At 55.9% G+C, this 139,415-nt stretch overlaps 4 protein-coding genes and 1 long non-coding RNA gene across 8 annotated transcripts; 2 read left to right on the forward strand and 3 right to left on the reverse strand.

Annotated features, from left to right (window-relative positions):
- Positions 1–4,993: 4,993 nt before the first annotated feature.
- SLC38A8 (solute carrier family 38 member 8) lies at positions 4,994–32,959 on the forward strand. Its single transcript, XM_047790983.1, is given in 12 exon segments — positions 4,994–5,232; positions 5,580–5,770; positions 11,809–12,007; positions 19,121–19,262; positions 20,391–20,492; positions 22,676–22,733; positions 26,744–26,858; positions 28,045–28,124; positions 28,126–28,193; positions 28,356–28,564; positions 30,205–30,256; positions 32,790–32,959. Coding segments are annotated over 11 exon segments (1,308 nt in total). The 5' UTR covers positions 4,994–5,232; positions 5,580–5,581; the 3' UTR covers positions 32,884–32,959.
- An 870-nt stretch (positions 32,960–33,829) lies between these two features.
- On the forward strand, positions 33,830–40,285 carry LOC125133020 (uncharacterized). Its single transcript, XR_007136392.1, has 4 exons — positions 33,830–35,164; positions 35,865–35,948; positions 37,473–37,689; positions 39,759–40,285. It is a non-coding gene; the product is annotated as an uncharacterized LOC125133020 (long non-coding RNA).
- NECAB2 (N-terminal EF-hand calcium binding protein 2) lies at positions 38,113–80,539 on the reverse strand. 3 transcript variants are annotated; one of them, XM_047790985.1, is made up of 13 exons: positions 80,304–80,539; positions 77,849–77,873; positions 72,375–72,483; positions 70,419–70,444; positions 70,154–70,251; positions 59,812–59,948; positions 56,968–57,086; positions 56,705–56,784; positions 43,161–43,214; positions 42,504–42,616; positions 39,732–39,809; positions 39,133–39,224; positions 38,113–38,625 (listed from the first exon to the last, which is right to left on the reverse strand). In XM_047790985.1, exons 1-13 carry the CDS (start codon positions 80,526–80,528, stop codon positions 38,597–38,599), a joined length of 1,185 nt encoding a protein of 394 aa, XP_047646941.1. In that variant the 5' UTR covers positions 80,529–80,539; the 3' UTR covers positions 38,113–38,596. The 3 variants fall into 3 exon arrangements, with proteins under 3 accessions (XP_047646941.1, XP_047646942.1, XP_047646940.1); XM_047790984.1 differs by lacking the exon at positions 38,113–38,625 and having other exon boundaries at positions 39,030–39,224; XM_047790986.1 differs by lacking the exons at positions 70,419–70,444; positions 77,849–77,873; positions 80,304–80,539 and having other exon boundaries at positions 72,375–72,405.
- Positions 80,540–81,891: 1,352 nt separating this feature from the next.
- OSGIN1 (oxidative stress induced growth inhibitor 1) lies at positions 81,892–92,216 on the reverse strand. The gene is made up of 6 exons (XM_047788860.1): positions 92,118–92,216; positions 88,543–88,646; positions 86,970–87,106; positions 85,730–85,921; positions 85,402–85,493; positions 81,892–83,209 (listed from the first exon to the last, which is right to left on the reverse strand). Exons 2-6 carry the CDS (start codon positions 88,607–88,609, stop codon positions 82,261–82,263), a joined length of 1,437 nt encoding a protein of 478 aa, XP_047644816.1. The 5' UTR covers positions 88,610–88,646; positions 92,118–92,216; the 3' UTR covers positions 81,892–82,260.
- Positions 92,217–121,457: 29,241 nt separating this feature from the next.
- MLYCD (malonyl-CoA decarboxylase) lies at positions 121,458–136,421 on the reverse strand. 2 transcript variants are annotated; one of them, XM_047788859.1, is made up of 5 exons: positions 135,824–136,421; positions 127,907–128,019; positions 126,762–126,918; positions 124,590–124,742; positions 121,458–122,678 (listed from the first exon to the last, which is right to left on the reverse strand). In XM_047788859.1, exons 1-5 carry the CDS (start codon positions 136,364–136,366, stop codon positions 122,142–122,144), a joined length of 1,503 nt encoding a protein of 500 aa, XP_047644815.1. In that variant the 5' UTR covers positions 136,367–136,421; the 3' UTR covers positions 121,458–122,141. The 2 variants fall into 2 exon arrangements, with proteins under 2 accessions (XP_047644815.1, XP_047644814.1); XM_047788858.1 differs by having other exon boundaries at positions 121,458–122,681.
- Positions 136,422–139,415: the final 2,994 nt, after the last annotated feature.

A 139,415-nucleotide genomic window follows, 5' to 3' on the forward strand; every position in this document is an offset into this window, starting at 1 on the left:
TTTTAAGGCCACACCTGCAGCATGTGGAATTTCTCAGGCTAGGGGTCTAATCAGAGCTGTAGCCACCGGCCTACGCCACAGTCACAGCCACGCCCTATCTGAGTCCTGTCTGTGACCTACACCACAGCTCACAGCAACACTGGATCGTTAACCCACTGAGTGAGGCCAGTCGATTCATCGCCGCTGGGCCACAACGGGAACTCCCAAGTAGATAATAACACATAGGAAATGGGTTTAATTTGCTGGTGACATGAAGGCAATGCGGATGAGTTTCGTAGGAACACAGATTCCTGAGCCTCGCCCCACACTTACCAAGTCCTGTGCTCTCTGGAAAGAACTGAAATCTGTTTTAAAAGCTCCCAAGGTAAACAGCGTGCTCATCCACCCAGCTATTTCCCTCCTAGGTGTGGACCGAAAGGCATTGAAAACAGGCACCCAAACAAAAAGCTGGGTGTGCACGTTCACGGCTGCTCTGGTCACTGTGGGCGAAGGGTGGAAGCCACCCAGGGCAGGAGGAGAAGGCAGTCTGTGCCCGCGGCGGGATGCGAGTCGCCGTGGAGGGGATGGAGGACTGAGCAGGCCTCGGCGTGGAGGAATCTGGTAAACACAGTCAGTGACCAGACTCAAGTCAGGGCTCCCTCTGGGAGAAGTGTCCAGAAGGGGCCGATCCAGAGACCGAGCAGCCGAGTGTTGCTTTGGCTGGGGGAGGGGAGGCTGGGGAGCGACTGCTAATGAGGACCTGCTGGGGTGTTGAAAATGTTCTGGAACCAGGCGGTGGTGACAGCTGTACAACACTGTAAATTCATTAAATGAGGCTGAACTGTACGCTTCAGAGTGGCTTAAATGGTGACTTTCGTGTTATGCAATTTGATCACAAACCCCCACCCCTGGCTCCTCAGAGGGTTCTTGGCAACAGCCCCTGGCTTGGAGACAGGGAGAGGCTCTCTGGCCCCCTGAGCCCTCGTCAGCATGGACCCGAGGGTCAGGACCCAGACGACGAAGACCCTGCAGGGCTGGGCACACACCCGCCACCCTGTGACTCGGCCTCCAGTGGCCGCTGACACCTCTGGATGAGGGCGGGGGGGGGGGTGCGTTAAGGCTGTCGGAAGATGCTGCCCTTCGTTTTCAGACGCCAAGGAGCAGCTTTCTCTTCCTTCATCCAGAGCAGGGCCTCTGGGTCATGACTCAGGGCTCTGGCTCCGCAGTGGAGGAAGGGGCCTGTCTTACGCAGAGGCCCCGGTCTCTGCTCCACAGAAGAGACCCCTGCTGCTGAGCCTGAGGTTTGGGGGGTGGGCACTGGCCTCCAGCCTCTCCGGGGTGCCTGAGCATCAGAACTCCAGGTGCTGGGTGTGATTTCCTGCTTCGCTGTAACAAGCTACCAGGGAGCAGTGGCCGCAAACACCTTTCTTCCCAGGGGTGCTGAGGGCAGAAGGCCAGAATCAGGTGGGGCAGGGCTGGTTCCTTCTGGAGGCTGCAGGGGAGACTCCATTTCCTTACCTTCTCCGGCCTCTGGAGGCGCCCGTGGTCCTCCCCCACCTCAGTGTGGCTTCTGTTGGCCCGTGGCTCCAGCTTCTGCCTCCGTGCCCACATCTCTGCCCTCTGACCCCTCCCTTGACCCTCTTCTCGGGACACTGAGGATTTTTAGGGCCCACCAAGGGCACTCGCCCTGTCTCAGGGTCTGGACTTGCCCTGGTCTGCAGACTCCCTTTTGCCACGCCGGCTGACGGTCCAAGTCTGGCACTAGGATGAGGACATCTTTGGGGGCCTGCCCCCCCAGCTGTCGTAACTCCCAGAGGTTAGCTGCTGCCCTGAGAAGTCCTTGAGCTCCTGGACCTGAAGGCCTGAGGCTTCATTCCTTCAGCGTCTGGTTCACTCCACCCGGCATTTATTAAGCCGCCTTCTGAGGGCCCAGTTGGCGCAGAAAGCTGAAAAAAAGAAGAAACACAATCCCTGCTTGACCGTGTCCCACATAAAATCCCTACAAATCCTGCACGTCGGCCGTGACTGGCATTCCGCGTGCCCCCCCAGGGCGTAGCTGCAGACTAGCGGCCAGCGTCGGGCCTGTGGCTGCTCTGACAGCGGCGCGTGGGGGGTAGTTGTTTATTGGGATCAAAGTGGGAGCTGGAAACTGGAAGCGAGAGAAGGTTGCATTCCTCGAGGTCCCACTGAGGACCGCCGCACCTGCCCCTCGCTGGTCAGGGCTGTGCCGGCTTCCTGACCTCCAAGCAGCACGGAGCCTGAACGGGGATTTCTTTGCCCGCGTGGGCGCCCATGCGCTGAGGGTCTCAGCTGCGTGTACTTGGGGCTGAGCCCGTGAGGACGGATGGGGCCGCCCAACCCTCCCCGGGCCCGCGCGCGCGTCCGCTGCCGACCTCATGAGCGTGCCGCGCTGTAGCCTAGTTACGGCTGCGCAGAGCACGCTCCCTGCACCTTCTCCCGTCCCTGCGCCTCGTTATTCCTGACCCCGTAAGTGCCTGGAGGCCCTGTCCTCCTGGGAGGTGGACTTGGGGGTGTGCCTGTGCAGGCCCCCTCCTGACCCACACTCCCTCGCTTCTGAGCAGGAGGCCAAGCCGCGGCCCAAAGCTGTGGCCAGAGGGGGACCTCAGGGGCTCAGAGCTGTGGCTCCCCACTGTAGGGCACGGGAGCGCCCTTTGGGGAGATTCATAGTATTCCGGGTGTCTGGCCTGCTCTGACGGCTCCTTCTGATGCGCCGGGGGTGGGCCTGGTGCTGTCGGGGTGAAGGGTCCCTCGGGTATTGTGCAGCCAGGGTTCAGAGCCTTGTCCTAGAAGCACATGGGCAGGCAGAGGTGAACACAGACACAGACAGATGATGGGATCTGTCACGTGAGTAGCTCAACCACAGGAGCCCTCGTCCCCCTGGGGCCCCCCCCCCCACTCAAGGGCCCTGCAGGGCAGGGCGAGACTGTTACCACTTTTCACAGGTGACCCAGCGAGGCCGGGCTCACAGTGAGGGACGAGGTTGCCGTTCAGTCCCAAGCACTCTGGTTTCTGGGACCTGCCCTGTCTGTCTTCCAGAACTTTGTAACGGATGTGAGCACACAGGTTCGCAGAAGCCAGCTGAAGTCACTGTCTCTCTGAAGTTCCCAACTTGTGAGGGGACCAGTACCCTGGAGACGGAAAGGAGGGGCCCTGGAACATGCCTTAGTGGGCGTTCCCTTGGATGGCGACACCCAAGTGCCACCAGAGCCACCGGCCCACTCAGTTAGGCCCCGCTGGCTGTCTCTCCTCCGCCCGCCCCGCCCGGAAAGGTCACACTGCAGAGTGCATGTAAGAGCCCCTCAGGATTAAGAGGTTTTCCCCATTGAGTGGAATTTCACAGCCCAGTGGCCAATTTCTAAGTCATGCAAGTTAATGGGCAGCTAATGAGGAACCGGGCAGGACAGGGAGGTGCCCGGGCCCCTAGAGCCGAGATTAAGGAGCACAAAGCCAGGCCGTGCCGTGAGGGCTGCTGATCTCCTTGCTCGCTGCTGGGGGTGGATGTGGGGAGAGCGCCCAGAATTCCACACCCCAGCCCCCGCATCCTGCCAGCTCCTTGCCCTTTTGTTCTCTCGTTTATTCATTCAGCCCCATGCGGCATCATTGGTGGCAGGGAGGCAGCATGACACTGCCGGTTGTGAGATGACCCAGGCCTGTCATTTGCTAGCAGTCATGTTTTGAGCACCTGCCCCCGCCTGTATGAGCCCAGCTCCTGCTCTGTGCAGAGTGACTGTGGTGACAGCTCTTAGGATTCGGAGGACTCAGGGAGCCGTCCAACACTTGCCAAGAGGCCTGGGTCACAGTGAGCCCTGCTCACATGGGGGCAGCAGAGCTGGGGCCCCGGATGCCATCTGGCTCCTGACTCCTTTTCCACCGGCATCTGTGGACAGGCCAGCCACTCAGCAGCTCCGACGGAGTTGCTGCAGGGAGGTGGCATAGTCAGGGCGTTGAGAGCGTTCGAAACCACAAGAAAAGCCCTGGGAGCTGATGGGGGAGGCACGGAAGAGGCTTCATCTCAAGCAGCAGTTCCCAAGATGGGGCCCCGGCCCGCAGCATCCTCATCCTCTGGGGGGCCGCCAGGAATGCAGATTCCCAGGCCGTGCCCAGACCCGGTGAGGCAGACACACTGGCGGTGGACCCCACAGTCTGTGTTTCCTTCCATGTGCCCTTGCGGGGATTTGAGCTTGGGTGCCAGGAATAAACAGGTTCACCTCTAAATTCCAGATCTGACTCTTGGAGTTCCCGTCGCAGTGCAGTGGTTAACAAACCCAACTAGGAACCATGAGGTTGTGGGTTCAATCCCTGGCCTCACTCAGTGGGTTAAGGATCCGGCGTGGTGTAGGCCAGCAGCAACAGCTCCAATTAGACTCCTAGCCTGGGAACCTCCATATGCCGTGGGTGCGGCCCTAAAAAAAAAAAAAAAAGATCTGACCCTCATGGGTGACATTCCGCCATCCTAGCTGACTGTGGTGGGTCTCAAAGTGTGACTCTGCTCCACGTGTGGTCCGTGGACCAGCAGCACCCGCCTCCCCAGGGCTTGTGACGAATGTGGCATCTTGGCTTCACCCAAAGTGGACAGATCAGCGCCTGCAGTTTAACAGGAGGTCCAGGTGATTTGTGTGGAGCATCTCGGTGAAGCACCGCCGGCGGCCCGGGCCTTTGGGTGCGGGGTCTACAGCCTCCACGGGGCGAGCTTGCGGAACCTCTTCTGCAGGTGGGAAGCTGGGCTCCACGTCCCTAGCAGGTCCCTAGCAGGTGACGGGTGCCGAGCTCCAAGCTCCTTCCATGCCGCTCCCTCAGACCGGGGTGGGGGCGGAATGGGGGGTCTGGAGAGGCATCCTGGGGAGGAGGCATTGGAGATGCAGGCCCAGGTGGCTTTGGTGAGAGGCCGAGGTCGGTGCAGCTGCCCCCTGATCCCTCCCAGCTGAGCTCCCTGCAACCTCGGGGCAGCTGGGGAAGCCCCGCCCCCCGAGTCTTAAGACTCCCTCTCCCGGGACCAGGAGTCTCAGACGCGGCAAGTTCTCAGGACCAATGGTCCTGACCTCTTTCCCCTATCCCCCTAGGATTTGAGCCGTGACCCTGACCCATGCTCTCTAGGGCTCCCATAATTCCTGACTCATTTGCCCACGCTGGCGGAGCTAGAACCTTCCTCCTCTCCAGGCTCTCAGGAGTGAGCCCGAGACCCCATCCCTAATGGCCGAGGAGTGCCTGTCTCCCTGAGGACTGGACCGGGCGGTAAGGACCAGGGGCTCGAGCACCGCCAGCGGGCTGGAGGCAGGGCGCGGGTGGGAGCAGCCATGGGGAGGAAGGAGTTGGGGGTTTGGCTGGGAAAGGGGACGGGCGGCCCCGGTGGCCTTGGGTGCCCATAGACGGGGGTGGCAAGTTTTGGGGAGGGGGTGAGCGTTTGTTGTGGGGGACAGGCGTGAAGACCAGAAGTCCCAGGGCAGGTGTGTCGTGCTGGGGACGGGGGTCTGGGCTGGGCTGGTTGAGGCCGCCTCGGCTCTGGCCCCATCGGGGAAAGACTGTCCCAGCTGAAAAAGGATGCTGTGAGCCGAGACCCGTTCCGCCCTCTGTGCTTCTAGCCATGGAGGGCCCGACCCCCGGAGGCCGAGGCCATGCGGAGAAGCCAGTGTCGGCGGCTGCTCGGCCCAACCTGTCCTCACTGGGCGCTGTCTTCATTCTCCTCAAGTCCGCGCTGGGTGCTGGCCTCCTCAACTTCCCGTGGGCCTTCCACAAGGCCGGGGGGGTGGCCCCCGCCCTCCTAGTGGAGCTGGTAAGCCCCCGGGGGCGTCTGGGGGGGCTTCTGCGCAGGTAGGAGCTGGATTTAATTTTTCCAGGCAGGGTCCTGGGCAGTGCGTCTGCAGAGCTGTCTTGACAATGACATGGGGGGGGTGTGATTTTTACATCCTGCTCAACTCGAGCAGGCAGGAGGGAGCGAGTGCCCCTGCAGACCCGGGCCGAGAACATTCTCTATGCGGCCGAAGGCTGCCCAGCCAGGCGGCGGTGGAGGTCGGGGGCGGCAGGCACCTGCAACCAGTGACCCTGGCCTTTTAGCCGCCGGGGCGGTGGACGTTCCCTGCCTGCTGGTCTGGGCTCCGCAACTGAAGCCCCAGGCCCATGGGCAGATCCGGTCAGGACCGAGGCCACTCTGACACCCCACCCCATGCCGAGCCGGGCTCTGCCGAATCAGGGGTGTTGGGCCACTTGTGTTGCCCGTGTGGCGAACCCGAACTCCCTTCCCAGAAAGTCCAAGGGCTGAAGAGCCTCGGTGGGAAAGAGCTGCCAGCCCGCAGCTTCTTTCTATTTGCGGTCTCTCCGCTGCGCTGATGGCAATCAGGCCTTTGGCGGAAATAAGCTCTTTGATGGGCATTAGCTCAAATGCTTTCTCCTGGCAGCAGGCTGATCACGGGTGCCTTCTAACCACTTGTGGGCCCTCAGGGCCCTTCTTGTCCTTCTGGAAACTTCCAGAAGCTGCCCTGTGTAGTCAGGGTGACCTGGGCCACCCCCAGCCCTGGCTGAGCACCTGTCTGGCTGAGACAGTGTGGTCTCCGTCCTCAGGAAACTTGTCTTAATGGGGAACTCGGACAGGGTTCAGGAGGTCAGGTGCGATAGTGTCAGACGGCAGGCAGGCCAGGAGGGTCGTGTGGCGGGGGGATGACAAGGGAGGGGAGTGAAGGCCCCTCTGAGGCGGTGGCGAGCCCCAGTGGAGATGAAATGACTTGGCCAGGTGCCTGTGGTTGGATGCTTGCAGCAGCAGGCCACCCTTCCAGAACTGGGGCCCGAACCCCAGCCATGAAAGGTCAGCAGCAAAGCAGGTGCGGCTGGTGGGTGGGTGCGTGGTCAGGCAGACAGCGCTTGTCCCAGGGCGGCAGACAGGGCTGCAGCTCCCTGCACCTCCGGCTCCATGCAGGGTCTCCCAGCACCTCCAGACAATGTGGGTGCTGCCTACGCAGGCCTGGGTGGGCCTGAGATCCTGTGGTTCCGACAGGCTCCCAGGTGAGACGGAGGCTGCCAGGGAGGCGGGGGGCAGGGGCTTGCTCTTTGCACAGGCTGCTCTCAAGATCCAGCCTTGAGCAGCCTTAGGAGAGGGGACCCCAAGTATGTGTAAGGGGAGCCTCCTGACATGGAGGAAATCAGGCTTGTAACCAGCGCCCCCCTCCCTGTCTGCTGACTTCCCCGCCCCTCAGCCTGAGACACCTCTGCCCCGCCCCCAGCCACAGGCAGGAGGGATTTTAAACGCCCCCACCACTGGGAGGTTTGGGGTCTCTAATTGCCCCTAAATTAGCAGTGGAGGGTTAATGCAATTAATGAGCTGAATCCTTGGCAGCTCCAGAGAGAGACAGGCCTGGCCCGGGGCACTTTTTGCTGACAGGCTGCTTAGAGGCTCGGGGCCCCTCCTGCGGGCTGCCCACTCCTGTGGGGGGACAGATCACCGCACTCACCGCCCAAGGCTCGGGCTGGCCCTCTGCCTGCCTGACTTTCTCCGCAATTGGCTCCTGAGCCGCTGCCGTGGACGGGCACTTGCCTGGGGCAAGACGTGGCTCGAGCCTCCAGGGCGCTTGGTCTGGTGGATGAGAGACAAGGATCCGCATGCCCTGTGCGCCCTCGAGCGTGTGCCCGCGGCCACTGGCCCCAAGGACCTCACACTGGGCAGCTCCAAACAAAAGTTCTCCCACATCCAGGGGAGGGTCCTTCCTGCCTGGCCAGCTCCTGGTGGCCCAAGGTGTCCCTGGCTTGTGGCCGCATCCCTCCAGTCTCTCTGCCCCACTGTCACACGGCCTTCCCTTCTGTGTCTCCTCCTTTTCTGTCTCTTAAAAGGACACTTGTCATTGGATTTAGGGTCCACTTAGATAAGCCAGATTGACCTCAAGATCCTTGATGACTTTTCAAAGACCCTTTTTGTGTAATTCCACCTTCGTGACTGACATCTGTGTGGGTGGCTCTCACCAGGTCCTTTTCACCGGTTCTGGAGACAGGCTGTAGACTTAGCTTTGGGGGGATTCAACCCACTACAGGGAAAAAGTGTGGCCTGGAGACGGAGGGTTGAGCCCCCCATGCAGATGAAGGGCTGAAGTGGGGGAAGGCTTCCTGGAGAAGGTGACCTTGGAGAGAAGCGGGGAGATGGGGAGAGTTTGCCCGGGTGAGGGGTGGCGGTGGAGGCAGGAGGGTGTTCCAGGCAGAGGAACTGGCCCAGACGAAGGCCCAACAGGTGGGAGCACGCATGTTCCTCCTGGCTCCGAACTTTCGCGATTGTCTCACGGCCCAGTTGGATGTCCTCAGCAGCCCTCGTTTTGGCTTCTGGCGCAGGGACAGACCTGCTGTCCCGTGGCACAAGCTGTGTGTGAAGACGCCCCCCCCCCCCCCCAGCTCTCCCCAGGCTTCTTGGCCCAGCACCTCCCAGCTCCGTGTGCCTTGTTTTCCTCCATAGACTTGTGCGGCGGGACTTAGGGTGTGGGGACCTGGTCTGCCTTTGGGGCAGGTACCCGTCCCTCCTGGAGAAGCTCAGAAACAATGAATTGGGGGGGGGGGGCAAGTGGGGCTCCGATGGGGCCGTGTCAGGTGGCACAGATGCCTTGGAGTCAGTCCAGCCCTTTCTTCTGGAGTGAAACACGCGTCTTCCCTGTGGCCCAGGAACCCCATCCCTGGCTGTGAGTCCTGGAGAGTGAAGCGTGTGTCCTCAGAATGATGTGGTCTAGGACGCCCAGCCCTGTGTTCACAGGAGCCAAAAACGAGGAGCCGCCTGCACGTCTGGCAGCAGGGGTCTGGTTAAGACAATCTGATCATGTCCACACCGTGAAGCTGCTCTCAGTTAAAACAGGAAGGAACGAGCGAGGCACGCAGTGGGGCTGGCTCCCCTGAATGGCGCTGCTCCCTGGAGAAGCCAGACAAGAAAATACGTAAAAGGGGAAAACACCAGAGTGGGTTTTTTTTCTGGGTACAGGATGGGGACAGAAAGTGGGAGGGGACAGGAGGAACCTTCAGGGACGTGGTGATGTTTTGTTTGTCTCCGTGGGGGGTTCGTGTTACCACGTATGTTGGTTGTACCCTTTCCAGGGATGGAGACGTATACACTTAAGATTTTGTGCATTTTGCAGTTTCCCGTCGTGGTGCAGCGGAAACGAATCCAACTAGGAACCATGAGGTTGCGGGTTTGATCCCTGGCCTTGCTCAGTGGGTTAAGGATCTGGTATTGCCCTGAGCTGTGGTGTAGGTCGCAGACAAGGCTCGGATCTGGCGTTGCTGCGGCTGTGGTGTAGGCCGGCAGCTGTAGCTCCAATTCAAGCCCTAGCCTGGGAACCTCCATATGCTGCGTTTTGGCCCTAAAAAAGAAAGGAAGAAAGAAAGAGAAAAATATGGCACAAATGGACCCGTCTACAAAATAGAAACAGACTCAACAGACATGGAGAACAGTCTTGCGGGTGCCAAGGGGGAGGGAGTGGGATGGACTAGGAGTTTGGGGTTCGGAGATGCAAACTGTTACTACAGAACCGGTGAACAACAGGGTCCTGCTGGAGAGCACAGGGAGCTGTACTCGGTCTTCTAGGATAAACCATAGTGGAAAAGAATATTAAACAAGACTGTAGATGTATAACAGGCACTTTGCTCTACAGCAGAAACTAACCCATTATAAATCAATTATACTTCCATAAAAAATAAATTTAAAACATAGAAGCAGGGAAGACGAGAACCAGCCCTGTGATATTAGAGTGGAATTGGAGTTACCCTCGTAAACTCTGTGTATGTCTTATCTTGAGAGATACAGCAATAACTACACGTAGGTATCTAAAAAAAGATTTTGTGTCTTTCATTTTGTGTCAGTCTCATCTTCCCAGAGAGAGAAGGGCTATAGCCAAGCCTCAAGGCTCTAATTAATAACATGCATGTCAGGGTCTTTGGGGAAGTTTACTGATGTATGAAAGTTGCTTTGAAATGTACCCCCAAGTGTGGATGGATGCACGGGCTCGTGGCAGAGCTGTGAGGACAGTGACCTCTTCCTAGTAGAATCTGACGGGTGAGTACAGGGTATAGACTGTAAAATGCTTCCAACTTGGCCTAGATGTTTGATTTTTTTTTTTTCTATTTTTAAAAGCTTTATTGAGGTGTAGGTGATGGGCAAGGCCGTGACACTTTCTGCTGTACAACAAAGTGATTCAGTTATGCATATGCACATGTGCATCCTCTTTCAGACTGTTTTCCTACATAGAGGATCACAGAACATTGGGTAGAGTCCCCTGGGCTGACCTGTCATTCCATGTACCTCAGTGTGCGTATGCCAGTCCCAAACCTCTAGTCCATCTCTCCCACCAACCTGTCCCCTTTGGTAACCGTGAGGTTTTTTTGTTTTTAATTTTTTATTGCAGTGGATTGACAATGTTGCTGTCCATTTCTGCTGTACAGCAAAGTGACTCAGTTATACGTATATATATACACACATTCTTTTTCTCACATTATCTTCCATCATGTTCCATCACAAGTGATTGGATATAGTGCCCTGTGCTGTACAGTGGGATCTCATTGCCTGTCCACTCCAAATGCAATAGTTGACATCTTCTCACCCCAAACTCCCAGTCCATCCCACTCCCTCCCCCCTCCCCTGGTAACCATAAGTTTTTCAAAGGCTTATGAGTCTGTTTCTGTTCTGCAAACAAGTTCTCTTGTATCATTTTTTAAGATTCCACATATAAGCGATATCATATATTTGTCTTTCTCTGACTAAACTTAGCGTGATAATTTCTAGTTGTATCCATGTCGCTGCAATGGCATCATTTTATCCTTTTTCATGGATGAGTAATTCCATTGTATATGTATGTATGTCTTTATCCATTTTTTCTGTCAATAGACACTTAGCTTGCTTCCATGTCTTGGCTGTTGTGATAGCACTGCCATGAAATCGGTGGTGCATGTATCTTTTTGTGTGAGGGTTTTTTCCAGAGAGATTTTTAGATAAATTTGATCTGACAAGAGAGAGAAGGGATATAGAGAGACATCAGGCTCTAATTAATGATATGCATTCCAGAGTCTGGGGGGAGTTGACTAATATATGCCTCTTGCTCTGAAATGTACCCCCAAGTTTGGATTGGATTCATGGACTAGGTAGAGGATGCGATAACAGCAAGGACGGTGACCTGCTTCCCAGTAGAATCTAGTTAGTGGGTACATGATGGTCACTGTAAATGCTTCCAACTTTCCCAGAGGTTTGACATTTTTTCGTAGCGTTGGGAAGAGTTGAAGCTGAGGTAGAGTAGAGCACTGGAAATGGAGTCCGGAGAATAAGAATGGCCCTCACTTCTTGAGCAGTTACCACATGCCAGGCACTGAGCTGAGTGTCTCATGTGCTTTGTTTGGTCCACATGCCTCATGACCCCTCCCTAAGGTAGATGGTATTGCCCCTATTTCCCAGATGAGAAAATGGAGGTTAGTGGTTGACCTCTGGCCACAGGGTAGGTGAGTGGCAGATTTGGAATCAAACCCAGGTAGGCCTGCTTCCTAACCACCATGCTTTCTGGCCTCTGTACCCACAGCCCATGTGACCTTAGGAAAGTAGTTTAAACTCTGGGTTCCTGATGTCTCCTTGGTGCCACTGGTGTGGGATGGTGTGAATCCCCGATTCACAGCCTTAGAGCCTGTGCGATCTCTGAATCCACCTGCTCTGTAGCTCTGGGTTCAGGACAAGGGGGTGGTGGCTCTTTGGGAAAGGCCCCTGGCCATTGGCAGCCTCAGCCTCTGCAGGTGAGGCCTGGGGCAGAGGGGGAGCAGCAGCCGGCTCAGGGTGGCTGTGGGTGGGCCTGGCCCCACTCTCCTGCTCTGTAGGTCTCCCTGGTCTTCCTGATCAGCGGGCTGGTCATCCTGGGCTATGCTGCCTCCGTCAGCGGCCAGGCCACCTACCAGGGCGTGGTGAGAGGGCTGTGTGGCGCCGCCATCGGGAAGCTGTGTGAGGCCTGCTTCATCATCAACCTGCTCATGATCTCCGTGGCCTTCCTCAGAGTGATCGGTGACCAGCTGGACAAACGTGAGTACCTGCGCTGGAGTCGGGGCTGGGGCTCCTGGTGAATGAAGAGGTCATGGGTGCTGGGCTGGGCCCCTGGGGAGCTGCAGAGGCCGAGACCACCCCTAGCTTGGAATGTCATGGAGAATTGAGACCTGGGACTGGTAATGACCAGCACCGTGAGAAGTCCAGTGGGGACTTCTTTCACAGATGGGGCGGTGGAGCCAACTGCAGAGATGCCCCTGTGAGAGAGAACCAGTAAGGCCTTGAATTTGGGGACGTCAAAGACTCTCGGTTCCATGTACCTTTGGCCTCTAGTCCTCCACTAACAATTTTCCTCTAAGAACTGCTTTGGCTGCATCCTACCCATGTGTTCCATTTCATTTCATTCAAAATCTTTGCCACTTTTTGCTGTAGTATCTTCTTTGATTCATGGGATGTTTAGTATTATGTGATGCATTTTCCAATCATTGGGGAGCTTTCTAGATCCTTTTTTGGTTTCACCTTAATTGCATCATGGTCAGAGAACACACCTGTGTAAGTTGGCATTTGAGATGTGCTCTGTGGCCCAGCATGTAGTCTGTCTTGGTGAGTGTTTGACATGCTCTTAAAGGGTATGTGTTCAGCAGTCGTTGGGCGCAGTCTTCTAGAACTCTCCCTCAGGTCAAGGTGGTCCATGACTTTGATCAGACCTTCCTTAGTCTTGTTGATTAGGGTGCGGGGAGACGTTTGATGAGCCTGGTTACTCTGTCAGGGTGAGAGAGAGGAAGTGCTAAAATCTCTAACTGTGATTGTGGATTTGTCTGTTTTTCCCTTAAATTCTCTCCATTTTGCCTCATGGTTTTTGAAGCTCTGTCATTAAGGACGCACCTGTGAATTGCCCTTTTGCTATCAATATCCTAGTTTTGTCTCTGGTGATACTTTGTCATTATATCTGCCTTCTCTGTGATAACCGGAGCCTCTCCAGCTTCCTTCAGACTAGTGTTTGCACAGAATTTGTCTTCCCACTCGTTTACTGTAGCCTAACGGTGGCTTGAATTTTAAAATGCATTCCATGTAGACAGCATATGGTCAGGTCTTGCTTTTTTATCATCTTGACACTCTCTGGATTTAATTGGAATGTTGAGACTTGAAATTGGAATGTAATTATGATATGGTTGGATCTCCATTTACCCATTTCCTGTTGGTTTTATCTGTTCTATCTCCTGAAGTGTGCAAAACAATCCCTGGTGCTGGAATAGTGAAATTAAAAGCTTCTACCACGTACTGGGAAACTTCTTATCCAAAACATCATCGAACTCGGAAATTGTGAACCTTCCAGGGGCAGATAGGCACAACAATGGCCTTGCCTGGCAGTGGCCAGTAGAGCTCATGTCAAGTCTTAGTTCTGGTCAGCTGCTGCTGGTGCTGCTGGGTTGAGAAGGGTTCGGAGGGGCTGCCTTGCAGTGCCGAGGAGGATTCTGAGGTGTTGAGAAGGATTCTGAGGTGCTGCTGTGTTGTTCAAAAGGATTCTGGGAGTTGCCGTCATGACTCAGTGGTCAACGAATCTGACTAGGAACCTTGAGGATGCAGGTTCGGTCCCTGGCCTCGCTCAGTGGGTTAAGGATCCGGCGTTGACGTGAGCTGTGGTGTGGGTCGCAGGTGCAGCTTGGATCCCGCACTGCTGTGGCTCTGGTGCAGGCCGGCGGTTACAGCTCTGATTAGACCCCTAGCCTGGGAACCTCCAAATGCTGCAGGTGCGGCCCTAAAAAGACAAAAGACCAAAAAAAAAGGGGGGGGATTCTGAGGTACTCTTGTGATGACAAGGAAACTGAGGTGTTGCTGTGATGAGAAGGTTTCTGAGGGGCTGCCACGTTGTGTTGAGAAGGATTCTGAGGTGCTGGCGTGTGGTGTTGAGGAGTCTGAGGTTCTGCTGTGTTGGAAGGATTCTAAGGAAATGGTAGATGAGAATTTTGAGGTGCTGCTGGGTTTATAGAGAAGGGTTCTGAGGTGCTGTGTGTTGTACTGAGAACAACTCTGAGGTGCCGAGAAAGATTCTGAGGCACTTTGTGTTTGTTGAGAAGGGTTGTGAAGCGCAGCTGTGTTGTGTGGGGCAGGGCTCTGAGGTGCTGCTGTGGTGGTGTTGATGAGGATTCTGAGGTGTTGAGAAAGTTTCTGAGGCACTACTCTGTTGAGAGGGATTATTAGGTGCTATTGTGTTGTTTTGAAAAAGATTCTGAGATGCTGCTCTTTTGAGAAAGATGCGAAGGTGGTGCTGTGTTTTGTTGAGAAGGACTCTGAGGTGCTCCTGTGTTGTGCTGAGAGGGAATCTGAGGTGCTGCTGTGTTGAGAAGGATTCTGAGCTGCTGCTATATTGGGGTTGGGGGGTGGGAGTGGGGCAGGGAGTGTTGGCCGAGAGCAAGGCATGTGGAGGTTCCCAGGCCAGGGATCAAACCTCCACCACTGCTTTGACTGGAGCCACAGCAATGACAAGACTGCATCTTTAAGCCACTTAGCCACAAAGGGATCTCCTGCTATATTGTTTTGAGAAGGCTTTTTTTAATTTAAAAAAAATGTTTAGTTACTCAATGAATTCTATTACATTTATAGTTGTACAACAATCACCACAACCAAATTTTATAGCATTTCCATCCCAAACCCCCAGCGCATCCCCCCACCCCCAACCTGTCTCATGTGGAAACCCTAAGTTTTTCAAAGCCTATGAGTCTGTATCTGTTCTGCAAAGAAATTCATTGTGTCCTTTTGCAGATGCCACATGTAAGTGATAGCATTTGGTGTTGGTGTCTCACTGTCTGACTGCCTTCACTTAGCATGATCAGTTCTAGTCCGTTTGTGTTACTGCAAATGCCGTTATTTCTTTCCTTTTCATGGCTGAGTAATATTCCATCGTGTTTAAGTGCCTCATCTTCTGTACCCACTCCTCTGTCGATGGAAATTTAGGTTGTTTCCATGAAGTGGCTACTGTACATAGTGCTGCAATGAACACGAGTGCCTGCATTTTTTCGAGTCGTGGTTTTCTCTGGATAGAGGCCCAGGAGTGGGATTGCTGGATCCAATGGTAGTTCTATTTTTAGTTTTCCAAGGAATCTCCATACTGTTCTCCACAGTGGTTGCACCAATTTACAATCCCACCAGCGGTGTACTAGGGTTCCTTTTTCTCCACACCCTCTCCAGCTCTTACTGTCTGTAGACTTTTTCATGATGACCGTTCTGGTCTGTGTAAGGTGGTACCTCAGAGTGGTTTTGATTGTGCATCTCTAATAATGAGTGACGTTGAACATCTTTTCATGTGTTTCTGGCCATCTGTATGTCTTCTTTGGAGAATTGTCTGTTTAGATCTTCTGCCCATTTTTTGATGGGGTTGTTTGTTTTTTTGGTATTGAGCTGCAGAAGGTGTTTATAAATATTGGAAATTAATCCCTTGTCGGTTGCTTCAGTTGCAAAGATTTTCTCCCACTCTGTGGGTTGTCTTTTCATTTTGTTTAGGGTTTCCTTTGCTGTTCAGAAACTTTTAAGTTTAATTAAGCTCCATTTGTTTATTTTTGTTTGTACTGTCATTACTCTGAGAGGTGGATCTGAGAAGATGTTGCTGTCGTTATATTGGGGAGTGTTTGGCCTATGTTTTCCTTTAAGAGTTTTATAGTGTCTGGTCTTATAGCTAGGTCTTTAATCCATTTAGAGTTTATTTGTGTGTATGGTGTTAGGAAATGTTCTAATTTCATTCTTTTACATGTGGCTGTCCAGTTTTCCCAGCACGGCTTATGGAACAGGCCGTCTTGCCTCCATTGTATAGTCTTGCGCCTTTGTCATAGATGAGTTGGCTGTAGGGTTTAATTCTGGGCTTTGTATCCTGAGAAGGCTTTCAAGTTACTGCTGTGTTGAGAAGGATTCTGAGGTGCTGCTCTGTTGTGTGAGAAGTATTCTGAGGAGGTACTGTGATGAAAAGGATTTTGAGGCAGCTATGTGGTGTTGAAAAGGATTCTAAGGTGCTGCTTGTTGAGAGGGTTTGACGTGCTGCTTGGTGAGGATTCTGAGATGTTTTATTAACTGACTCTGAGGTGCTGCTGGGTTGTGTTGATAAGGCTTTGAGGTACTGCTGTCTTGTGCGGGATTCTGAGGTGTTCAGAAGTTTTCTGAGGTGCTGTTGTATTGTGCTAAGAAGGATATTGAGTTGCCACTGTGTTGAGAGGGTTTTTGAGTTGGTGCTGTGTTGTGTTGAGATGGATTCTGAGGTGCTGCTCTGTGTTGAGAAGGATTCTGAGGTAATGTTTATGAGAAGAATTGTGAGCTGCTGCTTGTTTCATAGAGAAGGATTCTGAGGTGTTCAGTGTTTGTTTAAAAGGATTCTGAAGTGCTGCTCTGCTGTGTTGAGGATTCTGAGGTGCCGCTGTGTTGTGTTGACAGGGTTCTGAAGGGCTGTGTGTTGAGGATTCTGCAGTGCTGAAGTGATGAGAGGGATTCTGAGGTGCATCTGTGCTCTATTAAGACAGATTTGAGGTGAGGTTGCATTGAGAGGGGTTAAGAGCTGCTGCTGTTTTGAAAGTGATTCTGAGCGGCTGTTGTATGTTTTTGTGCTTTGTTTCGGTTTGGTTTTTTGGCCCCAACAAAGGCCTGTGGAATTTCTGAGGTGCTGCTCTGCTCTGTGAGAAGTATTAGAGGGGGCTGCTGTGTGGAGAGGGAGCCTGCGGTTTTGATGGGGATTCTGATAACGCTGCTCTGTTGGAAGGGACCCTGGGGTGCCCTGGGCCGAGGGGATCTGAGGTGGAGCAGTGATGAGAGGGATTCTAAAATGCTGCTGTGCCGTTGTCAGGAGTCTGAGGCGCTGCTGTGTTGAGACTGGTTCTCAGGTGCTCCTTGTTCTTCAGTGTGTAGTTTTTGGCCCCGACCAAGGCCTGTGGAAGTTCCCGGGCCAGGTTTTGACAGCTTTGACCTGAGCCATGGTAGAGATGATGCCAGGTCCTTAACCTGCTGAGCACGAGGGAACTCATGCGATACTGTTGGGAGAGGCTTTTGAGGTGCTGCTGTTTTGTGTCGAGAAGGATTCGGAGGTGCTGCTGGGTAGTGTTAAGAAGGGTTCTGAGGTAGAGAACCCTTGTGGCGCCCGCAGCCCGTTAGGGACCCGGGGTTGCTGCGGCTGTGGCGCTGGCTGGATCCCTGAGGGCCTGGGAATTTCCACACACTGTGGGGGTGGGCGTGGGGGACACACAAAAATAAAAAAAGGAGGATTTTGAGAGAGCGCTTTGTCGTGTCGAAGGATTCGGAGGTCCTGCCTCGCGCAGAGGGACGCGGAGGTGCGGCTTTGTTGTGTGCAGGTGGATGCTGAAGCGCATCCACTCCGAGATGGCGTCTTCTCTGCGCTCCTGAGGAGGATCCGAGGCGCCGCCGTGCTGTCTGGAGAAGGCCTTTAGGTGCCTCCGTCGGGAGGAATTCGCCGATGCTGCTGCATTTAGAGGGAGTCTGAGGTGCTGCCGCGCTGAGGGACCTGAGCGGTGCCGTGTGTGTTGAGGTGGGTTCTGAGGTGCTGGTTTGCTGTGTGAGGAGGCTTCGGAGGTTCGGCTGGTCAGAGGAGGACTTGGGCTCGGCGGGAGGGTACAGGAGGGGAACGCTGGCGGGGACACAGGCCGCAGCAGCAGCGCTGGGGGGACGGGCTCGGGGTGGAGGGAGCCGGGTCGCGTGTGGCGGTTCGATTCCTGGGACCGGGGCGGCTTTCCGGAGGCAGGGCCCGGCCTCTCTGGAGGACGTGGAAGCAGCGGCTGCCCGACGGCGTGCAAAGGACCGAGTGACGGTGCTGAGGCCGCCGGGTCGGGGCCCCGGACCTGGAGCTGCCCCCGCGTGCTGCTCCCGTGGAAACCAGCCGTGCTGCCCGGGCCTTGCCGCCCTCGCCTGGCCGGCTCCGTGGAGCCCGGGATGCGAACACAGCCGCCTGGGGGCAGCGGCGCAGCATCCCTCGCGGGCGGGACCGGCTCTCAGCACCCTCCCCGGGGGCCTGGGGGCCACGGCGCCCCCACTGTCTGGCTGCCTCCCCCCTCCTCTCCCCTCCGCCAGCCATCTAGCCCCTCAGACCCGCTCCAGATTCTCCGTCTTACTGCGACGGAATGAAAACAGTCCCAGATTCCTGGGCGTTTCTTCCGTTGAGAAACTGGCGGGGGAGTTCCCGTCGTGGCTCAGCAGAGGTGAATCTGACGAGCATCCATGAGGACGCAGGTTTGATCCCTGGCCTCGCTCAGTGGGTTAAGGGTCCGGCGTTGCCATGAGCTGTGGTATAGGTCGCAGCCGTGGCTCGGATCCCAAGTTGCTGTGGCTGTGGTGTAGACGAGGGGCTGTAGTTCTGACTCCACCCCTAGCCTGGGAACCTCCATATGCTACAGGTGCGGCCCTAGAAAGACAAGCAAAAAAAAAGAAAGAAACGGATGGGGTCTGTGACTTCTCCCCTGAGCAGGCTCAGGGATTCAGGGATGGCTTGGCTGGTAGAGATGGCACATGGGACTCTGCCAGCTCAAGGCCTGGGCCTTAAGAGGATGGCCGCTTCCACCTGCATCTCAGGAGCCTCCGGCTGCCATGGACTAGCCTGCGGGAGGGCCCCCAGGGAGAGACCCTGGGCCTGCAGGACCCCCCAGCCAGATAGCCCCAGGGGAGCCCAGCTGCTAGCAAGTGGCACAGAAGTGGCCGGCTTGGCCCTGCGCTGATTCTTCTCCTGCGGTTCATTCTGTGGACTCAAGGCGCTGCTCTCGGTACTCTTTGGGGACTGGATCGTGTAGCCCCTGAGTGAGGACCGTGGCTGTGGCGGGCTCCCCAGCACCCACGCCAAAAAGCTGCTCTAGGCCCCGGCTCCACCCACCCACTGAGCTCTCGAATAAAAAGGGTCTTTGACCAGAACAGGGGGGTCTCGGTGCCCCAGGGCAGGTCTGCGTCTTTCGAGGCTGCTTGCAGCCCTTGGGGCAGCCCCTCCCTGGGGAAGGGACTCCGTGAGTTTGTGCAGAGCGCCCTTCATCCTTGTGGCCCATGACAGGGGACCCATCAGCCTCGCCATCCCATCCCCTGAGGCTCATGGGGCTGACCTGGGGCCCACAGTGAGCCCAGCCAGGGCCCCTGAGCTCGGGACCCCTGGGCCTCACAGGGCTCTCCCCGCTCCCCCAGTGTGTGACTTCCTGCTGCCCGGAGCCCCGCCGGCCCCGCCGCCCTGGTACACGGACCAGCGCTTCACCCTGACGCTGCTCTCCCTGCTGCTCGTCCTGCCCCTGTCGGCCCCGCGCGAGATCGGCTTCCAGAAGTACACGAGGTACGGGCCTCTGACCCTTCCTGGCGGGTGATGGCTGGTACTGGGTGCCCCCTTGGCTGGTGTTTATGGGGTGGTTTCTGTCTGCTTGAAAAGGGGAGCACTGATCGCCCCATTTGGAGAGAAGGGGAAATTACTTACTTATGTATCGATTTGGTCTCGGTGTGAGGGATCTTGACGTGGGATCTCAGGTCCCAGACTGGGAGTCGAACCCAGGTCACAGCAGTGAACACTCCAAATCCTAACCACCAGCCCACCAGGGAACGCCCACTCTTTTTATGGGGAGGGGGGGTGTAATTCAGTTATTTATTGATTTTCGGCTGCCCTGCAGACACATGGTGTCCCCAGGTCAGGGGTCAGATCCAAGCTACAGTTGCCACCTATGCTGCACCTGTAGCAACGCCAGATGCTTGAATCCACTGCGCTCAGCTGGGGTTCCAACCTGGGGTTCCAACCTGCGTCCTGGTGCTGCAGAGACGCCGCTGATCCCCTTTTGCCACAGTGGGAGCTCCAGGGAGATTTAAAATGATACAAGTCATACATGGTCGTGATAGAAAATAGAGATAAACAAGGAAGAAAACATACCTTTCGTGTCAGGACCCGCACCTGACAGTTTGTTATTTAATGATGCCCGGGCTTTTCTGTCCTCAGACGTGCAAAGGCACAGAGACGGACACGCAGACACGCACGCCCTTCATTTTACAGTCTGAGGTTCTGTATAAACTTTTGAAACAGTTAACTCTGGCAGAAGTCTCGACACGAGTTTCCTGCTGTGTAGCAAGATGGAGGAGCAGAGAAGCAGTGGGCAGGGTCCCGGATGCCCCCAGCCCTCGCCAGCTGAGTCAGGGTCCTCCTTGCTGCCAGGCTGTGGGCTGAGCGGGTGGTGTCCCCACTTAGATGCTGAATCCAAGCGACTGAGGGAGTGGCCGTTACTGGAGAAACGGGGGTCCGGCCACCCGGCTCAGGCCAGCCCTGCCTGCCTGCCTGGGGTGGCCTGGCCACTGTCTCCCTTGTTCAGATACGGGGCTTGAGCTCGCCAGGGAGAGCTCTGCCTGACACATGGCTAGTGTGGGCCGAGCTGGCCTTCAGACTCTGGGTGGCTCCCCTGACGCTGCACCATCCCTGTGTCAGCATCCTAGGCACGCTGGCCGCCTGCTACCTGGCCCTGGTCGTCGTGGCGCAGTACTACCTCGGGCCCCCGGGCCTCGCTCCTGAGCCCCTCCCGGCCGTGAGGTGAGTCTGGGGGCGGCGTTCCCTGGGGCCACTGGGAGGGGATTTTAGAGGGGGGACACGCCCCCGCTGCACGGAGCCCTGGCTCATCCTGTGAAATCCTTCACGTCTCGCTGCCGCCGAGCCCAGCGAAACTCCTTTCCTTTTCCACAACGATAAAGCCGTGGCTAGTAGAGGACCGGGACAGGCTCAGGGACACGGGAGCACGAGACACGCCAGCCCAGAGTTCCCAGGCCTTTGCAGACGTGTCCTCTGCTGCGAGGAGGCTGAAGAAGCGGCCAACAAGGGGCAGGTGCCGGGTGGAGGGAGCAGGGGTGCACAGAGGTCCGTGTGGCCCAGTGCGGGAGCGCAGGTGTCCCGTAGGGACGTGGGGCTGGGTGAGGACTGGAGTTTGGCACAGAAGCCCCTGCAGGGTTTCCACCACAGCCGGGGCTTGAGAGCAGATCTGCTGGCAGCAGGCCAGCTCCACGGGCCTGTGACCCGTGACGTCAGCCAGGGAGGGGAAGGGAGGAGTGGCAGCAGCTGGGGGCACAGAAGCCCCAGCACGCGTGTACACTGACGGGGTCGTCCCTCAGGGAAGGAAACTCGATGGGGGGAGAGGGCCAAGGCCACTGCTGAGCTGCGGCCTGGGGTCCACAGAGCAGGGCTCGTGTGCTCTGGAGACGCGGTCCCCAAGGCTGGAGCCCACATGGTCTCATCCTCACAAACAGGAGGGGACAGGGCATGTGGCCCAGGCGACGAAGGCCAGCAGATGGAACAGGGGAAACGTGGGTGCTGTGCCCGTGGTTGCGGATAGCAAACTGGGCCATCAGTTGACAGTGACATTGAGGAAAGTCTGGGAGGGCGGGGCTTGGCTGGGAGGCTCTGTGACCTGCATCCAGAGTTAGGAGGCCACCGGAACACAGCACAGAAGGGGGATGCCACTGTGCTAGTGTCCTTTGCTGCTGCAGCAAATAACCTTCTGCTCGGTGGCTTAAAACCATACAAGCTTATCATCTTCCAGTTCTGGAGTCAGAAGTCCCAAACGAGTCTCACTGGGCTAAAAATCAAGGTGTCAGCAGGGCTGTGGTCCCTTGGAAGCTCTAGAGGGGCATCCCTGCCTTGTCTTCTCCAGCTCCTTGAAGTGCCCACATTTCTCAGCTGGTGGCCCCTTCCTCCATCTTCAAAGCCAGCCACGTTCCAGGTCTCTGATCCCGCTTCTGTGGGCACAGCTCCCTCTGACCACAGCTGGGGAAGGTTCACTGACTGCACTGATTCTTGTGACAGGCCGGGCTTAGGTGGTCTAGGTCATCTCCCATCTCCAAGTCCTGACTTTGATCACATCTGCAGGGTCCCTTGTGTGATGTAAGGTCACGGGTTCCCAGGAGTAGGATGTGACCCTCTTTGGGGGCCAGTATTCCACCACAACCAGGAAACCGGATTCTACAGCAGTGGCTGTGTGTATGCCTCCTTCCGCTCTGTGTCCCCACAGATGCTGGAAGATGGCACCTAGAGCTCCTTGTCAGAGGGAGCTGGGAGGGCTACCCTTCAGGGACCATGGAGAGGTGTGGACCTGAAGATTCTGCGTCACACTCACCTCAGTCATCTTTGGCGGCAGGGTTGGAGGTCAAACCATCCTTGTCCTGTTGGTGTCTGTCAGATGAATGCTATCTGTGCCCCCAGTCCCTAACCTCCTTGGGAGCAGGCAGCCTCCAGCCTGGGAGATCCTTCTCGCCACACCTTGCCACATCCTGCCAGGGCAGAGGAATGTCAGTTTGGCAAATGTTGGCACAGGTGTACTTAGCACAGCATTTAACATGCAGCCTTTCCCATCCCTGCAAACCTGGCAGCAGACGTGGTTATTAAAATTGCTCTTATAGTCCTGCTGAATTACATCTTCTGGTATTAAAACTCCTTCAGAGTTCCTGCGGTGGTGCAGTGGGTTAACAATCTGTAGCTGGGCAGGTTCGATCCCCAGCCTGGTGCAGTGGGTTAGAGGACTCAGTGTTGCTAAAGCGTAGGTCTGCAGCTGCAGCTTGGATTCAGTCCCCTGGCCCAGGAACCTCCATACACTGCAGGTGGAGCCATAAACAAAAAAACAAAACAAAACAAAAAACCACAATAGCAGCAAAAAACTCATCTTCAAGTTGGAAGTTGTTTGGAGTTTAACTTTTTGTAATAAGCACCCATTCTCATCTGTTTTGCAGTCCTCCCTCCTGGACCTCTGTGTTTAGTGTCTTTCCTACCATCTGCTTTGGATTTCAGGTAATCTTGGCGTCATGTTGAGGAGGGTGGCATTTGCAGGCTCTGGGGACCGCCTGCTCCCTGGGGAGAGCGTGGCTGCGGTCTGGGGAGGCGGTGTTGAGACGCCTTCTGGGGCGAGATGGGCTGCCTTCTAGAGACGTGCATGTGGGTTGGCGTCCGGGCTCAGTGAGCCGTGAATTTTCCACTTGAACCTGGGAACCCGGCCCTATGGACAGCCAGCAGCAGCAGCAGCACGTTTATTGTTGGGTCTGGGATCTGTTCCCTTCTCGGCACAGTCCTTGTAGCAATGTGGCCGCCCTGGGGACCTGGCGCCGTCCACTCAGAATGCCTCCACGCAGATGGATTCTGCTGCACGGGCCTGGAGGCTCTGGAACTGGGAGTGTGGAGAGGTGTGCAGGTGGGGAGTGCCTGGCGGAAGAGAGAGAATTTGATAGGAATTCCGTGCGTGGACTGGGGGGCGGGGAGGCCTTCCCATGCAGCCCTGGGTGGGCGGGTTCAGAGATGGCCTTTTCGAGGCACTGGTGCCAAAAGGGAGTCTTGAGGAACGTGTGGGGGGCGGCCAGGTCGGGGGGTGTTTCAGCTACAGAGAGGGGCACGGAGAGCCACACAGGGGAGGTATCCCCGCTGGATGGGTGCCATGGGGGTGTGGGCTCTGCCCCCTGCCTTCTGGTCCCTCAGGGTTTCCCTGCCTCCTAGCAGGTGGCAGCTGCCTCCCTCCTCCCATTGTGTATTTTAGGAAAGACTTGCCTCTCTCCTAAAAACAACCTCCTACCCCCACACCAGCAGCAAACCTGCCCAAGTGAAACCAAGTTCGCAAGGGCTGGCGGCTCAGGGCCGGCTGATCTCCACTTCTCAGCACCAGGGTCTTCCTCCCTTGGCGTCAGCCCGCTCCTCTCTCAGTTCTTCTTCTGGTATTTTCTTTGAGAACCATTTTTGGAAAAACAAATCCTGAAGCACTTCCATGTCGCTCTCAAATAAATGAATCTCGGGATCGCTTCTGGCCCTTAGAAAGCCGCTTACAGAATTTCTCACATTTCTTCTCACCCACCCAATATTTTGAAAGATGTAAAGCGATGATTTTCTGTCAACTGTTTGTCTGGATGGAGTTTTACCAGCTTTCTCCCCGGTGCCTGAGCACATATGGTGTGGCAGGCTCGCGCTGAGCAGGGGTGGGGGACTGCTTTCCAGATGCTGAGTGGGGGGCGCTCCCTTCACCTTTGCCTGGGCTCCCTCATCCGAGTCTCCTAGCAACCAAGGCCTGGGCTGCAGTTTCCAGGGACACGGATGCCGAGCCGGGAGTTAGGAAAAGATGTGAACTGCAGGGTGGGGGTGGGGCCGAAGACTGGTTGCTGAGGCCAGAGGCGGGCTGCCAGCATCCAGCTTGGGGAGTCAGGGGTCTGGGGTGGGGGAGCAGATGCAGGTGAGGGTGGGAGGAAGGAGGGGGAGGAGAGGAGCCAGGCTGGAGGGGCTATGTAGGGAAGAGGAGGTCACCTGTCATCACGAGGCCCTCTGGCCCGCTTCCAACACCCCCCTCCCCACACGCATAGCAACAGGGCACCCCCTTGAGCCTGCGAGGGGCCTGAAAATGGGGCGGGGGGGTGCAGGCTCTGCTCCCGGCCAGCCTGGCCACACTCGGTACCTCTCCCTTGTTGCTTTTAAACAGCCTTGAGCTGTAACTCTTGTGATATACAACTCACCTCTCTAAAGTGTGCAAATTGAGTGGTTTTTAGTATAGTTGCAGGGTCAATTTCAGAACATTTTCATCACCCCCCAAAGAAACTTGGACCTGTCACCAGCCACTCTCCCTTTTCCCCCCTGAGCATCCCCCAGGCCGTGGCAATCACGAATCTGTCTCTCTGGATGTACCTGTTCTGGACACTTCATATAAGTGGAATCATACAGTGTGTGGGGTCCTTTGTGACTGGCTTCTTTCCCTCAGCTGGTGTTTTTGAGGGTCATTTCTGCTGTACATGTGTCAGGACAGTGTCCCTTTTCATGGCTGAATAATATTCCACTGTCTGGTTAGAGCACAGTTTCTTTTTCCTTTCCTCACCTCATGGACAATTGGGTTGTTTCCACTTACCCACTACGTGTCCCTCTGCCCTGCATCCCGTCACTTAGTGACCAGGGACCACGCCACCATCCTAGATACCTGCCCTGCCCTCAGAAGACGAGCTTTAGTTCCCAGAGCAAGAGCAGGAGAAAGACAACCCAGGCGTCTTGGGACAAACAGGATTCAGGGTGGGGCTCCATCCTGCCACCGGTGAGCATCCCCCCGCCCCCGGCCCCCAAGTGTCTGGGTTCTGGTACAGGAGGCGAAAGTGTTGATACTGAGTTCTATTGCCTGTTGGTTGAGTGAGTGAGTGGGTGAGTGTGTGTGTGTGTCGGGGGGTTTAAGCCCCCAGTGCTGAGCCGGCCTGCAGTCAGCGAGCTCTTGTGACGTCGGGGAGGTCCCGGGGCAGAAGCCCAGGCTCCCTGACTCTAGCCATCATTCAAGGTGTGAGCAAGCTCGCCCTGGACTGGACGCTGCCTCTGTGGCTGGAATCAGCCCCTCCTGGTGTATGATCCCTGAGGGTAGGGACTGTGGGGGCCTGTTGCTGGGTACCCCAGACTTGCTCCGAGGGGCACTGACCAGCACGGAGGTGGAGCAGCAGGATGGTTGGACATCTGACCGTGGGGTGTCCTTTAGCCATGGGCCAGGCTGTGTGCCGGGAGTGAGTGGGGCAGCTGGATGTGTCGCCATGGAGCTGAGCCAGCAAACCCAAATGTGCTCACAAGGGGGGGGGGGGGGGCGTAGGGACATGGGAGAGTGGACTCGGCTGGGAGGGCTTTCCCAAAGGAGGAGTAGGAGCTGGCTGGACTGGGGGGGGCCAGGCAGGGCACACAACACAGGCAAAGGCCCTGAGGCAGCGAGTAGGGACAGGGGCGGACGGAGCTCACTGTGTGAAGGGGGCAGGCCTCTTGAGCCTGGAGAGTGGGCGGGAGAGAGGATCATAGGGTTGGTTTGGATCAGCAGTAAAGATGCGATGGTGAGAACTGTGTCCCGGGAGCCTGGGAGGGAACCAGAACCCATACGGCGCAGCCAGATGCGGCCGCGCCTCTCAGCCCTGGCTGCCCAGGGTCTCCCCGGCTGCTGGTAAAGCACCACTGCCAGGACCTGGCCCAGGTAAATACAGTCCATGTCACATGTGCGCTCTTGGCACTGGCTATGCGGAGTTTATATTTTAAAAAAGTTGTACTTGTGGAAGTTCCCTTGTGGTGCAGCAGGTTAAGGATCCAGTGTTGTCATCTTCAGAGGTTGGATCACTGGCCCAGGAACCTCCATATGCTGTGGGTGTGGCCCCAAAACAAACAAAGAAATTGGCTTTGTGGTGGAGTATCTGGGAAGACTATAAATTACATGTACTCCTGTGAAACCATCGCTCTGGTCACCGTCACCCTGGTGACGACATAGATGGTCATCAGCACCCCAGAGGCTCCCACCCACCCACACCACCTCTCTGCCCTCTGTCACTCTAAGTGGTGGCTCTCATCTGGGGGTGATTTTGCCCCCAGGAGACATTTGACGATGTCTGTGGAATTTTTGATGGTCATGGGAGGGGGCGCTCCTGGCATCTAGTGGGTCCAGGCCAGGGCATCTGGTCACATCCCACAGGGCACAGGACCGCCCCCCAGTGTCAGCAGTGCTGCACTTGAGAACCCCCGATCCTGGCTGGTTTGGCTTCTCACTTGAGCTTCACGTACCGGGAATCATTCCTCTTCTCTGGCTGCTTTTGCTCCACGTGTCAGCCATGGGGCTCTTCTGTGTTGAGGTGTGTGGTCGTGATCACCCTTTTTCAGTACTGTGTAATAGTCCATATAGGAAAATCTGATCATTTACCTCTGCCTTCTACTGTTGGTGGGCACTGGGTGGTGTCCCATGTTTGGGGGCCATTGAGACTTTGAGATGGTGCCAATTGATTCTGACTCCCAACTGGTCCATCCCACTGAGCCCCGCTTCTGCCTTCCAGTGTCACGAAGCGGCTGTGTCCATCTACTGCAGCATGCGCAACCAGAGCCTCTGGCACTGGGCCCTGGTGTCCGTGCTGTCCTTGCTGGCCTGCTGCCTTGTCTACTCGCTGACAGGTGAGGCCTGCCCTGGGGCACCCCAGACCTGGCGTGGAGCCAGAGGATCTGGGATAATAATAGTGTTTATACAGACCTTACCATGTCCTGGGCACAGGGCTAGTCTTTTGAGCACCTTTGCTCGTTTAGTCCCCAACTAGCCCCCAGGAAAGTCCACGATCCTTGGATGAGGACCCTGAGGCTCAGAGGGCTGCCAACTTGGTATGGCAAAGCTGAGATGCAGCCCTGGCCTGCCTGTCTCCAAACCCCTGCTCTTAACACCCGGCCCCCAACCCCAGCCTTGCCTGTCTGATGGGATGGTAATAGTGATGATAGTGGTAGCATTAGCATCTGGAGAGTGGTTTCCAGAACACTCTCTTGGGTGCAGTGGATTTGGGCATTCACAGCTGGCACGGTAGGCAGAAGGTCTTCAGAGGTGACTCACAGGAGCTGTGCCACACCCAAGGTCCCATGGCACATCCAGAACACAGCCCAGGGTCTGGCTCAGGTTTTTCTCCAGGCCAGCAGCTCTTTCTCATTGGCCTGTTCCTGGAGCCTCGGATTCAGGAAATCCTGCAGCTCCACAGAGATCAGGCTCTTTGGACGCTGCGGTTATGCAAGTAATGTGCTCAGTGACCTCGGTCTAAGCAGCGGAGGTCCCTGCCGAGCTGTGATTTCTGAGTTGGACCCAAGGATTGTGGATCCTTCCAGATGGTCCAGGGCTGGAGAAGAGCCAGAGCTCTTGGCCAGAGATGCTGTCTCAGGACAGGGGAGGGACCTGACTTCTGCCGTAATGAGCTGTGTTATTCCAGAGAGTTGTCGATGCCCTGGGCCTTGGTTTCCCCCATCAGGAAGATGGGTGCAGGGCCAGCTTCTTTCTCAGGGTGCTGTGAGAGTGGGATGGACGGGGCACGGAAGGCACAGCCGGGTGTTCAATCCACACTCACAAGAGCGCGCCTCAGATGGGCCCACGAGCTCTTTGGAAGGACGAGGGAGGGTTGTGCCCGGAAGGAGTTTGAGTCAAAAGAATGGAGGGTCATGCAGACTGAGAGCAGGAAAGCCTGGGGAGATTCTAGAACCTTCTATCTGCTCCTGGGGAAAAACCTCAGCAGGGGTAGAGCCAGATGCTGTCAGTGTGTCAGAGCTGAGATGGGGCAGCGGCGTTTCTCAAATCAGCTCTCCGGGCCTCCCCCCTTTCCACTTGCAGGCCTTTATGGCTTCCTGACCTTTGGGACGGAAGTTTCGGCTGACATCCTGATGTCCTACCCTGGCAGCGACGGGGTCATCAGTTGTCGCCCGGGTCCTCTTCGCCGTCTCCATCGTGACCGTCTACCCCATCGTGCTCTTCCTGGGGAGGTGAGGCCAGCTCGGGGGACACCTGCGCCCCGCTGTGGCCCTGCCCTGCCGAGCGGGTGGGGTGACGGGGGGGAGACTCGAGGCCACCAGGGGTGGCAGGGGGCCGGGGGCAGGGCTGCAGCCCCCAGGAGCCCGGGAGTCCCTGTGGTGCGTGGCCCCCAGGTCGGTGCTGCAGGATTTCTGGAGGAGGGGCTGCTGCTGGGCCTGCGGGCCCCGGGCCCTGGTCGAGCCCTCAGGGCCGTGGGTCCGGATGCCGCTGACCGTCCTGTGGGTCACCGGGACGCTCGCCTTGGCCCTGTTCCTGCCCGACCTCGGCGAGATCATCGGCATCATCGGCGGCATCAGCTCCTTTTTCATCTTCATCTTCCCAGGTGAGGCACCTGCTTCCCGGGCTGCCCGCCTCTGGTCCTGCCCCGTGACTGTCTGGGGAGGCCCGCCCCGTGTAGGGGTCCGTGTGTTGGGGGCGGAAGCTCCGTGTAGACAGGGTGGCTCCCAGCCCCATTTACTGAGCCTGCGCGGGGCCAGGGCTTCACACACCTTCCCTCGCTGACCATCTCAACAGCCCCCAAGGGATGTACCTGGCTGGGCGAGGGGGTGCTGTTATCACCCCGTCCTACTGATGAGACGACTGAGGCCCGGAGCCCTCCTGGGTGGAGTAGCTGGTGGGTGCAGAGCTGAGTTGAACTCACAGCTTTGTCAGCCCTCCCACTGCTGCCACTCGCTGTGGGATTTGATTTTATTGAAGTGGCTTTTGGTTTTTGTTTGTTTTACTGCTACACCTGCAGCATATGGAGGTTCCCAGGCAATGGGTCGCATCAGAGCTGCAGCTGCCGGCCTGCACCACAGCCACAGCAATGCTGGATCCTTAACCCACTGAGTGAGGCCAGGGATCGAACCTGAGTCCTCAGGGATGCTAGTCAGATTTGTTTCTGCTGAGCCACAATGGGAACTACGATTTTATTTAAGCGTTTTTGATTACGTGAAACTCATATGGTTCAGAAGCCCCCCACAAACGTCTTCCTCGCCCCCACCCCAGTGAGGCAGACACAATTTCCGTGATGAATGGCTCCCTAGGGAACCTTCCCAGCCTTAGTGAAGAGGTGAAAATCCGATCGAATCGGCCTGAGGGTTATTCTTGTCTGGAGACCAGGGAGGCCAAGGCAAGGGGGCGCTCATGGGGCCCCAGACCCCTGCAGCCCCTGGCACTTTCAGATGTGGGTGGTGGGTCCGAGCGCCTGGCCGCCTCCCTTGACTGCGCCCCAGCCCTATCCAGGTCTGCGCTTAAGTCTCCCACACACAGTGAGCTGGATGCCCACGTCCTGTGGGGGCCTTTGAGCCGTTTTCTCGTGCCGGACAGGACGGGAGCGACTAGATCCACAGGACCCTCAGGCAGGGCCATCTGGCTTCACATTCCAGCAGCACTATTAGAAAGAAAGGCGCTCCCGTCGTGGCTCAATAGTAACAAATCCGTGAGGATGCGGATTCGATCCTGGCCCTGCTCAGTGGGTAAAGGATCCAGCGTTGCCATGAGCGCCGGTGTAAGTCGCAGGCGCAGCTCAGATCCCACAGTGTAGCTGTGGCTGTGGTGTAGGCTGGGAGCTGCAGCTGCTGATTCGACCCCTAGCCTGGGAACCTCCATATGCCTCGAGTATAGCCCTAAAAAGCCAAAAAAAAGGAAAAAAATGACAAAGCCAACTGCCCATTGTCAAATGGTTCCCAGGTGTCCGGCCCCAAGGTTGGCCTTTGACTCACACCATCTCATCAGAGGCCCTTAGCAGGGAGGGCCGGGTCATTGTCAGGATGAAGGCCAAGGCGTTAGGGGGTGTTGATGCAGACCCCACAGCTGTGTCCTCTCGTCAGAGGCAGGGTGAGCCCATGGGCCACTTCAGGCCAAGGCCCTGCTGGCCTCTCGGGTCCCTGGGGACACCGGGTGTCAGCTGAGCCCTCCTGAGTTCAGGGTTGCTTGGGTTCAGCAATGGAGAGATGGGGTGACCACGTGCCCCCTCCGCAGGTCTGTGCCTCATCTGCGCCATCAGCGTGGAGCCCGTCGGACCCCAAGTTAGGTAAGTGTGTGCGAGGGCTTGGCGGGCGGGCCGGGGGTGTGTTTCCGGCCTGCGGGGCTCCTGCTCTCCTACTGACAAGGGAACTGCTGGCCAGGCTGGGAGGAGGGCCTGGGGTGGCGTGGCTGGGCCAGGACTCGATCCCAACCCAGCACACTGTGTTCTCCTCACTCCGCACGAGGCCCGCCCTTCCACTCCCAGGCTTGTGGTCTGTGGTTGGAGCTTGTGGACTTGGGGTCTTCCCGGAGGGCCCCCACGTGCATCCTTCTCCATCCTGCATGCAAACCCAGGAAGGGTGGGTGCAGGCTGGATCTGAGGCCCACAGACTCCTGAGTTACGGCCACTCCCCAGGCACCAGGGCAACATATCCTGTTAGGGCGACGGCAGGTCCTGGTTAGATGACGCCTTGGTGCCAGGCCCCACGTCTGTGCTAAGCCCTTTACCCTCCTGCGCCTATGGTGCTGGGACATTTCCATCCTATAGGCCCAGAGACGGACACTGGCCCGCAGGCGGGTGGCGAGTAAGGGCAGAGCGGGGGTTGGCTATGGAGCCACACACTCACCGCCTCCCTCTTCTCGTTGCTGGTTGGACATGAGAATATGGACCATCCCTTTTTCAGCAGAGCGCCCTCCTCTGGGTCAGCCTGTGATAGGACTGGGCCCTGTGCTCGGCATTGAGGGGCCCAGTCGGACCCTCTGAGAAAGGGCGTGTGCACAGCTGTCGGGCCGCAGCTCAGCCAATGCCGGGGACCTGGGAATCTGTGTGGCTCTTGATCCCATTTCAGAGATGTAAAAATGGAGGCCAGTTTTTGCATCTGTGAAACAAGAGACACTACTCGTTTTCTAGGGCTGCTAGGAGGTTTAAATCAACGGAGACCTATTTTCTCACAGTTCTGGAAGCCTGCAGGTCAAAATGAGGGTGTCAGCAGGGCTATGCACCCTCCACAGGTCCTGGGGGGATTCCAGACATGACTTTTTCCTGTTTCTGGTGGCTCCAGGTGTCTGCGGCCCATGGCTGCATCACCCCCATCTCTGCCTCTGTCCTATGAGGACACCTGTCATTGGGCTTCAGACCCCACCCCCACCCCCGCCGCAAGCCACAGTGATCTCCCTCCCACATCTTTAACTTCATTATGTCTGCAGAGACCCTATTTCCATCCAAGGTCATGTTGCCCAGTTCCAGGTGGATGTGAGCTTCAGGGACCATCATTGGGCTCAGTACAGCGGCTCCCACCTGCGGCCTGGGCCCGTCTCCCCTCCCCCAGCCCCCTGGAGCTGAGCGCCCTCTCCCTGCTCTCCCTGCCGCGGCGGCAGGACAGGCTCGGCCTCTTCCCTCCTGGGTAGAGAAGCATTTTTCTGGATGTCTCTAAAGCTGACTTGAGCTGAGCACCGCCTGATTGCCTGGCCCCCAGTGTGGTTCATTCCCTGGCGCCCCTTTCATGTCGAGATGCTTTTGTGTGGGGCCTCTGCCCGGCTTCACAGTGGTTTTTACTGCTGGGCTTTTTAATGGTCTTTTTAACCCCAGCGCTGCCTTAGGGCTCTCTGATCCATCAAAGCTGCTGCGAGGAGCCTGCAGCCCGATCACATCTGCCTTTCTGCCCCCTTAAGCTGGCAGTGTGGATCGCCCTGAGCTGCCTCTCTGTGATGCTGCTTGACTGGAAATGGCCTTTCCATGACGACAGGTCCTTGTGGCCTTTGTTAATGGGGCCATAAATACCCCTGCTGTTTCACCAGAATCTTATTATCGCGGCCCCTTCGGCACCACTTCTCCTTATGTTATGGAGCCTTGAGGACATGGCCTCGTGGCCACCAGCTTCTGCTGCCTCTGCTCTGGTCTCCCAGCTGTGGTTCCCATCTGTGTGACTTAGGGCTCTCTTCTCCATCCTTACTGCTGGGGGGCTTTAACTCCCACTGCCACAGAAAAGAAGCAGAAAGAAGGGGGTTTGGAAACTAGCAGCTCCCTCCCTGCATTTGTCTTTGATAAAATATTGGGGAGAAAAAAAAATACTGGGGAGGAATGAGACTGTGAGTAACAGATGGGGTGAGCGGGTTGCTGGGTTTTGTTTGTTTGTTTAACTGCTTGAGTACTTTACTCCCCATTGTCTCAGAAACCCATCCCGACAGGTCAGGGAGGATAACTTGAATTTTTTCCTAATTGGCGACTCCATTGGGCTTCCCGTCCCGTCCCTTTTTTTTTTTTTTTTTTGGTCTTTTTGCCATTTCTTGGGCCACTCCCGCGGCATATGGAGGTTCCCAGGCTAGGGGTCGAATCGGAGCTGTAGCCGCCAGCCTATGCCAGAGCCACAGCAACGTGGGATCCGAGCCGTGTCTGCGACCCACAGCTCATGGCAACGCTGGATCCTTAACCCACTGGGCGAGGCCAGAGATCGAACCCGCAACCTCATAGTTTCTAGTCGGATTCGTTAACCACTGAGCCATGACGGGAACTCCCCGTCCTAAGTTTTTTACATGCGATCGTCTCATCTGTGCAAAAGTCCGGCACAGCACGTGTTGATAAGGGTTTTTTGACTTGGCAGGTGCTGCCTGGAGGCCTGGGGCGTGGTGTCTGTGCTGGTTGGCACGTTCATCTTTGGGCAGAGCACGGTGGCTGCCGTTCTGGAGCTGCTCTGAGGGGCGGCCTGCTCGACTACCGGCGTGCAGCCGTGACAGCGGTGTACTATCACGATAAAGGTGCTGGAAAATCATACCTTCCGCCTTTCCCGGCTTCTCATTTGGGCATCTGCTGGTTTGGAGGGTTTTCTGGCACAGTGGTCAGGACGGTCTCAGGGTCCTGCGGCTGCCCTGCCCGTGACCCCCAGCTGGAGGCTTCCCGCAGTGGAAATGCCTCCCCTCACAGGCTGGAGGCTAGACGTCAGGGGCAAGGTGTGGGCAGGGCCGCCGGAATTCCTACAACCTCAACTTTGCTTGATCACTCAATTGGGACCTGCAAAGATCCTATCTCCCAGTAAGCTCACATGCACAGGTTCTCAGGGTTAAGGCTTCAAGGTAGCCTTCTGGGGGCACAGTTGAACCCATAACCTGAGGTAGAACCCTGCTCTGGGGTGTTGGGGTCAAAGACACGAGGTGAGGGCATGGCTTGATGGACGAGAGCCCAGGGGAGCTTTGGGGTGGCACCTATTAGGGATGGTAGTGCCCTCAAGCTGATCTCCGGCCAGGGCACAGGGATGCCAGAATCCTGCCTTTGACCAGGAACTGCCCAGAGCCATCCACACAACCTGTCCATGGCCCCTCTCTAGAAGGGGTGCCCCAAGGAGAGCCTCCTCCCCTTCCCCTGGCTGGATCCGAAGAGCCAGGAGGCCACGTGTGCTGTCTGGTCCGTGGTTCCTTCCTGACCCCACCCTATTCCGGGGTGAGAGGAGCAGGGGTCTGCCTAGGGCTGGGGTGGGGAGGAGGATGGGGCCAGCTGCTCCCGTGTCGCCATGCTTGCCCGAGCTGACCCGGCCCGGGACCCCCTGGATGATGTTGCTGGATTCAGGCCACTCCTCCTCTGTCCTGGGATGTCTTCCAGAAACCAGCAGTGCCAGAGCCAGAGCGGACACCTCCCTCCAGGTAGGCAGCAGCCATGCTCTGTGTGTGTGTGTGTTTGTGTCTGTGTCCAGTTGGTGGTGACAGAACCATTTTGGAGTTGTCTTTGTCCAGCCTCTCCAGCTGTATTGCATTTTTTTGAGATGTAATTAATTTACATACCGCAAAGCCCACCCTTTAAAGTGTCAGTTCAGTGTGTGGCAGATGCACAGTGATGCAGCCATCCTGATAGCTAGCCTGTGTGTTACCATCGCCCCCGAAGAAACCAAGGACTCATGGCCGCGACTCTGCATCCCGCCCTCTCTCCAGTTCCCAGTAACCAGGGAGCTGCTTTCTGTCTCTAGGGATTTGCCTTTTGGGACCTTCCATACGGATGGACTCACAAGATTTGTGGCTTTTTTGTGGCTTAGCTTAACGTTTTCAAACGCATCCATTTACAGGGGAATCAACCGAGGCCTGAGAAAGTCCAGGCCGCCTGTCCTGTGAGGTGCAGGGTTGGGGTGGGGACTGATTTGGGGTTAAATTACATCGTCTGTTTCCTTTTCACTCCAGGGAGTGGCCAAGCGGGGGTGGGGGCAGGGATGGGGCTCTGCCCCCCAGTGCCGTGGCTGTGGGGGAGACTCCGACCCCATGAGGGGGACACGGGACTCTTCTCTGAGTGCTCTGTGACCAGCCCCACCTGGATCTGCCACTCCCTGCAGGGGTCACAGCGTCCTCTTGGACGCCAGCCTCGGAACCTCCACATGTGCCGGGAAAACGGAGTTTATGGAGCATTTCCCACCCTGGCAGTGGCAGCGGCCAGTCGGCCCGGTCGCTCACTCGCCATTTCTACCCGGGGACCCCTCTCAGGAGGAAAGGGTCGTATCCTAGAGTGAGGCAGAGCGAGTTAAGTGGCTTCAGAGTCTGACAACTGGTTTCAAATGTTCCCCATTTGCTTTCTCAAGATTTGGGAAGTTAATGAGCCTCTCCTAAGAATCAGTCTCCCCACCAGCAAAACAGAGCAGGCTGCTTGTGTACCACGTGACCTGGGCTTACTGTGTGACAGCTGAAGGCGATGTGTGTCCAGCAGCGACCGGGGGACCCAAGCGCCGGTCCTCTGCTTTCCAGAAAAACTCGAGTAGTCAGTGAGCACTGAGCCTGAGCAGCCCAGGGAAACGACGTGGGCCTCGCCCCCAGGCAGGAAAGCAGTGGGGTTGGGAGGGACCTGACTCGGGTGCTGAGAGGAGATGAGGGCGGGGGACAGGGCTTTCCATCTCCATTTCTGACAGGCCCAGGCGTGCCCCCGCTCCGACCGAGCTCACATCAATCACGAGGGCCAAGGACGGACCATGCTGGTGCCCCCTGACGTCTGAGCTCAGGGAGGCAGGTAGGAACGCGCCCCCCTCCCCATGTCCTGCCCCAGCACTAAGCCCCCGCCACCCCCCCCCGAGTTTGGGACAGCGGTCGGCGGGGGAGGAAGGGCTCCAGCGGCGCCGTGCACGGGATCTAGGTGGTATCACTGGGCTCCGAGCACGAGCCCCGGGTCTGAACACCTGAGCCGGCTGCCAGCTCCTTCCCTGCTCTGTGACCTTGGCCCTGAAAGGCCCTCGTCCTCAAGGTGTTGACACGGTGAAAACCTCTGCGTGCTATTCTTTCTGCGTGCTATTCTTTCCGCGTGCTATTCTTAGCCTCGGTGTCCTTCCGCGGACCTAGAGCAGCAGCCTGCCTCTTCCCTCCCTTCTGGCCTCGGCTTTCCATCCTCTTTGTTCGCTCACCCGAAGTTAGGGCAGCCCCTCCCTCCCAGGACAGCAGGAAGGGTGGGCCGAGCCTGTCACTGGATCCCAGTCCATGGTGACCCCTGAGCTTGAGAGTAGAGCCCTGATGTCTCAAGGGGGAGCTGTGAATGGGGCCAAAAGCTGTTCTCAGCGGCTTGTTCTCCTGTTTGGGGTGGGTGGGGGGCTGCAGGGCACTCCTGTGACCTGGGCAGGTGCTTTTGCACTGGCCCCAGGCCCCCACACCACTGCACAGGGACACGGCCCCGGGCGCGATTGCCCCAGCACCTTAGGAGCTGCCCATGTCCCACACAGGATGGTGACCCCATGCCTCCTGGGGAGGATTTGCGTTTTGAACTGGACCTGGCCAGGAACCCAGGCGAACATCAGTTTGGACAGGTGAGTTGAGGGTAAGTTTTAAGAACTGAAATTCATGTAACCCTAAATTCACCATTTACAAGTGTGCAGTGCAGTGGCACTGAGTCCACTCGCAAGGTGGGGTCACCACCACTTCCGTCTGGTTCCCAAACGCCTCCCTGCTCTTGCCCCCTAGTCCTGGCAACCACTGATGGGTTTGCATTTCTATAGATTTGACTCTTCTGGCCATTTCCTGGGAGTGCCTGGCTTCTTCCACTCAGAATAATGTTTAAGGGTCACCCATGTCAGGGCCTGCTCAGTACTTCATTCCTCTTTTATGGCTGAATAATATTCCACGACACAGCTAGGCCCCATTCTGCCCATTCATCCACAGGTGGGCATGGGTGGTGTTTCTGCCCTTTGGCTATTGCGAATAAGCTGCTCTGAACATCTTTGCACAAGTACCTGCTTAAATGCGTCTGTTCTCTTGGGCATTGTATATACACCCAGGAGTGGAACTGCTGTGTCCTAGGGTAATTCCATCTTTAACCGCTTTCAGAGCCCGAGGGGGTATCCTAATGCATGAACATGGGGCTGTTGCTCCCCACATGTCTACACTGTGGGGGGAAGTGGTTGGAGCACAGGACTGGAGGCAGACATCTGCTCTGGGTTTGGAGAGCAGTGCCGCTTGCTTGCTGTGTGACCTCCGGTGAGTTGCTTGCCCTCTCTGGGTCTCGGTTTCCCTCCCTGCCTGTCATAGGATGGCGGTGGAAGCATGGCACCCACCCAGTGCCTGATGCTCTGCCTGGCACTGGAGTATATGTAGTGGAGGCTCACACCTTTTTGGGTTGAAAAACTTCTCTTCAGATCCTTTTCCACCCACTCAGAATGGGGGAGCTCTAAGTGCTCGTGGGCTGCCGTCGGCACAGTTTCACATGATGGGGAGAGCTCGGGCAGGCGGGAGGCCCGACAGCCCAGTTCCAGTTCTGCAGCTGCGCCTCCAGGAGTCTACCCGCCCCCCACCACCAAAAAGTCTTCTTCAAGGAGCTGAGCTGCTCGGATGGTCCCAGCCTGAGGACCCCCTGCAGTGGCCTGAGCCAGGCAGCTCCTCATCCCCACAGTAGGGGCTTCTCCCCACTCTGCAGTTGAGAAAACCGGCTCTGAGAGACTGGCTGCAGGGACTGCTCGGGGGCACAGCTGGGACTTCATTCTGCATTTCCGCTTTCAGCAAGCCCCCGTGGCTTCTTGGTTTTGTGTGAGCGGCTGCCTCAAACCCTGAGAGCAGGGGGTGGGGCCCAAGGCGGGAGCAGGGCCCTGCCACAGCGAGCAGGGCCTGCAGGGCTCCAAGCAGCTGGACAGGACAGTGTGACAGAGCCTCCCCCGGAGGTGGTGGCTGCAGGAACGACCCCAGCTCCCAGCTGGGGCTGCGTGTTCAGAGCAGGAGCTGGAGAGTGGCCCGCCTGCTCCAGCCCTCAGCGTGGAGGCCCTTGTTCCCTCCGCTCCGCCAGCCGCCCTCTCCTTCCTGTCCCGAGACTTCTGAGTATTGTGTCTCTCCTGCTCCCCCAGAGAAATAGGAGCGAGGGAGTTACAGCGACAGAGGATCCAGAATTGGACCGCAGTCCTGCTGAAGCCTGGGCCTTGGTCCCCTTTCGTGCTGAAGCCTTTGTGTTCGGCTCCGAGCGGGTGGTGACCTTGAGGACCTTGGCACAGCCTGATTGAGTGGCTCGGTGTACCCCGGGGCCACTGGGCAGCAGCTCCGCCTCCAGAAGGGCTGTAGGCTAAGGTGAGTCAGGACCCACCCCAGTGGGAACAGATCACTGCGGCTCTGGTGTCCCTGGGGGCGGGCAGTCACCTCCCTGTCACACACCAGAGCTGGGAGGAGCAGGTGGCGCCTGCACCCGTCACAGGGAGGGGACCACCCTCAGCCTGGCCTCTCCTGGACCCTCCCCTGATTTCCGTCTCTGTCCGGTTGCTGACATAATCTGTAACCCCGAGGACAGACGCTTTGCTGAACGAAGTCTTACTGAACCAGGAGAGGGTCTTAAGGACCCCCCCAAACCTGGCATTTGTTGAAATACGTACCTCATAGTTATCACTTTACAGCTCAGAAATCTGGGGTGACGGGGCTCGTCGGGGCCCCCATGCATCCTGGCCACAGCACACTGCCCAAGCTTATCGTCATCAACTAGAAACCGGGAGACAAACACGCAGCGGTCCCCAGCGGGATTTTATTTGGTTCTGTCCCGGGCTGCTTGCCTCACAGGGCACTGGCTACTCGGGATCTACGGCCGCCTGCGGGCTCGGCCCGGGCCTAGGGCGGGCACTACAGGGTCTCGGCTCCTACCAGGTAGAGTGGCAACCAGGAGGGGGAAAGGCGGGGAGTCCTGCTGAGGCCAGGCCGGCCGGGGACATGGGGGCTGGTCATGCGATGGGGGAGGCAGGGGCTGCCTCCAGGAAGCCCCCCCTCCCCACTGCGCTCTGGCTCCAGCAGGGCCCCAGCAGCTCAGATGGTGCTCTGCCACCAAGGGGGGGGGGCGGGAGCTGGGGGGGCCCTCCTTCACTTCTGACAGCAGGAGAGACATTGGTATTTGGAGTATATGGAAAAGAGCTCGGATACCAAAGGTGCTAGAAAAGAGTGGTCGTCCTTCCTCAGAGGGAGCCGGGCGGGTGGCAGGCTCGTCCATGGGGCCTCAGTCGTGGCCCAGGGTGCACCAGGCGGCTGGGAGGGGACAGGAGAGAGGGGGTACTGAGGCTATGGGACAGCAGCCCCTTCTCTGTGTCCTGTCCCTCCCCTAGCCGGTGCCAGCTCTGCAGAGAGCGCCCTGGGGATGGTGGTGCACAAAGCAAGGCACAGGGTCCCTGGAGGGCGTGAGGATGCTTGCCTGTGGTCCCAGGGGCAAGTCTCGTGCCCGTGGAAGGAATGAGGGTGGGGACACCACCGCAGGGCCTGCCTGGGACGTGGGGAACTTTCTGGGCCTATGGCAGGCCCACCACCTGCTGGGATCGCCCCCCAGCCTTTGGTCGTGCCTGAGGCCTGGCCTCCCTGCCCCACCACCCTTTCACCCCCTGGGGAACTCAGCTGGGGCTCCAGCGCCAGCAGCTGAAGGACAAAATGCCAGCAGCTGAAGGACAAAATAGGAGTCTGGCAGGCCTGGGCCTCAGCCCGCCACTTCTACGTGGCCTGGGGCGTCCCCATTCCCTGAGGCCAGGCTTCCCCGTCCCCTACCTGGCACCGCGATCCGGGAGAGCACCTCGGGCTGGCTCAGCGTGTCCACCTTGACGTGGCGGAAGGCCTTGCACACGGGGCTCTGCAGGTGCCTGCAACAGGGGGAGCCACCGGTGAGCCGCCAGGGGCCCCTTCTGACCCTGGCTCTGCCGGGGCTGGGGGCTTAGACACCTGGCAGGCGAGCCCAGGGCTGACTGCTGGGGGCGCGGGGAGAACAGCCTGGTGCTCGCCTCCCCACGACCAACCTTAAATGGAAGAACTTACTTGCAGGATTTGCTCCTTGGGCAGTTTCAAAATAAGAACAACTTGGGCCTCAGCTGCCACGGCTGGTCGGGTACCCCGATTCAGAGCCCAGCCTCCGAGGGCCATGAGGGGTCACATCGCCTTAAGAAAGGCCACCCCCAGCTGCACTGAGGGCCAGCATCCTGAGTGGTGGGCGCAGCTGGAACCCCAACTCTGATCAGCAGCCCCCCGCCCCCCCCCCCCCGCCCGCACCCGCTGGGACTCAGGGCCTGGAAGCGGGGGCCAGCCCGCCCCTTCCCCGCGTCCCACCAAACCCACCCGGAAGCCTCGTCAGCCCCGGGCGCGGCCAGGCTCACCTCTTCCACTCCTCCTCCGTCTCCCAGAACTCGTAGACCACGAAGGTGACACCGTCTGCCAGCCTCACGGCCGTGACACTGCAGGGAGACGAGAGACCCGCATCAGTGGAGGGACCGGGCTGCCACCTGCCTGCTTGTTCAGGCCCCTCCCCTCTGCACCAGACGGGGCGTCCTCAGAGCCAGTCCCCGGGGGGCTCTGAGACCCTGGAAACGCAAGGTTGGTAGAAGCCACAGTGGCAGGAGTGGTCCAGGACAAGCGACTTGTCCCCACCCCGAGGCTACTTCAGAACATGTGACCTTCCTCATCAGAACCACCCAAAGCCTCCACATGGTCTGGGAACCTCCACTTGCCGTGGGTGCGGCCCTAAAAAGACAAAAGACAAAAAATGTTAAGCAGAGGAAGGGGGCGGGGATGTTGCCAGTGAGAAATTTCCCAGCGGAGGTTGGTTGAGAGGTTTTAAAAGAAATAGGCTCAATTTTGTTTTAGTTTTGGTGTGACTCCCTGAATCTTCAATAAAAGTCTACTCAAAAAAATAAAAGTATCTCCCACCTGCCACGTTTCTCCTTCATCATCCCTATTTTTTTTTTTTTTTTTAAGGCTGCACCTGGGGCATATGGAGGTTCCCAGGCTAGCGGTCGAATCGGAGGTACAGCCACCTGCCTATGCCAGAGCCACGCCAGATCCAAGCTGTGTCTGTGATCTACACCTCAGCCCATGGTAATGCTGGATCCTTAACCCACTGAGCGAGGCCAGCGATTGAACCTGCATCCTCATGAATTCGGGTCAGATTTGTTTCTGCTGAGCCACGACGGGAATTTACGTAATCCCTAATTTAATCCTTAAAAGTAGGAGCATCAGACGTGGTCCCAATCCCAGGGGACCAGTGGCTTACCTGTATGAACCGCAGACCATCTGCCTCTTTGGAAACAGGACGGATAGACCCTGGCTGGAGGCCCCCCCCTGCCCAGGGGAAGGAGCCTCCAAGGCGGTGGCCCCCTGGAGAGGTGGGGGCCAGAGTCTCATCCTTTAAAGGCGCCCCATCTGCCCTCTCACTGCGTTCTGGGTCCCCGTCCTCTTTCCTGTGCTCAGCAGCTCAGAGCCCCAAGCCTCCCCTCCAAGGGGATGTCCTGCCCTGGGGGGGGGGGGGTGGCTGCCGTGTCTCTACAGGCAGTTCCAGGTTCTGCCCTGTAGGACAGAGCATGGAAACAAGGCCGCATAGTGTCAGTAGCTCATTGCGTTCCAGCCTATTATCACCCGTGAGGCTGAGAGAAGGGGGGCTGGGCATGCAGGGCCCCCCACTCCCACGGCCCTTCCAAAAGGCACACCCCCATTATGGGTCTGGCCCTCTGTTGACAGAGGTCACCGAGCAGCGTGGTTCATCTAAGCCTGCTTACGGCAGCAGGGCGAGGGCAGCAATTATGCTGACTGCATGCTCTTGGCCAAGGCACTGATTGCTTTTCAGTGGGGGCAGGGGGAAGAGACCTCTGGGCAGATGGGGAGACACAGCAAAGCTCGGGGTGCAGGGAGGACACGCAGTCATTCAACAAACAGAAGGGAAACTCCGAGGTCTGCTGCCTCCTCTCGTCCCCCCTCAGCCCCCTCTCCTTCCACGTTTTCTCCCGTGGTGACCACACAGCTCCTGGGACTCTAGGTGACCTCTCTTGCACCCACCACGCACAAGGTCTCCCCACCTGCAAGTCAGCACCTCCATGGGCATGTGGAGTTGAATGTGGCTCGTGTGACATCCCCGCCCCCAGCCCTGACCTTCCCCGACTTCCCAGCTCAGCACGCGGCCCGAGCCTCGATCAAGTTTCTGAAGCCAAAGAATCTCGGATTCCACACGCCGCCTCCTTCTACACCGGCCCCATCTCAGCCACGGCCAAGTGCGGTCAGCCTCGCTCCAAAACAGATCCCAGCTCTGCCCAGGGCGGGCCAAGGCCAAGTGCCCCTCTGGGGGCGGGCAGTGCCTCTCTCCCTGGCTGCCCAGCAGCACGCTTGTCCTCACCCCTTCTTCACACAAGGGCCAAAGGGTCCCCTCCTGCCTCATCCTCTCCCAAGTGGTCCCTGGTACCTGGACCAGGCAGAGGCTTTGGGTGGACACGAGAGGGGCCTGTCACCGCCCTGGCCCTCTCCCACCCTCGCTCTGTCGTGCCACACCGGCTGCTGGCTGGTCACCTGCCTCCGGTTCTGGGGCTGCTCCTCACTCAGGCCTCAGTGCAGGTGCAGCCCCTCCCCTGAGCCCCCTCCTCCCTAGGCTCTGCCCCCGAGGCCTGGAGTCTACAGCTACTGTCTGCTGGGCACTGAAGGGGGGTTGGGGGGGGCTACAGATGGGAGATGGGGCTCTCGCTCCTCTGGGACCACCCCCAGCACGGAGGAGAGCTGCCGGCCTCTGGCTCTGAAGCCACGGGCAGCAGAGGTTGAGGCCCCTGAGGGCAGCCGCACAGCAGCTATAGCAGCTAATATGGAGCGGGCACTGGGGTGGCACTGGCTACCTGCCTCCATGGTCCTGACCTCATGGATGCCTCCAGCCACCCCAGGGAGCGGGTCCTGTGAACGGTCCCACTTTACAGATGAGTAAGTTGAGGTCAGGGAGAGGACGGCAATTGCCACGTTTGCACAGCAAGGAAGAGCCTGAGCTAAGACTTGAAGCCAGCGCCTGTCACCACCCAGCTCCTGCAGCGACCCTGCTAGGCACTTCTCTGGGGTCTGGAGTGTTCTTAGGAGTGAGGCTGGTCCCCCGGCCCCCAGTCCCCCACCCCCGGCCTACTCACTGGAAGCAGTGCCTGGCTCCGGAGGTGCCCCGCAAGTATTGACGCAGGGAGCCCAGGAACTCCCCCAGCTGCTCGGGACACACGGCCATCTCCTGCCGGATGAGCTGCAGATGCTGTGGGGACACGGGGCGAGTCAGCCGGCCCTCCCCCACCCAGTTCCCATCCCCCAGGCCGGGACCCAGCCCACCCCCCCCCCCCCCCCCGGCAGGACAGGGCAATTTGGCCAAAGTAAAACCCACCCCACTGCACACACACTTTTCTTACACATGAAAACTGGTGAAAAATGAGTAAAATTAAGATTAAGCCAAATGCAGGAAGCAGTCCCATCAATGCTGGAAAACAGGCAAGGCGGTTTCAGGGGGTTCTAGAGAGATTGGGAGCTGCCTGCAAGACACCGGGTCCGAGACAGCGCAAAAGGAGTGACCCGGAAATTGTTTCTGATTTCATCAGTGTTTTGACATCACTGTCTTTCTGACCCCACTGCACCAGGCCAAACTGGTCACAGCCCTGGAGCCTCGAAGAGCATGCCTGGGGGTGGGGTGGCCAAGTGTGGGGGCTGCAGGTGGTGGTCCGGGGGTGGGGGGAGTTGTCAGGGACATAGAGCCACCTGCACCTTGCATCCTGGCTCAGGCAGGGGTGGGGCCCCGAGGTCCTCACCATATTGGTGCCTTCTTCATCCAAGAGATGCTGCTGAAGGTCAAACCACAGGGTCTGTAACAGCAAAGTGGGAAGAGGTGCTGGAGACAGAGGCCACCTCTGCCAGGGAGGCTTCCAACAGCATCGCAATGACCTCCGAGCACCCAGGGCCATCACAGAGCGCCAGCCCCTCTTCCCCAAGCTTCAGGGGGCTCTGGAGTCCCTGAGCAGGTGGGAGCTCCCAGGGGCCATGGTCAGCCCAGGCTCCGGGCACAGGGCTGGCTCAGAGGAGATCCCTGAAGCCAGGCTGGCAGACCAAGTAGAGGAAGTGGCACAGATCGCTCATGGCTGTGGCATCTGGGGGCAATGGAGCCACAGAGGCCAAGCAGAGCTGCTTCAGAGACCACACAGGAGGCTCTGTTCTGAATCCATGATGCTGGGTTTTGGCCCCAATTGTGGGCAACAGCATTGAGCTTCTGCCACAACTTCCAAGTCACTGCCAATTGTAACCCCTGGGGCCTCGTGGTCCGAGCTCGCTGGCCTCCCGCAGACCCTGGGCTAAACACTGTATACCTAAATCTTACTAAACTTTCCAGACTCCCTGAGGCCGAAGCTGCCCCACCGTGAGCTCTATGGAAGCGGGAACCCTATAGGCTCTCTTCCGACCACGTGCTGGCATCTGTAATGGTGCCTGGTACCGCATGCACACGCAGGGGTCACTGTTTCAGAACAGAGAACCTCAAGGCCACGAAAAGGTCAAAGGTCAGAGCCCGAGTCTGAGGCTGGGCCCCTCGCCGCCTCATCCACAGAATCATGAACCTTCTTCCTTTAACTCGGGCACCCCACTCAGTGCCACCTCTGTGCCCACCTCTGTCCATCCAACACCAGGACGGCCCATGTCTGTGACACGATCCCACACCCAGGTCTGTCTTCCCTACACAAGCACGTGAGTGAGGCACGTCAGCTGGTTGCTGAGGAAAACAGAGTGGCAGATGCGCAGGCCCCAGACCCTTGCAGTCACCACCTGCAAATTCTTTTTTTTTTTCTTTTTTTAGGGCTTCTCATGCAGCATATGGAGGTTCCCAGGCTAGGGTCCAATCGAAGCTGCAGCTGCTGGCCCACACCACAGCCACAGGAATGTGGGATCCAAGCCATGACTTTGACCCACACCATAGCTCACGGCAATGCTGGATCCTTAACCCACCAAGTGAGGCCAGGGATCGAACCCGTGTCCTCAAGGATACTAGTTGGGATGGTAACCTGCTGAGCTGCAATGGGAACGTCCCTGAAATTCTTAATATTTGAACCAAGGGTCATACACACTCATTTTGTGCTGGGCCCATGAATTACACAGCCAGTCACAGGGAGGGACTGACTTTTTGGGGACATGGGTGTGGATGTAGGTTTTGTTGGTGGCCAAGGTCTGCCTAGCAGGGCATGTCTTTCCATCATTTTAAAACTGTGTAGCTATTGGAGTTCCCGTCGTGGCGCAGTGGTTAACAAATCTGACTAGGAACCATGAGGTTGGGGTTCGATCCCTGCCCTTGCTCAGTGGGTTAATGATCCAGCGTTGTCGTGAGCTGTGGTGTAGGTTGCAGACGCGGCCCGGATCCCGCGTTGCTGTGGCTCTGGCGTAGGCTGGTGGTGGCTACAGCTCTGATACGACCCCTAGCTTGGGAACCTCCATATGCCTTGGGAGCAGCCCAAGAAATAGCAAAAAGACAGAAAACGAACAAACAAAAACAAAACAAAACAAAAAAACTGTGTAGCTATTCATTTTCTATCCTGAAACTTTACCAAATTCATTAATGAGTTCTAAGAGTTTTCTGGTAGCGTCTTTGGGATTTTCTATGTATAGTATCAAGTCATCTGCAAACAGCTACAGTTTTAATTCATCTCTTGAATTCCTATACACTAACAACAAGAGATCAGAGAGAGAAATTAAGGAAACAATCCCATTGACCATTGCATGAAAAAGAATAAAATGCTTAGGAATAAGCCTACCTCAAGAGGCAGAAGATCTGTACTCTAAAAACTACATGATGCTGATGAAAGAAATCAAAGATGACACGAACAGATGGAACAATATACCATGCTCTTGGACTGGAAGAATCAACACAGTCAAAATGACTGTACCACTCAAGGCAGTCCACAGATTCAATGCAATCCCTATCAAATTACTAAGAGCATTCTTCACAGAACTGGAACAAAATTTTTTTAAATTTGTATGGTAACACAAAAGACCTCAAATAGCCAAAGCAATCTTGCAAAAGTAAAACAGAACTGGAGGAATGAGGCTTCTAGACCTCAGACTACACTACAAAGCTACATCGATAAAAACACTATGGTACTGGCACAGAAACAGGAATATCTCAAAGGAACAGGAAAGAAGGGCAAGAAATAAACCCAGGCACCTATGGAAACTAATCTATGACAAAGGAGGCAAGAATATACAACGGAAAAAAGACAGTCTCTTCATTAAATACTGCTGGGAAAACTGGACAGCTATATGCAAAAAAAATGAAATTAGAACATTCTCGAACACCATACATGAAAATACACTCAAAGTGCATTAAATTTAAGTCCAGGTACGATAAAACTCCTAAAGGAAAAAACAGGCGGAACACTCTGACATAAATCACAACACTATCTTTTTGGATCCACTCCTAGAGTAATGAGAATAAAAACAAAGATAAACAAATGGGACCCAGTTACAATTAAAAGCTTCTACACAGCAAAGGAAATTATTACTCTTTTTTGTTTGTTTTTTGCCTTTTCTAGGGCCGCTCCCATGGCATATGGAGGGTCCCAGGCTAGGAGTCTAATCGGAGCTGTAGCCACCACCCTACATCACAGACACAGCAACACCAGATCCGAGCCATATCTGCGACCTATGCCACAGCTCACAGCAACGCTGGATCCTTAACCCACTGAGCAAGGCCAGGGATCGAACCCACAACCTCATGGTTCCTTGTCGGATTCATTAACCACTGAGCTATGACGGGAACTCCAAAGGAAACCATTTTTTTAAAAAATGAAAAGACAACCCACAGAATGGCAGAAAACCCCTGCAAACAAGCAACCAACAAGGGATTAATCTCCAAAATATATAAATAGCTCATGCACCTCAATATCAAAACACCAGCAATGCAGGAGTTCCTGTAGTGGCTCAGTGGTGATGAACCTGACTAGGATCCATGAGGACACAAGTTCAATCCCTGGACTCACTCAGTGAGTTAAAGGATCTGGTGTTGCAATGGCTGTGGTGTAGGCTGGCGCCTACAGCTCTGATCTGACCCCTAGCCTGGGAACTTCCATATGCTGTGCATGTGCTCCTAAAAAGACAAAACAAACAAAAACCCCAGCAATCAAGGACACTCTACTCAGCAAGGTTATCATGTAAAATATAAGGAGAAATAAAGAATTTCTCAGACAAGCGAAAACTAAAAGAATACAGCAATACTAAACCTATCCTAAGAGAAATATTGAAAGGTCTTCTCTAAATAGAAAAGAAGTAAGAAGATATAGGATGGAGATATTGGAAGCAAGGAGATACAGATACTGGAAAACTGGAAAGCAGTCACTTAAGTAAGCGTGAATACATATCAAAGAGAAAAAAAACTATTTGTGAAAGCAATAATAAACAAAAGGAAGAACAAAAGGATAAACATGAAGATGGAAAAAAGGACAGTCAAAATCATAAAATGTGGGGAAGGAGAGTAAGAACATCTAGATTCTTTTCTTTAGAATGTGTTTGAGCCCATAGGACTACAATACAAAGTAAGCACATATAGGAAAGGTTAACATACTTACAGAGCAACCACAAATCAAAAACAAACAATAGATTCACAAAAACAAAAAAGAACACAAGCATAAAAATAAAATGAAATGATCAAACCACAAAATGAAAGGAACCAAGAAGAAACATAGAATCAACTGGAAAACAAGGTTTAAAACAGCAGTAAATACATATATATCAATAATTACCTTAACTGTTCAATGGGCTGAAGGCTCCAACCCAAAGTCAGAGTGGCAGATTGGATAAAAAAAAGAAATAACCAACAGTCTACAATATACTGCCTACAAGAGACTCACCCTGGGGCAAAGGACACATAAATTGAAAGTGAGGGGATGGAAAAATGTTTCATGCAAATGGAAATGGAAAGTGGGAGTAGTAATACTCTTATCAGACAAAACAGACTGTAAAACAGAAGTCACTGAGAAAGATAAAGGACACTATTTAATGATAAAAGGATCAATTCAAGAAGAGGACATTACACGCGTCAATATATATGTCCCTAACACAGAGGCACCCAAATGCATAAAACAAATATTAACAGATATAAAAGCAGAACTTGATGGGAATACAATTATAGCATGAGACTTTAACACCCCACTCACACCAACAGACAGATCTTCTAGACAGAAAACCAACAAGGCAAGAGAGATCCTAAATGACACAATAGAACAGTTAGACTTAATTGATTTTTTCCAGGACATTACATCTAAAAACCCCAGAATATTTAGACTCTTTTAAAGTGCACATACAACAATCTCTAGAAATGACCAGATACTAGGTCACAAAACTAACTTCAACAAGTTTAAGGGTATAGAAATTATTTCAAGCATCTGCTCTGACCACAACAGCATGAAACTAGAAATCAACCAAGGGAAAAGAAGTGAGAAAAAACCAACTATATGGAGACTAAACAATATTCTACAAAACAAACAAACAAAAAACAAAACAAAACACAACACAATAGGTCGATGAGGAAATCAAAAAGGAAATTTAAAAATACTGTGAGATAACAAAAGAAAAGCCAAAAACCAAATGATCATCTCAACAGAGGCAGAAAAAGCATTACAAAATCCAAAATCCATTCATGATAAAAACTTTTACCAGGAGTTCCCGTCGTGGCGCAGTGGTTAACGAATCCGACTAGGAACCATGAGGTTGCGGGTGTGGTCCCTGCCCTTGCTCAGTGGGTTAACGATCCGGCGTTGCCATGAGCTGTGGTGTAGGTTGCAGACGCGGCTCGGATCCCACGTTGCTGTGGCTGTGGCTCCGATGAGACCCCTAGCCTGGGAACCTCCATATGCCGCGGGAGTGGCCCAAAGAAATAGCAAAAAGACCAAAAAAATAAACAACAACAACAAAAAACCTTTTACCAAAGTGGGTATAGAGGGAACATACCTTAACATAATCAAAGCCATTTATGACAAATTCACAGCAAATATAATACTCAATGGAGAAAAGCTGAAAGCCTTCCTGCTAAAATCTGGAACAACACAAGTATGCCCATTCTCACCACTTTTATTTGGTATAGTATTGGAAGTCCTAGCCACAGCGATCGGACAAACAAAAGAAATAAAAGGTATCCAAACAGGAAGAGAAGAGGTAAAATTGTCACTGTATGCACATGACATGATTCTTTATATAGAAAACCCTGGAGTTCCCGTCGTGGCGCAGTGGTTGACGAATCCGACTAGGAACCATGAGGTTGCGGGTTCGGTCCCTGGCCTTGCTCAGTGGGTTAACGATCCGGCGTTGCCGTGAGCTGTGGTGTAGGTCGCAGACGTGGCTCGGATCCCGCACTGCTGTGGCTCTGGCGTAGGCTGGTGGCTACAGCTCCGATTCGACCCCTAGCCTGGGAACCTCCATATGCTGTGGAAGCGGCCCAAGAAATAGCAACAACAACAACAATAACAACAACAAAAGACAAAAAAAAAAAAAGAAAAAAGAAAACCCTAAAGACTCCACACAAAAAGTACTTGAAGTGATCAATGAATTCAGCAAAGTAGTAAGACACAAGATTAACATTCAGAAATTGGTTGCATTTCTGTATACTGACAATGAAATATTAGAAAAGGAATATAAAAATACAGTATCACTTAAAATTGCACTCCCCCAAGAGTTCCCATTGTGGTGCAGTGGAAAAGAATCCGACTAGGAACCATGAGGTTGCAGGTTCAATCCCTGGCCTCATTCAGTGGCTTAAGGCTCTGGCATTGCCAAGTGCTGTGGTGTAGGTTGCAGACACGGCTTGGATCCTGCGTAGCTGTGGCAGAGGCTGGCACCTGTAGCTCTGACTTGACCCCTAGCCTGGGAATCTCCATGTGCTGTGGGTGCGGTCCTAAAAAGATAAGGAAGGAAGGAAGGAAGAAAGAAAAAAAAATCCAGCCCCCAAAATTACATACCTAGGAATAAACCTGACCAAGGAGTGGAAGGACTTAAATGCTGAGAACTATAAAACATTAATTAAGGAAATAAAAGAGGATTCAAAAGAAATAGAAAGATATTCCAGGCTCCTAGATTGGAAGAACAAATATTGTTAAAATGGCCATCCTACCCAAAGCAATCTACAGATTCGATGCAATCCCTATCAAATTACCCATGACACTTTCCTTTTTTTTTTTTTTTAGGGCCACACCCATGGCATATGGAGGTTCCCAGGCTAGGGGTCGAATCAGAGCTACAGCTTCTGGCCTACACCACAGCCACAGCAATACCAGATCTGAGCCATATCTGAACCATAGAAGACTTCTATCTGAACCATAGAAGACTCAGAATTGCCAAAGTAATCCTGAGGGGAAAAAACAAGCAGGAGGCATAACTCTCCCAGATTTCAGATGATACAATAAAGCTCCAGTAATCAGTACAGTGTGGTACTGGTGCAAAAACAGACACACAGACCAATGGAACAGAATATAGAACCCAGAAACAAACCCAGATGTGTATGGTCAATTAATCTTCGACAAAGGAGGCAAGAATATGAAATGGGAAAAGTGTCTTCAGCAAGTGGTGCTGGGGAAACTTGACTGCTCCATGTCAATCAATGAAACTAGAACATACCCTCACACCATGCCCAAAAATAAACTCAAAATGGCTTAAAGACTTAAACATAAGACGCGATCAAACTCCTAGAAAAGAACATAGGTAAAACATTTCCTGACATCAACTGCACAAACGTTTTCTTAAGTTAGTCTCCCAAAGCAATAGAAATAAAAACAAAAATAAGCCGATGGGACCTAGCCAAACTTACAAGCTTTTGCACAGCAAAGGAAACCATTAAAAAAAAAGAAAAAAAAAAAAAAGAACCTACAGAATAGGGGGAAATGTTTCCTTGATGCAACCAAGAAGGGCTTAATCTCCAAAATATACAAACAACTCATACAACTCAACAACAACAACAAAAGAACAACCTAATTGAAAAATGGGCAGAAGACCTAAACAGACATTTCTCCAAAAGAGACATACGGATGGGCAACAAGCACATGAAAAAATGCTCGAGATCACCCATTATTAGAGAAATCCAAATCCAAACTACAGGAGCTGGACTACATCCTCTCTGCCATGTGAGGGCACAGTGAGAAGATGGCTGCCCACAAACCAGCAAGAGAGCCCTCGCCTAGGAGTTCCTGTCGTGATGCAATGGTTAATGAATCCAACTAGGAACCATGACATTGCGGGTTTGATCCCTGGCCTTGCTCAGTGGGTGAAGGATCTGGTGTTGCTGTGGCTGTGGTGTAGGCCGGCAGCTACAGCTCCGGTTAGACTCCTAGCCTGGGAACCTCCATATGCTGCAGGCATGACCCTAGAAAAGACAAAAAAAAAAAAGAAAGAAAAAAAATAGAAGAAATCAATAAAACCAGGAGCTGGTTCTCTGGAAGGGTCAACACAGTGATAAACCTCTGACCAGGCTCACCAAGAAGAGAGGGAACCCCAATAAGCCAAGTAAGAAATGAAAAAGGAAAAATCTTAACTGATAACTGCAGAAATACAAAACACCTTATTACTATTCTCATTTGTCTTTTGGGGCCACACCAGTGGCATATGGAGATTCTCAGGCTAGGGGTCTAATGGGAGCTGTAGCCGTCGGCCTACACCACAACCGCAGAAACATGGTATCTGAGCCGCGTTGGTGACCTACACCGCAGCTCATGGCAACACCAGATCCTTAACCCTGAGTGAGGCCAGAGATCGAACCCGTGTCCTCATGGATGCCAGTCGGATTCGTTAACTATTGAGCCACGATGGGAACTCCCAAAACACCTTGAAGGAATGAATGCTATGAACAATTATATGCCAACAAATTTGACAACCTAGAAGAAATGGACAACTTTCTAGAAACATACAGCCCACCAAAATTGAATCAAGAAAAAATAGATTTCTATTTATCAGATGAATTACTAGACATAAAATAGAATATGTAATTTAAAAACTCCCTACAAACAAAAGTCCAGGACCAGATGGCTTCACAGGTGAATTCTACCAAACACACAAAAAACAACTTTACCCATTCTTCTTAAACTCTTCCGAAAGAAGAGGGAACACTCCCAAAGACATTTTATGAAGCCATCATCATCCTAATAACAAACCAGACAAAGCTATCACCAAAGAAGAAAATTATAGGGCACCATCTTTGATGAATATAGATGCAAAAGTTCTCAACAAAATTTTAGCAAATCAAATCCAACAACATACAAAAATGATTATACACCATGCCCAAGTGGAATTCATCCCAGGTTCACAAGGAGGGGTCAACATACACAAATCAAACAATGTAATACACCACATTAACAAAAGAAAAGTAAAAAAAAAAAGTGATCATCTCAATAGATGCAGAAATAGTATTTCACAAAATCCAACATCCATTCAGAAAAGAAAATCTTACCAAAGTGGGTACAAAGGAAACAAATCTCAACATAATAAGAACCATCTATGCAAACCTACAAGCAATATTTTATTTTTAATTTTTTTTTCTTTAGGGCTGCAGGTGCAGCATATGAAAGTTCCCAGGCTAGGGGGGTTGAATCAGAGCTGCGGCTGCTGGCCTATGCCACAGTCACAGCAATGCCAGTTCTGAGCCAAGTCTGTGACCTACACCACACCTCTGTGACCTATACTGCAGCTTGTAGCTATGCAGGATCCTTAACCCACTGAGTGGGGCCAGGGATCAAACCTATATCCTCATGGATACAAGCTGGGTTTGTTTCCACTGAGCCAGTATGGGAACTCCCCCCACAGCCAATATAATACTCAACAGAGAAAAGCTGAAAGCCTTCCAGCTAAAATCTGGAACAAGAGAAGGATTCCCACTCTCACCACTTTATTCAACAAAGTAGCGGGAATCCTAGCCACAGCAATCGGACAAGATAAAGAAATAAAAGGTATCCAAATTGGAAGGGAAGAGGTAAAACTGTCACTAAATGCAGATGACATGATTCTATATATAGAAAACCCTAAGGACTCATACAAAAACTTCCCGACCTAATAAATGAATTTAGCAAAGGAGCAGGATGCAAGATTTAACATTCAAAAACTGCTTGCATTTTGGTATACTAACAATGAAATACCAGAAATGCAATGTAAAAAAAAAAAAAAATTTTTTTTTGTTTTTTGTTTTGTCACACCTGAGGCAGATGGAAGTCACCAGACCAGGGATTGAATCTGAGGCACAGCTGTGACCTATGCCACAGTTGTGGCAACGATGGATCCCTAACTCATTGTGCCAGGCCGGGGACTGAACCCATGCCGCAAGAGAGACAATGCTGGATCCTCAACCTGCTGCACCCCAGCAAGAACTCTAACTATACCTTTTAAAATCATACCTCCCCAGTAAAATACATAGGAATAAAACTGACCAAAAAGGTGAAAGATTTATACACAGAGAACTATAAAACATTAATCAAGGAAACTTAGGAGGATTCAAAGAAATGGAAAGATATTTGACGCTCTCAGACTGGAAGAATTAATATTGTTAAAATGCCATCCTACCCAGAGCAATCTACAGCTCTAATGCAATCCCTATCAAAGTACCCATGACATTTTTCACAGAACTAGAACAAACAATCCAAAAATTTATAAGGAACCATAAAAGACCCAGAACTGTCAAAGCAATCCTGAAGGGAAAAAAAAAAAAACAAAAAACAAAGCAGGAGGCATAATTCTCCCAGTCTTCAGGCAATTTTACAAAGCGACAGCAATCAAAAGATTGTGTGGTATTGGTATAAAAACATATATCCAGATCAATGAAACAGAAGAGAGACCAGAAATAAACCCAGATATGTGTGGTCAATTAATCTTTGACAAAGGAGGCAAGAATATGAAATGGGAAAGACAGTCTCTCCAGCAAGTGGTTCTGGGAAAAGTGGACAGCTCCATGTCCATCAGTGAAAGGAGAACACACCCTCATACCGTGCACAAAAATAAACTCAAAATGGCTTGAAGACTTAAACGGAAGACAAGACACCATCAAACTTCTAGAAGAGAACAATGGCAAAACATTCTCTGGCATTCACTGTACAGATGTTTTCTTAGGTCCGTCTCCCAAGGCAACAGAAATAAAACCAAAAATAAGCCAGTGGGACCTAATCAGACTTGCAAGCTTTCTGACAGCAAAGGAAACCATAAGAGAAAAACAACAAGGAAAAGACAACCTATGGAAAGGGAGAAAATAGTTGAAAATGAAGCAACTGCCAAGGGCCTCATCTCCAAGAATATGCCAACAACGCATACAACTCAACAACAACGAAACAACCCAAGTGAGAAATGGACAGAAGATCTAAATAGACATTTCTCTAAAGAAGACACATGGATGGCCAGTAGGCACATGAAAAGGCGCTCAACATCACTAAATATTAGAGAAATGCAAGTCAAAACTACAAGGAGGTTATCTCATCACACAGGTCAGAATGGCCATCATGAATAAGTCCATAAATAACAAACGCTGGAGAGGGTGTGGAGAAAAGGGAACCCTCCTGCACTGAATTAGCACATTACGGAGGTTCCTTTAAAAACTAAGTATATAGAACTACCCTACAACCTAGTAATTTCACTCTTGGGCATTTATCTGGAGAAAATTCAAATTCGAAAAGATACATGCACCTGTATGTTCACTGCAACACTATTTATAACAGTCAAGACATGGAAACCACCTAAATGTCCATCACGAGAGAAATGGATAAAGAAGATGTGGTACATATACACAATGGAGTATTACTCGGCCATGAAAAACAATGAAATAATGCCACTTGCAGCAACGTGGATGGACCTAGAGATTAAAATGCTAAGTGAAGGGAGTCCCCATTGTGGCGTAGCAGAAACAAATTCAACTAGGAACCATGAGGCTGTGGGTTCAATCCCTGGCCTCAGTGGGTTGAGGATCCGGCGTTGCTGTCGGCTGTGGTATGGGTCACAGACGTGGCTCAGATCTGGCATTGCTGTGGCTGTGGCATAGGCAGGCAGCTGCAGCTTCAATTAGACCTCTAGCCTGGGAGCCTCCATATGCTGCAGATACAGCCCCCACTCCCCCCAAAAAAACTAAGTGAAGTGAGTCAGACTAAGACCAATATCATTGGTATCACTTATATGTGGCATCTAATAAAAGTGATACAAAATCTTATTTATTAAAGATAAACTCAGAGACCTCAAAATCAAACTTAGGGTTATCAAAGCGGAAACTTTTGGGGGGAGGAGAGAGAAACTGGGAGGGTGGTATTAATACATACACACTACTACATACAAAATAATTAACAAGGACCTACTGCATAGCACAGGGAGGTCTAATAAATATTCTATAATAATCTAAATGGGAAAAAAGAATGGATATATATATATATATTTTTTTTTTCAATTCTGACTCACTTTGCTGTAAACCTGAGGCTACTACAACATTGTAAATCAACCAAACAACAACAAAGAAAAAACTGTGTACGTGGGCTCCTGGAGAGCAGGGGCTGCAACGGGTTCCCTAGGTTTCTCTTGGCCAGCAGGGCTACGCACGTTTGAGAGGATGAGGTAAAGATGAGGGGTGGGGGGAAGTCTGTGCCCCCCTCTCGCTGCCTCGCTGCCCCAGCCAGGGCTCCATCCCCAGGAGCGCTCAGGTTGGCCCGTGGAGGGTGGGGCCCAGACCCGGCCTCGGATTGGTCGCTGCTCGAGGCCCGGGCCAATCGGAGGCCGCAGAGGAGAGCCCCGCCCCGTCTCCAGGACGCCCAGGTGCTCCTCGGTTTCCAGCCAGCTGGTTGTTAAGGCGACTGAGGCGCTAAAAATAAGCTTCAAAGAGCCTCCCTCTGGGGGCACCCACAGCGTTGTTATGACAACCGGGCCTCAGGGTCTTGAAGAGCCTTCCCACCGCTCCCACCCAGCAGCCAGCTTTAAGGGGGTGGGGGGAATGGGGGAAGATCCCACCTCGGTGTGAACCCTGCAGGAGGGGTCGTGGCCTCTTACCCCTATATCCCTCCAAGTCCGGGCCTCAGCCTCCTTTTGGGGAGCCCACCCGCTGCCCTCACAAATCCCTCAAAACGAACCCACAAACCCATCAAAGCACTTTTTTTTTTGCCCTTTTGCAAAAGGTGTTAAAAATTCAGAAAAGTAGGAGAAATGTAAAAATGCCACCATAACCCTACAGCCCTGAGATCCTGCTGTCTTGGTTTATGAAGACTTATAAGCATGGCATGTGCACGTGTACAGGTTTGGGTATCAGAATGTTTAATAATAACTGCTAAATAACATTAACTACTAACTATGCTGTAGGCTCTGTGCTAAGCCATGAAGACATCATTTAATCCTCACAATGACCCTGTGAGAGGTACTATTCTTATCATTTTCTCTATGGTTAGAGGAGGCCTCTGAGGCTCAGAGAGGGTAAGTCACTGGCCTAACGTCACACAGCTATTAGGTGGTATAACCAGGATTCAAACACAGGCAGTCGGATACCTGAGCTCATAGGTAAACCTTAAGGCAAACTGTTTTCTTTCTTCCAACAAATGGTTACTATGATGGGCTGGGTTCCCCCAAATCCATCTATTGAAGTCCCAATCCCCAGTACCACAAAACGAGACTATAGACAGAGAAAGGACCATTGAAGGGGTGATTAAGTTAGAATCAGGTCCCACGGGCGGGCCCTAATCCATTATGACTGGTGGCCTTCTAAGAAGAGATCAAGACACAGACACACACGGGCACCGGGAGAAGACGGCCGCTGCATGCCAATGAGAGAGGGCCTCAGAGGAAACCAGCCCTGCCAACCACTTGATTTCAGATTTCTAGCCTCGCTCTGTGAGAGAACAGATGCTGGCGTTTAACCCCCAGCCCTCCAAACATGGTTCTGGCAGCCTGGGAAACTCACCCGGTCCCAAGTACCTGCTGAGCCATGAAATGGTCTCCAAAAACAAGATTCCTCAAAGGCTGTGCCGTTTTCTGTCCTGTGTGGACGTGCCGTGTCACCTCTAAAAGTCTTCGCACGGCCGGTGGTTCTGCTCTCTCCGGGGACATCAACAACCCTCCTCAACCACCTGCCAGGACTGCCCCGCCTTGAAGTCCCCTGAAGCTCTGTCCCCCTGAAGCTCTGTCCCCTTGAAGCTCTGTCCCCTCGCTGCCCAGGACCATGCCAACTGCGTTCTGCTCCTGGCTGCTCGCCCACCCCTCACAGCTCCTCCTCTCGGGCCTGTGTTCCCGAGGTCCCCCCTTAGTCCCCCCTCCACCTGGGGGATGTCCCCCATCCCAACTCTGCACTCCCTGGGGGCCGGGCAGGAGGACAGAGGCGGGAGCTCCGGGGGCTTACCCTGTTCTCCAGCCGTCCTATCAGCTCCGCCAACCTGCTGACCTGGGCTTCCAGGCCCTCCTCTTTGGGGTCCGAAGTGACTGGACAGAGGAAGAGAGATGCTGATGGAGGGGAGGGGAGCCCCCGGCCTCCCCTGGCACTGAGTCCTGCCCCAGCTCGCCCAATCCGGTCCCTGGGGGAGGCCCAGGCCCCCACGGACCAGTCTCAGAATTCCCCCAGGGCCCCCATCCAGTGCCCCCTACCCCAGGCCGATGCTCTCTTACCAGGCGGGAAGTTCTTCCCCTGATCCGTGGCCACGAACTTGTGGTTGGGGGCGTAGGGGGGAGCCGGGCTCCCAGACCAGGCCTCCACCATGCTGTGGCTGGGCTTGCTGTGGTTCTGCCTGCAGTGCGAGTGGGAAACACACACAGTGAGGGGGCTGCAGGGCCCTGACCCCTTGTAGCAGCCTTGACAGACATGAAGCACCAATATGCACAGAACTCGCTCTGTGGAGCCCCATCCCTGTGAAGCGGGCATCACAGTCTTTGTTTCAGAGGAGGACACGAGGCCCAGAGGCCAAGGCCACACTGCTAGCGGGGCAGGGTCAGGACCCGAACTCGAATCCATGCTAGGAACCCAGGATGTCTCCCCCAGGAAGCTCGGTTCCAGGGCTGGCGCAGGGCTGAGCCAAGCCTCCACCCTTCCCATGACTCATGGCTGCCCCTCCGTGACCCTGCCAGGAGCTGCTTCGGTGTCCTGTGCCCTCTGGGGCAGGGGTCTGGGTTTGCTAATGACCCTCTCCACAGAATGAAGCCCTAAGACACAGTCGAGAGCAGGCAGCTAACAGGGCGGAAAAACGTGATCCTGACCTCAACGTGGCCCCATCTCCTGCACTACAGCCCCGCCATGGACACTGACGAGCACCACGGCACGGCCCTGGCATGCCCTGGCACACACACGGCCCACCACCATGCCTGGCACATAGCAGGGACTTGACAAATGCTTAAGAGAATGCTCGGACCCCCATGTGCAAAGGGATGCTGAAAAACTCACCAGAGACACACAAATACACAAAGACCCACGTATCCATAGGACACACATACTCTTCTGTGTACGGCCGGCAGGCCTGGCCCCAGCCCTCTTGTCTTTGGGCAGCTGCCGGGGTATGTTCTGGAACTTGTCTCCCATGAACCAGAAGCACCCCCTGCCACCTGTGCAGGGGGCCAGCAGCCCCCTGAGCTGTAGAGGGCCAACCCCACTTCCCCGTGGGAGGAGAAAGGCTGGCAGGGTCTTTGATGCATCAATCCTGGTCACTCCACAAGCCAGCAGCAAATCAAATGTGACCTTCAGACCATGAGCAGGTGCCGTGGGGGGCCCCCAGGGTGGCAGGGTCTGAACCAGTGGCTCTGCCTGGATCCCAACCTCCCCAGGGCTGGGATACAGGAGGCCCGGGGGGCCTGCAGCTGGGAGCCAAAATAGCTGAGATTTGGGCGGCTGGAGGTGGAGGTGCGTATGAAGCAGATGTGTCACCCCATTGCGGCGTGCCACTGCTGCCACCAACGTCCCCAAGTAAGGTCCCCCAAAGGGGGGTGGGGAGGCGTAACCACTGGCAAGTAACAGAACTGGCACAGTGCAGGAAATCAGCCATGAAAATCGCACAGCGGTCTTATCTGCTCTGCGGCAGGATAGAACCGGCAAGTCTTTTAATCACGAGAGTGACAAGAAAATGAAGGAAATTGAAGTGACAGCTTCCAGAGCTGTGGCTGTTAACCCTAGCGACCCTCAGAATCACAAGACGGATCGCGGATGCAGAGTCCTGGGCTCAGCTCCCAGGGACCCGAATCCAGTGGGCATGGCCTGGGAATCTGCACTGCGCATTTCCAAGGTGATGAGGCTGCAGATGCTCAGAGCAGGTGCACTGTTGGAAAAGTGTCATCGAGCAGCCTTGGGGATCACATCTGACTGGGACCCAGGGCCCCGCCAACCCAAAAACAGAGGCCCAAACCCCCACCCCCAGCAACCAACATCCCGCCGCGCCGGGCTTCTGCCTGGGAAACCCACGGCTGCGGCAGCAGTTCGAGGCTCGGGAACACCAGGGCACCTGTCTCTCGCTCAGGTTGCTCTCTCCTGCTTCTCTTCCTTTATTTCTCCCTCCCTCTGGGCACATCAGCTGTTCTGGGAAGAAAAGGCACAGCGGAGCTGGCTTCAACTCGGCTCAACTAGGAGGGCCTGCCTGCAGTCCCCAAGGGCTGGCCCTGCTGAGCTGGAAGAAGACTGCTCCCCTCTGGACCCCAGGCTCGCCGCCTCAGCAGGGCCCCCACCCCCCCAAAGAGGAGGGATCCTGGGTGCTTTTCCCCGGCTTTAAGGACCTGGAAACAAGACTATAAATAACACTAGGCAACATTATGAGAAAACCCGTCCATCTCACTGCTGCTTCCACCTTTTTGCAGCCACGACTCCATGTTACTCTTTTCCACGGCCAGCTACGATCTCACAGCCTCTCTTTTTTGACAAAGAAGGAGCAGGCTTCAGGGTCCAAGATGACTGCAGGCACCACGCATCACTCACAGCACGTCACACCAGTTTTTTTTTTTTCCCCTTTTCCTTAAATGGCTGCACCCACGGCATATGGAAGTTCCCAAACGAGGGACTGAATCTGAACCCACCCAAGCCAGGGATTGAACCTCCGACTGCGGCAACGCCAAATCCTTAACCCACTGGGCTGGGCTGGGGATTGAACCTGCGCCGCCTCAGAGACAACACTGGATCCTTAACCCGCTGCCCCCCATCAGGAATGCTCTGTTTTCCAGTTACGGTAATCACCAGTACGGCTTCCTTTATTTATTCCCAGTTTTTAAAAAATGAGTCCAACAATAGGATGGTTTTAGGTGAGCAAAAAATGTGAGCAGTACGGGGATGTGGCAAAAGTGATGGGAGTCTAGGAACTCGTCATAACTCTATGGGGAGGTAGGTCTACAATGTCCCCATTCCACAGCTGGAGAAGTGGAGGCGCAGAGACGGGCAGCAGCTTGCCCAAGGTCACCCAGCTCCCAGGGCCCCCACCAAGCAGCAGGTGAGCACATACACCGCCCACTCCCACAGGACCCCTCGAGGTCCCACCAACGCACCGGATCTGGCTGGTCTGCTCTTCGATGGCCTCCACCGCGCTTTCCACCGAGCTCAGCAGGGACTGGATCTGGTTGGCCGTCTCCTTTAGGAGGAAGCGCGTCACAAACTGGTCCACGTTGCTTCCCCCCTCATACACCTGTGGAGGGAAGAGAAGCAGCACAGAGAGGACAGGGGTTGGGATGGGAATGAGGGTGGGGACCTGGTGCAGAGCTGGGGGGACACTGGGGCTCAGTGTCTCTGCTTTGCCGTGGGCTGGGGACCCCTAAGGGCTCCTGTGTGAAGGTAGGGGCTATGGACTCGGACACCAAGGTTTGAGCCGTGGCTTCCTCACTTACTGGCTCTGTGACTTCTATGACCACAGTCGTAACTATCTTTCAAGGCTGCAGTGAGGACTGGACGGCAAAATGTTACCTACGGTTGTGTCTGTCACACGGCAAATACTCAAGGTGCAGTAGCTGCGATGATGAAGATGATGGTGAAGACGACGGTGGTCATGGTGGTGGTGGTGCAGCTGGTAGTGGTGCTGGTTGTGAAGACAGTGACGACAGCGGCAATGGCTACGAGGATGGTGGGGCTGATGGTGACGAAGATGATGGTGGTAGCGATGGTGATGATGGTGGTGGGGATGAAGGTGCTGATGGAGATGAAGGTGGCGGTGGGGACGGTGATGAAGGTGGGGATGAAGATGATGAAGATGATGGTGGTGGGGATGGAGATGATGATGGTGGGGATGGAGATGAAGGTGACGGTGGGGACGGTGATGAAGGTGGGGATGAAGATGATGAAGATGATGAAGGTGGGGATGGTGATGAAGATGGGGATGGAGATGAAGGTGACGGTGGGGACAGTGATGAAGATGGTGGGGATGGTTATGAGGACGATGATGATGGTGGTGATGAAGATGGGGATGGTGATGGTGATGAAGATGGTGGTGGTAGTCATGAAGGTGATGAGGATGATGGTGGTGGGGATGGTGATGAAGATGAAGGTGACGGTGGGGACGGTGATGAAGGTGGGGATGGAGATGATGGTGGTGGGGACAGTCATGAAGGTGATGAGGATGAAGATGGTGGGGATGGAGATGAAGGTGACGGTGGGGACAGTGATGAAGGTGGGGATGGAGATGATGAAGATGATGGTGGTGGGGATGGTGATGAAGATGAAGGTGACGGTGGGGACGGTGATGAAGGTGGGGATGGAGATGATGGTGGGGATGGTGCTGAAGGTGGGGATGGTGCTGAAGATGAGGGTGATGGTGGGGACAGTGATGAAGGTGGGGATGGAGATGATGAAGATGATGGTGGTGGGGATGGTGATGAAGATGAAGGTGACGGTGGGGACGGTGATGAAGGTGGGGATGGAGATGATGGTGGGGATGGTGCTGAAGGTGGGGATGGTGCTGAAGATGAGGGTGATGGTGGGGACGGTGCCATAGATGGTGGGGATGGTGATGAGGACGCTGATGATGGTGGCGACAGCGATGAAGAGGAGCGTGAAGGGGGTGGTCTCCATGTAGTTGGGGACAGAGACAAAGTATCAGGGAAGAAGCATGCGCAACCTCCTCTCCGTCCTTCCTCCTCCAAGGTGGGTCCTCTGGGCTGGGTGTGGTGGTGCGCGCCTGCAGGCCCAGCTCCTTGGACTACGCGGAAGCAGGAGGACCACTTAAGCCCAGGAGTTCGGGGCTGCAGTGCCCTGGGCCTTAACTTTGGCACCAACATGGTGACCTCCTGGGAGTGGGGGACCATGGTTGCCTGAGGAGGGGTGACCCGCCCCAGGTCAGAAACAGAGTCGGTCAAACCTCTGAGTGGATCAGCAGAGGGGGCACACCTGTGAATACCCACTGCGCTCCAGCTTGGGCCACATGGCGAGACCCGGTCTCTCTTGCTAAGGGAAGCCTGCACCTCCTAAATGTTCTGTATGTCCCCTAAATCAATACTACATTTTTTGCCTTCAAAAAAACCCAGTGGATTCTTTGGGGTCTGGGCCTGCGTGCTGCTACTCAGAGAAACGGCAGAAGAGAATTGAAAGCGCTGGAAGAGATGTGACTGCCTCCCCAAAGAAAGTTGCCGAGACTCAATTCCCAGGGGCAGGGATGGAAGGGGAGCCCGAGCGGAAAGAGAGGGAGGGAGGCTGAGCAGTCACGAGAGGAGGACCTCGGGGGATTAGATGAAGAGGGTGTCCCGTGAATTTCGCTCTGTGGTGCAAGACAATGTCCCCTTTTGTCAAGAGTCAGCAGCAAAGACATTTCTGGAGCCAGATGAGTTTCCTCTGGATTCGGAGGACTTTACAGTGAAAGGGAGAAGACTGTGGCTTGGCCAGGTCACTCCCAGACGATAATGATCAAATGATGCCGTGCTGGGGACCTGGTCCCTCCGGCCCGGCTGCTCTCAGCACCTCCTCTGCCAGGACCACCCCTCTGCCCCCTGCCCAGCCATCTTCCCTGGCACCTGGAATTCTGCCCAGTCCCTGGCAGGGCGATGGGGAACAGGGCTCTCAAGCAAAGAAAATTAAACCATCCATCACTCTGACTGGGAATTAATTAGAGATAATTGCACAAGGGAACCTCAGCTAGAGACAGAGAGTCTGAGAAACGGAGGCAAGGGTGGGAAGCAGGGAAATCCGGGTTGGGGGTGGAGAGACGCCGAGAGGATGGGTGCACAGACGGGCAGTGTGGACCTCCCATGCCAGTGGGCAGACCAGAAGATGAAATGACCAAGCCCATCAGGCTCTGGAAGCCTAAGGCACTGTGGTGATGGATTCTCCTTCCTAGCAGACAGCTGAACTCAGTCTGGTGATCAGCGGGCTCTGGACAAACAAATGGCTCAGAAAGAACAAGAGAGAACAGAGTTAAAAAAAAAAAAAAAAAAAAAAAGAATAAGATAAAGGCTGCCAGAAGCCATGGAGCAGAAAAATGAGCTGGCGTTAAGTGTGTTAGAAGCCTCCTGATATAAGGGACTCAAGATGCAGTAGTCAGGGATCGATATGCGTAACTGGATAGCTGAGTTGAAAAAACAAAACCAAACAAGTGATTTTCCAGAGAGTAAAAATGCACCTTTTGCAGTTTGGTCCTCCACTACCACCGATGCCTCAGCCAAGAGGCCAGCTCCACAGATTCCAGACGGAAAGGGCCAGATGGAGGGATTCTGCATTACGTGGACAAGTTATTCACAGGCAGATAAGAGACAGATCTTCGGAAATCTGCAAATCCCTCCAGGTTTCCCAGAAAAGAAGCACCTTTCAAAAAAAAAAAAAAAAAAAAAAAGAAGGCCTAGGAACTTCTCCCAAATCTTCTAGGTCTGAAGCAGAGAAAAAAATTCTAGAATACAGATGTTGTGAAAAAAAATTGGCGGTGATCACACAAAAATTAAAATTCAGGGAGGTCCCGCTGTGACGCAACAGGATCGGCAGCATCTCTGGAGCACTAGGACACAGGTTCAATGCCCGGCCCAGCACAGTGGGTTAAGGATTGGTGGTGTTGCCGCTGTGACGGAGGTCGCAGCTGCGTCTCGGATTCAGGCCCTAGCCTGGGAACTTCCATGTGCTGCGGAGCAGGAAATGAATAAGTAAATGTATACAAACATAAGATCAAGGTTACAGAGGTCAGGAAATAAGAACCACAGAGAGTTAAATTTGACTGACTTTGGAAGAGGTCCATAAAGATTGTCAAAGTACAGAAAAGTAGCCAATCATCTCAAAAAATGTTGTAATTTCACAACCGGGAACAGAAACTGTTTTTTTATGAGCCGGTATAAAAACAGGATTCAGAGTGTTGCCGACGCATCTTTCCAAAATGCCTACTGAAGTGACAGCTAGATGATTCACCTGTGAAATCATAATCAAGGCTATAAACAAAGCAGACCATCAAAAGGCAAAATGTCAAAAAAGACAAAGGATCATGAAAAAAAACAGGAAGCATCAAAGATTCTGACGGCAGCCAGGCCAGAGAGATCATAATTACGAAAAAATTGCCCCATGTAAAGACACAGTCCCAGATTTGATTAAACGAGATCCATCTGGAGGCATAAGCAAAGCAGCACCAAAGGATTTGCAAGGAAAAGCCGGTGCAAAGCTTCTGCTACCAAATTTGACTGAATGCCTAGGACAAGTTGCAATATCACGATCAAGGCAGAAGTGAAATGGGAAAGTATTACATAAGAGGGGTAAGAAAAAGTGACAAAAGACATAATGCATTACAAGGACATGACATTAAATCCTTGGCATTATTAAATCTTTGTGCAATGCGAGAGGATACTGCTCTAAGTATGGCTACAGAGGGACCGGATGGATATAAGCACTTTTTAAAGCAACTCTGCTTTGCGCCAGAAGCCTCACACTGCTTGTATTCCTTGACCTAGTAATTCTCCACTTTTGATAATCTATCCCTAAGAAACAATGCAAGATGTAGACAAGTGTTTATGTTCCAAGGCTAGTGTTATCCAATAATAACAAAAACCTTGAAAAATCTAACATGCCCCAAAAGAGGAACAATATACAAATTTAAGTAAGAATACTTAAAATGATGCCTTTATCGCCATTTATGCCAAACCCACAGCCAATTAAATACTCAATGGAGGAATCAACATTAAGGCTGGAAGCCTTCCCACTAAAATCTGAAACAAGGAGGCCCACTCTTACCACTTTTATTTAGCATAGTATTGGAAGTCCCAGCCAGAGCGATCAGATAAAAAAAAATAATAATAATAAATTAAAAAAATAAAAGGGCGGAGCTCCCGTTGCGGCGCAGTGGTTAACGAATCCGACTAGGAACCATGAGGTTGCGGGGTCAATCCCTGGCCTTGCTCAGTGGGTTAATGTTCAGGTGTTGTCATGAGCTGTGGTGTAAGTCACAGGCGCGGCTCGGATCCCGCGTTGCTGTGGTTCTGGCGTAGGCTGGCGGCTACAGCTCCGATTCAACCCCTAGCCTGGGAACCTCCATATGCCGCGGGAGCGGCCCAAGAAATGGCAAAAAGACAAAAATCAATCAATCAATCAATCAAAGGGATCCAAATTGGAAGGGAAGAGGTAAAATTTTCACTGTATGCTCATGACATGACACCATATATAGAAAACCCTAAGGACTCCATATATTAACTACTTGATCTGATCAACAATTGTAGCAAAGCAGCAGGATATACGATTAACATTCAGAAATTGGTTGTATTTCTGTCTACTAATAATGAAATAATAGAAAATAGAAAAACAATACTTTTTAAAATTGCTCCAAAAAATAAAATACCTGGGAATAAACCTGACCAAGGAGGTGAAAGACTTACACACTGAGAACTGTAAAATATTAATCAAGGAAATTCAAGGGGACTGAATTTGGATTGACATGGAAAGATATTCCATGCTCTTGGATTGGAAGAATTAATATTGTTAAAATGGCCATCCTACCCAGAGCAATCTACAGCTCTAATGCAATCCCTATCAAAGTACCCATGACATTTTTCACAGAACTAGAACAAACAATCCAAAAATTTATATGGAACCATAAAAGACCCAGAACTGTCAAAGCAATCCTGAAGGAAAAAAAAAAACCAAAACAAAAAAAAAAACAAAGCAGGAGGCATAATTCTCCCAGACTTCAGGCAATTTTACAATGCGACAGCAATCAAAAGATTGTGTGGTATTGGTATAAAAACATATATCCAGATCAATGAAACAGAAGAGAGACCAGAAATACACCCAGATATGTGTGGTCAATTAATCTTCGACAAAGGAGGCAAGAATATAAAATGGGAAAGACAGTCTCTCCAGCAAGTGGTTCTGGGAAAAGTGGACAGCTCCATGTCCATCAGTGAAAGGAGAACACACCCTCATACCGTGCACAAAAATAAACTCAAAATGGCTTGAAGACTGAAACGGAAGACAAGACACCATCAAACTTCTAGAAGAGAACAATGGCAAAACATTCTCTGGCATTCACTGTACAGATGTTTTCTTAGGTCCGTCTCCCAAGGCAACAGAAATAAAACCAAAAATAAGCCAATGGGACCTAATCAAACTGACATGCTTTTGCACAGCATAGGAAACCATAGACAAAAGGCAAAGACAACCTACAGACTGGGAGAAAACAGCTGCAAACAATGCAACTGACAAGGGCTTCATCTCTAAAATGTGCAAAGAACACATGCAACTCAACAACAATAATAATAATAAAAAAACCTAATCAAAAAATGGGCAGAAGACCTAAATAGACATTTCTCTAAAGAAAGCATACGGTGGCAAGCAGGCACATGAAACAAGGCTCAACATCACTAATTATTCAAGAAATGCAAATCAAAACTGCAGTGAGGTATCAGCTCACACTGGTTAGAATGGCCATCATTAACAAGTCTACAAAAACCAAATCCTGGAGAGGGTGTGGAGAAAAGGCAACCCTCCGAACACTGCTGGTGTGAAAGTAAATTGGTGCAGCTACGATGGAAAACATTGTGGAAATGCCTCAAGAAACTGAATACAGAACCACCATATGATCCAGCAGACCCACTCCCGGGCATATATCCAGACAAAATCGTAATTCAAAGAGATACATGCACCCCCGTGTTCACTGCAGCCCTATTCACAATAGCCAAGACATGGAAACAACCCACATGTCCTTCGACAGAGGACTGGATTAAGAAGATGTGCTACATATATACAATGGAATAGTACTCAGCAATAAGACAACAAAACAATGCTACTGGCAGCAACACGGATGCAATTAGAGACTCTCATACTAAGGGAAGTCAGTCAGGAAGAGAAAGACAGATACCATGTGCTATCACTTCTATGTGGAATCTAATATGCGGCACAAATGAACCTACAAAACAGAGACAGGCTCAGACACAGAGAACAGACTTGTGGCTACCAAGGGGGAAGGTGGAGGGAGTGGGATGGACGCGGAGTTTGGGGTTAGTAGATGCAAACTATTACATTTAGAATGAAGAAGCAAAGAGGTCCGACTGTACAGCACAGGGAACTACATCCAGTCTCCTGGGATGTAGGAGCTCCGGTTCGACCCCTAGCCTGGGAACCTCCATATGCCCGGGAGCGGCCCAAGGAATGTCAAAAAGGTGGAAAAGAGTATCAATAAAGAATGTGTATATATATATACACACACACACACACACACATATATATATATATATGCCTGAGTCCATGTGATGTCCAGAAGGAATGGGCATAACTACCCATACGTCAAAAAAAGAAAAAAAACCTATCATTGAGTGAAAGTATCATTCAAAGATGAGTTTCTAAAATTTCAAACTGTATTAGCTCCCAAAATTTAAGCATCCCATTACACACACAAAGTATAGCAACACCAATAAACCTAAGGAAATAGGAGGTAGGAAATAATAATAAAAACTCTAAATACTGGAGAAAACGTACTGTATCAATGAAATTTAAATACACGTGTCAGGGGCTTGTTACGAGGAACAAGTAATTAAAACAGGCCAAAAAACTGTCAAATCGAAGTTTAAATGTAGCCAAATAGCACAAAAATTAAATCAAGACCTGAGCTAGACCAGCAGGTTTTTTATTGAATTTAATCTGCATTATGTGTCTGTTTTGTTTCAATGTTTCAGAATTAAAAAAAAAAGAATATATTATAATTGATCATAAAATTGAACATGTTCATGGCAGTTTTGTTTAAAAATGTACTAAACTGAACTTAATGAAAATTAGGATGGACTTTAAAAATCACTATTAAAATAACCCCCTCCCTGGTTTAGGACCTCAACCCAAGCCTATGGATTCATTCTATTTTTGAACAGAAAAATGATTCTAAGGTTGAGCAGCTGATTCACACACAGAAAATATTCAAAGCCACCTACAATTCACTCCCAAAGTAACATCCAATCTCAGTTCCTGATAGAGACAGAGAGAAAACAAAATGCTCAGCTAGTGACAGGGATTCAGCAGCGTGGTAAGAGAATGATGCACCAATTAGGATTTATCACAGGGAGCTAAGGACTGTTCAATAGGAGGGAATCTAATAATAGAATCCACCCCATCAATAGCTTAGGGGGGAAAAAAAATCATATGATCCCTGAAAAACAGCAAAAAGGCATTTGGAAAAAATTCACTACCACCCTCTAAGGCCAAATGCAATGACGAGAATGCAAAAATATTTTTTAGCTGGCTGAAGAGGATTCTAAAATAAGAGCTGGTATTAGTATTATAATTAGTGAAGAAATTACGAGAGATGCATTTGAACAAATCAGGAGCAAAACAAGGAGGCCTGACGTAGCGCAGTTACAATGTTTGAGAATTGGCGTGGGGCAGGGGACACACAGGACACGCAGAAAAAGAAGGAGCCCATGTTGGAAAAAAGATGGTAACTACGCTAGTTAACAGGTCCCCTAGGACCGCCTCCCAGTAAGAGCGAACGGGTCAAGCTCAAAGTCAATGGATGCAAGAGAAGTACGTGAACTCATCAACCAGCTGCACTTCTCCAAACAAAAACTGGTTAGAAAACACGCCAGGAAGAGAAATGCCAGTCACTGCTGTGACAGTCGACCATTGCTGCCCCTGCCACCAAGCATGGGCCAAAGACTGCACGATTTCCCGCAGCAAAAAATCCCCCAAAGGGCTCTAAGTTGTACCGGTAGGTGTTAAAATCCTCTCCTTGATGGAGACCCGTGTTATGTCTCTGAACAGTTACGACCAAAGCCCACGAAACAGGTACACCTGTTATTAATGCCCAGACCACAGTGCTGGGCAGTGGCCCTATTCGCAGGTGAGAAAACTGAGGCAGTGGTTGCAATGGCAAGCTGTCCCACGTGGACTGATGCAACTCACACAGCCCGTGAGGAAGAGAGGTGGGGCTGACAGCCTTTCTGTGCAGGGGTTCCACAGTTCGGGGTCTTTCCATGCTCCCCTCTAAACCATCGCCCAGCTTGATCCTGCAGAATATCAAAGAGTGTCCAAGGAGAAACACTGAAAGGGAACTGGTCTCCCACGATGTTAAAACATACTTTAGAGAAACAGGAGTTAGTGGAGGCTCAGGTTTAGGTCCGGCTGCTTTTGGATCCCTGGGAAGAAAGGGATTCTTTAAAACCTGGCAAAGCAGGAACCAAGGAGCATTTGAAAAAAAAAAAAAATACAGATTTGATCTTTGCTTTGTCTGAGCATACAGTAGGAGCCTAATGATCAAAATGAACAGTCACCCCTGCTCTGCACCGGGCCCTGTGCTAAGCAGCTTAGAGACCTCTTACTTGGCTCAGTCCTGGTAAGGACTCTTGAGGTGAATGTTCCCATTCCACAGATGGAGAAACTGAGGCTCAGAAAGAGAAGTGACTGAGTGGGGGGGTCCTTCAGCCAGGTCTGACTGAGCTTGCTGGCCTCAACCAGCAGGTGGATCTGGCCTTTTCTGAGCTCCCACAGCCCGGGTAGGCTGCATGCCCTTGGGCATCATGTGTCCCTACCACGTGGCCAGCATCCCGCTCTCTCCCTACATGCCCTGGTCAGCGCGCCTAAGCAGTTGCCCCCACTCCAGGCCCCCAGCTCCACACCTTCTGCAAGGCCCCTGACTCAGTTTCCCCTCCTATGTTAGCAGCAAGCTATGCTGTCTGGCTATGACTCAGCAGCGGTCACCTTTCCGAGCGTCCGTTTCCATAGCTCTGGGGGGTGGGAGAGTGATGGTCCCCACCCACGGGGTTGCCATGGGGATTAAAATCAGCCCTTAATCCTGGGCGGCACAGCCCCTGGAAATCCACCGTACCTCTTCTCTGTGGATACAGAGGAGGAATGCCCCCCAACCACGCCCTCCAGCAGTGCCAGCCCAGTGCGGGTCCAGACCCAGAGGTGGGAAATGGAGCTGGGGCAGGGTGCTGTTTAAGCCCCTCCGAGCTACAATGGCAAAGGCGCAATGATGTCCAGCCCACACCTCCCCCTCTCCCTGCCTTCTGCCCTCCTCAGGGCATACAGGCCAACAAGGAGGTGACAGGCCCGTGGGAACAGACTCTGAAGCCACCTCTCAACCCAGTCATCCTCAGGTTCCCAGTCAAGCTGAGATGCTCGAATCCACCCCTCTCCCACCCCACCTGTACCACACCTATAACCCTGCTGGACAAGGCACAGGATGGTCAGATCTGACCCCTGTCCAAGGACCCTGGGGAGCTCAATGCGACGGCTGCTCCCTTCCTAGGACCCCCACCCTGGGATCACGCTCCCAAACAGACACGGCGGGACAGGGCCATTCGCCAAGCTGCTCCACTCACTTCACACTTTACCTCACTCCCTCTCAGAGCCCCAAGAAAAGCCACCTCAGAGCCAGAGTCGTCACAAACCCAGGCACGCTTGGACAAGGACGCTCTGGGGAAACGGAGACCCCAACCAGCCCCCGCACCCGCTGACCTCCTTGGTGTAGCCCATGGCCTTCAGGACAGAGTGATTCAAGGTCTCCAGGGAGGCCAAGACGTCCTCGTAGTCCCCCATGTGGTCCACAAAGTAATCTGGGGGAAGGGAAAGCAGAGATCAAGGGTCTTAGGAGGATCACGACCCCCCCCCCACCGCCCTCCCACTAATCCCATCTGTGCTCCTTGTTCACAGCCCCTCCCCAGCCCCGACCCCTAAAACACACCACGCCCAAGTCTTGGTCCCCACAGGGCCTGGCACCTACCACACAGCTCCTTGGTGTCCACATGGCTGCAGAGAGAGAGAGAGAAAGGGGGGGACTCAGGGGCAGGCAGGGCTGTCCTGTACCCTGCCCCCGTCCTGCCTACCCTCCGCAGCAGGGACAGCCCAGCACGGCTGGCACAACACCTGCCATGCCTCCTCTCTCCATCCTAGAGCAGGCACCGTGAGCCCCGCTTTATAGATGAGGGAGCTGCAGGATCCACATCTGTGCGCCTGTCTGACCCCATCACCAAGCCACCCACCCGGATCCTCTCCCGTCGTGAGCTGATGGGCCAAGCCAGGGGCTGGGAAAAGGGCGGGCAACAGCCTGTGACTGTTACAGACTGTTGACAACTCTTGTGTGACACGCGCCCCAGGTCCCGGGCTCTGTCTGCGGGTGGGGGTGGGGGGTGCCCTCTTTGTCCTCATTTGAGCCCTGGGGTCCCACATCCCTATTCCTGTCCTTCCTCAGAGGAGGCTGAGCACAAGAAGGCCACCCCGGCTGGTGAAGGTGCACGAAGCAGCCTCAGAACCAGAGGCAGCGGTGCCACGCCCTAGGGGTAGGTGCCCAGGGACTTGAGTCTTCCCGCAGTTCTGCCAACCTTCCCTTTCTGGGCCCCAGTTCCCTCACTGAGAGAGGATGGCCTGGCCTAAAGAGCGTACTGGGGGAACCCAGCTTCCACAAGATGCTTCTGGGCATAGGCTCCCGGTTCAGGGGCTCCGTGAGCCCTGTCTTAGACATTCCCCTGAACTGCATCACAAAGTAAAGGTTCTGACAAGTCCTGCAGAGAGGGAGCCTGTTTGTACTTAAAGTAGCCTTGTACCAATCTGAGTCAGGTGGACTGTTTTGGGTGGAAAAACCTATTTAGAATCCCGAGGAGGGAATGTTGGAGAGAAAACACTTAAAAGATCTGAGCTCTGACCTTCGCTAATGGGAAACCCACCCCACCTGCAATCACACAGCCTCCTGCCAGTGCCTCATCTCCTGACCCAGCTGCCCAAATAAGGATGAATAAACCAGCAGCACCTGCCTAGCCCTTTCAAGCTCCCCAGGGGGCTGCAGGAACCGCTCAGAACCTCCATCTGGCTCCAAAAACAAAGCCCTCCCCTGGAGTCTGCAGCAGGAAGCTGGTTCTTTGAAGTGGCCTTTCCAGGCCACCTGCTCCACCCTGGCTCCCAGAACACTCAGCCCCACCTCTGGTCCAGGCCACCCCATGCTGGGTCCCCCGCCTATGGGCCTGGTGGCAGCTCCCTATCCAGACCCTCTCTAGGCTGTCTTTGCCAGCTTAGCAAATCTGCCCCCAGCAGCCCCCAGGAACTCAGGTCTTCATCACGTGAGTGGGGCGGAGAAGGGGGCTCCACCCTCATCCTGCCTGGGGGGTCCCACAGAGAGGGCGAGGCTGAAGTTCAAGTTGGGAAGGGTCGGGGCCTTTCAGTACAATGTGTACAGTGCACTTGACTTAGCGATTGGTAAAGGCCAGGGTTTGTGGTCAACTGAGCTGCAGACTAGGGTTCTCACTGGAATGCAGAAAAGGCAATTACTTAGGCACGGACCGAGGAGGAGAGTTAAGGCCTGGGTGAGGATCAGCTGACCCTGGGATCCCGTAAGGCTCAGGACCACAGAGTTTATAGGAAGGCGGCAGATAAGCACGAGGCACTGGGGACAGAACTGGGCTGATTTCTCTAATCCCCCACTTTGTCATCTTGTGTATATTCTGCAAAATCCAGGGCCTCTCTCTGCGAGACCGCGTGTGCCCGGCACAAACACTTGCCAACGCGATATCGATCTGTCCACTGCCCAGATGGCCCTGGCCAGTGGGGACCAAAGAGATCTGACTTGCGGGTGAGTGAGTTTGGGGACTTGGGGGTCTCCTGCCCCTCCAGGGGAGTGGAACAGTGGAGACGGGCCACAGGGGCGAAGGAAGAGGCCGCCCTGCTCCAGCCCGGGCTCCTGGCTCACTTGGTGTTGTCAGCATCGATGGTGTGGAAGAGATTCTCCAGTTCCTTCTCGTTGAGGACGCCGTCTGCAAAGAAGAGCTGGAATTCCTCCAAGGACAACTTCCCGTCATCTGCGAGGAAGGGGGGGGAGGGGGAGCAGCTGGTCTAAGAGATGGGACACCCCCAAATCCAGACAGTTCCCAGCTCAACAGAGAAACTCCAGCCAGGTCATCCCCACCCGCCCGCTAATTCCCCAACTAGCAGATAAACTCCAGCTGGGCTCGTCCGTGCTCGCCGCGCTCACCCAAGTGAACCAGCAGCCTCCAGGTCACAGAGATCAACTCAGCCAGCTAATTCCCAAACCCACGGACCAACACCCACTTACAAATGGTCCCCAAACCCACAAATGCTGGGGCTCATTCTACCTGCAGTCAACAAGCGGAGCAGACCTGCACCTGCCAGGCAATCTCTGCTCATCCCCCGCCCGCCTGGAGGCAAGGGTTACAGCCCCACACCTGCCAGAGGCAGTCTGGTGACCGCTCTTGCTTCCTAAAGCCCAGCTCATCTCCGCACTTACATCATTGCCAGCCCAGCCCCCAGGCCCTGCCTCTGGGGAGGGAACGACCGCACCCCACTCTGCCTTTGCAGGGTCCCATGGGAGCCCGCTGCCCGCAGTGGCGAGGGGCTCTCGGGAGTTCTCACCGAGCCACGGCTGCGGCCCTGAGGATGCCCAACCACAAGCGGACGGGTGCCAAGCCCGGGGCTGTGGCTTTGGGATGGGAGGGGCCCCACAGCGGACACAGGCCACCTGTCCTAGGGCTTCCCCCCAACTCACCTCCCTCCACGTGTCGTCACCCTGGGCGCCAGTGTCTGCTGGGGGCCGGCTCACGGGTGGGGGCAGCCTGGTCAGGGAGGGAGAGGCTCCCAGCAGAGCTGTGTGGACCCCTCAAGCTTCCGGCCTCTGCTCCTCCCACCGGGGCAGTGCTGCCCAACACCCACCTCCCAACCCCACCCCCGCAGCCATGCCCCCTCCTCAAGGATCTTAGACCACTTCCTGCTCCTCCTTAAAGGAGCCGCGTCTGTCGGGGTGCCATGGAAGTCGAGGCAAAGGGTGAGCCCGCTCCTCCCCCTGGGACCTTAAAGTTAGTGCCCATGAGGGGCTGTCACCAGGGTTCGTGGGGACATGAGGCCTGTTCCCAGCAAGCTTCCCGGGGCTGGTGAGAAGGAGGCAGCCCCCCCTCGGCCTTTTGCCCCAGGGACTGCCTGGGCACACTACAGGCTCAGCTCTGTGACCTCAGCCCCGTCACCACGCTCTCTCAGGGCCCGTGTCCCCAGCTGCAGGTGGGGAAAATCCTCCTGGCACCCCAACTCTGGAAGCCGTCGTGGGGACACGGGGACGGGGTGGGGCTCTGGTCTTGGCAGCTGCTGGGGGGAGTCAGCACACCCTCCCAGCAGCTGATGCGTCTGAGAGCCTCGTAAACAGGCCTTGATCTGTTAATAAGTTCGAGTCCCACCCCGCGTTTCCCGGGGGTTTCCCAGCTGGTGGGGGGAACGGCAGACCCCCTTCTATTACATCCAGCGAGTCTGCAATCCACACCCTCGAGAGCCCACGTGGCATCAGTGCAGATGAGAAAGAAATGCCCCTTAGTGAGGCGCTGCTGAGCATCAGGGCCTGCGGGGGGAGGGGAGGGCGGGCCAGATCTGAGGCCCTCAGTTCTCTCCAGGTCCGTGCCTGGGTGCAGGGCACCACCTGCCCAAACAGATGTGGCCGACCTACCTGGGCCAGAGCAGAAGTCCGTTTTTAAAGGCTCGGGAGCTTAAAGCAGGGCAACAGGGGAGAGAGACCCTGACACCTTGCGCCCTCGTGGTGGCTCCCCTCTGGCGACCCCGACCACGTGTGCACAAGATGGGCAGGGGCAGCAGCCAGTGTGCTTCCCAACACCCCGGCTCAGGTTTCAATGTCACAGGCAGAGAATGAATTTCTAACTTTCAAAAACCACCCCCCCCTCCCCGCACCCGATTCACACACAAAGCAGGCACAGAAGCCGACCATGAAAAGCGCAGGATACCAGCTGTGAAATACATAAACCCTCAGTTGTGGCTTTTCTGCGAAAGAGACTTTCCAGGTTGCCTCTGGCAGGACTGATGGTGACCCAGAGTGCAGAAGTGGGGCAGAGCCACGAGCTCGGCGTGTTCGCACATCCAGTCCTCTCAGCATTCCCCCCGCTTCCGCCCCCCCCCCCCACGACAGAGCAGAGCGGCACAGAGTGGTTATGGGGCTTGCCCAGATCCCACAGCGGGAGCTCAAATCCAAGCCCCCTGGCTCCTGAGTCCATGCTCCCAACCCAAGCTGGGGCGGGGTCTGGTGGCAAGACCCCTAGCCACAGGCCTCCACGGAAAAGGGGAGGCCAAGGCCGGACTCAGTGGAAGTGGGTGGGATTGACTGGTCATGTCTGCCTGTCCTGGAACCTCCATCCCATCTGCACTCAGAACAGGCAGGGCGGCCCGCCAGGCCACCTGCACACAAAGGCTGCTTGGTGACATTTCCCTCGAAGGTCCCACCACAGCCCTAACGAACCCAGATCGGCTAATGAGGGAAGCAGCACCTGCCCCCGCCTCTGTCCAATTAAGAGAAGCGAGCAGGCCTGGCCCCTCCGGGACCTGGGGTGGCGAGGTGGGCCGTTTGCTGGTGTCCTTGCTCATTAGCACGAGTTCAGCCTCAGCTGAGGTGACCTTTCAAATGCCAGGAGTCTGCCAGTGTCCCTGTCCCCTGGAGAGCCATGCAGTCTGGCACTCACCCCTCCGCGGGCAGCCACACACCCTTCTGGGCCCCAGAGGCCAGGCTGCCAGGCAGGCCGCCCACTTTCCCTGGGGGCTCACACCTGGTCTCCACCTCCAGGAAGAGGCCTCTGTCCTGGGAGCCACCCCCGCCCTTGCTCTGGGATCGCAAAAGCTCCAACCTGAGGCCCAGGGCGACCCTGCACGCCCCTCCTCCACTCCAGAGCCTCTCTCTGTTGTGGGCGCCCGGGGCACAGCCAGCACCCACCTGTGTTAAACGTGCGTTTGTGCTTGCACGCCCGCCGTGCCCACCTCTGTCTACACGCGCACTCCGTCCACACCTGCTCCCACTCCCTCGCCCTCACAGTGTGTGCAGACTGTGCTGGGCTTATCAGAACTCCCTGTCCTGCCCTCAAATGAGGGTCTGCCATCATCCGCTTGTCCTCTAGGACCCTAGATCCTGTCACCTCTGAAATGGGGGTGACTCTCCTTCTCCCACCAGGAGCCCATGGAGCATCCACGAATGAGGAGGTCGAGTAACGTCTTGGTGCCTAATGGATGCTCCATGGCCACGGGCGGTCCCCCCCTAGCTGGGAAACCCCCGGGAAACGCAAGGTGGGACTCGAACTTATTAACAGATCAAGGCCTGTTTACGAGGCTCTCAGACGCATCAGCTGCTGGGAGGGTGTGCTGACTCCCCCCAGCAGCTGCCAAGACCAGAGCCCCACCCCGTCCCCGTGTCCCCACGACGGCTTCCAGAGTTGGGGTGCCAGGAGGATTTTCCCCACCTGCAGCTGGGGACACGGGCCCTGAGAGAGCGTGGTGACGGGGCTGAGGTCACAGAGCTGGTGGGTGGCTGAGCCTGTAGTGTGCCCAGGCAGTCCCTGGGGCAAAAGGCTGAGGGGGGGGCTGCCTCCTTCTCACCAGCCCCGGGAAGCTTGCTGGGAACAGGCCTCATGTCCCCACGAACCCTGGTGACAGGCCCTCATGGGCACTGGCTTTAAGGTCCCAGGGGGAGGAGCGGGCTCGGCCGCTGCAGAGGCTGCAGAAGTCACGTCAAGGGTCCCTCCAGCTGTGCTCAGGGGGCCTCTGATTTGGGGGGCACAAGCAAGGAGGATGAACCCCATCTCTGTCTGAAGGGTGATACCCACCCACACAGACACACACTGACACACACACACACCCTCGGTATGCACAGCAGTAGTTACAGAGAGGGCCATTCCAACCCCCAGACACACACTCACCCCCCCCCAAAGCACGAGTGGAGCCGCAGAGCCAGGCGCACACGGCCGCACTCCCAGCAGGGGGCGAGTCCGTCTCCTGTAAGCCAGCAACCACTTACTGAGGACCTACTCTGTGCTCAGAACGGGGCTCATGAGGACGGGGACAAGCCCAAGTCCCTAAATGTAAAACCTCAATCTGCCAAGGACCGTGGCCAGCACAGCCGGCCTCACACTGAAGGTCATGAGAAGCTGGTGGCAGGGATCCAGCCCCCAAACCCCTTCTCAAATCTCGAGTGTGGTCCAGCCACGATGCCATGACAACGTCTCAAGTGCTGCCAAAGTCCCCACCGCATCCCTCTCCTTCCTCCTTGCTGCTACGGAGCTGCTGCTGAGGTCCTGTGTCCCAAGAGGCCTGAGAGGGGCCACTGTCACATCCGGGGAGGGGGTGAGATGTGGAGACCCCTGGGTACTGGCTGGCAGCCCAGGCCTGTGCCCCAAGGTCTCCTGTTTTCCCCCCATCACCAAGCAGGGACAGGTCAAAGTAACTCCCAGGGCAGGAGGGAGGGGTGCGGGGCCGGGTGGGCGCTGGCCTCTTGACCTCCAGCCCACACCCCTGTTCCCATCCCCACCAGCATGGGCCTTGATACGAAGTATCTTCTCAAGGAAGGAACAAATAAACTCTGAGCACCGCCTGCCTCTCTTTTGAAAAGTCTGCCACCCATGTCTCCTCGCTGCGTTTTCCCCACAGCCCGGGGAAGTAGACAGGGTAAGTGTTATTGCGCCACTTTACATATGGTGAAACTGAGGCCTGGAGAAGGAACATGCCTTGGTTACAGTCCACGGAGAGCTGCTTCAGGCCCGAGAAAAATGACCATGGTATTTATACAAAAGCTGGAATGCTCTCTGTGACCACAGGTTCAGGTGGGTCTCAGGAAGCCCTGTCACCCTCTGGCCTCCCTGGAAGGTCAAGGGTGGAGCATCTCTAGGAGGTCAGGAGTGGCACGTCCTGAATTCACTGGCCACAACGACTGTGGTTCACCTTGCTGGGGAGGCTGCATGACGTGCGGAAAAGCTTCCAGGGGAGGTCCATAAAGCCTGCCTTCAAGCAGCTGGGTGACCCTGGGCAAGTCACTGAACCTCTCTGGGCCACAACAGAGTTGAAAGAACAGGGGCCACATCGCCGACTCTATCAGGTGGCTGTGAGGAGGAAGTGTGCCAGGGCCTAGGAAGGGCCTGGAGAGAGGCTGGCGGCTTTCTGGGCCCCGGCCTGGGTTGCTCTGGGCCAGCCCCACTGCACGAGGTTAAAGCACGCTGAGCAGGTCCCCAGGCATCACAGACACCTGCTCACTGAGTCTACATGGCATCCCTACTAAGAGGAACTACGGGAGTCCCGTCGTAAGATAAGAGGCACGGAGCAGAGGCACCCTCCGAGGCCCGCTCTCCCAACCAGAAGGAGCCAGGTTCTCATGTGGGACAGCCTGGGGAGGAAACTCACCATTTTTGTCCGCACGGCGGAAAATCTGCAGAGAAGAGAGGTCAAGTCAGCGTAGGCCCCCCCCCCCCGGGGGGGCCACCCTCCATTGGCTTCTGACAGCTCCACCCCAGGGTGGGCTGGGGGAACCTGGGCCCCTCCTCCCTTCCTGGGGACGAGACCCCCGCTGGGATCCAGGGGCGGGGAGGGTGTTGCAGGCAGAGGCCCTCCCCGCCAACACCCACACGGAAGCAGCCGCCCACCCTCCCTCTGTGCCGCCAGCCTGCCCACAGCCGGGCTGACACACGCACACATGCGCACGGATACAGGCGCACACCCATCACATGCTCGCGGGCGTGCTTCCAGAGCCAAGGGTCCAGGCGCTGCACCCAGTGGGGGACACTCGGTCACATACACGCAGAATTCCTGCCCCACGGATGCAGCCACTACCCTAGGAAGCCAGGTTTTCTCCAGGGAGGTTGGGTTAAGTCTGAACAGAGGTGTCTGCTAAGGGAGCCTGGAAGCCTGGCGACTGGACCACTCAGGGCGGGACTGGATTATCTGGGGAGGGGGTGAGGAAGTGGGTAGGAGCAGGCAGCCAGGAGCTCGGATCCAGGTGCAAGGTTCTTACTCCCTCAGGGGAGATGGGGGGGGGGCAATCCCCCTCCAGCCTCAGCTGAGACCAGGTAACTCCTCCTCCTGGTGTTTTGGGACAAGGTAAGCCTTGCTGATGGAAGGAGGAGGGGAGCCACCACCCGCCCGCAAGGTGTGACCATCATGCCTTCAGGGACACATTTCCCGGCCCCTCCCAGTCCCTCCAAGCAACTGGGCAGCATCCCTTATCAGGCACCTGGGGCTGTGACAAACTGAAGTGGCAGCTCAGGAAGGCTTCTCAAACATCCCCCTTCCCTTAGCTGAACCCTGAGTCCGGAGCACTGGGTGGAGCCACCGTGGCTGGGGCAGAAAGGGGAGCAGTGATCAGAACCCCAGCCTGAGCAGTCCACACACCAGCTCCTGACCGCAAGGTTCCTGCAGGCTGGGGTCCCCCTTTCCGCGCCTGCGCCAGGCAGGGGTGTTAAACAAGTGAGTGACACCATCACACGATGTGCCCCCTCACACTCGCTCATCACCCCATTTCACAGATGAGGAAACAGAGACCGATGACCAGCTTGGAGGACTCTGGAGCCCACCTCCTGTCCTGCGAGAACCAGGAGGGCAGCCCAAGGCTTCCAGCTGTGAACGGCGCTGGGGCTTTGAGAGAGGGAGGGCACCGCTGTGCAGGTGCATTCAGGCTGTGTGTGAGCGTGGGTTTGGGGAAAATGGACCTACAGGCAGTCGGAGCACAGACGCCCCTTTCCTGCCCATCCCCCTCGTCCCAAGCCCGTTATGGGCTCTGGGAGGAAGGGAAGGAGAAGGAAAAGCCACGCTCCCCCACGCTCACAGGGATGTGTGGTCCACACGCGCATACACGACACACCTCTCCCAGAAACCCATGATGCCCGCACCCGGCACCCCATCCCCAAGTCACCTGCCACACAAGGCTCTCAGTGGGACATGCACACCCCAGCACCATGCTGTCACCTGGGGGGCAAGGCCCCCTCCACCCCTCCCTGCACTCCCCGGGGGGATGGCTCCCACCCCAGCAGCCACCCACCCTGAAGAATCTCCCGCTCACAGTGGGGTGCGGGTGGAAGGGTGAGGTGGGGTACTTTGGGTCCCAAGAGGGGATGGGAAGGGAGGAGAGGGAGGGCGGGGAAGGGAAGGAAGGATGGAAGGGGCTGAGAGAGGGGTGGGGGTACCCAGAGCGTTCCAGGCTCAGGGCAGATGGAGGATGGTGCCAGCTCCGCCGAAAGGAGAGAAGACATGGGAGGGGGCTTCGCTTTTCAAGAGGCGGTGCCCGGGCCAAAAGGGTATTTGGGGATGAAAAGGCAAGCGCTTAGAGTCTAGAGCCAGGATGGGAAAGGTGGGGCCAGAGCTACTAGGGGTTGGGTGGGCGGGGGAGAGGGTCCCAGAAAAGTAGCCACTGCCGCGGGGATCCGGGCTGGAGGAGGTCAGGGGCTCCCGTCCCGGGAAGGGATGGGCGCAAAGGGTCAAGCGCGGGGCTGCGGAAAAGATGAGGGTTTGGCCCGGACAGAAGTAGGGGGGCGGTGGTCGCGGTGTTTCCGGGTCCTGGCTCAGAGAGGTGGGGATCCCGAGAAGTGGAAGGAGAGGTGGGAGAAGAGGGGGTTCTCCCGGTCCAGAGACGAGACTGGACCGGCTTGGAGACCGGCCGGGACGCCGAGGGGCTGGGAGCAAAGCTCTGGGACGCGGAAGGGCCGGTGCGGGTCCTGCTTCGGGCCGCCGAGCCGAGGGATGTGGGCCGGGGGTCCTTGCTCTGGGAGAAGGGGGTCCCGAGGGTCCGGAGGAGGGCGGCGTCGGGGTCGCCGCCGTGGGAGGAGGGGTCCCGGGGTCCCCGGGGTCCCGGCCGCTGCGTACTCACGTCCAGGATGACGGCGGTGCCCCCGCGTGGCGAGGCGGGGCCCGGGCCGGGGCCGGGGTCCGCGGCGGGGGCGGCGGGGACGTCGGGGGCCAGCGGCGCCCGGGGCTCGCCCATCCTGGCTCCCACCCAGCGCAGCAGCCCGCCCAGCGCCCGGCCCTGCGGCGGCGGCTCCCGGAGCAGCCTGTGCGCGCCGGCCCTGCACAGGCGCGCCGCCCGCTCGCACATCGCGCCGCGCCCGCCGCCGCCGCCGCCGCCGCCCGGAAGCCCGCCGACCCCCGCCCGGTCCGCGGTCCGCCCCCACGCGACCCTCTCCCCGGCGCCGCCGGCGCCGCCCGCGCGCCCCGCCCTCCCTCCCTCGGCCCCCGCGGCCGCGGCCACGCGGGGACGGGCCGGCGCCGGGGGACTGGAGCGGGGAGGGGGGGCCGCTCCGCCCGGACCCCGAGCCACGTGCCTGGTGGTCACCGCCCCTACCCTCGGCGGCCGGGCGCGGCGGGCGAGGTGCTGCCCGTGCGGGCGCGGGGTCTGGGGGCTGGACCCCGGTCCAGCCGCCGAAGGGGTTGCTCAGCAGGGGCGGGGTCGTGGGGGGTCTGGCTGCGGGGGTGTGACCCGGGGGGCAGCCCCCCAAAGTCTGCAGCTGCCCTCCCTTCCGAAGGTGCCCCCCCCCCACCTCAGGGGCCGGAGCGCGGTGTCCGGCGAGCCCAGAGCGCCCTCTGCCGGCTCCCGCTCCGGGGATCAGCGCCCACGCACGGGGGCCGCCTCCGCCACTCCGCTGGTACCCACTCTTTCCCGCCACGCCCGGGCACGCCCCCTCAGACCTCCTTCGCCCTTCATGCAACGACCAGAGTCAATCTTCACCCCCGACACCCTCTTCCCCTCCCACTCCTAGCATTCTTCCCTCCATCCGCCGCCCACTAACCCAAAGGATTATAAGAGCTAGGTTTGGACACTGGGTTCCGAGAACAGGGAAAACAGAGGAGGTTTAGTCTTCTGGCGCTCACATCGAGGAACCAGAATCTGGAATGATTCCAGAAATAAATGAACAATTAAAGCCGAACTGCTAGGAAGAGGTGGCACCTTGGGCTTTGAGATGCAGATTTGCTTAAGGCCGTGGAGGGGTATGTGTCAGAAGCGGCTTCCTGAAGGAAGCAGTCCTTAAGCTGTGAGAGTGGAAGGAAGAGGAGTTAAAGGGAGGAGAGCAAAGTGCGTCTGACTGGAGATCACCCCATGCAAAGGTCCTGTGGCAGATACACGTGTGGGGAATAGGATGGACCCACCGAAAGGAGACTGACTGTGTGGCTGGAAGGGAGAGCGGGAGGGGTGGGGGCTAGACTGGAGGGGTGGGAGGGGGCTGGGAGAGCCTCCCCAGCACCCATTCCTTCAACACACCCTTTCCTGACTGTTGTGCTCTGCTCCCACTCAGCGGGCCTTCCACTTGGGGCACCATCCGGCCGTTGTCCCCCCAACCCCCTGGCCCAGGACCTCCTCCCACATGGCCCTGTGCTTCTCCCCGCCACTCCCACTCCCGGCTCCCAGGGCAGGATTCCAGGCACCTGGCCTCCCCAAGCACAGAATCCTCAAGACACAGGCGTGGAAGCAGTTGCTGGTTTTATTCAGGACCCGATTCTGGAAAGAGTGGGGCCCGGAGTCCTCCTGGCTCGGCGCTCGGCTGGTCTCGGTGGTCCCAGCTCACACTGCCAGCTTTTACCCCCAGTTACAGGTCTAGGCCTACCCTGGCCTGCGGTCACTGTTCCCACCCTGGCCTCAGGCTGGGCAGCTGTGGTTTCCCCACGCTTCATCTGAGAGGCCTGTAGCATGGGCTCATGGCCACTCCTGTCCCCTGCCAGGAGAGGTCCCCCTTCCATCACTGGGGCATCCTGGGCCTGGCTCTCTGTCTAGGAGGGCCGTGGGGATCTTCCCTCCACTTTAGGGCATGGGTGCGAGGATGTCGGGCCAGGTGCTAGGGCGGCTTCCTGCCCTCCTTGCTCAGCAGGGAGCTGGCCACAGCCAGGGCGCCGCCCTGCACGAACCGCACGAAGTTGTCCCCGGCCAGCGGCCCCATGGCATACAGGCCCTCCTGGTGGGTGCTCTGGTAGGTGAAGGGGTCCACGTCTATGGGGTTCCTCTTGGCGCTCAGGGGCTGGTCGGGGTCCACGGCGAGGTCAGCTCCGGCCCCCGGGAGGAAGGACAGATCGGGGTGGGCGCCAATGAGGCCCAGCACCAGGGAAACGCCGAAGGCCTTCTGGAGGCCCTGGGGGTTCCGGAACACAGCCTGGCGGTCCTCCTTGAAGCGCAGCACCTGGTGCTCGGGGAGGCTGCAGTAGCCCTCATAGGGGCTGGGCGACAGGATGGACTGCTCCCGCATCATCTGGTGCACCTTGTGGTACTCGGGGTACAGCATCTTGGGCAGCTGGTTGAACACCAGGCCCGGGTCGTCCACGGGCCGGCGGAAGGCGTGGATCACGGGGACGTTGTAGTGGCGGGCGTAGAGGACCGCGTCGGCCGCAGACAGCCCCGCCCCGATGATGAGGACGGGGTCCGAGGATGGGGTCACCTTGCCTGCCCGCGTGGCCGCCTCCAGGGCTGACAGATGATGGTGGACGAAGGGCAAGCCCTCTCCGGGGATGCCCAGCCGGGCTGGGCTGTCAGATGTGCCTGTGGCCAGGACCACGTTGCGGGCACACAGGGAGAAGGGCTGTTGGCTCTGGTCCTCGGCGGTCACGAAGCCGCGCACCTGGAAGAGGGGGCTGGGGTCCTGGGTCCCGGGGCCGCTCGGCTCGGGCATCCCCCAGTCCACGGCCGTGACCACGGCGCGGGACACGAAGTTGTGGCTCAGGCCCTTCTTGATCACATAGTCCCTGTAGTAGTGAGCGATGTCCCCCGCCGTGGCCCGGCTGTTGCGGAAACCTCTGGGGGAAGGACGGGGGGCAGGGTGTGAGTGTCAGAGAGGGGACTTGGTGGGAGTGGACTCGGGGTTATCAGGCAGAGGGGCTGGGTCAGGCCCGGAGCTAGACAGGGGCTGCACCACCGGCAGGCACAGGGCTTTGGTCGAGTGGTTTGTCCCCTCAGGCCCTCAGGCTTCCCTTCGGGAAAACGGAGCTGAATAGGGTGAGGTTCAGAGTGTGGCTGCATGGTTTAGAGTAGAACAAGACCATAAGCGACCGAAGGGTCAGCCAGTACCGTCCCCTCTAAGGACTAAGTCGTATTCTACATAGAGGGGTAGGATGCTGTTTTTATAAAGTTCAGAAACACTCGAAACTCATCTATGGCGTTAGAGGTCAAGAGAGGGGTTCCCTCTGGGGAGAAGGAAGGGGTGGTGATTGGGAGGGGCTCAGGGGGGCGTCTAGGAATAGAGGATGTTTTTTGAGTCTGGGTGGATGAAATGAAGGTATATCTACTTTAAGACGTTTCATCCACCTAGATGCATATGATCGTGTATTTTTCTTTTCTTTTTTTTCTTTTTTTTTGTTTGTCTTTTTGCCTTTTCTAGGGCTGCTCCTGCGGCATATGGAGGTTCCCAGGCTAGGGGTCCAATCGGAGCTGCAGCTGCTGGCCACAGCCACAGCCACAGCAAGGCCAGAGCTGAGCCGTGTCTGTGACCTACACCACAGCTCACGGCCACGCTGGATCCCTAACCCCCTGAGCGAGGCCAGGGATCGAACCCATGTCCTCGTGGATCCTAGTTGGGTTCGTTTCCTCTGAGCCATGACAGGAACTCTGAAAATTGTTTGTAAAAGGCTGTCCTAAGCAGCTGTGGCTTGGGGTTATTTGTGATAACGGAGCGCTGGAAGGAATGACAACGCCGTGACTGGCCAGAGGGACCACTCGTGGGCAGAGAGCACGCCTGTCCTGGCTTCGACCTCCTCGGCACAAGGCCTGGCATGTAGGAGTCACTCCGTGGAGATGCCTGCCTTCCCTCTGGAACATTCCATGGCCGTGTGAAAGGATGGGTGTGACCACTGTGTGGTCCTGCGATGCACTGTTACATTTTAAGAGCAGGAGAGAAAAGCTACGTCTACAAGCGACGTTCCTGTCAACATCTCGCCACACAAGCCTCAGTGTCTTCCTGCCAAGTCTGCAGGGACCGTCTTTGTGTCAAAGAGACAGACAGTAAGCCCTGGAGAGGCGGAAACTGAGTTGCCGTAGAAGCCGACTGCCTAGGGGGTGCAGGGGACAAGCACCCGTCAGGGCCCCCAGGGTGGAGGGAACGCTGCCCAGGCGGCGGCCCTCTGCCCTGACCCCGGGCAACTTTCCACCCTGCACCCCCGGCCGAGCCGGGGGTGGCATTCGCCCGGCCAGTGATGCCACTGCCTCTGGGGCTGCAGCGTGGTCATCACGCAGCAGGAAGAGATGTGGCAGCACTGAGGACAAGTGTGGCCTTGGGGTCACTTGTGTTTCTTTTCTCAATTTTCAGTTTTCTACAGTATAGTTATGTTTCTAACACAAAAACATTGAAAGAAAAAAGTTGGAGTTCCTGTCACGGCTCAGTGGTTAATGAATCCGACTAGGAACCGTGAGGCGGCGGGTTCGATCCCTGGCCTTGCTCAGTGGGTTAAGGATCCGGCATTGCTGTGAGCTGTGGTGTAGGTCGCAGACTCAGCTTAGGTCCCGCGTTGCTGTGGCTCTGGCGTAGGCTGGTGGCTACAGCTCTGATTAGCCCCCTAGCCTGGGAACCTCCAGGTGCCATGGTGCAGCCCTAGAAAAGGCAAAAAGACCAAAAAAAAAAGTTGATCCTATTAGCTGACCTAGGGAAAAAGAGACTGTTCCAAGCCAGAATAAGTGGGAGGCCAGAGGACGGGAGCCTGGGCAGGGCGTGGGGGGACAAGGCCAGCTGTCACCCCCTCTTAGAGCCTGGGAGGCCACAGGGAGGTTGTGTGGCAGAAGCACTGGGCAGCAAGTCCTGGAGAAGCCAGTTCTGCTGCTCTTGCCCGCGTGGTCTCGGGTGAGTCCCTTCCCTGGGCCCAGCCTCAGCTGCCCCCGGAGTAGCAGGAAGGGGGGGCTAGATGAGCTCAAAGCCCCTTTACCTCTGGATCCCAGGTTCAATGTCAGGGGCGGGCCTGGGTCTTCCCTGCCCCCCTTGGGCTTTCCAAGGAGGCCTTACCTTCGCTTCCTGCACATCCAGTCCTTGACCTGCAGGTCTGGGAGCCCCATCCACTGGCCTTGGCTCAGGGTCACCATGGAGCCTTCAATGGACTGGGAGGAAAGCAGACCAATGTCAAGGCCTTGGCTGGCCCCCAACCCACTCAGGGCTAGAGGGCGTCAGGGGTGGGGGCCCTTAGCTGGGGCTGTCAGGGGAAGGGAGCAGGGCGGGGGCGGGGGGGGGGGGGACGAGGGGGAGGAGAGGAGGCAAAGGCAGGGAATGGGAGAGTCCTCACCCCAGTTACATCTACCTAAGACGACCTGTCGATTCGGCCCAAGTCCCCACTCACATGCCAGGCACCCCCAGGCAGGTTCCGGCCCAGGACCAGGTGGGGGATGGCTCGCTCCTTCTGGTACTTCCAGGTAAGGACAGACTCCGTGTTTCCCCCAAAGTCTGTGTCTGGGCGCAGGAGGGTGTCAAAGAGCAGGGCCACAGGGCTTTGACTCCGGCCTTCAAGGCCTTCGGACAGATAATCCAGGTCCTGGCACAGGGTGGTAGTGGGGTGTGGACACAAGTCAGAGGGGCCGCCAAAGGAAAGTGACCTTCCCACAATATCAGAGTGCCAGATAAGCTTGGGAAATGCTGCCTTTCAGAAGGAGATAATACATGGCAGCAAACTAAAGGCACTGACAAGTCCTGCAGCTGTCATGTATGTATAATTTCACCAAACCCAGTGTCTCTCAGCTATACTGGAGTAGGAACATTTTTCTCTGCCAGTTATTCTGAGGAGCTGGTGTCCTGTAGAAGGCATTTTGAAAAATGCCCATCTAGACCAAACGTGGGCTTACTTCCTCATCAGCTTGACCATGGGAGGGGACCGGGGGATAGATGCAGTCTGAGGGGGAGGTGGACGATGAGTGGCCTCCTGGAAGCCAAGGGCATGGGGACGGGTTGGTAAGCCCTCTTGGGCAGGGGTTCTCTGCTTTGGCACCACTGGCAGTTGGGCTGGTTAATTCTCTGTGGCAGGGCTGTCCTGTGTTGGAGGAAATTTTACAGCATCCCTGGCCTCGACCCTCTGAGCCTGTGCTACCACCACTCGGGTTTAGAATCACTAGTTTTGCAGAGGTCAGGCTGGTGTGTATTTGTAAGTGTGTGTGTGTGTTTGTTTGTTTTTTTTTTGGTCTTTTTAGGGCCAAATCCATAGCATATGGAGGTTCCCAGGGGGCCAGGGGTCTAATAGGAGCTGTAGCCACCGGTCTACACCACAGCCAGAGCAAATGGGATCCGATCCACATCTTCGACATACACCACAGCTCACGGCAACACCGGATCCTTAACCCACTGAGCAAGGCCAGGGATCGAACCCGCATCCTCATGGATACTAGTAGGATTCGTTTGTGCTGCACCACGATAGGAACTCCCTGTATTTGTAAGTCTTAAAAGACAGCTCTGATTTCTCTTTGTCCAGCTTCTGCCTTTGGTTCCGTGGCCTCTCACACATTTGGTCTCGTGTCTCGCAAATGCATCCCTTTGAGCTTAGCCTTGGGCAGGTGGGTCTCCCTCCCGCCTTGCCTGGAGCTCTGGCTCACCTGGTCCATGATGGAGACCCCTGGCGCCTCGCTGAGTTTCCTCTGCAGCAGAGGGTGAGGGTGGACGGCATCTGGCTTCACATAGGGGGTGTAGCCTGAGAGCAGGTAGGACAGGCAGATGCCCGAGGGACCGTTGCCTGGGGGGAGAGGGCCGCGTTTTGGGGAGAGGGCGGGGTCAGAGGGGCAGCATTTTTTGGGGGGAGAGGGCAGGGTCAGAGGGCAGCGTTTTAGGGTGTGAGAGACCACCGCCAGCCAGGGCTTGGGTCTCCGTGTCTCACTCACTCACAAAAATAAAAATAAAACATGTATTAAGCCCTTCGCATGTGCCAGGCGTGACAACAACTGGTAACAAACTAAGGGAGAGTTGCCGAGAGCCGACCAGGGCCAGGGGCTCTAGCGCAATACTGCTTTGGAAACAACCACCGACCTTTCCCGAGTGCTTACTATGTGTCAAGCTTTGTGTGAAGTCATTTTAATAATAACAAAATGATGAGAAACCGACAGCCCCTGCTCCTGTACCAGGCCCCTCTGAAGCCCTGAAGCGCAGGCATTAACCCACGGAGCTTTCCCAATGATTTCAGCCAGGCGCATGCTACCTTTTCTCCTTGAGGAAGCTGGGGCACAGAGAGGTTGAGTGACTTGTCTGTGGTCACACAGCAGTTTGATGGAGATCCTGAGATTACTAAGAACTAGTCCAGTCCTCCAGCACTGACGGTGTGTTCAGTCAAACAGGTGTGCAAAACTGTTAGAGCCACAGGCGGCTACATGCTCTGGGGGACTAGCATGGGGGCCGGGGTGCTCCGGAGGGGTGCAAAGCCCTCTGTCGGGCTGCCTGCCTCAAGGTCTGGATGAATTGCCTCGCTTATCAGTGGCACTTCTTGGGCAATTAAGCTCATGACATCACTTCTTATCTGTCTTTTCCCTCTCTTTTTATCTGTCTTTTCTCTCTCTTCTTATCACGTGCTGTTCTGAGACTTTCTTACACGTGGACAACGGGATGAACCATATGAAATCGCACAGGCTCAGCTGTTTTGTTTGTTTGTTTGTTTGTTAGTGTTGTAGTTGGTTGGTTGTTTTGGCTGTGCCTGCAGCATGTGGAAGCTCCCGGGCCAGGGGTCGAAGCTGCGCCACTGCAGGAAGCAGAGCCACAGCAGTGACAATGCTGGATCCTTAACCCACTGAGCCACCAGGAAACTCCTCCAATGTTTTTCACTTACAAAAATGGCCATTTCATGTGGTTCAACCTGCCCCTTGCCTGGAGGGAGGGGCCACCCGTCCCCCATTTTTTGCAGGACCCCCTGCTTTGGCTGTGTCCCTGTCACTCGGCAACCCGGGCACAGGGAAAGCATGGGACAGCGCAGGCTTTGCACCAGGCCCCCCTCGCCCTGGCTGGGCAACCTCTGCAGGTCACTCTGCTCTTGCCTCACGGGTTCCGGGAAGGACCACGTGGAATGTTTGCTAAATTGTTATGCACAGCACCGGACGCATGGTGAACACCCGTGGCCTTGCCCACTCCTGACCTCTGACCCTCGGGGCTCAGTGCAGCCCCTCCCCCACCCTGGGCGGCACTCACCGATGATGACGACCGGGAGGGGCTCCGAGCTGCTGGCACCGAGGTGGTCCTTCCTCCAGTTGCTCATGGCCGTGGCTGGCAGGGCCTTAGGGCTGGCAGCCGACCTGGGGAAGGGGTGGAGGGGCCACTCGGTGAGCCTGGGTGTCACACGGGAGCTTTCCAGCTGCAGGGTGGCCCTCAGGACCAAGTCCAAGGTCCTCCCTCAGTCACCAGGATGACACTCCCCTCTCACACCGCTGCATTCGAAATGGGCCCAGTTATGCAGGGTTCTCTTCCCCGGCCTGGTCACCCACTGTGGGCAAGCCCTGCCTAGCACTTGGGTGACGGCCGCCACCTCCACCTCACAGTCCAACCCTCAGGTCTTTGGTGGACCTGGCCCTGGAGAGGCGCCTCTGAGCTGGTGACAATGGGCCCATTCCCAGACCTCTCTGGGTCTCAGTTTCCCCATCTGTAAAGTGGAGATAATGTCTCTATCCTTGTAGGGTTGTTGGAAGGAGGCCACACTGAGGGGCTGCACATGACGCCCCTTGCCTGGAGCAAATGTGCCTCTGGGAAAAGACCAGAGAGCTCCCTGCCTGCTCCAGGGCTAGGGTAGAACAGGCCACCGAGGGGAATCTGCAGAAGCCTGAGCCCCTTGGTTGGGAGAGAAATGCCGCTAAACCAGCTCGTCTCTGGAGCACCAGCGCCACCTGCTGGCCACAGGCTCACACACACGAGGAAGGTGCAGACCCACCTTCTAAACACACACACACACACACACACACACACACACACACACACGGAAGGTGCAGACCCACCTTCTGTATACACACACACACACACACCCAAACCCAGCTAATAGGTGCACCGACCTCACCCACTGTCCTGCAGCCTTGCCCTCCCCAGGGCCACAAAGCAACATCCGCACTGAGAGTGAGGAATGGGTGAGCATTTATACTTCCTACGGCCCAGGAACTTGCCATCTTTTTTTCTCCCATCCTCCTCACACTGACGATGCAGAAAGCACCTTGGGGCTGTTATCCCACTTCACAGGTGTGTAAACTGGGGCTTGGAGAAGTTGCACAAGTTGCTCAATGTCATGCAGCCGTTTTTCAAACCCAGGGTCATTGGGGCCAGGGCTTTGCCTGAATGCACCCCTCGGCCTGTCCCTAGGGAGACCCGAGCCAACAGCAAGTAAAAGGGTGTGTGGGGGCGCAGGGGATGGAACCCCAGGGGCAGCCAGGGATAGGGGACCAGGGCTGCTGGCCCTCAGAATTCTCCCAGAGGAGGTGGAAAGCTGGCTTTTGCTCTGAATTCTCTGAGTTGGAAAAGGGGGCAGCTAACTCACATTTTTAGAAAACCTCGAACAGGCTGATGAGACAGAGCCAAGGCCAGCACATGACCTCTGATGTATGCAGAGTGACAGCAACACCAGGCGGGCAGGTCCCAAGCAGATGGACAAGGGACAGCTGCTCAGAGAGGCCAGCGAGAGGACGGGGTGTCACTGCCACAGCAGCAACGGGTCTTCCCACCGCCCTTTACACTTTGCAAGGAGAGAAGCTTGCATCTAAGTGACAGCACTGTGGCCTCCCAGGCAGCCTGGGAGGTGGGTGATGTCACCTCCGTCTGGCAGGAGAGGAGAGGGAGGCTCCGAGGGTGAAGGTCAGGGATAGTGTGGCCTTCTCCATGCCTGGATGCCTGCAGGGGCCACATCGTTTGCCTGGAGAGAGGATTCTGGGGCGACTGATGACAACACCAGAAAATGACAAACATGTCCCTACTTCTTTGGAAGCTGGCTAGGTGCCAGGCAGGCTCAAAACACTTCATGCGCCTTAAATCATTTCATCTGTGCTAACTGGGTGGTTACAGTAGTCTCACAATCTCTCCCATATTACAGATGGGGAAACTGAGGCCCAGCGAGCTTCTCACAGCTCTGGGGAAGAGGGCTGTAGTTCCCAGAACACTTCCACTGCTCCCTTCAAACAGCCCAGGGCCCTGCACGCCTCTCCCTCACTGTCCCCAGGACAGGCGACAGCAGGACGCCTGTGCTGTGTTTGCTAAATGCCCCCTAGGCCTCAGCTCCTTTAATCTTCATGGAACCCACTTTACAGATGGGAAAACTGAGGCTCAGGGAAGTGAAACCATGCCCCCGAGGTCACGGAGCCGGTGAATAATGAAACCAGAGTTTGGTCCCTGAGGGCTGCGACCACCTAGACACCCCATAGACACCCCCCCAACTCCCGCCGCCCTTGAGCGTGCCAACCCACCCCTGGTACCCACGCGAGGGTCCTTCACCTCTCTTGTCCCTTTGAATCCTCCCACCGAGTAAGGAGGGCACTGGTGGACAAGGAATCAGAAACCACTGCCCCCTTTTCACTGTTCCAGGAGGCAGAGGGGCCCCACTGACCCCCAGGGCTTTTTTGGACTCCAAGCCCAGTGCTCACTGCCAGAAGCTTCTGGATGCCACACACATGAGGTCACCACCCAGAGGCTGACCTGAGAGATCACTTCCTGTGCAGTGATGCAGAGACCTGAGACTTAAAGCTATCAAACCTTTGTACAAGAACGCACGCTGCCAAATTGCATTTGGAAGTTTAACTTCCTGTTTCTTTCATGCTTTTAGTTTTGTGGAGTGGGAACGGTCAGTTTTTAATGTGAACTCTAGGTTGGAGTCCCTCTGGTGGAAGACGGCAAACGCCGCCGAGGGAGAAACAGTTCACGTTAAAAACTCATTCAAATTCACACACACAAATGAGCTTTAAAAGGAATGGGAATGATTGCACCTTGGAAGGATGTTTCTTTGGAATTTGTGGCATTGCTGGTTCCAGGGTTGTGAAAGCTTAAAGCTGCTCTAAGACTCGGGACAGCTGCGGGGCTACATTTATTGAGCATGCCTGGTGGCTTTTTTGCTCATTTCACTTTAATGACAACCCTCCCATCCCTTTTGCCCAGAGGGAAGAACCCGGGTCAGGAGGGAGCAGGTGTCTTTCTCAGGAATGTCGGGAGGCCACGCCCCCAAGCCCAACTCCTGCCCCGAGATACCTGGCGGAGGAACACTGTACGACAGGGGGAGGATGAGAGGCTGCTCCCTCAGCCCCAGTGCCACCTGCCATTAGTCACCAGGATGAGCCCTCACCTCCCTCCAGAGCCTCCCGCATCTGGTTCCCCGGACCCCTGGGACCCCACTCCGCATTCCCGGCAGCCTCAACCCTCCTGCGAGACGCCAGGTCCCAGGTGCCTGGGGGCTCTGCCGCCTGAGAGCAGGAGAGGCGAGGACCGAGGCCAGTACCCAGTCTGCCAGCGGGACCCAGTGGCCTCGGGCGCCGGGCAGCCTGCCCAGGCTGGCCACACCTCTCTTTCCTACCAAGAGCAGCGTCACGTGGGCTGGGGTGTACTCGGGCAGGGCAGCGGAGGGTGCCGGGCACCTGGAGATGGGCATGGCCAGGAGGGGTGGAGGAGGGACCCGGGGTGGGAGGGCGACCGTGCCGGCCGGGGGAGCCAGGTGGGCCGCCCCTGGGGGCCTCCTGCCTGGCTCCCGGCCCCTGCCGGTGATGGGCCACCTTCTCCCGCCCCCATGCCTCGCCCTGGCCACTCACCTTATTAGGGGGATCGAGGACACCGGGAAGCTTGGCTGAGTCAGGCACTAGGAGAACCAGGGGTCACGGCGCGGGCCGAGGGAGCAGGACGTTCAGTACCCCGTGGGGATCCAAGAGGCTGCAGGAGGCTGGGAAGCCAGGGTATTTCAGGGCCTGGGAAGAGGCGGGCGGTGGGCGGGGCCAGAAAATCACTTTCATAAGCGTGAGTCAGCAGGGGCCCCTGGATGAATGAACTTGCCCTTCTGGAAGGCAGGAGGTCACGTTGCCAGCCCTGGGGACGGACTTAAAGCGCCCTCCGCCCCCACCGCCACCCCAGGCAGGGGCCCGTGGGTGGCCCCGCTGAGCCTTTCCCCTTCTGGAGGCGGGACCGTCCTGCCCAGCACGCAATCAAGGCGGCCCCTTGAAGTGGAGAAAGAAGTCCCGGCCCTCATTCCATCTGGTTCTACAGGTGTCTCCCCTCTCTACCGGCCCCCGCCCCCCCATAACATGCCCCCTGATCCCAGCTCAGCCACTTCCGGAGCAGCCTGCCTCAGTTTCCTCATCTGAAAAATGGGCTACGGGCGTACGTTACAGCTTCCTCTCCTGGATGGATGTGGTTTCGACGATGTGGTTCTTGGTGACCAAGCCTAAAACATGAAGCCTGCTCCCTGGTTCCTGTCTTTGCGCCGTTAATCTTCCTCTCTAGCGTGTAGCGATGAGCACCGCGCCTGGTGCCATTTCTTATTATTTTATTGTCGCTCTCTCCCCATACCAGGGTTCTGGGTGGCCGGGAAGTGTAGGTGTGTCTGCTTTAGCCCGTGTCTGCGACAGCGCTCGGCACATAGTAGGTCCTCAGGAAGGAAAGGAAAGGAGGGCGCTTGGTCGGTCCTCCGCCCCTAAACCTCCGTGCCTTTTAGCTGTTACTTCAATATGGATGTGACTGTCCCTCCCAGGCTCCTCTCTTGCCTGGGGACTTACTTCCTGCCAGCCCGGCCCTGTGGCTGGTGGGGGCGGGGCGGGGCAGGGCGAGGCTGGGGGGGGGGGGGGCGGGGGGGGGGGGAGTTGCTAGGAGCGGTCCCATCAGGGCCAGGACAAGGGTGAGGCCAGCGAGACATTCACCTTGTGTGCAAAACTTAAGGAGATGCCCAAAACACCGTGACCAAGAAAACAATATTTTGATGCAAGTGAGAAAAAAAAAATTAATGGCAAAAATCCAAGATATAAGCATGTTACCATTTCAAAGGTGGGATCCGTAACCATGCCACGCTGAGCTGGACTACAGCCTGATGCAAAAAGAAAAATCAGAATACTGAAGCTGTCTTGATTTAAAACTTTGATATTTTGTTCATCCTGGATTTGGGGCATTTTGATTTTTAAAAACATCATATGAACACACGAAGGGCCTTGATTAGGGAGTGTTTTGCTGCCCCTTGCAGTTTGTGCCCGAGGTGATGTCTGTCTCCTAGTTCTGGCCCTGGTGGCCCCAGGGCACAAGGGCCCTGTCCCAGAATATGCACGGGAGGGCGGGGACCTGGCCTGACGGCAGGGCCCCTTGAGGAACAGGGGGTGGGGCCCTGGCCAAAGGTGGCTCTGAAGTTGCCCAGAGCTGCTGGGACCTGGAGTTGGGGGTGGGGGAGGCTGAAAGGCTGGTGACAAGGGTTTGGGGGCAGTATGAGGAGCTAGGGTGAGGAGGGAGACCCTGGGGCACCCAGCCCCACAAACCAGGTGACTGGTCCAGACTGGGCTTCGCCCAGCGTGGCATAGTGAGCGAGGGCTGCTTTGGGGGCTGGATAGGCTTGGGTGAGTCACTGTCCTCTCAGGGCCTCCCTTAACCCAGGAGAGACAGCACTCATAGCACTTTCCTCCTGAGGTCCTAGGCAGCCCTATGACTGTTTCACAACATGCAGGTGCCAGCAGGAAGCCTATTGCTGGGGGGGGGGGGGGGCTCAGCTCCCTGGCTGGCTTCAAGCTGTGCTGCAGGTGTGCTGTGTGACCTTGCGCTGGTGGCATACCTCTCTGGGCCTCTGGGCCAGTCATAGCCTTGTTACCAAAGCTTCCTGACGCTCTGAGGTGCACCCTGCGACAGACCAGGACCTAGCCGGGGGTTTGCACATACACACCCGGAGCAGCTGGGGAGCATGGCTGTCCTGGGATGTCTCTCTGGCGCAGGTGTAGCTTTCCCAGCCGCGCCCCCCCACCCCGACTGTCTCCACTTCCTGGTTGTGGGGTTGGGGGAGTTTGCAAACTGAGGCACAGACACTCTAGGAGCTCATGGAGTGGGGCGAGGCTGAGGCTCAGAGCGGGAGGAAGAGCCTGGAAGGAGATGGGCTTCAGGGACCCTCATTTCTGAAGCGGGCCGGTCCTTCTTCCCACCCTGCACCAACCGCCCCCACCGGCCCTGACCCCTATTCTAGATTTGGAAAAGTTGCTGATACGGGAGAATCGTGGGCGAGATATGGACTTTCTTCCCCCTCGCTTGTTTACCTGACAGCTGATTATCAGAAATAAAATGTGTTGAGTGGCTTCCAGAAAGCTCGACTGAGACAGAGACCGATAATGTCACAGGCAGACCCAGGGGTTAAGGTTAGAGGCGCCACAGGGAGACAAGGAGCGAGATGGGTCTTTGCAGGTAATTCTGGGGGACCGGCTCTCGTGGGCTCCACCAGGTGCCTTGACTCCTCTAGACCTGGCCTGTCTCCTTCTCTGCCATGACTTCACATAGCTGTTCAGCCCCTGAAGTGTGAGCCTGAAAGTAGGGTTGCAGGTGCAGAAAAGAAAAAAAAAAAAAGGCACCCGGTAACTTTGAATTTCAGGTAATCAAGAAATAAACTTTGAGTGTGTCCCACCCAATATCTGGGATATTCTTCTGCAAAAAAAAAAAAAAATTGTTTGCATTGTTTATCTGAAATTCAAAGTCACCTGGGCAGCCCATATGTTATTTGGCAAATCTAGCTGTAAGTGCAAAATGTATACCAGATCTCAAACGGTTAGTGAAGACCAAAAACACGCCCCAAATAAAAGGTAAAATGGCTCAATAAATCTGATATGGATCCCACGTTGAGATGAAAATCATGAACATATTTTGGACATTCTGGATTAAGTGAGACACATGATTAAAATTACCTTGCCCGCCTCTTTGTTTAATGAGGTTATTGGAAAAGTCACAGTTACACGAGCAGTGGTCGCTGGGTTTTGGCGGGACGCTGGCACCTGCTGCTTGTGCAAACTGGAACATTCCTGGGTTTAGCATCGAAAGCCCCGCCAGGTTCCAGGAACCCTTTAGTCCTGGGGAAACCAGGAAGGCTGGTCACGCAGGGGCACTGCAAGCTGCTGGGAGCCATCCTTCTGAGGCTCAGTTTCCCCTCCTGGGCACTGTACTGCCCATGTGCGGCTGGCAAGGTGGTAACAGCTGGTCCTGACAGCAGCCCATGCTTGGTGTACAGCCCCCGCCCCTAGGGGTCTCAAACCTCTCCGGGTGCTCAGGGGCTGGGGAACCAGTGGAGGGGAGGGCAGGAGTAGCCTCAGGGCGCTTCCCTGGGGGTCCCGGCATTGAGACAGATCGCCCTTCCCCATATGAAACCCACCCTCCCCCCCTCAGAAATCCCAGGACTGATCACAGGGGCACCTCGAGGTCCCTCCTCATCCCTCTCCTCTGTGGCGGCCCCCACAGCTCTGCCACGTGCTGGGCACCTCCAGGTGCTGGGCACTGTGGACAGAAGTTTCTTTACATGAAGCTGGCACTCCGAGATGCCAATCTTGGGCCTGAGGTCACACAGCATGGGTGGCAGAACTGGGGCTTGAACCGGGGCTGCAACCACAGAGCCTGGGTGCCTCTGGGAGAAAGGCTGACAGCCAAGGAAAGGAGAGTGCCTACTTCCTGTCTCGGCCCAAAGGTGCAGCCACGGAGTTCCCCTGAAGACCCTGCCTAGCTCCACAGCTGCCCCCTTTAAAAGGTGCCCACATTGCATGGCGTTTTGGGGATCCATGCACTGGACCTGTTAAGCATCCGGTGAGCAAGGCATGGTGTTCTTATCCTCCCATTCCATAGGCGGGGAAACTGAGGCCCTGAGAATGTGAGAAGTGGCCCCGAGTCCCTGCAGGTGGCAGAGCTGAGGCCGGGACTGGGTTCTGCCCGGTGCCCTGGCAGGACAAGAGCGGGCCTGTCCAGCGCGTGACAGGAGAGCTAATATTTGCCCTCCCCGTTTACAGAGCCCCGTCACCCCCCTTATCTCACCCATTCACTCCCCTAACCCACAGAGGTGGGCAAATATTTTCAATAAGTTCAGTTTACAGATGAAGAAACCCAGAGAGACTTGCCCAAGGCCACTGGGCAATGAAGTCGGGGGTAGGAGACATTCAGACTTCACTCTGTGTGGTGCCAGAGCCAGCTGCCAGGGGTCAGTGCAGGTTCATGCCCAGGTAGTGAGCATAGACCCCCCCTGGGAGGGGGGACGTGCCCAAGCTGGGGGAGCCTGTGCCCCCCCCCAACCCTCACACGGAGGGAACGGGGCTCTCCTGCCCCAGGGAGGAGCATCTGCCCGGGGCTGAGCCTGGGGTCTCCAGACACAGTCTCTGCTTCCCTCCTCTTCTTTTCCTTAAGAGCCAGGGGGAACGTTCTGGCAGGAGAATGAATGTGTCTGCGCAACAGTGAGGGTGTGAAAGGCCTCCACTTTCAAGTCAGACCAACCAAGATTCTGGCTCCATCCCTCTCAGCTGTGTGACTTTGGGCAAGTGACTTAACCTCTCTGAACTTCTGTTTCCTCGTCTGGGAGCTGTGGATTATGGGCAGATCAGTGCTTCTCATCCCAGCTGCACCTCAGAATCCTTTCCAGGCTGGCAGGTGGATTTAAAGAGACACTAAGCCAGGCTCCCGTCCCAGAGATTCTCATGTCTGCTGGGATGTGGCTGGACAGGGGAAGTACCGCCGTGGTCCCCAAGTGCAGGAGGAGCTGGGAGCCTCTGTTCCTGCAGCTGCTGGGAGATGAGCTGAGACACAGCCTAGGGAGTGCCTGGCCTATGGAGGTGCCCAGTACACTGGACTCCCTTCCACCCTGGCGGCCCATCTTCTGGTAAATCACAACCGTGATGCTTTGCAGGAATAGCCTTTGTGAGGTTTAAAAGAGTCGGGCCACCAGGACAGCAGGGGCCAGCTGGTGACCCTGGTGGGACCTCCACCAACTGGCTGGACCGAAACGTCACCTTGCTCATTTACTCAGGTCCCCCAACGTGGTTCTCCTGACTTTGACCTTGAACTCCTTGGTCAAATGGGAGGCCCTGACCTTGACCTCCGTGGCTTTTCATCTTACTCTCCATATGCACGGCCATCCTCTGGGCCGGAATGCCAATCCTACGGGAAAACCCTTAAGTGAGAAATGGCCACAAAAGACAAGGAGACACCCACCAAGAAGTGATAGTCGCAGTAAAAGCTAAGCACCTTCGGGAGTTCCCGGGTAGTCTAGGGGGTTGGGAGTTCCCTGGTGGTCTAGTGGTTAGGATTCGGTGCTTTCACCACTGAGGCCCAGGTGCAATCCCTGGTCTGGGAAACTGAGATCCCACATCAAGCCACTGCATGCCACAGCCCCTAACAAAAAGCAAACCAAACAAACAACTAAGCAACTTCTGTTCTGGCCACTGAGTCCAGTCCAGTCAACGGGGCCAATGCACACACAACGAACATAGTGTAGGCTTTAGAAATGGCAGGTACAGAGCTGGGAAGCAACCTGGAAACCCTTTATGATAGAAGCAAGGGACGCAGACAATGAAATTGTGGGCCTGTGGGCAGGAGCTGGAAAAGAATCGGAAGAAAGAAAGGAAGCTGGAATGTTTGCCGGAGCCAAGGAATCATAGATGGATTTCTAAAATTCGTATTTTCATTATCTTTGCGTCATCAATAATAACATTCATGAGAGAATTCGAGACAAGAAATATCTGTTTCACTCTGTTTATTGATGTGCGCCTAACACAGGGCGTAGGACACAGCACTAGCTCAATAAACACTGACTGAATGACTGAATGGATCTTGCTGCTTTCAGACGTCCCCGGTGGACTCTTAAAAGATTTTGAGCATAAATGGCCTCTCGATGCTTTGTAAAAATGTGCATATCATTTGGCATGCCTTCTGTATATTTAAATCTTTGATGACAACTTTGAAGCGGTCAAGGTTAAAGCCAGAGCCCTGTGGAATACCATTAGAGACCCTTCCACCCGTGGCCACGGCTGTGTCATTGGCAGAGTGGGGAGTGGATAGGGTCCTGTCTGTGGCATCAGAGACTCTGGCTTGTGTCTCTGGAACTTCCTAGCTGTGCATCCTTGGGCAAGTTGCTTCACTCCTCTGAGCTTCCATCTCCTTGTTTAGAAAACAGGGACGTCTGTCGCCAGGGCGGCTCGCGGTTTCGCACACTGAGGGTTCTCAGTAAATGTGGGTGCCCCCGCCCCTGCTTCCCACCATCTGGGCATTTTCACTCTGGCAGAGTCATTTTCCAGTCATTCAGCCCACATATCTACGCCTCGCCTGAAGCATCCTCTGGGCCAGTGGTGATCAAAGTGAGGTTCCTGGACCACCAGCAGCCTCAGCAGCACCTGAGAAATCGTTAGAAAGGCAGCTTCTCTGGCCCCAGCCTAGATGCACTAGATCAGAAGTGAGCCCAAGCCATCTGCGTTGCCACAAGGCTTCTGGGGGACTCTGAGCCACGGCCACCCTCCGGACCCGTCTCATGGCCCCACGAGACAAAGGAATGCCAGCCATGTCCCTCCACCGCTCCTAGAGACCACGAGCTGAGTCCTGGGGCCACTCCTTCTTTCTCCCTCTGGCTGGGAACCCTTCAGTTTGTGATCTGAGCACCTGCCTCCCTCTTCCCTCAGAAACTTGGGGCCCATCTGCTTGCTCCTGACCTCCAGGGTCCTGCTGGTGGCCTATGAGTCCTTTAAGGGCATGTCCAAGGGGCTCGGCGGCACCAGGAGCTGTTGGACCTGTCCCTCCCACAAGCTTCCTGCCCTCCCAGCAGGTGCGTGGCTCCTTCTGTTCCAAGTTCATTGTCCTGGAAGGAGAAGCAGCCCTGGGGCCACCGAGGAGCGAGGGCATCACTTTCTTTGTTACTTTTGCCCCACATGCACTAAAAAAAGCCCTGTTTGCTGTCCTTATCAGGTTTCACAAACCCTTCAGGCTTTGCCTTCCTGGGTGCAGGGGTCAGGCCTCCGACTGTAACACAAGCAAGACCTTTCATCGGGACCAGACCGGATGCGGGGGCTGGAAGAAGAGCCCCGGAGCATTTCACGTGTGTCTCCGCAGAGAGCACCTGTGAAGTCCGGGGTTGGGGGCTGTGGGGCTTCAGGGCCTCAGGAAGCCGATTCCAGACTCTGTCCTTTTCCCACGGAGGCCCCACCGTCTCCTGTGAACTTATAAACTGCAGAGCGGACCCTGGGCCACCTCCAGGGGGTCCTGGATGCCCTCATGACTAGCAGGCAGGCCCAGCAGGTGCTGACCTAGAGGGGTCCCCTGCCCTCCCCAGGGTCCCCCAGGTGCCCAGGGCATCCCAGCTGAGAGGACTGGGAGGGGAACACACTGGGGTGAGGGGGGGAGCAGGAGCTGTCCTTCTGTGCTGAGAGGCCATTTGACCTCTCCCCTGGGAGCAGGAGATGTTGGGGTGTCGGGACCCAGGTGTCTGGCTGGAGTGGAAGTGTGGGTGCTTTAAGCAATGGGTGGTGTTGAAAGTCTGGGGATGGGAGGAGATCAGAGAAGCGGGGGCGGGAGCGAGAAGAGGCTAGGATGCAGCCGAGAGGAACTGCATTGTCCCAACACCTGCTCAGGTGCCCCTGTCCCCACTAACCTGGGTGACGGAGGGGGGCGGGGAGGGGGGGAAGCCCTGCTCCTCAGAGCCCAGCAGTGCTCGGAGGGTGCGTCTTCACAGGGCCACCGACTCTGGGCCACCGTGGATCACAGGCAGACCCCAGGAGGATCTTGCAAGGCAGCGGAGTGGCCCCACTGGCTCAGCCTGAGGTGACAGGGCAGCCCAAGGGAGGGAGGGAGAAGTGACCGCCGTGGCAGAGAGCAGCCCGAATGGACAAAACAGAGAGGCAGACGCTAGGCTGGTGCTCAGTGCTTTGTGTATGCTCAATGCTTACTTTTTTTTTTTTTTTTGGCCTTTTCTAGGGCTGCTCCCGCAGCAGGTGGAGGTTCCCAGGCTAGGGGCCTAAGCCAGAGCCACAGCAACGCGGGATCCGAGCCACGTCTGCGACCTACACTACCGTTCTCGGCAACGCCAGATCCTCAACCCACTGAGCGGAGCCAGGGATCGAACCTGCAACCTCATGGTTCCTAGTCAGATTCGTTACCCAGTGCGCCACAATGGGAACTCCATCAGCCACATTTACAGAGCAGCAAACCAAAGGACAGCAAGGGGCCGCGCCAGGCAGCTTAATGGCAGCAACACCTCCTACCTTTCTGTCTTTTGTCTATCTTTCCAACTGTCTGTCTGTCCAGTTGCATCTGATTCCTTCTCCAAACACAGAGAGAGGCTTCCTTGGTCGGGGTTTTGCTTTGAGGTCCTGAGACAAGCTTGGTCTCCTCTGATACGATCCTGAGGTGAGACCAAACGGAGCAAGAGCTGGCTTCTGGTCACTCGCTGTCATCATCTTCATCATCGTCCCCGTCATCCATCGTCGCCTCCATCACCATCACCACCTTCTTTTTTTATTTTTATTTTTGCTTTTCAGGGCTGCACCTGCGGCATATGGAGGTTCCCAGCCTAGGGGTCGCGTCAGAGCTGTAGCTGCCGGCCGACACCCCAGCCATGGCAACACTGGATCTGAGCCGCATGTATGACCTACACCACAGCTCAGGGCAGTGCCGGATCCTTAACTCGCTGAGCGAGGCCAGGGATCAAACCAGCCTCCTCCTGGATACCAGTCAGGTTTTTAACCCGCTGAGCCGCCCCGGGAACTCTTTGTCATCCTCATCATTTTCATTGTCGCCGTCACCTTCAGCAGCAGCAGCAGCAGCAGCAACATCTTTAGCAGCAGTTCCACTGAAGAGCAACCCCAGGAGGGTGCTTTATACATGGTTCCAAGTTTCCTGCCACGGCCAAGCACCGCTTGTCCATTTAAAGGGGGACATCCGATGGTGGCCCCGAGGCACTATGATGAGCCCTGGGGTAAGGACGTGGCTGGGACGGGGGGGGGGGGGGGGGCGGGGGTGCCTGTCCACAGAGGTGAGAGCTCCACCTGGCTCACAGGCCTGCACCCAGCAGGACCTGACAGGCTCCTTGGCCCGACTGGGGAGCTAGGGTGCCGGGCAGTCTGCCACCTGACCCCCACAGCTGCCCGCCTTCTGCAGTGGTGGGGTGCGGCCCGCAGGCACAGTCAGGTCCGGGCAGGGCCTGGGAGGCTCTGCATGTTTGGTGCACGGCTGCAGGGAGAGGAGCAGCCTGGCTGCCTGGGCTTGGAGAGGAGACTTGCCCAGGTGTGTGTGCAGGGGCCCCAGCCAGCCTCACCCGGGACAATGGTGCACGCCCGGCGGTGACACGTGAACACTGGAATCCCAGGCACTGGGGCTCGGGCATCCTCAGGCTGGCATGGCTCTGCTCTCCCCACCAGTCTGTGCAAGGATGGGCTTGTCCACCTCCGGCCATCAAGGATTCTGGACCTGACTCCAGGCCACCATGGCCTTCTTCCTCCTTCTGGAACGCAGCCTCCATCCTCTTTGTGATGAGGGCGGACAGATGCTGTCTCCCCAGCCAGGCCATAGGACCCATCCTTTCTGGTCTTGGGCCCTCCTCCCCTGGGACCTCTGGGGGTCCCCCGAGAGCCGAGGTGCAGGGTCATGGGCACCAGGACATCGACGTTCGGGGGCACCATCCCACGGGCCCAATGCCCTCTCTCCCAGCTGGAGAAGCTGAGGACACGAGGGGGGTGGGTCCTCTAGGGCCACACCCAGGACTGGGCCCTGGGGAGCAGCTTCTCTCTGCTGCCTCCTGGAAAGGCCATTACCTCTGGGGAGGCGGGTCCAAGTCCCTCTGCCCTTCAGAGGCTCAGTCAGCAGGAATTTCCGCACAGCCCGTGCTAGGAGATGGGCAGGGGACAGTGGAGGAAGAAGCAGGTCTTGCCCCCGAGGAGACGACGACCCAGCGGGGAGAGGGGCAGACGAGCGCGTGAAGAAACGTCCTGCCATGGGTCTGGGAAGGCCCTCGGGGGGACACCTGGGCCTGGAGCCTGGATGGTGAGGATCCACTGCACTAGAGGAGGCCTTCCGGGTGGGGCCGTGGCAGGTGCAAAGGCCCTGAGGTTGGAGGAACCATCCTCAAGAGGGGGCAGGCGTGGGACTGAGGGCCTCAGCCGAGGCCGGGAGGCCAACAGCGGCCAGGCCACGGAGGACTTGGCAGCCGTGGAAGGCATGTGGCCTTTCTCCTGGGAGCGGAGGGGAGACCCAGAGGATGACAGAACTGGAGCCGCTTTTGAAGAGACTGTGGAGGAGGAAAAGGTGAGCGTGCGTCAGGGGCTTGGGCATCAAGGTCACGGCCATGTTCTGTCCCCAGGAAAAAGCTCCCCTTGGGACAGGCTGTGTGTGTGTGCATGTGTGTGTGTCTGTGAATATACGTGTATGTGTATGTGTGTGCATGTGTATGTGCGTGTGTGTGCGCGTGTTGATGGGTATGAGGTGCAGACAGGAGCGGTCACTTTCCAGTGGGTGGAGCCTGCTGAGGCCTGAAAGGTCGCAGGGCTTGTGGGCGTGGTCTGTCCTCCTTCCCAGGGTCCAGACCTGCCCAGTGTGCTCTCTGCTCCCTGAGTCCCCGTGGCTGCACTGGGACTGGTGTGTGTGGCTGCTCCTTCCTCGGGAGCAGAGAGGACTGGTCTCTGGCCAGGGCCTGGGGCTGCGGAAGCCCAGCCCCATCTATAGCTCTGCAGGAAGCTTTGCGTCCACGGTGCCCACCGACACAGCTGTCTCTGGGCTGGCACCGCCTCCAGGGACCTCGAGCAGAAGAGAGGAGCCCGAGTCCCCACAGGATCTGGGCCCTGGGAGTTTCCTTCCCCAAAACCATCAGAAATACATCGGGAACCTCCTTCCGTCCCTAGCAACCGTGTGGATGCACGTGGGTTGGGATCCCAAGCCCCCACACAGCTGTCCTGGTTCAGTCGTGGCATCCTCTACCCTACCCCAGGCAGCCCCCCTCCCAGGACCCTAACCACAACAGGCTACAGAATACCAGGCGGGAGCAAGACGGTAGCGAGTCCTCCTGTTCAGTGATGATCAAGAATCTCAAGACAGGGAGTTCCTGTTGTGGCGCAGTGGTTAACGAATTCAACTAGGAACCATGAAGTTGCGGGTTCGATCCCTGGCCTCACTCAGTGGGTTAAGGATCCGGCGTTGCCGTGAGACGTGGTGTGGGTCACAGATGCGGCTCGGATCCGGCATGGCTGTGGCTGTGGCTGTGGCTGGCAGCTACAGCTCTGATTAGATCCCTAGCCTGGGTACCTCCATATGCTGTGGGAGCGGCCCAAGAAATGGCAAAAAGACAAAAAAAAAAAAAAAGAATCTCAAGACAGGAAACCCTCCTGCACTGTTGGTGGGAATGTAAACTGGTACAACGCCTATGGAGAACAGCATGGGGGTTCCTTGAAAAACTAAAAATACAGCTGCCATAAGGTCCAGCCATTCCACTCTTTGGCATGTATTGGGAAATGACAGACACTCTTATTTGAAGAGATATGCACCCCAATATTCACAGCTGCACAATGGTCACTGACAACAGCCAAGACATGGTGACAACCTAAGTATCCATGGACAGAGGAATGGATTAAGAAGATGTGGTAAATAGACACAATGGAATACTACTCAGCCAGGAAAAGAACAAAATAATGCCATTCGCAGCACCAAGGATGCACCTAGAGATTCTCACACTAAGGGGAGTGAGTCAGAAAGAGAAAGACAAATACCATCACTTCTACATGGAAGCTCACATATGACACAAATGAACTTCGATGAAACAGAAACAGCTCGCAGACATAGAGCACAGACTTGTGGTTCCCACGGGGGAGGCAGGGTGGGGGAGGGAGGGACTGGGAGTTTCGGATTAATAGAGGAAAACCATTGTATATCGAATGGATAAACAACAAGACCCTGCTGTGTAGCACAGGGAGCTGGCTCGATTCGATGCCCTGGAATAACTTGCAATGGAAAGGGATCCGAAAAAGGGAGAATCACTTCGCTGTACACCTGAAACTAACACCACTTTGTAAGCCGACTATGCTTCAATCGAAAAAGTCTATCCAGACAGCAAGAGCAGAGCTTAAACACGCTGAGGGCGTTCTGAGCCCTGGAGGCCTGTAAAGCGGCCCTGGCCCCACTTAGAAGGGCAGGAGTGGGGGTCTCCTGGTCAGGCATTTCCAGGGTCAGGGGTCCTGCCCAGCAAAAGCATTTCCCAAGAATCTGGCCCTGACCGCTTTCTCTCATTCATTCACAACAGGATCGGATTCGGAGCCCCTTCCAGATAGCAAGTTCCGCAGAGACCCAGAGACTGCAGGTGTGGCTGATCCTGACCCTGGCCTTGGATGAGTGCCCCACACCCAAGGTCTCCACGGCCCCTCCTCGCAGGCCTCCTCTAAGACCTGCCAGCCCAGAGGTCCTGGCAGGCATCTCTTGGACACAGTCCCAGGGCGTGGGACTTGATGGCTGAGCGTGCTGATCCCCAGGAGGGGGCCCCCAGAGCAAGGGGGGCAGGAGGTCCTGTCACTTCCCTGCCAGAGACATCCCCATCTGTCCCTCACTGTGGGTGCCTCCATCTCGCGCCTGCGTTGTCCTGCAGGGCACGAACCTACATCATCACTGTTTATACAGCCAGGTGTCATTTATAACTTACAGGGTCGGGCACGATTCTTTTTCTCCCCCCTTTTATTTATTTATTTTTTGCTTTTTTAGGGCTGCACCTGTGGCATATAGGAGTTCCCAGATGAGGGGCTGCATCAGAGCTGCAGCTACCAGCACATGCCACAGTCATGCCAGATCTGAGCCACATCTGTGACCCACAACCACAGCTCACGGCAACGCCAGATCCTTAACCCACTGAGCGAGGCCAGGGATCGAACCCACATCCTCACGGGTACTAGTCGGGTTCTTCACCCACTGAGCCACAATGGGGACTTTGTTCTTTTTTTTTTTTCTTTTTATGGCCACACCTGCAGCATATGGGAGTTCCCATAGGGGTGGAATTGGAGCTGCACATGTGGTGTAAGCCACAGCCGCGGCAACACTGGATCTGAGCCACATCCGTGATCTATTCTGGCAGCTTATGGCAACACAGGATCCTTAACCCACTGAGCAAGGCCAGGGATTGAACTTGCATCCTCACAGGGACAATGTTGCACCTTAACCCACTGAGCCACAATGGGAACTCCTGTTTTTGGTCACCTGCAGCATGCAAATTCCCAGGCAAGGGATCGAACTTGTGACACAACAGTGACCTGAGCCACTGCAGGGACAACGCCGGATCCTTAACTCGCTGAGTCACCAGGGAACTCTGAAATGCATGCTTTTCAAGTTTGCAGCTGTGCAAGCCTGTGTGACCTCCACCCAGGTCACAACGTGGACACGCCCAGCCCCCAGGACACCTCTCTTGTGAGGCTGGCCCCTGGGCATTCGTGTTGCTTGCTTTCCATCTTGCCATCGGTGGAATCACACAGAAGGTTCTCTCTTATGTCTGGATCTCTGGCTGGACACGGTGGCCCTGGGAGCCGCCCACACTGATCTGGGGTTGCGGGGCGGGGGGCATCTCTCCTTTTTACCGCTGCACAGAGCCTGACATCTGTGCACACCCCCACCCCAGCGTGTGGGTGCACTTCCTGGACACAGGGCCGTTGCCAGCTCTTGCCGTGACCGTTCCCGAGCCCGCTTTCGTGTGGACACCTGTTTCGTTTATTGGGGTAAATGCATGGAAGTGAACCTGCTGGGTCCTGGGGAAGGTGAGTGTGTGTGCGTTTATCAAGACGCTGCCCTTGGCTTTCCCCAGCCCTGGCACCAGCCGCCTTCCTCCACGTGAAGTGGCCACGCCAGGGCCTGGCTGGCTTTGCAGGCGGCCCCTGCCTTGGAGGGGGGGGGATGTTCCAACTTCCTCCGCGGGGCCCTCCGCCGCCGCCCGCCCTGCCTCTCACCGCAGCCGTGTCTCTGGCTCCGTCCCACCCCGAACCTCACGTTCCAGCTGCATCGAAGGCCCACAGTTCCCTGCACACACGTCATCTCTGTCCTTCTGCACGAACTGTCCTTTCCACCGGGAGCACGAGTCGCCCTCCGGGGGCGGCCGGCTGCTTTGTCTTCTAAGATCTAAGAGCACGTCTTCTAGGACCTGCTGATGTCTCCGGGTCCCGCCCCGCATCCTGAGGCCCACATCTGGCTGCCGGCTCTGAGCTGCCTTGGTCCAGGGAGGGCCTTTAAACCACACCGCCTCCCCTTCATGCTCAGAGCCCAGTGGGATGCCTGGCACGTGGGAGGCCTCAGCAAACGTGCCATAAATGACATGGTGAAGCCGGGTCTAGGTGGACATGCGCATGGGCGCACGCGACTCCGTCCGTGAGGCCCACACATCCAAAGCGTGCAGCCTTGTGGGTCCGTGCACATCTGTGCCCACCCGCGTGGCCACGCCCGGGTCGCTGACTTTTCCCCAAGAGATTGGTGGTGTCGGTTCTCGACATAAAAGGAACGTTCTTTCTGCATCTGGCTTCCTTGGCTCACTCTAGACGTCTGCTCTGAGAGGCGCAGCTGTTGGCCCGGATCCCTCTGCCTTGGTGGCCGGTGTCCTTGGCAGCAGCACTGCCCCCCCCCCACCTCCATCGTTTTCCTCTGTCTCCCCAGATTTCATTTCCTGCTTCTGTCCTCAGCCCACGTGTGGCTTTGCCTGGGAGTCCCTGCTTCCAGCGCGGGAGGGGCCCTTGTCTTCCCGTTATCAGCAAGTTACCCTTGAAATTCAGGGACCCTCGTTGCCCTGGGCAACTGTCCAGGCCTCCCTGGTGCCCGGGCCTCCCTGGGACCCCTCTTTGCAGCCCCATGGTGGGTCAGTCACCGTAAGCTCTGGCTTGGGCACGTCGCCGTGGTCGACCTGGCCACACCCCTGAGCTGAATTCCCCAAGCGGGATTCCCAGAGCAGCAGCATCAGCACCACATGGGAAGGAAGAGATGCAAGTTCTCGGGCCCCGCCCCAGGCTCACTGTCCAGGGGAAAACACAGTTTCTTTCCTTGAATCACAGAGCCCTCTGACCCCCGGGGGTGCGGGTGTTGGCCCCCAGAGCCTGAGTCTCAGACACCCGCTGGGTGTCCTACAATCCGGTTCAAACCTGCCACAAAGCAGAGACGGCACAGACCCCACAGGAAAAGGGCTGCCTCCCTTTTACCAGGCAGGGGGTGCGCTGGTAACCCCATTCTGTCCACCCTGGCCCCAAATCGGAGGCTCCCACGACCCCCTCCATGGGGTCACGAATCTGCTGGAACAGCTCACACAGCCTGGGAAACTTACTACTGTGGATTTCTTAGAGCGGACACTTGAGTGATTACAGACGGGCAGGCACATGAAGAGAGAGCGTGAGGTGTGGAAGGGTCCAGAGCACAGGTGGCCTGTCCCCCGCAGAGCCCTGTGCGTCACCCGCCTGGCAGCTCTCCAGACCCCATACTTTAGGGGTTTTTATGGAGGCTTTGTTATGTATCCGGGTGCCCACTCACGGTCCTGGTGATCAGCCCCCACCCAGAGTCACCTCATGGAAACAAAAGATGCTCCCGTCACTCAGGAAATTCCCAGAGTTTTGGGGGCTCTGTGTCCAGAACTGCGGTCAAAAATCAATGTTGCCTCAGAGGTGCTGGTCGTGTGTGATCACTTTGGAAACGACAAAGGTTTTAGGAGCTCCGGCCGGGAGCCAGGGCTGAGGACGGATGGAGGCATTTCTCATTACATCGCAATATCATGGTCGCTGAATCAGAAACTTGGGGGGTGAGGCCTGGCAGTCTCTGTTCCCAGACACCCTCCAAGGCTTCTGATGCGGCGCAAGCATGAGAACCACTGATTCCTGGCTCGTGAGCATGGTGGCCACGAATTAGTCTTAATGGGAACACACCGTTCCCGGAGTAGAAGTGCGTTACTGTTGCTCGACCAGAGTCGCCAAGGGGTTCTGGTGCTCAGGGCTGCCGTGGTCTGTGACACGCTCAGAGCACGGGCCCGAGCTCCCAGGGCACAAACGCCTGCCCCGCGAGGAAGGGGGTGTGGATTACATGTCCTTTGTCTCCCGAGAGCAGGGGCCACACGCTTATAGCGGAGTGCAGCCAGGTCATGAGGGAGCGATGAATTCTGAGTATTATCTTTGCTTTGAATGTAAATTATTAATTGCAAGTTCATATCACTTAGTGGTTAATGATGGGTGTGCTTCGAAACCGGTTCACAAAATTCCTGGATGTTTACGAATCGGCTCTTGTGGGTGGGGGAACATCACGGGGCCAGGGGATCGGGGGGTAGGGGGACATGGCAAGCTTCTACAGGACAGAAGGGTACTCGGTAAAAGCGCCTGCGTCCCTCAGGGAGCGAGGGAGGGCGCAGTGGCGGGAACCCTGGCGGGAGGCGCTCTGGCCAATCTGTCATGATGACAATGCAGGTGGCCTTGGACCCAGCAGGGCCTGGTGAGGTATTTGTTTTAGAGACAGACTCACACCTGTGTGGAATGATCTTTGCCTCAAGTTATTCATTATGGCGTCATTTAGAAGACTCTGGGACACAACCCAAGTGCCAATCATCCAGAAACTCATTAAATGGGTTCTGGCACATTCTTAGAGTGCAATATTCTGCGGCCATTCTTCGTCTTTTTTTCTTTTTTGGGGGGCCGCACCTGTGGCATGTGGAGGTTCCCAGGCTAGAGGTCTAATTGGAGCTGTAGGCACTGGCCTACGCCACAGCCATAGCCACACCAGATCTGAGCGGAGTCTGCAACCTGCACCACCGCTCACGGCAATGCCGGATCCTTAGCCCACTGAGCAAGGCCAGGGATGGAACCGGCAACCCCATGGTTCCTTGTTGGATTCGTTTCCGCTGCGCCACGACGGGAACTCCTCTGTAGCCATTCTTTATGTGACGGCTAGAAAGGTGCTCCAAGACCACGAGTGAAAAGAGGACAGCCGGACGAGGGGCGGAGCTTGCTTCTCTTTGTGGGGGAGGCAGGGGGAGGGGAGAGGGGGGAGGGGAGAGGGGAAGGACGGGGCTGCTGTCTGGAGGACACACCAGCGCCTGGCAGCAGGTGTCTCTCAGGGAGGGACCTAGGCAGCTGGGGACTGACTTCTCACTATAAACCCATTGGCACTTTCTGGATGTTGTGCCATTTTCATGTCCTATGTGGTCAATAAAGAGACACAATTCAAATGTGGAACTTAGCAGATGTCTCCTCCTGCTCATTCGCAACTCAGCCCTATCACCCTGGAGCCCTGAACTTGAGTTAGGGCCAGGCCCCCCAGCCCCGTGCTTGCTGACCAGGGTGGAGGCATCCTTCCAAGGCCCCCTAGGACTTCCCGCTTGGCAGGAAGGACCCTGAGTGGTCACTTTTCTCTTATCTGATGGTTTCATGTCCCCGCTCTCTCCCTGCCCTCCCCCTGCGCAGCTCCCACCTGAGAAAGAGGGAGGGGAGAGCTGGGCTCCGGTGTGGGGGGGCACGTGGGCCTTGCACACCCTGCGGCCTCTGCCCCTGCTCGGGGGAGGCTGGCAACGTCTGCGGATTGACGGACCGCTGGACAAGGACCCAGCTGGTCTTGGTTGAAACAGTCCTTCCAGTAACTTCTATAGGAAGCCTGACTTCAGGTGATTCTGCCTTCCTTTCCAGGGAAAGGACGGTTTCCATCCAGACGCATCTGGTGAATGGACGCAGGGGGACGGCTTCACGGCAGCGTTTCCCAAACTCACTGACCACACACCCTTTCCTCATGGGGCATTTTGCAGAACCAGTGTTCCCGAGGACACACTTTGGGAACCCTAGGCTAGACAGTCACATAAACAACCACTGCCACCCTTCAAGGCCTGGAATCCAGGCACTTGGTGAGCTGAGAACAATGGACGGGTCTCAGAGGCCACAGGACACCAGCACCTCCACCTCTCAGCCCTGGTCACCCACTGTCATCACCCCGGGCCATCTCCAGAGATGCTGATTTAACTGGTATGGGGTGTGGCCCAGGAACTGGGGTTTCACAAACTTGCCCAGGTGATTTCCATGTGCAGCCAGGGTTGAGAACCACAGCTCCAGAGCTAGGATCAGCGGGGGTGGGGCATGACTGTGGTCCTTTGTACCACAGTCTCAGGTCATATTAATAAAGACATCATCTACAGAATGTGGGGGGTGATGGTCCCGCTTGATTCCGCACCGATCCATGATCAATGGAAAGAGAGGCTCTCTGAGGCAGGCACATCCCCACTAAGACCCGAAGGGTGCGTGAGGGGTCTCCAGGCAGAGAAGGCAGCATGGGCAAAGCCCCTGGGGCTCGGCTGGGAGGGCTCCGTGGGTGTGAGGGCAGTGTTGGCGCCACGGGTGCTGGATACCAGGGTGAAGAATGAGGGTGCTGGGGAGGAGGCTAAAGGCCAACCGCTCCGGGCTCTGAGAGGCAGTGTGGTGAGGAACTTGCCCCAGGGGCTGCTCCCAGCTGTGTGTCCTGGGCCAAGTGACTTAACCACTCTGGCCCTCAGTTTCACCGCAGGTAAAATGAGGCTAAAATTACTGCACAGGATTGGGAAATGGCTCGGAACACTGAGAATTTTTCCTGACTCATGGTGAGCTCTGCAGAAATACTAGCTGCCATTATATTATTATTATTACTATTATTATTATCATTAATGGAGATGCCCAGCAGGCAGAGCCACGCCTAAAACCAGCCTAGGGTCTCTTCCCAGTTGCTTCCTACTGCTCCCAGCACACATCCCCGATTTGGAAGCATCTGCCATTGGCAGGGGCCCAGGGTCTGGATTCCGTCCAGGCCCCTCATTGGGAGCTTCTGTGTCCTTAATGCTGTGACCACATCCCTCGAAAGAAGGCCACCCGCCTTCCCTAGAAAGAAGGCCCTCCATCCCTGGAGAGGAGGCCACCTGCGTGGGTGCCAGAGCTGAGCCGGCTCCCCGCTCCCCGCCTCCCCGCCGACTCCCTCCCCAGAAACGCTCTTCCTTCCCGCAGCTGCGCAGAGGCAACCTTTACCCCCGACCCAGTCAACAGACCCCACCAACTGCACCTGCAGGTAGATCTGGAGTTTGGCCGCTTGGCACTGCTTCAGCTGCTGCCACGTCTCTGTCCTGTGTTGCTGCCAAGCCTTGGAGCTGAATGGGGCGCCGGCACCCTGTCTTGCTCCAACCGGAGCGTGTTCTTGGCGCAGCAGCGAGGATAATTACGCCAGACAAAGCCAGGTGGGGTCCGGGCCTCTGACGGCCTCCCTCTCACCTGGGGTATAGGCAGTGCTTTCCGACCTGGCATCACCTGTGTGATCATTTCTCCCACCTCTCTGCCTTCCTGGGCCTCTCCCAGGCTCGCTCCCACCACAGGGCCTTTGCACTTGCTGTTCCCTAGACGGCCCTTCCCTCAGCCAGCCACGTGAACTGCTCCTTCAGTTCATTCAGGTCTGGGCTCCGGCGTCTTCCCCGTGGCCCGAGCACTCTGTATGACACAGCACCTGCTACCCTGCCCACGCGGCCCTCGCCACCACTGCACACGCCACACAGTGACTTGTTCATTTGTTCGAACCCCCACACTGGGAGTTCTGATCCGTTCCCTGGAGGACCTTGAATGCCTAGGACGGGACCTCGCCCATAGGAGGTGTTCCCCAAATACCACTGCGTGGATTGAGCCGACAAGCATTCATTAAGCAAGAGGCAATTAAGAGCAGAGTCCCCTGGGTTCCTTGCCCCGGGAGCGACCCTTCTGGCCCTGGAGGCACAGCATCAAAGTGTCAACTCTCACTGGGCCCCTTCAAACCCCTGGTTCCCCCCGGGACTCTCGGTCTAAGAGGTTCCAGGTGTCGGTTCTCCCCTCAAGGGGCTTGGGAGTGGGGTGGGGGTGACAGGAATCCCTGCTCCAGATGGAAGCTTATCCCCATGAACTGCTAGGCGGCAAACCCCGTGTGTCTCCAGGTCAGGGTGGGAGGCCCTCACATCCTGGGGAGCGTGGCCCCCCAAAACACACATCCGAGCTCTAACCCCAGAAGCCCGTGAACGCAGCCTCAGTGGGTAAAAGGTCTTTGCCCATGGAAGTTAATCAAGTTAGAGATCTCGGCGTGAGACCAGCTGGATTCAGATTGGCCCTAAAGTGTCCTTGTCAAGGCGCGAGGGAGGTCTGAGGTCATCAGGGAAGGCCATGTGACCGCAGGGGCGGGCACTGAGGGAGGCGGCCACAAGGGAGGGAGCCTGGAGCCCCGGGGGCCGGAGGAGGCCGGCGGGGCCCTGCCCACGCCTTGCTGTGGGGCCCTCAGAAGATAGACCCACTTCTGTGGGCTTAGCCGCCCGGCCTGTGGGCCTTTGCTCCGGTTGCCCGGGAAACGCTGGGCAAGGATTCGGGGGATTACACCTGCCGGGAAGTTGCTTTTGTTGAGGAGAACCTTTCCTTCCAAGTTTCGGTCCGGGCTTTAGGCAGGGTCCCGCCCGGGGCTCGGCTCGGCGCCCCAGTTGGGTCCTGGGCGGGGCACATCGGGCAGAGGGGGCTCTGGGCACAGGATGGCACCTGCTCCCTCCTGCCCCCCTGCCCCACCCGACTCCTGGGTGCTGTGTTTGCCAAAGGCGGAGCCGAGGGAGTCTGGGACACAGGACAGCAACCTTGGAGGCCGTTCAAAACAGAATAGAACAGGGGTGCACAGAGGCGGGGTGCACCCCAGGAGGGTGGGAGGGCGGTGGGCACCCTTTATGGGCGACTCGCCTCGCGTGCGGGGCTCAGCACTTTCACCTGTATCACATCAGGGCATCTATTTCAGCTTCCAGCCAGGAAGCTGCAGTTACAGGCCTTTTACAGGACGGGAAACTGAGGCAGCACGACCTTCCCGAGGTGACCGGCCCCAGAAGGCGGCACAGCTGGGGAGCGGCGAGGTTGTGGGGAGCAAGAGACTGGGACAAGGGTGACTGCGGGGTGGCACGGCTCCAGGCCAGCGGCGTGGTCTCTGCAGTGGCCCTGGGGAGGGGAGGGTGGCCGCAGCCTCTGCCCAGGACCCTGGTTCGGGTGGGGGTGGGAGCAGGGTTTCACTGCTCTTTAGAGAACCCTGGCTGATTCTCACGGGCAGCCCGGGGCTGTGGCTCCAGGGGGATCTGGATTCAAACCCCAACCCTGCCCTCCCCGGATGGTGCAGGCGGTGCCCTGGCCAAGCCCTGCATGTTACCTGAACGGGGTTCACTGGACAGAGAAACCCAGCGTGGGCCAAGGTCAGGAAGAAGCCAGTGAGGTCACAGTGCCCCCCATCCTGGGGCGGGTGGAGGGGCCGGCTGGGCCTTGCGGAGTCTTTGAGGGCTGCGGTTCTGGGGGCGCCCAGTGCAGTGAAGCGCAAGCTCTCCTGGGGGCTCAGGGGCCAACGACTCCCAGTCAGGAAGGAGGGCCTGTCTGGGCCAGCCTGACGCAGAGCCAAGGTGGGCACCTCGGGTCTGGAGGGACAGCTCAGGAGGATGGGTCTGGCCACCCCCTCTCCCGGGGCCCAGGGTCGCAGGGGGAGGGGACGTGGGCCAGGGCTGCTTCCTGCAGAGGCTCCCCGGGAACCGGCGAGCTCCGAGCGGGGATGGCCGAGGCAGGGGTGATGGTGGTCACTTCTGATGGCCGATGACAAGGGGCGAGGACGTGTTTTGGCACCTTCTGCAGAGGCGGTAGCGGGGAGCAGGCCAGGGCCTCCCTGGGGAGCTCCCTTCACCCTCCCGGCAGCCTTGCAGGGGAGGGACCAGATTAGCCCATTTTACTGCTGGGGACACTGAGCCTCAGGGGTCACGGCGGCGCTTTCCTGAGATCGCACAACAGCAGGCACAGCCCCCGGGGGCCCACCCAGACCACCGGAGTCCACAGCCCACGTGTTTATCCTCCTCGCCCCCGGCCTGAGGGCCAGACGGCCACCTTGCCACAGCCCCCTCCTCTGCGCCGGGCCCCCAGCGCCGCGGGCCGCCCTCCTTACCTGATGGCGAGCGGGCGGGTCTGCAGGGCTGACCGGGGCGCAGCACTGGCCAGGCAGGAGTGGGCACAGTGGAGCTGGCCCTCCCCTGGGGGACCACCCCCCCCCACCTGGATGTGGCAACAGGGGAGCTGGGGACAAGAGGCCGGCCTGGCCCGTTTGTTGCATCACAAAGTCCTGTCCTGAGCGGGCCTGGGGGTCTGTGCGGGGAAGCCTCTGAGAGGCTCTGCCCAGAGGCCTGGCCAGGTGCTCAGCTCCCTCCCTCTGCAGCGCCACCCCCACACCATTCTCGGCCTCAGTGGGGGCACCTCGAAAATGGGCACGTCTTGCCAAAAGGAGCCTGAGGCCAGTGGAGCCGGGTAAGAGGTCCTGCAGCTGATGCTCCAGAACTCAGGTCTGGGGGCAGACCCCCCCCCAAGGGCACCCAGTGCCAGCACCTGCTTGAAGGGTGGCCTGGAAGACTCGGTTCCTCCCCTGCAGCATGGGCACATGCTGGGACCCCCGCATGGGGCAGGTGTCCCTCTAGTGACTGGAGCTGTCTGGATGAGCTGCCTCAGGAAAGAGATGGCGGCTCCTTCCAAAAGGAGGTAGCCGAGGCCTGGGGGCATCTCCCTCATGCCAGCTGCCACCCCGAGGGCAGAGAGTGGAGCAGGCAGAGGCAGGAGGCCGCCCAGACTCCAGGCTGCCGCTGCCTTTTGAAAAAGCCTGGAACTTTCCACCCCTAGCAGACACAGAGGCTATTAGTCAATGGAAAAGGCTCACTTGCCAAGTTGATGTGAAAAATTCTAAACTAAAAAAACTTATTTTGGCAGTTCTTGTCGTGGCTCAGCAGTAACGGATCTGACTAGTATCCATGAGGAAGTGGATTTGATCCCTGGCCTCGCTCAGCAGGTTTAGGATCCTTTGTTGCTGGGGCTGTGGTGTAGGGTGGCAGCTGCAGCTTCGATTTGACCCCTAGCCTGGGAACTTCCATTTGCCGCGGGTGCGGCCCTAAAGAAAAAGCCAAAATAAAATAAAATAAAACCCCACAAAAAAAGACCTTTCAGTGACAAGACTGTTTTGAGAACTGCAGAAATTGGCACCAAGGGTTTTGGGAGGTCTGGGGCTTGTTTCAACAAGCCAGTCTGTCTCCATGGTCGCACCCCCCCAGGGAGGGCGCTGAGTCACCCCGACGACAAGCTGCATGAGGTCAGAGTTTTAGGTGGGGAGGCTGCTTCTGCTGTGGCCACAGAGCCCCCACGTCTGAGGGCATCTTGCTTGCAACAGGCATCACGCTGGCCCTGTCAACTCTCTCACAGCCCCAGCAGGGCCGCGGACACCAGCATCCGTGCAGGGAGGGGATGTGCTGACCTGGCTGCAGATTTTTAATCTCAAGTTTACTAAAATGTTTGCAGGGCTTGGTAGGTGCAGGGTGCTAAGCCAGGTGGGACTGGGGGCTGCCCAGCTCCTGGCCCTGAGGGCAGCCTCTCCAGCTGGGCCCCTGGGTTCTGAGCGTTTTCCTTCTGGCCCCCGTACACGTCGCTGGGCCCTCCATGGCACGTCTCAAGGAACTGCTGTAGGTCATCCTGAGGGGACAAGTTCACTGTGTGTGTCTGGAGACGGGCTCCGTCAGAGGTTTCCGAGAGTGTGAAACACAAGCTTGATCTTTTGGCTCCTGGACAAAGCCAGCATCTCACTGAATCCTTCTCTGAGTCTCATTCTTTCAAAGATGTCCTGGGGACTTTCATGTGTAAGTCTGTCTGGGCCACGGTCTGTCTTTAACATGCATCACAGAAGGCAGCCACATCTAATGAGAGCTGAGTAATCCTGCTTTCTTATTAATGGATATTTTCACTCTTAACGTCTATTTATTGATAAGAGATACGGAGTATTTATGGCAGTGATATAAAAATTGCCATGGTGGTCAGCCTGCATGGAGATGCTCTGAGGGGTATGGGTGGGGGGGCCAACAGTGTGCACAGCACCCACGTTCAGATAGTGAAGGGGCTACGTCGCCATCCAGTGGCCAAAAGGGTGCACAGCACCCAAGAGGAGGAAGGAAAGGGGCTAGGTCGCCATCCAGTGGCCAACAGTGTGCAAAACACCTAAGTGCAGGAGGGAAAGGGCTATGTCGCCCTCCAGTGACCAATAGCAAGCACAGCACCCAAACACAGGAAGGGAGAGGCTAAGTCACCATTGAGTGGATAACAGTGTGCACTGCACCAGCACGCAGGAGGGAAGGGGATATGTTGCTATCAAGGGTCCAAAAGTGTGCACCCACGTGAAGGAGGGAAAAGGCTAGGTCGCCATCCAGTGGCCAAAGATGTGCACAGCCCCCAAGTGTAGGAGGGGAAAAGGTTACCACGTCATCCAGTGGCCAACAGGGTGCATAACACCCTAGTGCAGGAGGGGAAGGGGCTACGTGCCATCCAGTGGCCATCTAGTGTGGGAGGGGAAGGGGCTACATTCCATCCAGTGGCCAACAGTGTGTACAGTACCCAAGTTCAGGAGGAGATGGGGCTACGTCGCCATCCAGTGGCCAACAGTGTGCACAGCATCCAAGTTCAGGAGGGGATGGGGCTATGTCGCCACCCAGTGGTCAACAGGGTGCACAGCACCCAGGTGCAGGTTGGGAAGGGGCTATGTCGCCATCCAACCGCCAACAGTGTGCACAGTACCTAGGTGCAGGAGGGGAAGGGACGCACCATCTAGTGGCCAACACTGTGCCTAGCCCCTGTCATGTCCACTGAACGGGATCCAGACTCAGAACCACTTTAGCATCAGATAAGTCTCTGACCCTGAGACACAGTGGGGGAATTTGTGACCTACTTGCCTCTCCAGCCAAGGCAGGTCATCCACGGAGCCACCACACCTGAGAGAGCTTGCATGCTAGGCTCCAGCCCTACCTGTCCCCTCTCATAGCCCCAGGAGGGGCCCGTCACACCAGCATCCCATGCAGACCTGCACTCACAGCCAGGCGGGGACTTGGGGACACTGTCTAGCTTGGGAGAGGTGGAAGTGGGGCTGTGAGGAGAAGTGTTTTTTAACTTAAAGGGAACTTGCCCTGGCAGATCTCCCTCTGGGACTGTGGTTCCTGGGCAGGAAGTGGATTTGGAGGAAGTGAGGTTTTTTGGGTCCTGTGGGTGGAGTGGGCTGTGTCCTGTTTCCACACTGCAGCTTCAGGTGGCAGGACTCTGCGGGGAGAGCCAGGGCAGGGGACCAAGCCTGGCCAGAAAGACCCTACCCCTAAGGGGCCGTGAGCGCTGGGGTGCTGGCAAAGCCAGGGCTCCCTCTGTCTGGACCGGAGGAGGGCCCAGGGCTCCTGGGTGACCTGCAGCCCAGCTCATGCCAGGAGTGTGGCAAGCTGGTGCAAAGAGACAAGCAGGGCCCCTGCCTTCAGGAAGCTTCCAGTCTGAGTGGGCACGCATGCGTGTGTAAACACACACGTAAGAATGCCTCTCCCAGGGGGTTACTAGTAAGGACAGGTCCCTGATGCTCGAAGAGCAAATAATGGGGAGGCTGCCTGACCGGGAGGCTTCCAGAGGAAGGGACAGGGCAGGCTGGGGCATCTGCACTTCAATATAAGTCTGCAGGGCTCTCCCCCTGGGGGTTGCTGGGGGCCTTGGAAAAGTTGGTGAGAGATGGTGGCATCTTGGGAGCCCCAGGTGGACCCCAGAGGGAGGTGAGGCTCAGAGTGAGTGCCCACAACCGTCCTCTCTGGAGCAGTGGAAGCGCCTCATCTCTTTCCCAGGACAGCAGCATTCGCAGTATTTAAGGCGGCTCTCTGGTCTCCCTCCTTCCACGCCAGTTATCAAGGAGGGACTAAATTATGCTCAGGGCGACCTAACGCACACGCATGAGGACCGCCTTTCTCCCGCGGAGGGCTGTGCCCACCGCTGCTCTCCTAGGACCTGCACCCCCCACCTCCAGCCATCTGTCATCTCCCATCACCATGAAAACAGTGGACGCCAACTGCTCCACTCGGCGGGTCCAGAGATGGGGTCGGCTTCCAGGTGGGCCACTCACAGGATCTGTCCCCCTCTGCAAACCGGGCCCTCGTTGCTGTGCCCCTGCCGGGGCTGAGTCGGGGTACAGAGCGGGGGCAATCCAGAGAGGCTGTCTCCGTGGTGGTGGTGCAGTGGGCAGACCCCAGGGCAGCAGTGGGTGTGCCGGAGGTGGCCCAGGCCTTGAGGGGGAGCGGAGAGCACGGGGAGCTGGCGGGGTCCTGGGCGGGGAGCTGGTACTCTCCCCCACACCCCGCCCTGGGGCCTGACCTGGCACATGGGCGCCACTGCCCGGCCTCTCAGTGGACTGTGGAGCTGGGCGTCCGCCCCTGACCCATGCGGAAATGCTGCGTGCTTGGATCTTAGAGCAGGTACATGATTCAAGCCTTCCCCAGAGCCCGCCTCCTCTCTGGAACTTCGGGGTCACGGCAGCCCCATCTCCGGTCACCCTGCCCGCCTGGCTGCCTTTCTCACCCCATCCTCGCTCCTCCCGCCAGGGCGCTGGCCGCCTGCCCGTGGCTTGGCAGGCAGTCTGGCCGGGAGGTAGGGCAATGCGGACAGCCCTGGTCAGGCGCGGGCTCCGGCCCCAGCTCCAGCCTCGACCGTGGGCTCGGCCCTCCCTGAGCCTCAGTTTGCTCATCTGTAAATGAAAATCCCTCCCTCAGGCTTCAGGGCTGGTGGGGAGGTTGGAAGAAGATCTGGCCCAGAGCAGAGGGAAACGGTCCTTCTGCCTCCTTTCCCCGGTGATTCGCAATTAGCTAGCTGAGAAATGCACATGCAATTCGGGGAAAAAAAAAAAAAAAAAGACCAGGGGTCACTCTACCGATTTTGCTAAATTGAAAACAATGCAGCAGCTTTCTGTGGTGAACAGAAAGCAGCAGCAGCTTTTGTTTCTAAGAATAGGTCAAAATGGACTTTTATATTCCAAGGAATGCCTGAGAATCCAATTAAAAATCGGAAAGACATGTTTGCACCATTTAAATCTTAAATGCACTTTAGGCCTAATTTCCTACAAAACTCAGAATAAGCCGAGGCCTAAAAAATTGCTAGGGTATTGTCCCCCACCTTAAGCCACACACAGAACAAGGACAAAGTGGCCCCCTCTGGCAGAGGTGTTATGCCCCAAGATGGCCAGGAGACGGCAGAGCTGTGCAACCCTAAGCGGCTCTAGAACTGGAAGGCAGAGAGGGTTCAGCCCTCTGAGATGGAAGATGCGGGGGGAGGCAGTGTGACACGCGGGGGAGCTTCAGAGTGACTCCAGCCAGCACCACAGAGCTGGTTCAGGCCTTGTTGGACAAGGGACCAGCTGGGGGAGCCTGGGCCAAGCCCCTTGGCCTGGGGCTCCTCGCCTGGGTACTGAGTGCTGAGGATGCCTCAGGCACAGAGCAGAAGTTCCTGTGAATGAGTTAGTCCACTCAGGCACCTTGTAGAATAGAAGCCAGAAAACCATCAAAACTCTAATTTCCAAATAAGGAGATGACAGATTCCAGAACCTCATTCAGGTGGGTGTGAAGCTCCCAAGCCCAGCTTTATATGCACTTTCTCCTTTAAGCCCCCTGGCAGCCCTTCAGGTCGATGCTGTGGGTGCCTCCATTCAAAGATGGGAAAACAGGTGGAACAAGGGTGGGTGGCTTGATCCAGGCCACCCAGCTGGGAAGCGGTGGGGTCAGGATTTGGGCACGGGCTGGAGCCAAAGCTGGTGGCTTCAGCCATTATGTCACACGCTGCCTTTCAGAACAAAGAGGGCCCACGAACAAGTCCGAGTGGGTCAGCCCCAAGTCCACTGGTGTCCCTCGGATCGGAATTAATCTGCATTCCAGCAGAGCCCCAAGTGAAACCCCTTGGGGTGGGCTGGAGAGATCTGGGGTCTATCTGAACCTCACACCCCAAAACCACGCATAGAGGTGAGCCATCCACGGCGAAGGAGGGGAGAGCAGCCGCTCGCCAGGTGGGGGGGTCTGTGTGTCGGGGGGAACACAGGAGGAGCAGGCTCTGTTGCAGGGAGGGGTGGAGTGTGGCTTCAGCTTTGAACCCGGGGCACTATGGAAACTCACTACTGTGACCATGTGCTGAGCACCTGCTGGGAGGCCACTGCATGGCAGGCACTTTACGGAGGAAGACCCGGTGGTCGGAGTGGTTGCTTGAGAGCACGCGGGACCGAAGACACGTTCGGGAGGCACCGTCTAGCCCGTGTTACGGTGCTATAAGGTATTCCTTCAGTGGTGCGGACCGAGGCACCGACCAGGGAGACCCGCGCATCCGCACCCATCCACCTACAGCCGCCACTTCAGATCTGCCGCGCTGCGACAGCAGAATTACCAGGCTGGGGGGCCTGAGAGACAGCAGAACCTCCCTGTTCACAGGTCCAGAGGCTGCAGACCCGAGATGGGGAGGGAGCAACCACCTCCCCCGGTCACAGACCTCTTCTGGGGGGTTTCGCGAGGGCTCTTGTGTGAGGGCACGAATCCCACGTGGGAGGCCGCCACCCTCACAACCTGGCCACCTCCCAGGGGCCCCACCTCCTCACGCCACCACCTTTGGGGGCTAGGATTTCAACGTATTTTGGCGGGGCGTGGCGCCGTCCATATCCATCCACCCTCCCTCCCTCCACCCTCCAGCCTTCACCAAGCACCGACACATTAGGCGTCGAAAACAGAGTGAGATAAGGTTTGACGAAGTGGACAACCCCCGGTGACTGGGGAGGCGGGGTGCTAAGCGCACAGGATCTGCTCTGCACTTCCGTGTGTTTTCTCCGAAGACCCCCATGAGGAGAGATTAAACAGAGAGAAGGCGTGGAGTGTGGGCATCAGGTGCTGCAGGCTCAGGGCCTGCCCGCCGCACGGAAGCAGCCGATGCCTCACCTCTTTGCAGCTCCTGGAAGGGGGCGGCTTCAGGCCTGCAGAGCCCGGGGCTTTCAGCATTAGCCCAAAGCAAAGCCGAGAAGCACAGGACTGCTTCCACCGGGACAGAGGAAAGGCACAATTTCTAGCCGTGACCGTGGTCACGCCGTTTGTCACCAAGCAACAAGTGACATGCAGAGGACGACAGAGAAGGTCCGGGGACGAGTCTGGAAGGTAAAAGGCAGGGAGCCTAATGGAACATCACACCCCCTCCTTCCGCACAACCAGCAGCGCCTGCGCCTTCACCTCTGTCTCAGGCCACACGCGCTGGGCTGGCTGCAGAGAGCACCAAGCCTGCCGACGGCGTGGCCGGGGACCACGGGCACAGCTACTGAGGTCTCGGACCTCAGAGACGACCAGCACATGATCGTGAATAACCACGTGTTTAATGCTGCACAGAACAGATCTGTTCTTTGCTATTAAGTCATCACGAACCTGAATCACCGTAGCTATCAAGCCCATAACCCAGCTCAAGCCCCAGGTGACAACAGCTCCTGCCTCTGATAATTTAACTTAGTGAGGTTTGTGCCAAGTCACAAACCTTTTCAGACCCTGACGATCTCGGAGAGGAAACTAGGGAAATGGAGCCCAGCCCTCTAGCCCTCTGCAATCCGTGGAGAGAAGTGGCTAAAGGAGCCCCGGCTGGGTCGCGTCCTAAGCCGGCAGGAAAATGCGCTCTCACCGTCTGCCTGAGACGGTGCGTGGATCCACCCTGGGAGCCAGCAGAGGCTCTACGGGTCTGGAAGGCCATCCCAGAGCAGGGAGCCAGGCCGAAGGCCGTGGCAGAATCTTCTGGAGAGGGCACAGCATCTCCGCGCAGCCCGTGCCCACCTGTGCCCACCACCGCCCAGCGGCAGGCAACGCCTCTTCCTTTGCACCAAGTCGGGGCCCCGCCTCGCGGTGTGAACCTGTCATAGGGCTGGAGACCGCGGCTGAACTCTGCTTTACTTTAAAAGCTCCTCTGGCTACGCCCCCGCCCCCGCCCCATCCAGAAAAATCCTGCTTCTTCGAGCCGGGGGAGGGGCCCGCTGGTTTAACAAAGGTTACTTCAGAGTTTGCTGTTCTTCTGAAACTGGGCCACCAGGCTGAGGACCTGCTCGGAGGCCTTGATGTTTTGGGAGCCGAGGTAGGCGACCCTGTTGGCGGCCGTGTCCTCCAGGAAGTAGCGGTAGTTGACCATGAGGCCGCAGGAGCCGGTGATGCCCTTGAGGCTGGCGTCGCCCATCCAGTTGAGGCGCCACATCACGGCCCCGTTCTGCAGGTGGAAGTTGGCCACCGGGTTGAGCGCGTAGCCCCGGTGCTTCTCCCCGTACAGGTACCAGGCGCAGAGCCGCATCAGCGGGGCCTGGAGCGCCCGGACCAGCCTCTCCGACTGGACCCACTCGCCGCTGCTGAGAAGCGCCCTGAGGGTCTCGTTCACGGGACCGCCGCCGGTGACCTCGGCGATTTCTCTGCACTCGGCGTCGGTGAACAGTTCGCTCCGCCCGTGCTCCTTGGCTTTCGACTTGAGCAGCCCCTGAAGCCACTTGGTGAATCCAGGGATAGGCGACAGGCTTGAGAACACCCCCAGGTGAGGAAACTCCTTCTGCTGGGCGTGGACGGGGTGGGGAAGGAAGGTGAGAAAACACAATTCATCAGCGCCTGAGTCACGGATACAGAAACTCCTCCTCCCTCAGCGCTTCCTGTGCGCTTTACAAAGCGCTATTTCATGTGCACTGATGTCCTTTTCTCAGGGAGCGTGAACTAAGAATCGGCTGTGTGCTGGATCCTGGACGCATCTTGAGTCCCCAGGACAACCCTGTACGATGGTGTCCCAGGAGCACCACTATCCATGCTGACAAGTTGGGGTGCGTGCCTGAAATCGGAGGGGTGGGCTGCGGCCAGGCGGGGTGCTGTCTTCTGGCGACAGGTCGTGTCTTCCTGGCCCACCAGGCCCCTCCCCCGGCTTTTGATGTGGCCACAGAACCTGGATGGGGGCTCTGCACGCAAGTACCCAGTGACTGTTTGTTGACTGAACAAGCGATCGCCCAACTCTGTCACAGGGGGTGCTCCACACCAGACAACATGGTTCAACCATTGTTGTTCCAATGACAGAGAGCTCTCAGGGGTCATTTTTAAAAATCCAGGATGTTCCCGTTAAAGGCGTAAGACGTAAGCCATGCCCCCTATAGAACAAACTTCTGCAAACGTATGACAGAAGCAAAGAAACCACCATACCGCGCTCCTCAGAGATGAGGGGGGGTAGAGGGTAACTCCTTCGGGTCTTTAGGCAGGTTTTACAAGGATGAGACAGGTATTTTCCTATCAGGAGCCCGTGAATCTGTATCACGATGAGCATTTTCTCCTTTGCAGCCAAAATTCAAAACCGTAACTTTCACAACGGAAAACTCTCGGAAGACACCACGATCCCCTGACTCTCCTCGCTCTGTTCTCCCACTGGGCGCTGGAGGTGGCTTCCTCCCCACCCCACGAACACTCGTGTGCGGCAGAGGGGGGCTCCCTTCCTGATTCTCTGGTGACCCTCCCGCCCACAGCCCAGCCGTGGAGCAGCCGCCAGGAGGCGGCAGAAACAGGGCCTGCGGGTGGCTCAGCCGGACCCAGACGCGGCCTTTCTGACCGTCATTCCAAGCCCCCGCCTCAAAGAAGCAGGAGAGAAGAGGGAACTCAGCACAACCAGATGTGGCTTTTACCACCTCTGGGGAAATGCGGCAGGCAGTGGTTCTAACTAAGCGATGCCCAGCCGAACCCCGAGTTCTCAGATGGAAAGGTATGAACGTAACGCGAAGCCTGGAAACATGTGGCTTCCACCCTGTCATTCCCCGAGGAAGGGCTTCTCTGCCAGGTGTCTGTGCTGAAACCACCGGAAGCCCAGAACAGAGCTCTGGGAGCCAGGAATTAACAATCTAATTATTTTACTGAAAAATGGGGTTCTCCTCCTCAGGGTTCACCCCAGCCCCTCATGAGACAGACTTAAATGGCCCAGAGCCAGGGTGGGCCTGAGCCTGTGTTTGCCAGGGCTACCGAGAAGGCAGTTGTGGGCCAGAGCATTCGACCTCAGGCTGCTGGCGTGACCTCAGGCCGGTGAGAGCCTGAGCCTGCGTAGGGCCGGGCAGAGGCCAGAGAGTGTGCGTGGCGGTGGGTGGGGTGGCCAGGCCCGGCCGCGACTGGACAGTGGGAGCAAAGGGGCCCTGCTGGCGACTAGGCTGGGACGTCGCGTGCCCATCAGGGGTGGCCCTGGCCAGGTGGGTGCAGCGCTTCCACAGAAGACACGTCTGTGTTTGGGGGGTCACGAGACGCTTTTGGGGACCTTTTCTTGGCACGGCTCCACCCCCCCACCCCCAGGAGTCTGAGGGCTCTCAGGACGTGCCAGGGGCATCGGGCACTTCTCTACCCTCCTGCTTTTGCCAGCCTGGAGCTTCACCCCATCCTCAGGGACCAGGGCAGGAACCACAGCCGGCCCGAGACTGGGCCAGGACACAGACTACGCAGCACCCACCTGCAGCTCCTTCACCACCCGCTTTATCAGGAAGGTGCCCAGCTCCACGCCCTGCAGCCCCTGCTGGGCCAGGCTCAGCGAGTAGAAGACGGCCGTGGTGATCCTGCTCTGCTCCTCTGCCTCGGCCGGGGGACACTCCTTCACTAGGATTGTCTGGAACACAAAGAGGATGCTGACAGGTGCCCGCCGGCAGCCCCCATCCCCCCTGCCCCAGGGGTTGGGAGAGGGCATCCCTCTGCCTGAGGGCCAGGCTCCGGAGACTGAGCCCTCGGCTCTGTGCTCCTTCACGCTCCTCAGACCCACGCCTGTCCCCTGCCCTGGTGACGCCACACTTTCCCTGCTATGAGTTCAATGTCCTACAGCCCCTGGCACTGCGAGTTCCCGCCCACACTTCGGGCCTTTGTGCAAACTGCTGCCTGCAGCCCAGCACCCCGGGCAGAGGCCGCCTGGCGCATCCCCCCCCAGGGGTGTCCCCTCCTCTGAACCCTCCTTCTCAACAGGCTGTTCGCGGTCCTGCGTACTTTCTGTTTGCAGGAAATGCACCTTTTTGGTTTGGTGCCACGTCCTCGTGCTTCCACAGGGAAACGCCACGTCTGCGCAGACGCGTGCGAGGAGCAAGCTGAGGATTGGATGGACTCGAACTGGAAGCCCCGTTGCCAAGTCTGATCTAGCAGCACTGGGAGCACTGGGAGTTGCGTGTGGGCTGTTCCGAGCCTCAGTGCTCCGAGGGCCACTGGACAATCCTGGGACAGCAGTGGTGACCTCTCGGATTGCTTGCAGGCAGGCCTGCCCGTGCTTCTGAGGGACAGGCTGACGCTGCTCTAACCCCACCAGCCGCCCTGGACGCTGATGTGGGAGGGTGGCCCAGGGCGGAGGCTGAAGTCTGTGGCCCACAGAGCTTCCGAAATTGCCAGTGGGACCTGCAGGTTTCATGCACCCCCTTGGGGGAAACATCCTCAGCTGCCACCCCTGCGGATGCGCAAAGGGTCTTTTGCGGGACCCTGGGAAGTCAGAAACCGCCCCACTCTAAGAAAAGTGGGCAGCTGGTGACACAGAGGTGGCGACGTCCAGGCCACGCCAGTCCCTCCTGCCTCCGCAGCAGATGGGGGGGACCTCTGGTCAAACATCAGAGCACCCCCCTGCCCGCGGGCCTCATCTTGTGAAACTACCTCCTTTGTTTATCAAGACGTCTGTAGGTTCTCTGTTCCGGATTTGAGAATCTCCAGCAAATCTTTTTTTTTTTTTTAAAGTTTTTCCCCCAAAGCCCCTCCAAACAAACGAATCTTTCTTTGATTATGCAAATGAGAGATGCACAATATCAAAGAAGCAAGAAACGAACACATGGAGAAGAAATCCCAAATGACTCCAAAACTAAACTCTGGCCCAGGAAATTCTGCATGCTGGGGGCGTAGCCACCCCCCCCCCCAAATCCTGCATGTTTTATATTTTAATGGTTATGGCCAAGCTGCCTCCAGAGGGGCTGTGATAACTTCCAGGGCTGGAGGGGCCTGTGCCACAGACCAGGCAGAGCTCGGGGCCCGGATCAGGCACTCAGCACAGCCTACCTACAATTTTCTTTTCTTTTTTTTTAAAGGGCCACGTCTACGGCATACGGAAGTTCCCAAGCCGGGAATCGAATGGAAGCTGCAGCTGCTGGCCTATTCCACAGCCACAGCAGCGCCAGACCTTGAGCTGCACCTGTGACCTACACCGCAGCTCGCGGCAACGCCAGATCCTTAACCCACTGCGTGAGGCCAGTGATTGAACCCACATCCTCAGGGAGACAATGCTGGATCCTTAACCCACTGAGCCACAACAGCAACTCCCTATTTTCAATGTTCTAATCAGGCGTCTTTTGAAACTACTCATAGGCTCTTAACAGATGCTGAAGAGGTGAGTGTCTCTCCCTGCCTCCTCCGTAACAGCCTGGACCACGTCGCCACTCAAGGTCCACACACGCGGGCCCAAAGTCTCCTGTCCCATCACTGTCCTCGCACTGCGCGTCTCCACTCTGTCGTGCAGGTTTGGAGACTGACTAGCCCATCCAAAGACCCATACGAGCCGAAAGCAATTGTTCTTTTTTTAAAAAAGGGGAGACAACCAAGTTAAAATAAAAAACTTAAGGGACTCCGGCCGCCCGCCCTGTCCTGCAGGGGCCGTGCAGGCAGGTACCTGGATGGTGTTGGAGATCTCGCTGGTCAGGGCCACGTGCAAGACGATCAGGGGCTCCCCCGGGGTCGAGCAGTGAGAGAAGAAGTAGCACCTGCGGTAGGACCCCACGCGGCGTTTCATATCCATCCAGTTTTTAACGGGATGCACAGCCTCAGACCTGACGGGAACATTATACGGAGTCAAGACAGAGGTACAATCCTGAGTTACAAAACCGTGGCTGATTCCTGCTCCTATTAGTCACTCAAGTCAAAGAAGCCCTTTAAATCCAGCTTCCATGGACTCTTCGGGAAATTCAAGGAAAATCGCTTTGGCCAGAAACAGCCCTGACGGAGAGGCTTAGGGTTAGGGGTAGGGTTAACCCCACATCCTTCGGGGCCTCTAATCCCGGCAGCGCCTGTGGACACGCCTGGCCTGGCTGGGTCCATTGGTCCAGTGACCGCGGCCACTGCTGTTTCGTCTCAGCAGGGGACCTGGCAGCAGCACATGTCAGGCAAGCCTGCGTTTCACGCTGTCTGGGGAAGGGGCTGCAGTCATACACGCCTTTGTGAATCTGGAGATTTTTATCCAAGAGGAAAATACTAACAGCTGGATGATAGAGGCTGGCTGGGGTACCAGTGCCAACACTTGGTCCGGTGACTCTGGGTGGCTCTGATGACGGGGCTGTGGGGAAAGGGGGGCCTGTGGGCTTTAAATACGGGGACATAACTGAGATCCCACGTGCAGGGTCACCGGCAGAAGGGCTGGTTTTCATCTGTGCCCTCTCCTCCTCTTTTGCTGTCTTTTTAGGGCTGCACCCGCGGCATATGGAGATTCCCAGGCTAGGGGGCGGATCGGAGCTGCACCTGTTGGCCTACATCACAGCCACAGCAACGTCGGATCGGAGCCCCATCTGCGACCCACACCACAGCTCACAGCCACGCCGGATCCTTAACCCACGGAGCGAGGCCAGGGACGGAACCCGAGTGAGTCCTCATGGATGCTGAGCCATGATGGGAGCGCCTCCGCCTCCGCCTCCGCCTCTTGACGTCCCCTGCCAGGATGGCCACCTTCGTGACCAAGGTGTTTGGCCCCGTTCGAGTGGCATCCACGGGAATGGACACCGGCTGTCAGTGAAAAGGGCAGAAACGTGGACACGTCACACTTACTTGCTGATTTTCTGGAGCACTTCGCACGGCGAATGCCAGGTGACCCGCTCCAGGTTGAGGAACCCGGAGGCAAACCACTCCGAGAGCATGCTCTTCAGCACCCCGTTCATTTCCTGCAAAAGGGAGGAGAAAGTGCCGGCTGTCCAAGGGGCCGCCCTCCAGCCCACCCTGTTGTCACCACCAGCGCCAGGAAGGAACACCGAAATGGGGCGGGGGGGGGAGAGAGCGTCTGCAAAGAGCTTGTGCTGTGACAGCGCCCCCGAACCCTCCTGTCCTCCCGCTGGACCGAATGCAGCCGTGGCCTTTCTCCCCCCAACCTATGAGACGAGGAGCAGAAGTGTTCGGGTCGGAACGTAGTTGACCTGACCCACGAACTTGCTTCCACTCACGGGCCACAGTGGACATGACAACACATGACATCAGCCTGATGCTTAATGCGGTCTTGGGGAGGAAATGCCAAGGCCCGCTCAGGAACATTCTCTGATGCGTCAGAATGTCCTTTGTTTCCCAAGAGAAACTAGTACTGGGTCCAGGCACTGCCTTTCAACAACACGCCCTCCTATTTTAATGTCTCGGAAGCCAGGACGCGTCTTTTGAATGATGGTGAGTCAAGGTTTGATGGTTTGATGGGCAGCTCTTTCTCGCTTAGTGGGCCACAGGTAACAGTATCCCTGGAAATCAGTGGGTTTAGATTTGATGAGATTATTATTATTATTGGTCTTTTTGTCTTTTAGGGCCACACCTGCGGCATATGGAGGTTCCCAGGCTAGGGGTCTAATTGGAGCTGTAGCCGCCGGACTATGCCACAGCCACAGCCACGCTGGATCCGAGCTGTGTCTGCGACCCACACCGCAGCTCACGGCAACGCCAGATCCTTAACCCACTGAGCAAGGCCAGAGATCGAACCCGTGTCCTCATGGATGCTAGTCGAGTTCGTTAACCACTGAGCCACGGCGGGAACTCCAGATGATGAGATTATTCTAATTTCGCTTCAGTTATTGAAATCTTATCTAAGCTAATTTGAGTCAGCTTCACCATCAGAAATACAGCTGCACTGAAACTTCTCAAGCAAGACCACAACAAGAGGTGCATGAGGGGAGCAGAGGAGACAGGGGCAGAAGCACCCCAGTTTACCTGCAGCGACCGCTGGCCAGGTAACAGTGCTAAGCTCTGGGGATGTCCAGGGCATGAGGCATGGCTTGCTGTTTCTCAATAGCTGTGTACCTTTCTTCCAAATGAACAGAAGTCTCACTTTCTAGTTGCGTGCATGGCTGTTCAGAGTAAAACTTGCACTGTAGCTATAGGCCAATTGTGGGACCAAGTTCTGGCTCATCGGATGCAAGCAGAGGGGTCCTGAAGCAGCTTTGGGGAACCTTGAAAGATGGCAAGAGCAGCCCTTTGCCCATCTTTCTCTTTGTCTTTCCCAGAGCAGGATGGAAGGTGGCGTGATGGCTAGAGCTGGAGCAGCCATCTTGGGCCATGAGGTAACTTTGGGGGATGAAGGCTTTTCAGGGAACAGCAACAAAGGAGAGGCTGGGTCAAATGAGGACACTGCAGAGCAGGGTGAGCCCTGGGCTGGCCACCTCCAGACTTCTGTTTTTATTCAAACTGCTAAGGCTTCAGTCTGTTACTCACAAATGAACCACATACTAACAGATACGCTGAATACTATTATTGAATAACAGTAAACATGTGAGTGCAGAACTGACCTTATGAATCTCTGTACAGGAATCACAAAGACACAATGGATAACACCTGTAAAATTGTGTTATTGAAATTGTGTTTATGAAAGCCATAAAGCTGTTACAGGGCCATTTCGCAATTTAATCGCTGGTAAAAGGTCAAAGGACTCAGAGCTTTGTCACTTGAGGATATGCTGCAGGCACTGGCTTGGTGGCTCAGAAAGGGCTTTAGTGTGAAGCGTGGTTCATCCTTAAACACTCAAGGCCCGGAGCACGGAAGGGGCCACGAATCTGTGCTGTGAGGCTCCTGGGGGCAAGGAGAGGGGGTGAATCTATGGCCAACTGGGGAAGGCACAGTCAGACGTAATGTACAGAAGATCTCTGAGTAGCCAGGGCCGCCCAGAGGTCATCCTGGGGATAGTGGCCCTCCCCGGGGGGCAGGATGGAGCACAGGCTGAGTAAGAAGAAGGCAGAGAGGTTAAAAGGATTTACGCATTCACGGGTGGCTGAACTGACCCCCCCCCCGTTCCCTTTCACTCTTCAGCCTTTACTGGGTGCTCTGCTCCCTAAGGGCAGAGATCATTTCTGATCCATTCACGTGCCCAAAGCACTCAGTGGGGGTCTTCCACGTGGAAGATGACTGATAGATGGCTGTCAAATAAACAAGAGGAGAAATATTGGACCACGGTGGCCAGGAAGCAGCAGGAAGGGAGGAGATGGCACTTGCTGGGCGGTACAGAACAGCTCCTCGGAAAACTCTATTTCCGGCCTTGACCTCAGTGGCTCCCGATCTTCCTGGCCCCTCCCACCCTCGAGTGTTGCCAAAACCCAGGCACCCTGTCCCCAGAAACATGCCAACATGATCCTAAAATGCTGTGTACAGCTTCCTGGGGTTCAGGGACCGCGGGGCTGGGGAAGCTCTGTGCTGCAAGGTTCGCAGAGGGGGAGCCCAGTTCCATGCATCGCCTGGCATCTCCAGGACAGGCCTTAGAGGAGGTGGTGGGGAAACCTTGCTGCCACCTGAATTCAGCACTCACAGTGGGCGAGATGGCTCAGCGGAGGCAGGTGCCTGCTCTCGAGGTCGCTTCATTCTATTTTGGGCTACTGACAGCTATGAAGTGTGACCCTGGACACGAGAACTTGGAATCCAGGGTAAAGGTTACACATCTCCGGGCTCCGCGCTAGCAGGACTGCTGAGCTTCAGGCTGGAATCAAGCACAGAAGGCAACAAGGTTCCTGGATCTCAGGTGGCAGGGGGTCGAGCGATCGTGCACGCTTCACGCTCACTCAGAAATCACCTGTCAGCAATGCAGGACTCAGAAATGCAATGGCTGGGTCAACTTTCCTACCTAGGAAGAGGTCCATTTTTTAGCTGAGCTAAGCGCAGAATTTAGTAGGTCCACAAGGACCACTAGGTTAGCTGAAAACCAGGAGGAGTGGAGTTCCTGTCGTGGCGCAGTGGAAACAAATCTGACTAGGAACCATGAGGTTGCAGGTTTGATCCCTGGTCTTGCTCAGTGGGTTAAGGACCCGGCGTTGCCGTGAACTGTGCTATAGGTCGCAGATGCGGCTTGGATCTCGTGTTGCTGTGGCTCTGGCGTAGGCTGGCAGCTACAGCTCCGATTAGACCCCTAGCCTGGGAACCTCCATATGCCGTGAGAACGGCCCTAGAAAAGGCAAAAAGACAAACAAACAAACAAAAAATACCCAAAGACAGGAGTTCCCGTTGTGGCCAGCGGTAAGGAACCCATGATGATGAGAGTTCAATCCCTGGCCTCGCTCAGTGGGTTAAGGATCCGGCGTTGCCATGAGCTGTGGGGTAGGTCACAGATGTGGCTCAGATCCTGCGCGGCTGTGGCTGTGGTGTAGGCTGGCAGCTGCAGCTCTGATTCGACCTCTAGCCTGGAAACCTCCATGATGCAGGTGTGGCCCTGAAAAGAAAAAAAAAATGTCCAAGGAGAGAGATTCTGCCCTGCCTGGCCTCCTGCCTTGGGCTTCACACTCACATGGAATGTGAGGCTTCGTTATTGCCCTACTTGCAATAAGCACAGCCCTGGGTCAGAGACCAAGTACCTGACAAAGCGCCTTCATTCCTATCTGTATTTTTAGCAAAGCTCCACACCGTCCCCCAGGGCATTTCTTAGAAGAGAAGCAGGCTGACCTTGGGCAGACTGACCACCAGTTGAGCCGCTGGCCTTGGCGGCAGGGCCCGCTGGCTCAGGACCATTAGGGAACCTCAAGTCGTGCCTCTGACCAGCAGACAAAGGAGAGAGCACTGCGAACGGGCCCTCCTTCCCCATCAGGTGCATCTTCCGCTGTGTGAGAGCTGGTCTAAGACACCTGATCAGCATCTTTTGGGGCCTCACCCTTGCCCATCACCCTGAAAACGCCTCTGCTCTCACAGATTCAGTAAACGAGAACCCATGCAGGGAACCCAGCGGACTGAATGCCATCCGCAGCGACGCCCACGGCCGACGAGCATAGCATATCCTCCTTCACCTGATGTCACTGGGCAGCTCCACGGTCAGCAGGGGCCGGGGAGCACACCTGTGTGATGGGGTGCTGTGTGCACAGTCAGGGGTGCTGAGATCGGAGGCTCCCTGCTCCCCTAGCATCTTGGGGCAACACGGCCCCCTGGGGATCCGGGGCTCCTGATCTAAAGCTTCAAGGGCCAACCTTCTGATGGTTTCCAACACTGATTTCTTAAAGGCAAAAAGTTCTAGCTGTGTCACTGCTTTAAGTGAGATGCAAAATCCAGAATGAAATAGAAGCAACAGACTGCACACAGCCATGCTGCTGCTGAATGACACTACCAGGGCCCAGGAACAATTTCTAAGGATTAAAAAACCAATTCTCTGCATGATAGGGATTGGAAAAAAAAACAAAACAAAACACCAAAACAACAACAACAACCAAACCTCACTTAGCCGTGTAGAGCAAAGGGAAAGGGACCCACTAGATTTAGCTACTCTTGGTTATAGGCAGTGAGGACAAGGCCAGGGTTTCTAGGTCGAGAAACAGGAGGGCTGTGATGGAGCCATCTGGAAAGCCTCCTGCACCCAGCAGTTTGAGACCGTGTGCAGAGGCCAAGGTCAGGCTATTGTCGCTCACTCTCTGCTCAAGAAGTATCTTTTTTTTTTTTTTTTGTCTTTTTGCTATTTCTTGGGCCACTCCCGCGGCATATGGAGGTTCCCAGGCTAGGGGTCCAATCAGAGCTGTGGCCACTGGCCTGCGCCAGAGCCACAGCAATGCAGAATCCGAGCCGCGTCTGCAACCTACACCACAGCTCACGGCAACGCCGGATCGTTAACCCACTGAGCAAGGGCAGGGACCGAACCCGCAACCTCATGGTTCCTAGTCGGATTCGTTAACCACTGCGCCACGACGGGAACTCCTCAAGAAGTATCTTTATGCCACGTGACTTCTGGCCTGTGGGTACATACTATTTTTTCCCTTATGGGTGTAGACGGCCTTGGTTAAAGAACAAGGGAACCGCCTGATAGGAGGTCTCGAGGCTGCACAGAAACCGTCATGGCCTCTGGGCCCCGTCCTAGGTTCAGAAATCTGAGTGGAGCAGTGCGGCCTCAGGACACAAGGGAGCGGTTAGTGGCCAACTTCGCTGGGTGGCGGGGCACCTGGAAATCTACCTCGGGCTTCATTCACCATTTTGCTACACAAGCCAAGGTCTCCGTTTTCAAGGTCTTAGTTTTCATCTGGTGGGGGTGGGGCGGGGAAACAATACATTTCAGATGCTCAATTCTGGGGTTCATGTCTAAAACGCAAGTGAGAGGCACAGACACCTGAACATCTATGAAGAAGTGAGGGAAGCTGCCCGGGGGGTGGGGGGGGCTGGAGTGGATGTAAAAGCCCAGCAAATGAGCCGGAGTAGAGGTGGCTCTTGCTCTCACAGGACTCACAAAGGGAGGCAGGTTCAGGAACTTTCCATCCAGGTGCCAGCCTGGCTGAAGAGGAGCTCAGTGGAGGGGAGCTGGTGATGCTGGGTGAGCTGGGACATCCAGGATGCCTGGAGTGCAGCAAAAATGCCAGAGGGAAGAGAGTGGGTGTGACGATTTTTCAACAAGAGGAGAGAGACTGACCTTTGGCTTCGGAGAAAGGTGGGCGTTGAGGTTGCTCATGAATCCAAATAAAACAATGCTATTAATCAACTGGGTTGTTTGACCTCTCCCTCAGTTTTAGAGAAAAAACCCAATTCTAGGAGGATAAACCCACTTTTGATCCGGTGAGGCTGTTGATTCTGTGTCAGTGTGCTGTGAGCAACACACAGGTCATGGAAACCGGGCCTGGCCTGAGGCTCTCTCACAGCTCCCTGCTCTGGGCACCGCACTGGCCCTCACCTGCATGCCAGTCCCTAGGTCTTGCTGAGGATGAAACGAGCAGGTGCATGAAAGGCATTGACACCTATTGTACCTGCTCCTAGCTCTTCCCACACTTGCAGGGAAGCTTCTGGACCAAGTGACCTTGGAGCCCGGAGCATGCCTGGTACAAAAGGAACACCCAATTGCTGCGGATTGACTGGATGGATAGACGGATGGAGGAAGAGTTTCATTTTGGGACAGGTGACAAGCACCCTACCTAATCCTCGAGCCTCCTCTGCAATGAGCATCCAGTCTCAAAAGGGTTTCAGGAGCACTGGTCTCTGGCTCAAGAAAACAAAAAAAGTCTACTTGGATGGCTAAATGTAGGCCTCTCTTGAGAGGAACCAGGTGGCTGTGCATGCAGTGTACGGAACCTAAGGTCTCAGCCAGGAGGATTCAGCGGGGAATGTGGTCAATTCGACACACACAGGCTCCAGCACTGATCTGGTGCCACTGCAATAAACAGCCGAGGTTCTCATCCAGTGAACCTCACAGCTCAAGGCTCTCTGGCCCTAGGTAACCCTGAGCATTGGAGATTAGTCAGCTATTATGAGGAATCAAATCAGAGCCACTATTATCATCCTGAGATCAATCAATCCTCTTCTAATCACACCCAGTTTTTATGCATCTAAGGCTACAGAGCCAAGACAGATGACAAAGTTTCTCATGAACGCAGCTCACAGGGCAGGATGAGGATATAAAGTGTACCCCAAAGAACCAGAAATTTGCATTCAGATGGATGATCAAAGACATAACTTCTTTGCTCTGAGTTCTGGGCAAAGTCATGAGAGCTCACAGGACCCGGTTCCTTTCCTGGAAAAGACAACACGCTCATCATGGACCCCAGAGTGCAGTGGTGAACATGAAAACCCTCTGCCAGTGTTAAGAGTGCTTAAGAGAATTAGGACGTAATCGTTCAAATGCTTGATTTTTTTAAACAGCCAATTGCACCTAACAAGAGGTCTGCATGTCAGAACATCCCCAACCCTTCACGTAAGTTCTGGTTCACTAAAAGAGCCGGTGAGTGGTCCCATCGTATTTCATATCAATAGCACAAAAGGACTATCTTCAACTACCAGCCACCTTTCAAGCCATCATTATTGAAATCTTTAAGTATTTATTCACATCTAACAAGACATCACTGTGCGAAGAGCCTGATTATCTCCAGAAGACAAGTTCGAGTCCTATTTCTGGGCTGAACTCAGGAAGGTAAAACACCCTGCCCAAAGTGACTGGCAGAGAGAAGACAGAAGGCCATCGGACTCCTAGACCTCAGCTTCTAGGCACTTCTGTGCATTTCACAGGACTGCTCAGGACAAGGGCTTACACATAGTGGGTGCTGCAATGAAGTTTTGCTAACCACATCCAGGTTGTTTTGGTTTGTTTTGCACCATGTGTGCGGATGAGAGGTTCTCAGGCAGAGGATGGAACCACAGCAGTGACAATGCGGGATCCTTAACCCATTCAGCCACAAGGAAACTCCCTATCCAGGCTTTCAGAAAGCTGCCTGACACATCAAGGGTACCAAAGAGAGGTGAAACCTCTCAGGTAAAGTAGAAAAGAGACTATGGAGCACGCTCACCAGCCAAGAGGCGTGACAGTCACCTTAAGAGTAAGCGAGTTTCTATAGACTGAAGCGAGGCCAGACTAGCAGAAGGCAAGGATTCAGAAAGCCTGGGAAGACAGGGGTCAGTGTTCAGAGACTGCGACTTAGGGCTAGGTGTGCAAGGCTCCCGGCATGGGAAGATGGAGTGTTTGGGGCTCGAGGGGCAGCTTTGAACCACACCCGGAGGTGGGGGTGGGGTGGGGACGGACCACCGAGATGGGCGGTCCCAGGGGCGGTCCGGGCGGGGCCTTACCCGGACGTGAGGCCCCTCCACCAGCTTGAGAGCCTGCGCCTCGAGCAGGTCGGCCCGCAGCTGCACCAGGAAGCGCACGCCGCCGTCCAGCTTGCTGATGTGGTGGAAGAGGCTGCGGTAGCGCGGCACCAGCGCGTAGCGCAGCCGGTCCTCGGCCTGCAGCAGCACGGCAGCCTCCCGCGGCTGCTGGCGAAGCTGGAGTACGCCGGCGCTCTGCTCGGCCACCTGGCTGTGGTCCACGCCGAAGCCCCGCGCCAGGCGGCTCAACAGCTCGGCGCGCTCGGATGCCTCGGCCAGGCTGCCGTAGAAGCTCATAAAGTCCGCGCACTGGTTTTCAGCCGGGGCCGGCGTCTTCTCGCGCAGCTCGTAGGCTGGCATCGCTGGCACAGCGCGGTGCAGCAGCTCGTCCATGGCCCGCTTCAGGGCGCCGGCCGCCGCTGCCCGCCCGTTCGACAGCCTGGGTCCGGGTGGCCGCGGCGGCCTTGGGGGTAGCCACAACCCGAGGAGGCGCCCAGCTGACAGGCCGGTCCCGAGGACTCGCATGGCACGGGGCGACAGCTGCTAGGGATACACCACCACTTTTGGGGGGCTTCCGGCTTCCGGCACGCGCCCGTCCCATTGGCCGAGCCCGGGGGACGGGCGGGGCTGCGGCCAATCGGAGGGCCGAGCGGCGGGGGTGGGGCGGAGCGCGGCGCGCGGGGCCAAGTGTGGTCAAAGGTAAGCCTGGAGGGGACCAATCCGAGGGCGGAGCGGCGGCGGCGGCGTTGGCCCCTCGCCCTGTCACTTGGCCATAGGAAGTCACCGCCTCATTCCCTCTCCTCTAGGGCCAAGCTCTCCAACCCCAGGGAACAGCACAGCCGCCCAGGGAACGTATTAACGGACGCAGATTGCTGGCCCCACTGCGGAGATTCTGATCCAGTTTGCCTGGGGGGAGGCCGAGGAATCTGCCTAGGAAGTATTCATGGTGTACTTCCCTGGCGAGGAAGGCTTTGTCTTGACCCCTGCCTAATGAAAGGCGGGTCTCACTTCTACAGAAAGCTGTGCACAGGGCTCTCCTAAGCCTCTTGTTCCCCAACCTGCCCCTCCTCCCTTGGTCCTCATTCATTCATTCGACAGAGTATTTATTAACCACCTGGTACGTGCCACGTCCCACACTGGGCACGGGGATAAAAATGAACCAGACAGACCCGAAGCTGCTCCACGGAGTTACAGTTTTACAGTGGAGACAGAGGATACATAACTACAAATGGTGACAAATGCTCTAAGGGAAATAAACAGGGTGCCGTGAGGTAGCCGGGCTGGCATGGACTTCCTACTGTGGACAGGGGCATTAGGGAAGGCCTCTCTGAGAACGTGACCATAAACTGAGACCACAGGCTAGTTACGTGTAGAGAAGCAGGGGAGATGGGGAGAAGCTGTCTTATCCATTCTTCCAAGTTCATGATGAGCGTTGTTCGTGTGTGTGTGTGTGTGTGTGTGTGTGTGTGTGTGTGTGTGTGTGTGTTGTGGGTTTTTTTTGGGGTGGGGTGGTTTTTTTTGTTTGTTTGTTTTTTTCCCACAGCGTGCGGCAGCTTGATGTGGGATCTCAGCTCCCAGAACTAAGACTGAACCCAGGCCACAGTGGTAGCAGTGGCAAATCTTAACCACCAGACCATCAGGGAAGTCCCCAAAGAACCATTTTTGTAACCTCTGCCTGCTCTTTGTCCCGCCATCTAAGTTTTATTGATCCTACTTTAAAAAGACTCCTGTGTTCCTGCTGTGGCACAACGTGCTATTAGCAGCGTCTTGAGAGAGCTGGGATGCAGGTTCGATCCCCAGCCCGGCACAATGGGTTAAGGAACCAGTGTTGCTGCAGCTTCAGCTTAGGTCTTGACTGCAGCTTGGATCTGATCCCTGGCCCAGGAATTCCAGAGGCTGCGGGGCAGTCAAAAACAAACAAACAGTCAAAGAAAAAACCAAAAAACCAAAAAACAAAAAACAAAAAACCCCACCCCAAAACACTCCTGCATTTATTTTCTCTCTGGCCCACTGATTCTGTAGCCTGTGTCACTTCTCACCAGGACCACAGAGGTATCCTCTCTGCTTCTAGGTCTGACTGCTCCAGTCCATTCTCTGCCTCAGCCACTGGGTGATCTTTCTAAACGACCCGTCTTCTGTGTTCCTCACTTATTCAACAAGCAAATGCTTTAGCATAACTGGCAGAAGCTGGCACCTACGGCCCCTGCTCCCCTCACCAGTCCTGTATTCTCTCTCTCCCTACCTCATATTGGAATGGGGAAGAACAGCATGACTCCATAATAGAGCTCTTCCTGTTACCTTCACCTTTGTGCTCTGTTGGCTGTGCTTAGTCATGCTCCGCATCTTTTGTAAAAGAATATTGCCCATAGCTTGAAAGATACAGAAGAGCCAAACCACGACCTGATCACATGATCTGACCTATATGGACAGCTACAAGAACAAAGGAGGAACACAGAGAACACCTTGCCTCACCTTGCCTGTAAAAGGCTTTGCTGAAAGCCTTCAGAAAGCTTGGGCTTTTAAAGGCATGAGCCACCTGTCTCCTTGCATGGCCCTGCAATAACCTTTCTCTGCTCCAAGCTCCAGTGCTTAGGTATTGTTTGGCCTCAAAGTGTATCAGGCACATAGACTTGCGTTTGGTAACAATATTACTTCCTCTGTGTCCTGGAGGTGCCCAGAGTAAGGAATACGCTTGGTTTTGTTTTTATTTTTTTTTTTGCTGCTGCAGCCTGTGGAAGTTCCAGGGCGGGAATTGAACCCGTGCCGCAGCAGTGACCTGAGCCACAGCAGTGTCAATGTTCAGTCTTTCACCTGCTGAGCCGCCATGGAGCTCCCGGGGATCCGTTTTTATTTGTTTATTTAGTTTTTTGTTGTCTGGTCTTTTCTAGGGCCGCACTGGTGGCATAGGGAGGTTCCCAGGCTCGGGGCCTAATCAGAGCTGTAGCTGCTGGCCTATGCCACAGCCCCAGTAATGCCAGATCCGAGCCACATCTGTGACCTACACCACAGCTCACGGCAACACCGGATCCTTAACCCACTGACCGAGGCCAGGGATCAAACCCACAACCTCATGGTTTCGAGTCGGATTCATTAACCACTGAACCACGATGGGAACTCCCCTGGGGATCCATTTTTAAACTCTGGGAAGACACACACAGGAAGGGTAGGGGGAGGTTGTCTTTGGTGGCACTATTGTTGGCAGTGGCTGGCATCACCCTCTGTCTACAGCCTCTACACACACCCCCGCTTCAGACAGTCCCACCTTCTGGGAGTGAGCTTTCTGCCATGGTTAGGGAGAGGCTAGAGGGAATTTGTAGGGCTTGATACCAAATGCAGGGGAGTCAAGAGGAAAACCCAGCCAGGATGTCTCTGTGCTCTCGGAGAAAAAGCATCGATCTAGGACAAAGGATGAGGGCAGCATCAAAGAGTCTGTTGAGAAGAGATGGGGGGCAGCGTGGCGGGGCAAGGAGGCTCTGGGGCAGGGCTGTCTTGTTTGGGAACCCACAGGGCACCCAGGGACCGGTGGGGAGGGGACCCTTCCCTTCCTTAGTCACACAGCTGTCAGTAACTGATG

Source organism: Phacochoerus africanus, chromosome 8 (assembly GCF_016906955.1).
Source record: "Phacochoerus africanus isolate WHEZ1 chromosome 8, ROS_Pafr_v1, whole genome shotgun sequence".
In the NCBI taxonomy this organism is placed as follows: Eukaryota; Metazoa; Chordata; class Mammalia; order Artiodactyla; family Suidae; genus Phacochoerus; species Phacochoerus africanus.

Coding starts and splice junctions, on each gene's coding strand:
- NECAB2 (XM_047790984.1), bottom strand. CDS start 80,528: ATGTGCGAGCGGGCGGCGCGCCTGTGCAGGGCCGGCGCGCACAGGCTG. Junction 70,252..70,418: donor GGACACCAAGGAGCTGTGTG/GTAGGTGCCAGG, acceptor CCCTTCCCCCAG/ATTACTTTGTGGACCACATG. Junction 43,215..56,704: donor TAGGACGGCTGGAGAACAGG/GTAAGCCCCCGG, acceptor TTGCTGTTACAG/ACCCTGTGGTTTGACCTTCA.
- OSGIN1 (XM_047788860.1), bottom strand. CDS start 88,609: ATGAGCAACTGGAGGAAGGACCACCTCGGTGCCAGCAGCTCGGAGCCC. Junction 85,494..85,729: donor TGCCTGGGGGTGCCTGGCAT/GTGAGTGGGGAC, acceptor CTTTCCTCCCAG/TCCATTGAAGGCTCCATGGT. Junction 83,210..85,401: donor TGGATGTGCAGGAAGCGAAG/GTAAGGCCTCCT, acceptor TCCTTCCCCCAG/AGGTTTCCGCAACAGCCGGG.
- MLYCD (XM_047788858.1), bottom strand. CDS start 136,366: ATGCGAGTCCTCGGGACCGGCCTGTCAGCTGGGCGCCTCCTCGGGTTG. Junction 126,919..127,906: donor GTGCTCCAGAAAATCAGCAA/GTAAGTGTGACG, acceptor TGTTCCCGTCAG/GTCTGAGGCTGTGCATCCCG. Junction 122,682..124,589: donor GGGTGGTGAAGGAGCTGCAG/GTGGGTGCTGCG, acceptor GTCCACGCCCAG/CAGAAGGAGTTTCCTCACCT.